This window comes from Pan paniscus, chromosome 4 (assembly GCF_029289425.2).
Source record: "Pan paniscus chromosome 4, NHGRI_mPanPan1-v2.0_pri, whole genome shotgun sequence".
NCBI classification, from domain to species: domain Eukaryota; kingdom Metazoa; phylum Chordata; class Mammalia; order Primates; family Hominidae; genus Pan; species Pan paniscus.
The window spans coordinates 176,003,023-176,109,719 of NC_073253.2; the positions used below are offsets into that span (position 1 = coordinate 176,003,023).

The window sequence follows — 106,697 nt, forward strand, 5'->3', positions numbered from 1 at the left end:
TAACAGCTATTTATGACAAACCCACAGCCAATATCATACTGAATGGGCAAAAACTGAAAGCATTCCCTTCGAAAACCAGCACAAGACAAGGATGCCCTCTCTTACCACTCCTATTCAACATAGTATTGGAAGTTCTGGCCAGGGCAATCAGGCAAGAGAAAGAAATAAAAGGTATTCAAATAGGAAAAGAGGAAGTCAAATAGTCTCTATTTGCAGATGACATGACTGTATATTTAGAAAACCCCATCATCTCAGCCCCAAATCTCCTTAAGCTGATAAGCAAGTTCAGCAAAGTTTCAGGATACAGAATCAATGTGCAAAAATCACAAGCATTCCTATACACCAATAACAGACAAACAGAGAGCCAAATCATGAGTGAACTCCCATTCACAATTGCTACAAAGAGAATAAAATACCTAGGAATCCAACTTACAAGGGATGTGAAGGACCCCTTCAAGGACAACTACAAACCATTGCTCAAGGAAATAAGAGAGGACACAAATGGAAAAGCAATCCATGCTCATGGATAGGAAGAATCAATATTGTGAAAATGGCCATACTGCTCAAAGTAATTTATAGATTCAATGCTATCCCCATCAAGCTACCACTGACTTTCTTTACAGAATTGGAAAGAACTACTTTAACTCCATATGGAACCAAAAAAGAGCCCGCATAGCCAAGACAATCCTGGGCAAGAAGAACAAAGCTGGAGGCATCATGCTACCTGACTTCAAACAATACTACAAGGCTAGCTACAGTAACAAAAACAGCATGGTACCGGTACCAAAACAGATACTTAGGCCAATGGAACAGAACAGAGAGGCCTCAGAAATAACACCACACATCTACAACCAACTGATCTTTGACAAACCTGACACAAACAAGCAATGGGGAAAATATTCCCTGTTTAATAAATGGTGCTGGGAAAACTGGCTAGCCATATGCAGAAGCCTGAAACTGGACCCCTTCCTCACACCTTATACAAAAATTAACTCAAGATGGATCAAAGACTTAAATGTAAGACCTAGGTCCATAAAAATCCTAGAAGAAAATCTGGGCAATACCATTCAGGATGTAGGCATGGGCAAAGACTTTATCTCTAAAGCACCAAAAGCAATGGCAACAAAAACCGAAATTAGAATTTCTCTGATGACCAGTGATGATGAGCATTTTTTCATGTGTCCGTTGGCTGCATAAATGTCTTCTTTTGAGAAGTGTCTGTTCATATCCTTTGCCCACTTTTTGATGGGGTTGTTTGTTTTCTTCTTGTAAATTTGTTTAAGTTCTTTGTAGATTCTGGATATCAGCCCTTTGTCAGATGGATAGATTGCAAAAATTTTTTCCCATTCTGTAGGTTGCCTGATCACTGTGATGGTAGTTTCTCTTGCTGTGCAGAAGCTCTTTAGTTTAATTAGATCCCATATGTCAATTTTGGCTTTTGTTGCCCTTGCTTTTGGTGTTTTAGTCATCAAGTCTTTGCCCATGCCTATGTCCTGAATGATATTGCCTAGGTTTTCTTCTAGGGTTTTTATGGTTTTAGGTCTAAAATTTAAGTCTTTAATCCATCATGAACTAATTTTTGTATAAGGTGTAAGGAAGGGATCCAGTTTCAGCTTTCTACATATGGCTAGTCAGTTTTCCCAACACCATTTATTAAATAGGGAATCCTTTTCCCACTGCTTGTTTGTGTCAGGTCTGTCAAAGATCAGATGGTTGTAGATGTGAGGTGTTATTTCTGAGGCCTCTGTTCCATTCCATTGGTCTATATATCTGTTTTGGTACCAGTACCATACTGTAGCCTTGTAGTATAGTTTGAAGTCAGGTAGAGTGATGCCTCCAGCTTTGTTCATTTTGCTTAGGATTGTCTTGGCTATGCAGGCTCTTTCTTTGGTTCCATATGAACTTTAAAGTAGTTTTTTCCAATTCTGTGAAGAAAGTCATTGGATACCATCTCAGGCTGGTTAGAATGGTGATCATTAAAAGTCAGGAAACAACAGATGCTAAAGAGGATGTGGAGAAATAGGAATGCTTTTACACTGTTGGTGGGAGTGTAAATTTGTTCAACCATTGTGGAACACAGTGTGGTGATTCCTCAAGGATCTAGAACTAGAAATACCATTTGACTCAGCGATCCCATTACTGGGTATATACCCAAAGAATTATAAATCATGCTAGTATAAAGACACATGCACATGTATGTTTATTGTGGCACTATTCACAATAGCAAAGACTTGGAACCCACCCAAATGTCCATCAATGATAGGCTGGATTAAGAAAATGTGGCACATATACACCATGGAATACTATGCAGCCATAAAAAAGGATGAGTTCATGTCCTTTGCAGGGACATGGATGAAGCTGGAAACCACTATTCTCAGCAAACTATCACAAGGATGGAAAATCAAACACCACATATTCTCACTCATAGGTGGGAATTGAACAATGAGAACACTTGGACACAGGGTGGGGAACATCACACACTGGGGCCTGTCAGGGGGTAGGGAGCTGGGGGAGGGATAGCATTAGGAGAAATACCTAATGTAAATGATGAGTTGTTGGGTGCAGCAAACCACCATGGCACATGTATACCTATGTAACAAACCTGCACGTTGTGCACATGTACCGTAGAACTTAAAATATAATTTAAAAAACAAAAAAACAAAATTGACAAATGGGATCTAATTAAACTAAAGAGCTTCTGCATAGCAAAAGAAACTATCATCAGAGTTAACAGGCAACCTACAGAATGGGAGAAAAATTTTGCAATCTATCCATCTGACAAAGGGCTAATATCCAGAATCTACAAAGAACTTAAACAAATTTACAGGAAAAAACAAACAACCCCATCAAAAAGTGGGCAAAGTATATGAACAGACACTTCTGAAAAGAAGACTTTAATGCAGCCAACAGACATATGAAAAAATGCTCATCATCGCTGGTCATTTAGAGAAATGCATATCAAAAACAACAATGAGATACTATCTCAGGCCAGTTAGAATAGCAATCATTAAAAAGTCAGGAAACAACAGACGCTGGATAGGATGTGGAGAAATAGAAACATTTTTACATTGTTTGTGGGAGTATAAATTAGTTCAACCATTGTGGAAGACAGTGTGGTGATTCCTCAAGGATCTAGAGCTAGAAATATCATTTGACCCAGCAATCCCATTACTGGGTATATACCCAAAGAATTATAAATCATTCTACTATAAAGACACATGCACACGTATGTTTATTGCGGCACAATTCACAATAGCAAAGACATGGAACCAACCCAAATATCCATCAATAATAGACTGGATAAAGAAAATGTGCCACGTATACACCATGGAATACTATGCAGCCATAAAAAAGGATAAGTTCATGTCCTTTGCAGGGACCGGATGAAGCTGGAAACCACCATTCTCAGCACACTATCAGAAGAACAGAAAACCAAACACTGCATTTTCTCACTCGTAAGTGGGAGTTGAACAATGAGAACACAAGGACATAGGGAGGGGAGCATCACACACCAGGGCCTGTCGGGAGGTGGGGGGCTAGGGGAGGGATGACATTAGGAGTGATACTTAATGAAGGTGACGGGTTGATAGGTGCAGCAAACCACCATGGCATGTGTATACCTATGTAACAAAACTGCGCATTCTGCCCATGTAGCCCAGACCTTAAAGTATAATAATAAAAAAAAAAATCACCAGCATTCCTATACACAAAAAATAAACAAGCAGAGAACCAAATCATGAGTGAACTCTCATTCACAATTGCTACAAAGAAAATAAAATACCTAGGAATACAACTTACAAGGGACATGAAGGAACTCTTCAAGGAGAACTACAAACCACTGCTCAAGGAAATAAGAGAGGACAAAAACAAATGGAAAAAACATTCCATGCTCATGGATAGGAAGAATCAATATCATGAAATGGCCATACTGCCCAAAGTAATTTATAGATTCAATGCTACTCCCATCAAGCTACCATTAACTTTCCTCATAGAACTAGAAAAAACTACTTTAAATTTCATATGGAACCTAAAAAGAGCCCGTATGGCCAAGGCAATCCTAAGCAAAAAGAACAAAGCTGGAAGCATCATGCTACCTGACTACAAGGCTACAGTAACAAAAACAGCATGGTACTGGTACCAAAACAGATATAGAGACCAATGGAACAGAACAGATGCCCCAGAAAAACACCACACATCTACAACCATCTGATCTTTGACGACCCTGAGAAAAACAAGCAATAGGGAAAGGATTCCCTATTTAATAAATGGTTCTGGGAAAACTGGCTAGCCATATGCAGAAAACAAAAACTGGACCCCTTGCTTACATCTTTTAACTCAAGATGGATTAAAGACTTAAAAGTAAAACCTAAAACCTTAAAAATCCTAGAAGGAAACCTAGGCAATATCATTCAGGACAGAGGCCTGGGCAAAGACTTTATGACTAAAACACCAAAAACAATTACAACAAAAGCCAGAATTGACAAATGAGATCTAATTAAACTAAAGAACTTCTGCACAGCAAAAGAAACTATCATGAGAGTGAACAGGCAACCTACAGAATGGGAGAGAATTTTTGCAATCTATCCATCTGACAAAGAGCTAATATGCAGAATCTACAAGGAACTTAAACAAATTTACAAGAAAAAAAAACAAACAACCCCATCAAAAAGTGGGCAAAAAGAAGACATTTATGCAGCCAACACACATATGAAAAAAAGCCCATCATCACTGGTCATTAGAGAAATGCAAATCAACACCACAATGAGATACCATCTCATGCCAGTTAGAATGGCAATCATTAAAAAGTCAGGAAACAACAGATGCTAAAGAGGATGTGGAGAAATAGGAACGCTTTTACACTGTTGGTGGGAGTGTAAATTAATTCAACCATTGTGGAAGACAGTGTGGTGATTCCTCAAGGGTCTAGAACCAGAAATACCATTTGACCTAGCAATCCCATTACTGAGTATATACCCAAAGGATTATAAATCATTCTACTATAAAGACACATGCACATGTATGTTTACTGCAGCACTATTTACAATAACAAAGACTTGGAACCAACCCAAATGCCCATGAATGATAGACTGAATAAAGAAAATGTGGCACATATACACCACGGAATACTATGCAGCCATAAAAAGGAATGAACTCATGTCCTTTGCGGGGACATGGATGAAGCTGGAAACCATCATCCTCAGCAAACTAACACAGGAACCAAACACTGCACATTCTCACTCATAAGTGGGAGTTGAACAATGAGAACACATGGACAGAGGAAGGGGAACATCACACACCAGGGCCTTTCAGGGGGTGGAGGGGGAAAGGGGAGGGAGAGCATTAGGGCAAATATCTAATGCATATGGGGCTTAAAACCTAGATGATGGGTTGATAGGTGCAGCAAACCACCATGGCACATGTACACCTATGTAACGAACCTGCATGTTCAGCCCATGTATCCCAGAACTTAAAGTAAAATTGTTTTTAAAAAAGTTTTTTAAAATTATTCCAAGTAAAAAGAGACAGACTCCCTCCCAAGATATTGTCTGACTCAATTTACGTTAAAACTCTAGAAAATACAAACTAGTTTATAGTGACATAGGGCAAATCAGTACTTGCTTGAAGGGGAGGTTAGTGTAGGAGGGATTACAAAGGGCAAAAGGATGATGTGGGGCATGATGGATATGTTTACTCTTTTGTTAGTGGATGGTTCATGGACATCAGTTAAATACTTTATATGTATACAGCTTATTTTATCTCAGTTATTCTCCTGTTTTAAAAATAAATTATTAAACACTAACAACAACTGAAGGGAGATCTGGTTGATCATAGTGATTGGTATTAGCTAAACACTGTCCTTTCAGTGCTATGATTATATCTTTGTTTTAATAGACTTCATTTTTTAGAGTAGTTTAAGATTCACAGAAAAACTGAGCAGAAAGTACAGAGTTCTCATATACTCCTTGCCCCCACATGTATACCTCCCTCACCATCAACATCCTGTACCACAATGGTACATTTGTCACAATCAGCGAGCCTATATGTATACATTATTATCACTCAAAGTCCACTGTTTGCATTACACTCTTGGTGCTGTACATTGTATGGATTTCGACAAATGCATAATGATGTGTATCTGCCATTATCATATTATATAGAGTACTTTCATTGCCCCAAAAATCTTCTGTGCTCTGCCTATTCATCCGTCCCTCACCATGAATCTCTGGCAACCTCTGATCTTTCTACTGTCACCAAAGTTTTGCTTTTTCCAGAATATCATAGTGTTGGAATCATAGAATATGTAGCCTTTTCAGATTGGCTTCTTTCACTTGGTAATATGAACATTCACTTTTTAACCATAGTACTGTATTTGATATACAGCTACATATGTAATTATTTTATTTCAAGTCTATGTTTGTGAGCCCCTGGTTAGCTGAGTGTAGACATTCTCAAGAGGGGGAAAGGGATGTGGCCTTTTGTGTAGCATCTCAGGAAGACACTAGGTGGGAAGAGGTGATCAACCCATCAGTCCTCAGCCCCAGGGAGTGATGTAGTGAAAATTCACAGGGTTTTACAAGAAGAAAACCCTGTGAATGGTTTTCCTGTTATTGGACGATGGGGAGGAGATCTCCCCATAACTGCAAGAAAATGTCTAATTGCAGCTATAGATAGAATACTACTCAGTAATAAAAAGGAGCAAACTCTCGATACATACGACAGTCTGGATGAATTTTACGGACATTTTATTGAGTGAAAAAAGTCAGTCTCAAAGGTTACATAATGTATGATTCCAAAATGATAAAACTACAGAGATGGAGGAAACATAAGTGGTTGCCAGGGATTAGTGAAGCGGATGGAGGGTTTGACCATAATGGTACAGCATGACGGAGTTCTTACATGGTGATGGAGCAGCATCTTGATTATGATGGTGGTTTTATGAATCTATACATGTAATAAAATTGTGAAAAACTACAGACATACATATGTTATAATGAGCACATATATGAACTAGTAAAATATGAATTAGGCCTGTAATCCAATTAATTGTATCAATGTCAATTTCCCAATTTTGGTCTTGTTCCATAGCTATGTCTGATATTACCATTGGAGAAAGCTTACTTGGAGGTACTCAAGACTCTGTATTATTTTTGCAACTTCCAGTGAGTCTAAAATTGTTTTAAAATAAAAACTATCATTTAAAAAGCAACTTTAAGTGTACAATTATCTCAAAATGAAAAGCTTAATGAAAAACATGATTCATCGGTGTTTCAGTTCATTATAATGGCAGTGGAAACCAGGAAATGTGAAACAGTTTCAGAGATTCAACTAGTGTTAGCACACACCAAATAGTAATGAAACAAGGCTTTTAAAAAATCCCTAACTTCCAATATTAGAGCAATTATCTTTAATCATAACTGAAGGATGTCATTCACTGTGCCACCCAAAGTAAATAAGGATGAAAATTATGAATAAGAAACAGTAAAAAGTTAATATTACATAATATGGTAGTCAAAATAGAACCAATGAGTGCCAATATAATGAACCTCTCCCCTCAAAAATCCCCAACCTCCATGTTGCTTTTCATAACAAAGGTGAATAAAACAAATCAAAGCAGCTATATACAGGAACACAGGTCCTGGTGGCTGTTACTGAGACCCAGGATAGTGTCAGGGTCAAATCTCTGTAGAAATTAGCTATTGGAGGCTCTAAGGACCCTGCCTCCTGGGGCCTTCCTCTGAGTTTTCCCCTTAGGGTAGTGGGTAGGGAGCTGTGTTGTAGGTCCCAAATCAGGAGTTAGGCTAGAGAGCGATATCAGCAAGATGGCAGAATAGGAAGTCCCATGCTTCACTTCTCCCCCAACATAAAGTTCAACTAGAAACCATCCACAGACAAGAACACCTCTGTGAAAACTCCAAAACTTGGGAATGAGCCTGAGACAACTATGTGGACCACAGAGCCAAATAAAAACCATATTAGAAGGGTAAGAGGTATGGTCTCGCTTTGACCACGTTGCTCCTCCCCCTCCCCCAACTCCACACAGCACCACACAGAGAAGATTCACTTTGATGCGTAATTTCTACAGTGAGAAGAGGGCCAGAGGCAGACATCCAGCTTCCCTAGCATTCTAAAATGCTTCCCAGGAGGCCTACCACTCTGGCTCTTTCTCACGGGGAACACTGAAAGTATGGGCAAGACTAGACTGTCGTGGGTCAGGTGGAAACAAAGAAGTGAAGCAGAGGTCACAGTGATGGTAACATGGATTGTTGGGGTAGCTCTCTGTTCCTGCCAGTGATGGTGCCCAGTCAGAAGTGCCAGCCAATGGCAGAATCCACCCACAAACCTCAGCTAGTTTCTCCCAGAAGTTGTTCAAACTGGCTTGAGTACCTAGATGGCCAGCCTCCGTGACCAGCCTCAGCCCATGCCAAGGCCTTACTCGGGCATGAAAATTTCCACCACAGTGCGTTTAGGCAAAGCACAAGGGCCACATGTACTTGACATGACAGGCCAAACAGACACTTGACCCAGCTACAAAGCCCACCCAAGGCTCTGCCCAAGCAGGGAGATACCTGCCACCACACATTTTTACAAAGCACAGGGGCTGGACCTGCCCAACACAGGAGACCACAGAGCAGTTTGAACCAACCCCAGAGCTCACCCCAAAGCTGGAGAGCAAGCCCATATCATGCATGTTTACTGAGCACAGCCTCTAGTCTAGTTCTTCCTGAGCAGCATTCTGCCTTGCCTTTGGGTCCATCCTGCAGTCCTGTCCAACTGCAGAACTCAAATAGCAAAACTGCTTGGCCAGGGAATATATGCTGTGACCTGGCCTCATTAGTGGTAACTGCAGTGTCCAGTCAGCAGTTCCACGTGATTGCAGAGCCCAGCCAGTGGTCTCGCTGGACAGTAGAGCCCAGCCAGCAGCCCCACTTGACCTCAGATAAAAGGCATCAGCCCACCCAACTAGAGAACTCAACAGCAAGCTCTACCTGCCTGTGGTCACTACCAGCTGGCCCATCCAGAATCACAGGCTAAACTAAACAGTGAAGGTTAATTCCTGTGAATGAATACCTGTAAAGGCTGGAAGAGGTGGCAGTCTCCTCAAATGTACAGATGCCAACACGGGGACATAAGGATTAGAAAGAGGGAAGCATGAACTATAAAGGAATGTAGATTTATGTAATGACTGGCAAAAAAATCAGGATAATTCTCTTAAAGAATTTCAATGAACTATAAGAATGTACAGATAAAAAATTAAATAAAATTTGGAAAAAAATAGATCAATAAACCAAGAATTATGACCAAGAAATAGAAACAATTTTTTAGAAACCAAATATAAATCCTAGAGATTAAGAATACAATGATTGAACCAAAAAAAGTCAACAGAAAACTTCAACAGCAGACTCAATCAGGGAAAATAAAGAACTGATGAGCTCAAAGACAGAAATTTTAAAAATTATCCAGTCAGAAGAGCAAAAAGAAAAAGAATAAAAATGAAGAAAGACTACATGAGTTATAGAATACCATCAAGAAAACTAATTTTTGCATAATAGGAGTTGCAGAAGAAGAGAAATAAAAAAGATGAGAAAAAATGTTACGAGAAATAATGGCTAAAAACATCCCAAATCTGGGAAGAGATACCAACATTCAGGTACAGGAAGTTCAGAGGTCCCCAATTAAATTTAAACTGAAGAAGAGTTCACCAAGACACATAATAGTCAAACTACCAAAAAGCAAAGGAAAAATTCAAAGCAAAGAGATTAGAAACATACCACATACAAGGAAATATCAATACAGCCATCAGCAGATCTCTCAGCAGAAACACTGCTGAGGAGAGAGTGGGATGATACATTCAAAATGAAGAAAAAATAACCAAGAATACTTTACCCAGCAAAGTTGTCCTTTAGAAATGAGGGAGTGGCCTTTCATTTCAGTGTAAAGCACTCTCTTTCCTGTAAGTCAGGCATAGTAGTGATAAATTCTCTTAGCTTTTGTTTGTCTGGGAAATATTTTATTTCTCCCTCATTTCTAAAGGACAACTTTGCTGGGTAAACTAGTCTTGGTTATTTTTCTTCACTTTGAGTGTATCATCACACTCTCTCCTAAGGCATAGTAGTGATGAATTCTCTTAGCTTTTGTTTGTCTGGGAAAGATTTTATTTCTCTCTCATTTCTAAAGGACAACTTTTCTGGGTAAAGTATTCTTGGTTATTTTTTCTTCACTTTGAATGTATCATCCCACTCTCTCCTCAGTAGTGTTTGTGCTGAGAGATCTTTCCCAGACAAACAAAAGCTAAGAGAATTCATCACCACTATGCCTGACTTACAGGAGAGTGCTTTACAATGAAATGAAAGGCCACTGATGAATACCATAAAACACATGAAAGCACAAAACAATGGTACAAGTAACCGAGTCATATTCAGAAAACTCTAGGACTAGAAAGGTGGTGTTAAAGCAATTTTATCTCTAGTATGATGGTTAAGAGACAAAACTATTAAAAAATAAATTGTTAAGGAATACAAATTACAAGATTACATAAATTCTGATATCAAAAGATAAAATGTGTGTGTGTAGGGGACAAAAATGTACAACTGTTAGATATTTTAGTTAAACCTCATGATAACCACAAAGCAAAAACACATAGTAGATGCACAAAACAAAACATAAATAGGATTCAGAGTATACCACTACAAAAGAACTATAAAACTACAAAGGGAGACTAAAAAAGAAAGAAAGAAAAAAAGGATCTACAAAACAAAAAGAAAAATTACAAAATGGTATTAGTAAATACTTAACAGTATTTACTTTGAATGAAAATGAATTAAATTCTCCATTCAAAAAAAATAATGGCTGAATGAATTTTTTTAAAAAGGCCCAACTATATACTGTGCTATAGTTTAAATGTCCCTGCCAAAATTCATGTTGAAACTTAATTGCCACTGTAACAGTGTTAAGTGATGGGACTTTTAAGGGGTGATTAAGTCATAAGGACTCTCTGGTCTCATGAATAGATTAATGCAGCTATTTTTAAAAATTTATAATTGCCTTGTCTTATGGTTCTGAGATTAATGCTATTATCACAGGAGTGGATCAGTAATCACAGCAGTGAGTTCCTGATAAAAAGGATGAGTTCAAAAGATGGTTTGCTAGAGGACCCTAATGCCTGTACTCCCCACACCAAAAAAAAAAAAAAAAAAAAAAAAAACAGGACCCAAATGATGACTAAATAACTACACTTGCACTGTAGTGTATAAGGGAGAATGCTGGCGTACAGCAGGAAAAGACAGGAAACTTATGATGTAACTAGACCATTTGGAAGGGCTGCATAGAAGCAAAATGAAGACACTCAGCCTCTGCTACACTGTCTTCCCAGCCAGGATTAACCCAAAACAAAAAGGCACTTCCCCCAGCAGGAAAAAGGTAACCAGGAGGCCCCCAGGAATCCCCACTGATATCACAGATACCTGCAATCTTTGCTGCTAGAGAATCCTGCAGCGCCTACAGGCCCTGAGCCCCGTTGGGGGAGCTGCCTGGCATCCCTGCAACTGCACTACCCCAGAGAAGGAACCCACATTGTAGCCCACTCCCTAACACATTACCAAAGCTGCAGCTGTATGGCACCATCTTGATACTGGATACACAGCCACAGTGCATCCTGCTGCAGGAGCCAGTAACCACTGCACCTTTTCATCTCTGAGGGTATGCAGCCATTACATCATGTTTACACATAGTACTGCACCATTCCCCAGCCAAGCTTCTACAGGTTACTACTTCCTGGGAATAAGCTACCAAGGAGGTGCCCCACCTTCTGCATCCTAATGACTGCAGAGCCCCAACTTCAGCTCTTCAGAACCTAGGCCCAGCACCCAAGCACCAGAATCCACATGACACTCTGCCTGTAAAAGAAGAGACAATCCTGCTCAGCAAAGAAGCTGAGTCTTTACCAGCTGTGTACACATTCAGCACACTCAATAGCCAGGTGAGCTGGTGAATCTGAGCCAGGAGGCCCTCATGTATCCTGGTGCAATCACCAGTCTGGTGTACCACTTCTAGGGGGACCTCATCCCCAAACTGGCAAACTAGCTCCTGCATGCCACCTGCATGGTCACCAACTGTGCACATCACTTCCAGGGGGACCCCACCCCAAGCCAGCAAATGGCATATGGATCCCCATATGCCACCACCATGCTCACCAGCCAAACATGCCACTTCCACGGGAGCCTGGCCCTGAGCCAGCAAATTGGCCCCCATGCACTGCAGGCATACTCATCAGGCCAGTGTGCTGCTCCCAGGGAAGCCCTGCTATGAGCCAGCAGACCTGTCAATGCATGCAGCCAGCATGTTCACCAGCCAGGCACACCACCCAGGGGAGCCCGGCTATGAGCTGATGGACCTGTCAATGCCTGCAGCCATGTGCTCATCAGTCAAGTGAACCACTCCCAAGAAAGCCCCACCCCAAGCCAGCAGATCAGCCCCTGTGCACCACTAGCACACTCACCAGCCAGGGTGTTGCGTCCCTGGTGGTCCCAATCATAGGCAGGTTGGCCCCTGCACTTACTGGTGAGGCACACAACTCCCAGGCAATCCCCATTCAGATCTGGCAGGCCAGCTGCGTAAACTTCTGCAGCCTAGACCACTACAGCTGAAAAACTGCACAGAGACTACTGCGCCCATTCAAAACCAAAGCCAATGAACCCTACCCAAATGACACTCTAAGACATATCTGCAGGCAAAACTTTCCCTGCAAAAGCCACTCCATAATATCAGAGAAGGCAACCATTGCACCAGATCCACAGGTATTAATGCAGGGACACAAGAAACATGAAAAAGGAAACATGAAGTCAATGAAAGAGGACAATAATTCTCTAGTAACTGATCCCAAAGAAATGGAAAGTTATGAATTGCCTGAAAAGGAATTCAAAATAATGATCTTAAGAAATGCAGTGAGAAGCAAGAGAATACAGATAGACAATAAAATGAAAAAATAAGCTATGACCTGAATAGAAAATTCAACAGAGATAGAAATCATAAAGAACCAAATAGAAATCTTGGAACTGAAGAATTCGATGACAAAAAAAAAATGCAATTGAGAGTTTCACAACAGGCTATATCAAACAGAAGGAAGAATTTCTAAACTCAAAGACAGGTCTTTTTTTTTTTAATCATACTTTAAGTTTTAGGGTACATGTGCACAACGTGCAGGTTTGTTACATATGTATACATGTGCCATGTTGGTGTGCTGCACCCCTTGAAGTAACCTAGTCAGAGGAATGAAAAAGGAAAAAAAAATGAAAAAGAACAAAGAAAGCCTACAGGACTTAAATGACTATTAAGCAAAGTGACTTTTGCATTATGAGAGTTCTAGAGGAAGAAGAGATGGTGAAAGGTACAGAAAGCTTATTTAACAAAATAATAGCTGAAATCTGCCCAAGCCTTGGAAGAGATATGAACAACCAGATCCATAAATCTTAAAGGACCCTTTATAGATTCAATCCAAATGGATCTTTGAGGTATATTATATTCAAACTGTCAGAAATCAACAACAAAGAGTTCTAAAATCAGCAAGAGAAAAGTAACAAATTACATATAAGGCAAGCTACAATGGACTGTCAGCGCATTTCTTAGCAGAAATCTTGCAGAATAGGAGGGAAAGGGATGATTTATTCCAAGTGCTAAAAGAAAAATGTTAGCCAAGAATAATAGACCCAGCAGAGATATACCTCAGAAATAAAGTATTTCCCAGACAAGCAAAAGCAGAGAGAATTCATCACCACAAGACTGGCCTTACAAGAAACGTTTAAGAAAGTACTTCATCAGCCAGGCACGGTGGCTCACACCTGTAATCCCAGCACTTTAGGAGGCCAAGGCGGGAGGATCACGAAGTCAGGAGATCGAGACCATCCTGGCCAATACAGTGAAACCCCATCTCTACTAAAAATACAAAAAATTAGCCGGGCGTGGTGGCGGGTGCCTGTAGTTCCAGCTACTTGGGAGGCTGAGGCAGGAGAATGGTGTGAACCCGGGAGGCAGAGTTTGCAGTGAGCAGAGATCACGCCACTGCACTCCAGCCTGGGCAACAGAGCAAGACTCCGTCTCAAAAAATAAATAAATAAATAAAGTGCTTCATCTGGAAGTGAAAGGACAATAACTACTAACATGAAAACATATGAAGGTATAATCCTCACTGGTAGACATAAATTAATAATCAAATTCAGAATACTATATTACTGAAATGGAGATCTTTCAGATCTCCAGTATAAAACATCAAAACGATCAGTGATAACTATAAATTGTTAAGGAACACACAGTATAGAAAGATCTAAATTGAAGCCACAAGATTATCAATTGTGAGAGAGGAAAAGTCTAGAGTATTTGTGACAAAAGTTAAGTTGGTATCAGTTTAAAAGTCTATTAAAACTGGAAGATTTTTATGTAAGTCCCAGAGTAACCACAAAGAAAAAATTACAGCAGATACACAAATGAAAAGTAAAAGGAATCAAAGCTTATCATTACAGAAAACTAACAAATCGCAAATGGAACTAATAAAAAGAAACAAAGGATCTATAAAACAATCAGAAATTAACAAAATGGCTGGGGCAAGTTCTTACCTATCAATAATAACCTTGAATATAAATGGATTAAATGCTTCAATTAAAAGATATAGAGTGGGCCGGGCGTGGTGGCTTACACCTATAATCCCAGCACTTTGGGAGGCCGAGGCGGGCGGATCACGAGGTCAGGAGATGGAGACCATCCTGGCTAACACGGTGAAACCCTGACTCTACTAAAAATACAAAAAATGAGCCGGGCGTGGTGGCGGGCGCCTGTAGTCCCAGCTACTCGGGAGGCTGAGGCAGGAGAATGGCGTGAACCCGGGAGGCGGAGCCTGCAGTGAGCCGAGATCGCGCCGCTGCACTCCATCCAGCCTGGGCAACAGAGCGAGACTCCGTCTCAGAAAAAAAAAAAAAAAAAAAGATATAGAGTGGCTGAAGGGATTTTTTTAAAAAAAAGATCCAACTATATGCTGCCCACAAAAAACTCACATCACCTGTAAGGACACATATAAATGAAAAATGAAGGAATGGAAAATAATATTCCACATAAGTGGGAAACAAGAATAGGAGTAGCTAAGTTCACGTAAGATAAATTAGACTTTTGTAAAAAGAGACAAAGTCATTATATAATAATAAAGAGGTCAATTCAACAAGTATAACAATAGTAAATACATGTACACCCAACAGTGAAGCAAATAAGCAATTATTATTAAATTTAAAAAGAGATGGCAATAATACAGTACTACGATACAATAATAGTGAAACGGGGAAAACGCCCCTTGTCCCCAAAGCAGGGCTTGTGGCTCACTCCTTCAGTGCCCCGCTGCTCATACCTCTAAGGGAGCATATGAGACGGGCAGGCTGTGGGGCTCCGAACCCAGGCAGTGTCTAGGGGTGAATGCTTACAGCTCCGGAAGCCCCAGCGGACGTGTGTTAGAGGGTGTTCTTTTAGTTTTGCAGTCTATATAGGCGGCTTGTGTTAAGCAGCTCAACTTGGAGTGGGAAGGTTTTCCCCTGGAGTCAGGCCACTCAGCGTCCTGGGCTCATTTCCAACTGCCCCAGCAAAACTCTGCATCATTGTGCTTCTGCTGGTCACTGGCCTTCCGCGCCAGTTTCTCCAGACGTCCACCCCACCTGTGCGTCTGCCTGCTGGGGTCTGGGAGGTTTATAGGCACAGGTTGGGGGCGTGGCAGGCCAGGGTGGTCTTGGGAAACGCAACATTTGGGCAGGAAACGCCTGTCCACACCTAGATCCTTAGGGGTGGAGCCCGAGTCACGCCCTCCTCTACCCAGCGCTTCCCTTCCCCCTTCCATATCATTTAAAGGGACCATGCTCTTCCCTTCCCAGCACTTCCCTTCAGTCTCAATAGCAGGAGACTTCAGCATCACGCTCTTAGCAATGGCCAGACCATCAGACAGGATACAAAGAAACATCAGATTTAAACCACACACTAGACTAAATGAACCTATCAGACATTTACAGAACGTGCCGCTCAAGGCCGGGCGCGGTGGTGCATGCCTATAATCCCAGCACTTTGGGAGGCTGAGGCAGGCGGATCTCTAGAGCCCAGGAGTTAGAGACAAACCTGGCCAACATGGCGAAACCCCGTCTCTACTAAAAATACAAAAATCAGTTGGGCATGGTGGCGCACTCCTGTAATCCCAGTTACTTGAGTGGCTGAGGCACGAGAATCGCCTGAACTTGAAAGATGGAGGTTGCAGCGAGCCAAGATCGCAGCACTGCACTCCACCATGGACGACAAAGCAAGATTCTGTCTCAAACAAACAAACAAAAAAATGACACTCAAAAGCTGCAGAATACACATCTGTCTCAATAGCACATGGAACATTCTCCTGAACAGATCATATGTTAGGCCACAAAACAAAGCTTTAACAAATTTAAGATCTAAATCATTTCAAGTATATTTTCTAACCACAATGGTATAAAACTAGAAGTCAACATCAGGAGGAAATTTGTAAACTTTATAAATACATAGAAATTAAATAGCATGCTCCTCAACAACCAATGGATCAATTAAAAAATTAAAAGAGAAAATTTAAACAGGTAAAATTGAAAACACGACATACGAAAACCTTTGAGATGCAGTTCTAAGCAGTTGTAAGAGGGAAGTTTATAGCAACAAACACGTATATTAGCCATGTGTGGTGGCTCACGCCTATAATTGTAGCAGTTTGGGAGAGAGAGGCAGATGGATCACTTGGGGCCAGATGTCTGAGACCAGCCCAGCCAACACAGCAAAACCCTATCTCTACTAAAAATACAAAAATTAGCTGGGCATGGTGGCACATGCCTGTAATCCCAGCTACTTGGGAGGCTGAGACACAAGAATCCCTTGAACCTGGGAGGCAGAGCTTGCAGTGAGCCGAGATCCCCCCACTGCACTCCGGCCTGGGCAACAGAGTGAGACTCTGACTCAAACAAACAAACAAACAAAAAACCTACATTAAAAAAAGAAGAAAGACCACAAATAAACAACCTAATATGCACCACAAGGAACTAGAAAAATAAAAACAAACTAAATCCCAAATTAGCAGCAGAAAAGAAATAATTGCTATTAGAGCAGAAATAAGTGAAATAGAGACCAAAAGTACAAAAGGTCAATGAAACAAAGGCTTAGTTTTTTGAAAACATAAACAAAATCAACATACCTTTAGCAAGACAAATACAAAAAAAAGAGAGAAGACTAAAATAAATAAAATCAGGGATGAAAAAGGAGACATTACAATTGATACCACAGAAATACAAAGAATCATGACAGACTGTTATAAAAAATTGTATGCTAAAAATTGAATAACCTAGAAGAAATGGATAAATTCCTGAACACACAACCAAGACAGAATAATGAAAAAATAGAAAATCTGAGTAGACCAATAATGAGTGAGGAAATTGAATCAGTAATAAAACAAAATCTTCCATCCAAAAAAAAAAAAAAAGCCCAAGACTAATGGTTTCATGGGTGAAATGTCTTTTTTTCACAGAAATAGAAAAAATATCCTAAAATGTATATGGAACCACAAAAGACAAAACCCAAGGCAATCTTGAGCAAATAGAACCAAGGTGAAGGCATCCCAACAATTGATTTCAAACTATATTACAAAATGATGGTAATTCATCATGGTCCTGGCATAAAAATAGACATGCAGACCAATGGAACAGAATAGAGAGCCCAGAAATAAACCCATGATTTTATGGTCAATTTATTTTGGACAAAGGTGCCAAGAACACATAGTAAAAAAACAACCAGTCCCTTTAATAAAGGCTATTAGGAAATGTGAATACCCACATGAAAAAAAAAAATAATAATTAGACCCCTGTCTCACATCATATATCAAAATTAACTCCAAATGGGTTAAAGATTAATTATAAGATCTGAAACTATAAAACTACTAGAAGAAAACATAGAGGAAAACTCCACAACATTGGTCTGGGAAATGATATTTTGGGTATGACCTCAAAAGTATAGGATAACCCAATTTAAAAGTGGGGAAAGGACTTGAATAAATGTTTCTCAAAAGAAGACATACAAATGGCCAAGTACATGAAAAAATGCTAACCCTCGTTAATCATCAAATAAATGCAAATTAAGACAACAATGAGATATCACTTTATAGCTGTTTGAATGGTTATTTTCAAAGAAATGAAAGATAAGAAGTGTTGGAGAGGATATAAAGTAAATGGAATTTTTCTACACTGTTGGTGGGGATATAAATTACTATAGCTATTATTAAAAACAGTATAGAAATTCCTCAAAAAACTAAAAATAGGATTACCGTATGATCCAGCAACCAAGGAAATCAGTGTGTCGAGGAGATAGCTGTAATTGTGTTTATTGCAGCATTAACCACAATAACCAAAATATGGAATCAACCCGTGTCCATCAACAGATAAATTGATGAAGAAAATATGGTGTATATATATATATATATATAAAATGGAATATTATTCAGCCATAAAAAGAAGGAAATTCTATCATTTGAAACAACTGGATGAACCTGGAGGGAAATTGTGCTACATGAAATAAGCCAGGTACAAGAAGGACAAACATTGCATGGCCTCATTCACATGTGGAATCTAAAACAGTTTAACTCATAGAAGCAGAGAGTAGAAAGTAGTGGTTACTAGGGACTGGGTGGGGGAGATGTGGAGTCTCAGAATACAAAATTTCAGTTAGATAGGAATATGTTCAAGGAGTCTATTGTACATAATGGTATTTGCAGTTAATAACGATATATTGTATATTTGAAAATTGCTAGTTTTTAAGTGTTCTCATCATAAAAAAATAAATATTTGAGATGACAGATATATTAATTAGCTTGATTTAATCATCCTATATTGTCTATGTGTATTCCTATGCAATATATATGCAATGATTCTAGGTATGTGATATATATAACAACCTCACTTTGTACTCCATAAATATATAAAATTATAATGCTACTCTACAATAAAAATAAACTGAAAAAAATAAAACATGATAACATAGAGTGTGGAATAATGGACATTGGAGACTCAGAAGGGTGGGCAGATGGGAGGGGGACGATGGATGAGAAATTCCTTCATGGATACCGTGTACGCTATCTGGGTGACGGCTACACTAAAAGCCTACACTTCACCACTGTGCAATATATCCATGTATGAAAACTGCACTTCACCCCAAGTTTATATAAATAAATTTTTTTAATTGAAATAATTTTTTCAAAAGGAGTTAGACCCACTTATTGTGCCTGGGGAAGGACAGATGGCCCTGAGGAGCCTCAAGGAGAGGAAGCAGAGTGGGTTGTAGAGGCTGGGCTGAGTCCAGGGACCAGAGGGAGCAGAGAGTCTAGGAGCATGCGGTGAGTGGCAGAGGTGATGGCCGGTTCCCTGTGTGTCCTGCAGGGAGTGGTAAATATGAGTCCAAGAACTGGCAGGCGATAGTCACGAAGGGCATGAGTGTAGGCTGGGGCAGGCAGGGGCATTGTGTAGGAACAAAATGGTCAGCTCAGGGAATGTTGCTGAAGGAGGCATCAGAAGCTTAGCTCCTGGGAAGAAAGGAGGTAAAAAAAGGTCAGGGAGGGTCCTGACCAGGGAACGGGCTGGCTACACACATACAGACACAAACACACATACAGACACAAACACACATACAGACACAAACACACATACAGAGGTATTTGTGTGTTTGTGAGGAGAGAGAGGAGGGAGGGAGGGAGGGAGGGAGGGAGGGAGAGAGGGAGAGAGGGAGAGAGGGAGAGAGAGAGAGAGAGATTGATTTTGTGGGCTCTTCTGTGGTTTAATCTCTCTTAATACTGAGAGGTGACAACGTGCTAGCAGCCCTGGTTGGCTCTGGGCGCCTCCTCCGCCTCGGAGTCGGCTCTGGCTGCGCTGGAGGAGCCCTTCAGCCCGCGCTGCGCTGTGGGGGCCCGTCTCTGGGGCTGGCCGAGGCCGAGGCCGGAGCCGGTTCCCTCTGCTCGCGGGGAGGTGTGGAGGGAGAGGCCCTGGCGGGAGCCGGGGCTGCGTGCGGCGCTCGCTGGCCGGCGGGGGTTCCGGGTGGGAGCGGGCTCTGCGGGTCCCCACACCCGCCAGCACCTACTGGACTTGATCGGGGAACTAGCTCCCTCTGGGCTGCTGGAGTGCCCGGGCTGGGTGCCGCAAAGTCTGCGCAGACTGCCATTGAGAGGTGAAGCCAGCTGGGCTTCCGGGTCCGGTGGGACTTGGAGAACTTTTATGTCTAGCTAAAGGATTGTAAACACACCAATCAGCACTCTGTGTCTAGCTAGAGTTTTGTAAATGCACCAATCAGCACTCTGTGTCTAGCTAGAGTTTTGTAAATGCACCAATCAGCACTCTGTGTCTAGCTCAAGGTTCGTGGATGCACCAGTCAGCATCCTGTCAAAATGGGCCAATCAGCTCTCTGTAAAATGGACCAATCAGCAGGATGTGGGTGGGGTCAGATAAGGGAATAAAAGCAGGCTGCCCCAGCAAGTAGCGGTAACTCGGTCCGTTCGCTTGGACGTTAGGCAAGGTTTGTTCTTTTGCTGTTTGCAGTGAATCTTGCTGCTCACTCTTTGGGTGCCTGGTGCCTTTATGAGCTGTAACACTCACAGGAAGGTCTGCAGCTTCATTCCTAAAACCAGCCAAATGGCGAACCCACTGGGAGGGACAAACAAATCCAGAGGGGAGGAACGAGTAACTCCAGACGCGTCGTGTTTGTGAAGTTTGTGAAGTGTAACACTTTGAAGGTCTACATTTTCACTTCCTAAAGCCAACAAGACTACGAATCCACCGGAAGGAACGAACAACTCCAGACACAGCATCCTTAAGAACTGTAACACTCAGCACGAGGGTCTGCAGCTTCGTTCTTGAAGTCAGCGAGACCAAGAACCCGCGAATTCTGGACACCGTGCAGCCAACAACAACCCCACTGAGTTACTCACCTAAAATCTGACTTGACATCCCAGATTGGCCAGGACTAAAAACTCTCATTGAATTACTGGAAACTTACTCCTATGAAAGTAATGCATGCTCACGTTTAAAGAGTAAAATTTGACAAAAAGCACTGTAGTAAAAAGCAACAATCTCCTACCCATGCTCCCTTCTGCATCTTTTCCCTATCTTTCCAGGTCTTGTTTACCAGAGAAATAATTGCATGGCTTCTGTCTTGTGTTTGTCAGGTACTTCGTTATCTTTAAGTTATCTGTTTATATCACCACTTCTTGTTCACTCGTTTTGGTGGTTTTGTTCACCACCGGTTCACGTATTATATGTCTCATCAGTTAATTTTGTTACAGGCTCATTTTGCTTGAAATGTTTCAAGTATTTTATTTCCACAATTGTTAATGAGTAGTATAATTTTTTCCCTTCTGAAGTTTTGTAAAAGTTCCTTAGTTGAAAGGTATTTGTTCAAAAATGTAGCTGTAACCCTGGAGGAAGTGTAAATAGTAAGGACCCAGTAAGTCAGTGTTGCTGACTCACAGCCCTGACCCCTCACGGCGTGGTGGTGCACACCTGTAGTCCCAGCCACTGGGGAGGCTGAGGCAGAAGGAGGACCTGAGCCCAGGAGTTCGGAGAGTGCTGCGGAGAGCTAGGATCACTGGACTGTACTACGTACAGCCTAGGTGGCAGAGTGAAATCCTGTCTCTTTAAAAAAAAGCCAAGGCCAGGTGCGGTGGCTCACGCCTGTAATCCCAGCACACTGGGAGGCCGAGACAGGTGGATCACCAGGTCAGGGGATGGAGACCATCTTGGCTAACACGGTGAAACCTCATCTCTACTAAAAAAAAATACAAAAAATTAGCCGGGCATGGTGGCAGGTGCCTGTAGTCCCATCTATTCGGGAGGCTGAGGCAGGAGAATGGCGTGAACCCAGGAGGCAGATCTTGCAGTGGGCCCAGATCACGCCACTGCACTCCAGCCTGGGCGACAGAGTGAGACTCCGTCTCAAAAAAAAGCCAAATGATAACTCCTAATCCCCAAATCTAACATTTTAGAAAGTAATAACAAAACAAAATAATAACGGTACTCTTTTAAATACTTTAAAAAGTACTTTTTAAAACATTCCTTGCATTAAAGGACCTCTAGCATTTAGAAGGAAGGCACCGTTTGAAGCCCAGTTGACAATATTTTCCATATGATCTTATTTGATCCTGGTTCTGCTGGGGGTGTACTGGGACGCAGGGAGCACACGGTCCTGGTGAGGCCAGGCCGATGGGTCCTGACAGGCACTGCTCATTAAGACCAGGGTCAGAGGACTTGTAAGAAAAGCTGTTTCTAGGCTGACGACTTGTCAAAGTATAATTTTCAAAAAACTTTTAAAACATGACTCATTCAATTATAAAATGATCATGTGTAATAGATTTTATTCAATCCCTTAATTTGAGGTAACCAATGATGTGGTAAAGACTAGTTCAAACAGCACTTCAGGAATTAGATGTTTTTTAAAAAAAAAAGGAATTAGATATTTAGAGGCAGTTTAATACAGAAACGTTGTGGTAAGACTGCTGCCTTATCTACAGAACTGGATAATCTCTTACAAGGCAATAAACCATAACCTTTTGGGTTATGTTTTTCTACTAGATAGAAATTATCTGGATGCATGCAGTGGCTCGTGTATATAATCCCAGCACTTTGGGAGGCTGAAGGGGGAGGATTGCTTGAGCCCAGGAGTATGAGACCGGTCTGGGCAACATAATGAGAACCCCATCTCTATAAAGAAAAAATTAAAAAATTAGCTGGTCACCTGTGGTCCCAGTGACATGGGAGGCTGAGGTGGGAGGATCACGTGAGCCTGGGAGGTTGAGGCTGCAGTGAGCTGTGACTGTGCCACTGTACTCCAGCGTGGGTGACAGAGCAAGGCCCTGTCTCAAAAAAGAAAAAAAGAAATTATTTGCAACTCTACTGGACAAAAGTCTACAAGTTAATTATGCAAATTCACTAAATCTGGGGTTTTTAAGTAATGGCAAACAGTAATCAAAGTACACTTCCATAAGTAATCTGTGGCTGGGCCAGTGCCCACATGACACTGAAAGGGCATGTTACCTACCTTTTTGCCTTATTTGGAAATTTAACATAATTTTTTTCTTCAAACGTTTTCCTCCTGTTAAAGCAAACAGTATTATTTGTTCCCTAAAGGTGCCTGGAGAGAGTGTGGATGAAACAGGAGAACCCACCGTCTGCCGGGGACAGCAGGTTTGAATAACCAAGAGCACCCTCTTTAAGAAACGACCTGGTTATTTGTTTTTAATTTGTAATGGAGACAAGGTTTCACTGTGTTGCCCAGGCTGGTCTAGAACTTCTGGGCTCTCGAACTCCTGGACACAAACAAGACCCTTGCTTCAGCTTCTCAAAGTGCTGTGATTACAGGTGTGAGCCACCACGCTCAGCTCCCCCTAGTTTATTATTATTATTATTATTACCACCTGTTTATGCAACTCAAACCCTGTCAAACTCTGCGTTTTGGCTGGTTCTCTGAAAAGGTGTAATATAAGGGCACCAACCCACTTCCCTCCTACAAATGGTCGGGACTCAGATGAGCGCTGTTCTCACGGGGTCTCCTCCATAACCAATGGTCGGGACTCAGATGAGCGCTGTTCTCACGGGGTCTCCTCCATAACCAATGGTCGGGACTCAGATGAGCGTTGTTCTCACGGGGTCTCCTCCATAACCAATGCTCACTCTACCTGGCGTAAGCCCGCAGCTGGAGCTCCTTATTCTACCCACTTCTGCGTGTCAGGAGAAGGTGCTGGCTACTTCTTGCGGCGAAGGAATTCCTCCGAGCTAGGGATGCTCCGTGCTGATCCCTTTGGGCAGCACCACTCAAGTCACCCTCGAAAATGGCTTGCCTTGGGGAGGTCAGGCTGTTTGGGAGTAGAGGGTGTGTGTGGCTCCTGCAGCCCCCACAATCTCAGGAGCCAAAGGTGAGCACCTGTGGCTGTGAGGGCAGCAGTGGGCCTATCTCCCAGTGCCTGTGCACGTCTCTATCTGTGTGACAAAGCACAATGGGGGGCACTGTGCCAGCTGACAGGCACAAGAACGTCAGTGTGAGCTCCCTGGAGAACGGAACAGGAGAAAATGGAAATGTAGTAAGGAAGCTCAAGGGCCATGTTGTGGGCTGCCGGGGAAGGTGGATGGGGGATCGTCAGAAAAGGAGGAATTCACTACTTGCGAGGCTGGCATGACTTTGCTTCTATCTCCACTGGTAGCCCACGCTGGGCGTGAGAATAGCCTTTTCCCTGGGGATGAGGATTCTCCCATTAGCCCCTCCAGAATTCCCTCAGACGACCTCATGGTGAGGGCTGCTGTGCACCACGGAGGCTATATAATGGGGCATGTTCTCCGCTGTCCAAGTGATGGCTCCATGCTGGCCTGGCTAGCCCCTAGCCTTTTCCTACCCCACACGTGCTAATCACCTCCCTCCACGTGATGGCCGCTGCCATCACAGGGGCTGCAGCAGGGAGGCCTGGCTGGGGCTGCATACTTCACGGAGCCAGTAAGAGCTCCGCCCCTTCTGAGATGGGGCGGGAGCTCCCCGGGTACCGCTGCAGTCACCCAAACTGTGACTGCAGACCCAGGCCTCCTGCTCTACAGATCAGGCAGGATCCCAACCCTCCTGTGTGGGTCTACAGCCACCCAAACTGCAGCTGTGGATCCAAGCCTCCCTGAGCTCCTGGGTGGGAGCCGGGGGCAGGCAGGATCTGCCCTCCTGCATGCAGCTGCAGCCACCCAACCCACAGCTGGAGACCTCGGCCTCCTGCTCCACGGAGGAGGCAGGAGCCAGGACAAGCAGGAGCCCTGCCCCTTCCGAACTGATGGGGCAGGAGCTCCCTGGGTGCAGCTTCGGCCACCCTCCCAGGAGCAGGACCCTGGCATCTGTGCATCCTGCACCTCCAGGGCCTGGGAAGAACCACACTGTACCCAGCCCCCCAACCCCCATCCCTGCAGGCTCAGGGCTGTCTGCTTCCCACTGCCTGGCCTCTCTCTGCTCCCACTCTCAGAGCGGGGTTGGGGCCTAGCCAGGGACCATAAATGGCAGTGGGAGGCATACAGAGTCCCTGGAGGGAGAAGGCGGGTCCCCAGTAAGGCCCCACCTTCAGGCCAGGTGGCCAGTCCCTCCGACTGGAGTGGGGACTTGTGGTGTCTCCCTCTGGCTGCCCATGGACCAATCAGCATGCACTTCCTCCCCTCTGAGGTGCATAAAAGCCCGAGGCTCAGCCAGAGCAGGGCAGAGGATGGAGAAACGATGGGATGGCCAGCTGCAGAGAGGAGCTACCCTCTCTGCTGAGAGCTTCAGAGACCTGCAGAGGCGTTCAGAACAACTTGCCTGTGGAGAGGAGCCACTCTCTCCAGGGACTTCTGTCTGCTGAGAGCAGCAGGTGGCAGGAGGACCAGTGGGCAGAGAGGAGCTACCCTCTCAAGGGCCTTCTCTGCTGAGAGCTGAACACTCAGTGGGAGGGGAGGACTTACCTACAGGGAGGAGCTCACTGCAGATCACCTCTGAGCGGTTCTAGCATTCAATAAAGCTTCTCTGCATCTTCTTCACCCTTCACTTGTCTGTGTACCTCATGACCTCATTCTTCCTGGAGGCAGGACAAGAACTCAGGTGCCACAGAGGTTTCTGGGAAGAAAATTGACACCCAAAAATCCCACACAAGGACAGATGAGGGTCCATTCTCTCCAGTGGCACCTATAGTCCGCCAGGGGTTCAGCACTTACCTTCATTTTGGATCTGAGCCTTTATGCATTTACTGGGTCTTGGAATGGGAGGTTCGGCTGGCAGGGCACAGCTGCTGTCTACATCTTTCCTACTGCATGATGCACCTGATATGCAGGTGGTGGTGGCAGGTGGGGTCCCCCTCCCACATCCCACCAGGGCTGTGTCTAGGAGCCACAGGAGTGGACTCTGCCCATTTCTCTCTCTCTTTGCATTTCTGCTGTGACAATCTCACCTCTCCCCAGACAGCATGGAGGAATCCAACCTAAGGGCAATGAAAAGTTTAGGCCATGTTCTCGTTTTCGAGCAGCCCCTCTCTACAAGTGCAATTTTCCTTCTCTTTCACTTCCCTATGTGGCATGCAAGGGCCTCTGCAATGTGGTCCCATCCACGTCTGTTCCACCTTCCCTTCCACTAGTGAGCCACACACTGGTCTGGCTGGCCCCTAGCCTTTTCCTGCCTCCCACATGCTAATCACCTCCCTGCACGAAGAATGTCTGCCCTCGCAGGCTCTGTCCTCCTGGGCTGCCCGTGGCCCTGATCCTACTGTTTATGCAGCATCCATCTTAAGTATACCCTGTCCTTGAGCCCCCCTCTGTCTCCCCAGGCCCGGGGAGCTGCACCCACTGTTTGAGCTCACTGTTCAGCCCCTTTTGCTGTCCTAGGGACATCTGTTCACGTTAATAAGCCTGGGTGCCCAGTCTCACCAGCCTGTCTGAGCACAGACAGTCACCTCCAGGTCCATGCCTGAAGCTTGCTGGCTCCTGTCTCCCACCCATGTAGTGCCCTGTCACCTGCACAGGCCCCTCTACAAACACAGGCACTTCTGGGAGTCCCTGGGGTGTGCTACTGAGGCAGAAAATTTAAAAATACATATGCATTCATTCACTCCAAGAAAAGTAACAGGCAAGGCAAGGGTTAAAAAGTAAAGGACAAGTTTTCCTCTGCCTAGCAAGCCCACTGCAAGGACAGTTATAACAGTGTCCAGAAAGCCAAGGCCAAAGGAATTGGCTCCAGATACCCCCCGCCCCACTTCCAGAGCAAGGTTGAAGGAAAAAGAGAGAAAGACAAATTCTTTTACTGTCACTGTTTTCCCAGGCTTCTTAAGCATGATTGTGTTTTACAAATGTCTGTACTTAGCCAGTTCTTGTTTTTCTTTCAATGCAGCTACAAAGTCACCAGCTGTGCAAGGCCACAAGTTATGCTATGCTCTAGATTATGTGACCTATCATATGATTAGCTGCTTTTGTTTTATTTATTGTAAGTCCACTTACAAAAACCCCGCTCTGTCTTTGTTTAATGCTCAGCTTTTTGGATGTGAGTCCACTGAGCCGGTGTGTACCTAAAATAAACAATCCTCCTGTTCTTCACATCGGTATCTCCGGTCCTCAGTTTCCCACAACACTGCATGTGCTTGAGCTGCTCGTGCCTCCGCTCTGGCCTGTTCCCTGGAGGGGACGTCAGTGTGGGCTGCAGCTGGGTGGCTGGTGCCTCAGTCCACTAATGCCCAAGTTGCACCGTGGCCTACAGTAAGATGGGGTGGGCTGGGGTGGGGTAGTGCTTGCTGCTTCTTTTCTGACCTCTTCTCCACTAGAGAAATCCCAATCCAGCACCCTCCTGCATTTCTAAGTTGCATGTGAACAGGTTTTGCAGGTTGCGCTAACGACAATGCCCCCAGGATTTATTCCTTACTGACCTTGCCCTGAGAAGGTTATGGTGGGTTAAAAATCGGTCATCAGCCCCTTCCTCGTGGTTAGTTAGTGGAGACTGCAGTCTACTCTCTTTCACTGTTCGGGGACTGCTCATCAGCCCCTTCCTCGTGGTTAGTTAGTGGAGACTGCAGTCTACTCTCTTTCGCTGTTCGGGGACTGCTCATCAGCCCCTTCCTCGTGGTTAGTTAGTGGAGACTGCGGTCTACTCTCTTCCGCTGTTCGGGGACTGCTACCCTGCCTCCTTGGAGTCCGAGCTTCACCGGCACAAAGACCCTGAACCCAGCTGGAGCGTTTTCTCCTCACTTTGAGCCTCTGCAGCTGTAGCTCTCTACAAAGCTCAGATACCTTTCCCCTCCTTCTGTGACCCTGGAGAGATATTTTACATGGGAATTCAAGATTTTTCTCAGAGACAGGATGTGACGACTTCCTTGTTTTGTTCTATCCATCTTGGTTTCCATAGCCAAGGGCAGAGCAAACGGCATATATCTTAGGGTGGAAGATGGATAAATAATTCTGTCACACGTGCCCTGGCCTCTGGAGCTCAGCTGCCAGTCCACGTCTAGGGAATCTTAGCATCTGAGACCAAGACACTTTACAGCAATCATCACCCTTTGCAGAGGAGGTGAGCTCACCAGGACTCATCTGCCATTTGAGACCTTTTGCTGCTACCTGCCAGGTAAGTGGCTCATTCTCAACAGCTGCCTACACCTCCATCTTTCAGAAACGGCAATCAGAAAATGAAGGTGGGAGGCTTTGGGAGGGCGTACAATTAGTGGCACCATTTTATTATCCGAGCTTGGCCGCAGTATGGGATGTTTCGAGTGTGGCCGAGAGGAGATGTCCACGCCCGTTTAGGTGGGCCCCATCTCAGGAGGCAGGATCCTCATACATCCCATTGCCCCCACCAGACGAAAAAGATTTCAAGCCTCATTGCGGTTCCCTTCTTGGGGCAGTCCATCTTCCTTAGAGACTAAGAGGGTGGAAATCCTCTTGTGAACCTATCGAAATCAAACCAGTGCAGGCAGTGAGCACTAGCTGGGGTCTGCCGGGGGGAAGGGCATTGCAGGGGGTGTCGGGGAGGCCCGTGGGAGAGGGCCAAGGCCCCACTGACACCTGCGGACTTGCAGCTTGGGGAGTGGAGGACAGGAGACAGGCAAAATTCACCAGTTACACAGCTTACAGAAGTAGCAAGGCAAAGACTATACTTCAGGGATAATTTCTGTACTTTGTTACTAGAGAAGTTTTCCACTCTGGGACCCCACAGTCTCCGCAGACACATGCAGAGCAAAAAATGCTTCCTGTGTTTGGGAGAGCAAGAGACATGGCATTTATTAATAACATGGATTTTCCTGCCAGGTTTCATAACGTGGTCATTTAAGTGTGAAACGTAGTCTTAAAATTATGTTAGAGAATCCCCAAGGTTTTGCTCTGCCCCCATGGAAACACTGGGATCGCTCAGGACGCCAACAGCTGCATAGCAGGCGAGGGAGTCCTGTGGGAGGGCGTGGCCCGTGGACACCGCCAGGTTCGGAGACGTCCTTGGGAGATTTACTGTTTGTCAGGAAGATAGTGTTAAGTTCAGGCAAGTAATTATATGTGTGGACAGAATCTGAAATTCACCAATAGAGTAAGTAAGAGTGTGAGATTGTGAATGTGTAATACAAATGGAAAAGCAGGTTTTATTTTGTTAAGTTATTCACTAGGGAACCAACTGAAGTTCCTTCTAATCCTCTTTTTCTCCATTCTTGCTTTGCTGAAAGTTGGAGAAAAGGACATGTGTAGAGAAAATGGGATGCTTCAGGGTGGCTCAGAGGACACCAATCCATAGTGATTCGCGTGAGTTTGTCAGGTGGAAGCAGTGATTTTTAAGAGTCACTGATTAAAAACAAACATTCCTAAGTGTATTAGGGAGATGCCGTTTATTTGTGAATCAAAAACCTTTTTTCTCAGTCTCTTAAATTATGGTTTTCCTGTAATAAGAATGATTTATATTTTTAGTGAAAAGCTGTTTTCCTTTCAAATACAGACTTTTTAAAAAGACTTAGTTTGAGTAAGTACCTTTTCATTTGACGCTTTTCTTGTGCCTAATCTTAGGAAATCCAGAATAGTATTTGACAGAAATTATGTTTTCAACTTGCCTTTGACATCTGTCCCACTGCATTTTGCTTTAAAATTCTTTATTTAACAATAAATTATCTAAAAAATAACAGTAGCAAAGCAAAAAGTACTCATCTTTAAAGACAGACTCAAGACTGAGGGACCGGAAATCAGAATAACATCAGGGTTGTTTAGGAATTGCAGGTGCAGGAGGAGAGAACAGGAGTGGGGCGGGCTGGGGGCAGTGAGAGAGCAAGAAGAAAAGAAAAATAAAAAGAGAAGAAGAAAGAAAGGGGCTTTTGCTGGGTGCAGGCAGTGACATTTCTCAGGACCCCTTATTTCTCCCTGTGCCTTCCGGAGGGCGCAGCCCGGGGCTCCTGGGAGGACAAGCAGCATGTGCCCGCCGGCAGAGCTCAGCTCCAGCTGGAGGATCCCTTTGTGGTCCTTGCGCACACTGCGTTTTCCATCTTCCCCAAATATCCGACGCGTCCAGTCCCTTACTCCTTCCCCAGGCAAAACCTCCTCACCAGGAACAACCTGAAATCAATTTACACTGTAATCAAAATAGCAGAGAGTGGAAAGTGTTTCCTTCGAGGAGGGGACTTGAGCTTCAAGTAAGGATTGAGCACCCTGGATCCTTAACTGGAGAGTGAGGTCAGAAAGGGCGGAGCGCAGCCCTTCAGGAAGCTGCCAGACCATCTCTCTCTGCTAAAGGCTTTCAAGATGATACCCTTGAGTGTTGGGAGCAAAGGGACCAGGTACCTGTTCCTCCTGGCCGAGAAGATGCTCTGACAAAGTCTTAGGGAGACCTCAGTTTTACGTTGTTTTATCTGGCAGTGGGATTTTAAATTTTGTATTCATTAGTTGGTTGGTTGGCTGGTTTTGTGGCTGGCACCATGTAAGCCGGTCGCTTCTTCGGTGCCTCTGTGTGATGGCAGGTTAGGGTGAGTGTTTGGTCTGTGGCCAGCTGGTTCCTGAGACGGTCATGGTTTTGGGTAACAGGAGTGACTGAAGGGTGTACCCAGACACACGATGTAGCTGGTGAGGAATCTGAATTCGAGACGTGCAGAGCGAGACTCTGGAACCAGACAGTGGGTGGAACCCCACCCCACCACTCACCCACTGTGTGCAGGAGCAAGTCACTCAGCTCCTGGGCCTCCATTTCCTTATCTATAATTTGTACCTATTAGTAATAATAATAATAATAATAATAATACTGAGGTATAGATAAGTGTTTGATAGATAGGAAGTACCCAATGCATGTTAGTTTTTATTACTGTCAGCACGTGTGTGTGTGTCTATGTGTGTGTATGTGTCTGTGTGTGTGCATCTGTGTGTGTGTCTATGTGTGTGTCTGTGTGTGTGTCTGTGTGTGTTTGCATGGGTGTGTCTATGTGTGTGCGTGCATGTGTGTGTGTGTCTGTGTGTGTGTGTGTGTGTGTCTACAATCCTCCTCCCCTGAAGATTCCATGATGGGAATCACACGGGTGTATCACAACAGAGAACTGAGGTCCCTCTAGCACTTCCACGGTTCTGGAACATCCTGCCCCAATCCCCTGTCCCCAGGAGGTGGCAGCCTGCCCCCAGTCCAGGGAAATTGGAGTGAGTGCTCCTTCTGTGAGGAGGCCAGCTGGGGGACCTGTCTCGCGCCCCATTACCACCTTATGAGCAGACCTGTGTCACAACCTAACACAACCTCGGCTAATTCCCCAGAACCCAACCCATCCGAATGGATGCATAAACACACCCTGAGCCCCTCTTGGTTTTGGAAGGTACTAGCTGAACACTGACGTGCCCCTCCTGGCTTTGCTGTCTTGGGGCTCTAACCTGTGTCTAGAATCCAGAAGAAAAGACTGAAGTATAAAGGAAAAGAGAAGGGAACAGAAGAGAGGGTGAGAAGGTGCATGACCGGTGTAGACCCCTTTGCTGGAACCCTTCCTTGCCAGCTTCCCCACCTGTCGCAGAGAGGCTTCCACCAGTAGCCACAGAGGGTGAGAGTCTGGACTGTCCAGCCAGGGCCTGGACCCTGCCCGAGGCCTCTGCCCATGCTGGTTATTGTGTGAATCATGTTCCAATAACTGAGAGGTGTCAACACGGCCCCGCTTCGGGGGGACCCCACCTCCTGTCCTTGAACCTTCTTGAAACACACCTGGAGCTGTCCCAACCTGTCCTCTGTTTGTCCCCTCAATTTTAGCTCTAGGAGACAGGGCCATCAGCCCACGCGCCTCACAGGCCACCCCTCTTCCCTTGTATTCCTGCCCATCTGGGTCCCTCCCAGCCTAAGGGTCCCTGGGGAGCCTCGACCACCTCATTAACTCACCCTGCATACCTCCTCTGATCCTTCTGCCTCTGCATGGCCCAGCAGCTTTGAAAGTCCTTCCTTCACACCTGCTGATGGTGTTGCTGACGGTGCCCTGTGGCCACAGGACACCAGAAACACCTGCCATGCCAAGGTCTCGGAAGAAAAGCCAAGCCGTGGGGGCCGACGGGGAGACAGAGAGGGTTGGAGAGAGGAGCCCACCATGGCCTTCCAACAAGGGCACTGTGATGAAGTGAAAGGCAAGGGGTGCAGTCCCAGGATGAAGACAGTGCGTGGACGTTGGGAAGGCAGGGGGGAGGGAGGTGCTGACTTTGATTCCAAGAGCTCCCAGCAACCCATGGGCGTGGGCATTGGTTTCTTCCATGGTTCAGGCAGAGATTTCAGTCCAGCCAATGACAAAATCTGCCTAAAATCTTGCAGAACTAAATGCAAGAGAAATATGGAGAGTTTTGTGTATCTCCAGAGACTCATTGGCAGCAGCAAACTCTCTGGCCGTGAGTCATTAGTGGGTCCCAAGGGAGCAGAGCATCAGGAGTGAGGGGGTAGCCCTTGTCTGGGCCGGGTCTGGGCCTCCTGGGTCATAGATGAGGAAGGGGTGGCTAGATGGGATGACTCCATCACTGTGGCCCCGAAGATGCTATCGACACAGAGACAGTTACCAGCTGGCCTCCTGAAGGCACAACTTGAGGTCCCAGGCCTGGAGGAGAGTGTCCTAGGATGTTGCTGGGGCTGGCAGGCAGCCACCTGCATGCACTCCACTTCTGAGAGAGCAGAACTCTGTGTTTGTTCCTCTGTTTTGCGGACTCGATGTTCCAGACCAAAGGGAAGTGGGACGAAGGTTGGGTTGTTGGTGGTGAGGCAGGAAGAATGAAAATGCCTCTGAGATCTTCAGAGATTGCCCTTTGTTTGAGGAAAGTCGCTAAGCCCAGAAAAGGGGGGGCGCTGAGCCCCCACACATTGTGTGGCTCTATTCCTGGCTCTAAACAATAAGCAGCACAGAAGCTGCTTCCTCTGGGATCCTTCAGCCTCGTCCCCTTGCAGCTCTGTGAACCTGGGCAAGGCCACGGATGCCATTAACAGTGTCCCCTGGGAAAATTAGAAGCAGCTCTCCCCTCTGGCCATGGAAGAAGCCAAGCGCTGAGGCTTGTAAGGAATTTGAGAACTAGACAAAAATAACTGAGGCCACACAGACTTCAGGTCTGATGGAGTGAGTTCCAGCTCCCCCTACCTTTGCACGTCGCTCCAGCATCCCTTTGTCCCTCTCCAGGTGGCCCCCACTGCTGACAACAGATGGTGGATCTCCCAGTCTCCCTGGACTCCTTGAAGCCAGTATCTCTGACCAGCAGTCTTGTCTTCCTCATGCACCTCCTCCTCCTTCAGCCTGGGGAGCCGAGCTCAGGTATTGTGTCTGATCTGCAGCCTAGCTGGCCAGGATGTGAACGCCACCCCTCCTGCCAGGTGCTCCCCAGGGCTACGATCTTAGCACATTACCAGGGTGTGCCAGACGCTAAAATACAAAAAAGTCTTCCATCCTGGTTGTTAAAGAGCCACTACCCCGAGCATTACCCAGCCTGTAGTGATGTTCCTCCACCATCTCCCCCGCCCTCAACACCTCCTCCACCATCTCCCCAGCCTGTAGTGATGTTCCTCCACCATCTCCTCCGCCCCCCACACCTCCTCCACCATCTCCCCAGCCCTCAACACCTCCTCCACCATCTCCCCAGCCCCCAACACCTCCTCCACCATCTCCCCAGCCCCCGACACCTACTCCACCATCTCCCCAGCCCCCGACACCTCCTCCACCATCTCCCCAGCCCCCACCATCTCCCCAGCCCCCGACACCTCCTCCACCATCTCCCCAGCCCCCGACACCTCCTCCACCATCTCCCCAGCCCCCGACACCTCCTCCACCGTCTCCCCAGCCCCCGACACCTCCTCCACCATCTCCCCAGCCCCCGACACCTCCTCCACCATCTCCCCAGCCCCCGACACCTCCTCCACCGTCTCCCCAGCCCCCGACACCTCCTCCATCTCCCCAGCCCCCGACACCTCCTCCACCATCTCCCCAGCCCCCGACACCTCCTCCACCATCTCCCCCGCCCCCGACACCTCCTCCACCATCTCCCCCGCCCCCGACACCTCCTCCACCATCTCCCCAGCCCTCAACACCTCCTCCACCATCTCCTCAGCCCCCAGTGTTCCTCCACCATCTCTCCAGCCCCCAACACCTCCTCCACCATCTCTCCAGCTCTCAACACCTCCTCCACCATCTCCCCAGCCCCCAACACCTCCTCCACCATCTCCCCCGCCCCCGACACCTCCTCCACCATCTCCCCCGCCCCCGACACCTCCTCCACCATCTCCCCAGCCCTCAACACCTCCTCCACCATCTCCTCAGCCCCCAGTGTTCCTCCACCATCTCTCCAGCCCCCAACACCTCCTCCACCATCTCTCCAGCTCTCAACACCTCCTCCACCATCTCCCCAGCCCCCAACACCTCCTCCACCATCTCCCCAGCCCTCGACACCTCCTCTACCATCTCCCCAGTCTGTAATGTTCCTCCACCATCTCCCCAGCCCCCAACACCTCCTGCACACTTCCCAGCACTCTGAAATCCACAGGCATAGCAGGGAGCAGAGCAAGACGGTGCCAGGAAACTCACTGGCCTGTGTTTGTGCTGAACCCATTGATATACGTTTTTACTTTTACCCCTTGCAAAGCTTCTCTCATGAAAGATGTAGCCAACAGAGGGTGCAAACTAATAATTCAAAGGTAATTTCCTAATTTCCTGGGCTGGAAACCAGGAATACCAAAGTGACTGCAACATAGCCCAGGTCTTCAGCAGTCTGTAGTCAAGGGAGGGGTATGGATGTGGCATAAATGGCTGTCCATTTATGTGACCATGGCTGAGAGAAAGAGAGAGAGCGAGAGAGAGAGGGAGAGAGAGAGAGAGAATTGTGTCCAAAGACTTTGGGAGCACAGCTAAGAGCAATGATTTGTTCCCGGAAAGCTGAGGAGAGCCATAGAGTGGGAATATAGTTGGAGCAGAGGCTTACAGGATGCACATTCTCCAGGAAGTTGACAGGTAGGGGATTAGCTGAGGTAGGGTGTGCCCAGGGAAACAGTCAGACATCGGTGTGTGGAGAGAGACAGCCAGAGAGAACCTGGAGAGGGAAACTTGTAGGAAGGGTATTGGATACTCACCCAGTGGGCAATGAGGCGCCTCAAATAGTGTGAACAAAGGAAGGTCCCTCCATTTCCTGTGGGCCAAGTGCAGGACAGGGGTGTCCATGACAAGCGAGCTTCGGGATGGAGTTTTAGCTGAACTTGGAAAGAAAGGAGAGGAGAGGTACAGAGGCCAGAGAGAAGAGTGAGTGCCTGTGGGGTGGCAGGGAACTGTGCGTGCAGAAGAACTGTGCAGGAGCAGCAACTCTCATGGGAACTGCAGACAACAGACCAGACCACAGGGAGCAGAGAGGCCCCATGAAGAAGCCGTCAAAGAGGAGGGTGATCAAATGAAAGATCCCAACAAATGAGTCTCAAAGGAAGGATTTGGTTGGCGTTTTGATAAGAAAACCTGTGGAGCAGGGAGCCCTCATGGATGATTTTTGATACCCTTTGTAGAAGCTGTACATGTGAATTATTTTTTAAACTTGGAAAATCAGACAAGCAAAAATGAGAAAATATCTATTCTCATCATGCAGAAATTATCACCATCAGCAATTTGATGTCTCCTTTCAGGTATTTTTCTCTGCACATTTATGCAAACACGTATGTTTTTTACTTAAGATAATATTCTACAGATTATTTTGACACTTGCTTTTTTGATCAAAGATTCCATTTCACTTAATGCCTTGGTCATATTTACATAATTGTCCCCAAAATAACATTTGTACCTGGTTGGATGAAACCAGTTACCAGCTCAGCACCACAAATCTGGTTGTGATGTCACCTGTGTATTTGTTTAATCGTGCACTCAACGTTTTTTCGTAAAAATTACTTGTTCAAGGATCCAGGCCAGTTGTCCTGTAGAGTATCTCGCCTTTCTTGTTTGTATGGTTTACTGTAGATTCCTCAGCTATAAAGGGGTGTGATAACTTTTTTAAAAATTGGATGAGGGTTGCTTTTGCCTGTTCTGACTTGTCATCCTAGAGGTCGAGGTGCTAGGCCCTGAGCATCCCATCCTGGCCCTCGTCGGGGAGGAGGTGGAGTTCCCGTGCCACCTGTGGCCACAGCTGGATGCCCAGCAAATGGAGATCTGCTGGTTCCGGAGCCACACCTTAAATGTGGTACACCTGTACCAGGAGCAGCAGGAGCTCCCTGGCAGGCAGATGCAGGCGTTCCGGAACAGGACCAAGTTGGTCAAGGACGACATCGCCTATGGCAGCGTGGTCCTGCAGCTTCACAGCATCGTCCCCTCCGACAAGGGCATATATGGCTGCCGCTTCCACTCCGACAACTTCTCTGGCGAAGCTCTCTGGGAACTGGAGGTAGCAGGTGCGTGGACTGACCTAAGGCCCTGCAGGGGAGAGGGAAATCCAGGTGCTTTGCCAAGTAGAGGTAGAGTCACAGAGAACAGAAGAATGTCGGTGATTTTTAAAAAACATAAAAGCTGATGGATAGGTCCATTCTCAAATGAACAAACAAAACAAACAGTTCACCAAAAAATACACAAATAGCCCTTAAACATATGAAAAGGGCCGGGTACAGTGGCTCAAGCCTGTAATCCCAGCACTTTGGAAGACCGAGGCAAGCAGATCACTTGAGCCCCAGAGTTCGAGACCAGCCCAGGCAACATAGGGAGACCCCATCTCTTAGCCAGGTGTGGTGATGCATGCCTGTAGTCCCAGCTACTCAGGGGGGTGAGGTGGAAGGATCTGGCTGCAGTGAGCTTGACTTGCCACTGCACTCCAGCCTGGGTGACAACTCTGTCTTGAAATATATATATATATAGTATGCTATATATTAATTATATAGTTATATAATATTATATAATTATATTAGTTATATAATATATAATTATATTAGTTATATAATATATAATTATATTAGTTATATAATATTATATAATTATATTAGTTATATAATATTATATAATTATATTAGTTATATAATATATCATATATATGATATATAAATATATAAAATATAAAAATATATATTATATATTATATATAATATATAATATATTGAGTAACAAAATTACTCATAGTGAGAGAAAGGCAAATCAAAGCTATGTCAAAATGCAATTTTTTTTAAACTGTCAGACTAGCAAAATTTCAAAAGCTCTTCCATGTACTGTTGATGGAGCTATGGAGAAGAAAGCTGTCTTATACTATGTTAGTGGAATTCAAAGTTGGAAAGCTCCAGGACAGGGAAATTTGGTAATACTTAAGAGGACTAGCTGTGTGGCTACCCTCTGACACAGCAATCCCACCTCCAGGAACTTACTCCACCCCCGATACCTCCAATATGAGAAAAGCATATGTATGAGTTTAATCTTTGTAAAGCTTTTTAAAAACAATTGCAAAATAGTGGAAACCACCTAAATGTCCAAGCATAAAAGCTGAGTATGCTCTATCCACCCAATGGAGTAATCTATATTATGCACCTGAAACAATGATGAGGCGGTCTCTGAATGGATGCAGAGTGATTTCTAGTATTGTTAAGAGAGAAAAGTAAAATGCAAGGTTCAATAACATACACTTGCATTGTAAGAAAGAAGGAGAAACATTGCAAAAGGGAACATAGGAAGGATAAACTAGAAATTGATGAGATTGGTCACTGAGGGTGAGGTGTGATGACAAGGAAAGGATGGAGCTTTTTTCCTGATATACATTTCTATACAGCATTGGCATTTAAACCACATTAATGTTTTGCATACTCAAAATATAATGCTAGTTCCACAAGGATGGAGAGATAAGGGAGTGTGTATAATGCAGGCACTAGAGCTCTGGGGGAATTCAAGAGAAGGAGAAGAGTCACAACTCTAATTATTAGAATTTAGGGTGCTGCTATTCTTCATTCTAGGGAAACTGTCCCTTGCCTAACATGATTAAATGCCAGGAGCCCTTCCCCACCCAATGACCCCCTTCACATTTCCAAATGTCCCTCAGGGGTATTACTGTCCCCACGTGCTACCACTGATTTAGACTGTCATTTCCCGTCCATGGGTGGGGAGCATCAAGCCCACACACGTCTTAATAGCAGTCACACTTCATGATGCTTTATGGTGACTGCAAATGCTGAACAGTGGCATGAACGTTTTGAGTGATTTCTCAGAAGGAGCCTGACCTTTCCCACTCCTCCTGCCTCCACCAGCGCTGGGCTCAGACCCTCACCTCTCCCTTGAGGGCTTCAAGGAAGGAGGCATTCAGCTGAGGCTCAGATCCAGTGGCTGGTACCCCAAGCCTAAGGTTCAGTGGAGAGACCACCAGGGACAGTGCCTGCCTCCAGAGTTTGAAGCCATCGTCTGGGATGCCCAGGGCCTGTTCAGTCTGGAAACATCTGTGGTTGTCCGAGAGGGAGCCCTCAGCAACGTGTCCGTCTCCATCCAGAATCTCCTCTTGAGCCAGAAGAAAGAGTTCGTGGTCCAGATAGCAGGTCAGTGGTTGTTAGCTCACACCCATCTTCCTAGTCCTCATGTGTACATACACATTGGCCCAAAGGCAGTCTATAAAGACACAATGGTACTGCGCCTGTCTGCATATAGGGTGTGTTGGCCTTGACACCTGAAAAGTCAGCACCTTGGATATTAGGAACACACTAAGAACGCTACTGAGAACCCAAACGGTCGATGAGAGAGGCCCCAGAGAGCCCGCCTTTCTGTGCCTAAGGCCATACACTAAAACCCATCAACTCTGCTCATCAGAGGCATCATGGGAGCCAATAGATTCGTAATGCTGTCTCTCAAACAGTATGTATTGAGTTTCCACAACGTGACCCCAGTCCCTACCCTCAGGTCCCCATGCCAGTGAGGGATACAGACAATAAGCAAAAGAAGTGCATCCTGTCACATCACGTTAGAAGGTGGTAGGTGCAGCCAGGTGCGGTGGCTCACGCCTGTAATCCCAGCACTTTGGGAGGCCAAGGCGGGTAGATCACGAGGTCAGGAGTTCAAGACCAGCCTGGCCAAGATGGTGAATCCCCATCTCTACTAAAAATACAAAAATTAGCCTGGCATAGTGGCAGGCGCCTGTAATCCCAGCTACTTGGGAGGCTGAGGCAGGAGAATCGCTTGAACCGGGGGGCAGAGGTTGCAGTGAGCCGAGATCTGCACTCTCCAGCCTGGGCAACAGAGCGAGAATCAGTCTCAAAAAAAAAAAAAAAAAAAAAAAAAAAAACAAGAAGAAGGTGGTAGGTGCTGTAGAGAAAAATGAAGCAGGCTGAAAGTAGTGAGGCATGTCCACAGATTACAAAAGGCACGTCCGGGAAGTGGGCGTGTAGGCAGTGAGCTGAAGGCAAGGTCATTATTAAAGTCTTATTATGAGACAGCCACCGAAGGGTTTCATGTTCATGGTTCTAATTGTTTTACATTTTGAGGACAAACCCAACATACGGGCCACTTTTCACACGAGTCCAAATCAAAAGCTATTTTATTATAACAGAAAAAAACTCCCCCTTTGATATAGTCAGTCAGATACAAGCCAATGCACACATGTTCTCAAGATAAATGATAACTTGTCTGCAAGTAGGAGGACCTGGCAACACCACTTACCACAGCAGTTCTAAATCCCCTGGGAATTGGGATGGCCATCTGTGTGAGCCAACTGTCTTTAACCAAAGGAAAAATCAAGCATGTGATATGTCCAGGGCAAGCCTGTAGTTACAACTTGGAGCCACGCAGCTAAGCTAAACTCCCATGAGACAGGGATCTCCACGGCAGTGCCCTCTCTTTTACGTTTACATTTCAAACCAGTGGCCCTTAAGAAAAACATTCTTGGGTTGTAAAGAAAGAACTGATATATTTTCTAAGGAAAATGAACTAAGAGAGGGGAAGAGGAAAGAGTCTCTCTTTTTGCACCAGGAAAAACCCAATATTTTCTTTTTAGCTTTTAATATAAATCTTAATTTATATTATTGATATTTATTATGAAACAAGTTTATATAAAAATTTTTAGATGGGTAAATGTTTGCATGCGCGGACCCCTCTACAGAGGGCGTGACTCACATGGATACCTTTGGGAAGGCCTTCTGGTGGCGGGAAGGGCAAAGCCAGGGGCCTGAGAGGGAAACTGCCGGCTGCTGGCAGAACAGCGAGGAGGCCAGAGGGTCGAGGGGGAGGGTCACAGGTCAGAGACAGTCCGCCCTGAGCCCTTGCCCTTGACCCCAGGCCATTGCTTCAGACACCATCTGTTGTGAGGACCAATCCATTGTGACCCAGTGTTTTTGTAACATACAATAAAAATGCACTGCTAGAAAAACAAAATTAAAAACCACAGTCCACTGATGTCACTTATAAGCCAGACACACAGAACAAATGCCGTCTGATTCCACGGATGTGGGATTACCTAGAGGAGTCAAGTCCACAGGGATGGAGAGTATGCGGAGGGCGCCAGGGGCTTGGGCGTGGGAAGAGGAATTACTGTTTAATAAGTACAGAGTTTCAGTTTTGAAAGATGAAGAAACTTCTGGAGATGGGCGGTGGTGATGGTTGCACGACATGGTGAATGCACTTAATGCCCCTGAACTGTACACTTAAAAACGGTTAAGATGGGAAAGGTTGTTACGTATATTTTACTACGATAAAAAGAATATTTTTTAAAGATCTGAGATAAAAGCACCATTTTCTAATAATTAGATGACAGGGACAGAAAGTTACTCCATTAAACCGCCACAGGGTTTGTGAAGGGCCAGTGCGTTCTGCGCGTCCCTGCGCCGGCTGGTGCTGTCGGTGCCGCCCCCGGCCACGTCCTGCCTGCGGGCGGGTCCTCCCTGGGGAGCCGGGAGGGACGCGCACGTGGTTTCGTTCTCACTTCTTCCAAAAGCGTGGTAAGAACCCAGGTAGAAGCCGGATGTTTGCAAACAAGCGAGGAGACGACTTGCGGACCAGACGGCGCGGGTGCGAGCAGGAGCTGCCCGGACATCCGCCGCCGGCCAAGCCCCTGGGAACGCGCTTCGGGCGCGGGGCAAGAGCGGGAGGACGCGGGGCGAGGGCGGCGCTGCGGCCGCAGAAGCCTCGAGCCGGGCTGGGGCGCGGTTCCCTCCCGCACACCCCGCAGCGCGCCCCCGCCCCCTCCGCTGAGCGCGCCCCCGCCCCACGCGCGTTTCCCGGACGGCTGCGGAGGCGCCCGGAGAAGGTCCCTCGGGAGGTTTCCCGGCACGCGGCGGGCAGGCCGGTCTCGCCTCTCGGTGTTCAGCGGCGCCTGGATCGACACGGCCCCTGCGGGTGTTTTCCAGACGTGTTTGTACCCGGAGCCTCTCCGTGGAAGAGCGCGTTCGTCGCGACCCTGCCGCCGCTGCTGTTGGTCCTCGCGGCGCTGGCGCTGGGCGTCCTCCAGAAGCAGCGGAGAAGCCGAGGTACCGGCGCGGGCGGCGGGGCGGGGAGGGGCACCGGCCGGTGCTGGACCCCGGGGCCACGGAGGCGCCTCCTCCCAGGACGCGGCGCGGGAAGGCGGCCTGGAAGGGGCAGGGGCGCGCACTCAGCCCTCTCCGCTCCCGTTTTGCCTTCAGAAAAGCTGAGGAAGCAGGCGGAGAAGAGACAAGGTGAGCGGGGACAGGGCGTTCTGCACCCACCTGCCCAGGTGCCAAAACCCGCCGTCATCTAAAGGCTGCGGGTCCCGTTACGAGGGTTTATTCCAGCGCGAGGTGTCAGGGCGGCCACCGGGGAACGGGGATCGGTGACCCCGGTGGGGAAAAGGGAAGATCGTTCATATGGACAGAAGCGGAGGTGCTGAACGGCTGCATTTTCACGGAGGTTAGTGCACAGACGTCAGGGTTGACCGGCTGCTATCGGTTACACCCTCGGAGCCTGACATCACACTGTACAGAGGGAACAGGGACCGGGGTCTCTGCCGCCAGCGCCAGTTCGTCCAGGTTCTCATAACGCACGGGGAGCCGGGCTGATGCGTAACATCTCAGCACAGGGTCAGGAAGCGGCGGTCAGGCACCGGAGAAAACAGCCAGTTACGTGAGGCGGTGTCCGGGGCTTCACGTTTCCGCTGAGCTAGTAGATTTGGAAGGGCTCCGACACTGATTTTCACACTAGCAGGAGGGAGGGCGCTGGGTCACCCTCCTATGGAGAAGGGCAGCCGAGGGTGCGCACTTCCCCATCCCCTGCCTGGAGCCTCACTTCCAGCCCAGCCTGGGCCCGCAGACCACCGCGGGTGGGAGTGCCGCATCGGAGGTGAGGCCTCAGTGTTCACCCATCTGTTCCGTCTGCCTCATTCCCCAAGCTGAGAGTCTTTCCCCTTTTCTTCATCTTTTTTTTTTTTTCTCTCTCTAGAGAAACTCACTGCAGAGCTGGGTAAGTTCTGGGTGCGGGGCCACAGTGCTGCCTGTCAGCCGGTGGGGTGGACCCTGTGCCTGGGCAGTGGGAGGAGGGGCTCCCTTTGGACAGCGGCTGGCGACTATCTAATTCTAAACCATCCCTGGGAGCCTCCACCTCTTCCCTTGCTAAGGGGCTGAAAGGATGGCTGCCTGCCACCGTGCCCTGCCCGAGACCCTCCGGACAGACCCTGCCAGCTCCTCCCCTGCAAATTAGACAATTCAGTTAAAATTCATCATAAAACGTTTACTGTCTCCGGTTCATCTTCTTAAAATATCCTTTTCTTTTTAATGCAAATGGCACTAGGAAGGGTGGCACCTTTAATTTGCACCAAAATAGAAATAATTTCTCAGATTCACTTTTCTCCCCAGAGGGACTCAGAGACGTGAAACCGTGGGATGTGTCTCTGTAGAGAGGAAGACAGAGTGAACCCAAGGGAGGGGGAATGGAGGAAAAGGCCATCGTGGTGTTGGGGTTGGGGGGGGCAATTCAGATGAAACTGTAAGGTTGGGAAAGCTTGTCTGGCAGTCTACCTCGCCCTTCAAGGGGAATGAAAAAAACATAGCCCTAATAAGTCATTAAGGCTATAGTCTGAATTGTAAGTCATAACACTATAGCATGAATGCCTCTCCCAGGAGCATTTACTTTTGAAAGAGCTTGACATTGGGTGGACAGATCAAAGGAAAGCATTTTTAGTAGCAAAATGTTGGAGTCCTTGGTAATTATTTGGGGAAATAATTGGGTGTGATGTCCTTCCAGTCCTTCAGATAACGCACCCGGTGAGTGACCGTGAGGCTCACGTAGGCGGCCCTCAGTGCCTGCACTTAGGCGGGAGCTCCGCCCCAGGAAGCTTGTGATTTCAGGCAGAAGGAACAACCGGAACCCTGGGAAGAGGCCTGTCAGTACTAAGATCTGGTTCCCCTTCTAGGCTGTGTGCAGATTTCCACCTTTGAGCTAAGATAGGATGAGGCATAAGAGTCCTGCAGATGGGCCTCTTTTTGAGGGCAATGAAGGGGCAAAGAGGAAGCTGTAAAAAAGAAAAAAAGAAAAAAAAATGAAGCTGTGATTAGCAGTGGCTTAAGACTAAGGAAGCTCTTCCCAGTGGCCTGTCTTGGGAAGATGGTTCCACCCACCTGCAGGCTGAAGTTTTCTTTGTCTGTTCTGCTTGCAGAAAAGCTTCAGACAGAGCTTGGTAAGTGACCCCTCTTAGAACTATTTCTCCTCAGGGCCGGGCCCAGTGGCTCACGCCTGTAATCCCAGTACTTTGGGAGGCCGAGGCGGGTGGATCACGAGGTCAGGAGATCGAGACCAGCCTGGCTAACACAGTGAAACCCCGTCTCTTCTAAAAATACAAAAAATTAGCCCGGCGTGGCGGCGGGCGCCTGTAGTCCCAGCTACGTGGGAGGCTGAGGCAGGAGAATGGCATGAACCCGGGAAGCGGAGCTTGCAGTGAGCCGAGATGGCGCCACTGCACTCCAGCCTGGGCGACAGAGCGAGACTCTGTCTCAAAAAAAAAAAGAACTATTTCTCCTCATTCATCATTTTGCATCTGATTCCCCATATATCTTCTTCTCATCTCCCAACCAGGTATGATGCCCAGGCAGGACCCCTGCTGGCTATGTGGGTGTTGGGGTGGGGGACGGGGTGGGTGCAAGATGTGATGTGTGAGCAGGGAAGCTTGGGGTCCTGATGTGCTAATTTCCTGTTTTCCCTTGGTTGCTTCAGACTGGAGACGGGCTGAAGGCCAGGCTGGTGAGTGGAACCCATCTCTCTCTGACTCTTCCTCATTTATATCTGAGCACCCCAGTCCAACTCACCTGATTAACCAATCAGGCTTCATTCTGGTTGCATTCCGTGGCCTCACACAGCATGTGTTAATCTATGTCACTGGTTAGAGGTCATACTCTGTCCTGAGGACTAAGTGTACTGCAAACCACTAGTTCCAATCCTGGTTACATATCAGAGTTACCGCGACTCCTGGTGCCCATCCTCCAAGACTCAGACTCATGGTTCTGGCATGAGTGTGTTGCTGTACATGTAAATACTTCTCTGCATACCTCCCTCTATTCACCCATAATGCAGACAGTCTAATGTATATATTTTGTATATATTCTTGCAAAATGTGAATATCGATGTATGCATATGCATCTTAGTTCATGTAAGTGACATTTATGGTTCTGTGATGTTCCTTGCTTTTCCCATATGCATCATCATGCTTTAATATCCATCGCTGCCACTCATGTGCATTCAGTCTGTTTTTCCTCCTTACTGCAGAGTGCTTCATTTTAGCCAGCCACCCTCCTGGAGAAGTATCCAGGCTGCCTCTAACTCCACAACAACACTGAACGCATAGTCTCAAACGTGTTGCCTTACGGCGCTGTGTGGAGATTTCTCTGGGGTATATAACTAGGAGGGAGACTGCTGGCCCATGGTGGGTATGTCCACTAAGGGGATAGTGGGATCCCATGAAGGCAGTGTCGTTATCCTGCCACCAGCCATGCAGTGAGATTCCATGTGCCCACATCTCATGTGAACCAGCATTCCAAGTTTGCCAATCAGTGGGGATAAGTGACGGCTCATTGTTCTTTAGGTTTGCACCCTCTGAATGCTGAGAAGATTGAGCATCTCTGTATATGCTAGTTGGCTCTGGGGACTTCCTCTACTGAAAATTGCCAGCTCACATCACTGACCCATTTTTCTTATGGGATTGCTGTCTTTTATTATTAACAGGAATATTATATATCTGTGTGTGTGTGTGTGTGTGTGTGTGTGTGTGTGTGTGTGTGTGATTAATCCCTCGTGGGTAAACATCGTGAATTCCTTCTTCTGTTGTGCCATCTGCCATTAGCTTTGTCCATAGTTCCCCTTATTGAAAAGGAATTATTAATTTTGATAAAACATAATCCATCTACTTTTTACTTTATGGTTTGTGTTTTTGAAGTTTTGTTGAAGACCTTCCTCACACTTAGGTCACAAAGATTCTCTTACACTTTCTTCTATTTTTTTTTTTCTTTATGTAACTACAAAAACCTTTCTACTATCTTTATGTTATATTTGCATCTTTAATCCCTGTAAAATTTGCCATTTTATGAGGTGTTGGGTGAGAATCCTGTGATTTTTCTCCATATAGTCAGTTGGGCTTGCCAACGCCATTTACTCCACCATTCCAGGGTTGCCACTGATGTGGGGAACCACCTTTGATGCATATTGGATTCCCATCTCTATATGAGTTTGTCCATTGGCCACCTATTACATCATTGTTTTTACTGCTATGGCTTTTGTAGTAGCTGAAAGTACAAGTTTTCCTTCTCCATTTCCACTTCCTTTTTTAAAGTGAATGAACATTTTTAAAATATAAATTTTAGGATAAATTCATAAATCTCCCCAAAAAATCCAAAAGGAGTTTTACATAGGAATACTTTGAACTTACAGATAAACTAGGGAAAATCAACATCTTTGTAGAACTGAGATATTCCGCACAAGAGCTATGGTGTTTAAAGCTTCACCAGTTATCCTGACGCAAAACTGGGGCAGCAAAGCCTTGCTGTAAATATCTGGAGCTCTGAGAACGTCTTGTGTTGCTTTTGCTTTTGTGACTTGGTGATATCTTTGTTGCAAAACAGAGCAAGATAAAACACAACAGAAATCCACTCAGATTGATTCACATTAAGAATGGAGGCATGTCAGGAAAAGACAGGACATCTAGAGGGCATCTTTGGGACCCATCAGGCTCAGCTGGGCCTCCTGGGCACAGCCTGGCGGGTCAGAGGCTGAGGCTGCACTTCTGTCTCTCAGGGCATCCAGGCGGCTTATAGAGTCTCTTTACCTACATGCTCCACTCTCCTGCTTTTTCCAGCAGAATTTCAGCCTGCACGTAGCTCTGGCATCAATGACACAGGCCTCTACTCAATCTAAAATTTCTCAGGAAAATACATGGTGAACCCCAAGACCAGTCTGGATTCAAACCAGTTGTCACAGTGGGAATGGGGTCATTCGATCTGCATGCATCCCTCATACATCTGGAGACTTCGTTAAGGTTCCAGAGTTACTGAGATTTCTGAGCTTTTTTCCCCTTTTCTGTTTGGTTTCAGAGTGGAGAGCAGCCCAAAAATATGCAGGTAACTGAAGCCAGGAAACTGATTTGTGTTTTGGTTTGGCCGGATCTTAAACAGAAGGGAGGTGGAGAGATCTGAGATTAGAGGACAGGGCTTTATAGGAGCCAAGTATGGGGCCTGCACACACAAGACACACACGCACACTTGCAAACACGCCACACGACACACATGCCTGCATGTGTATGCGCACATGCACACGTGAGCTCCCAAACACATCGCTCCTTGGGGTTACACTAGGTTTGTTTCCATCTGGCTCGGGGCTATTTGCAGGCGAGAGTGCAGAGTCTGTAATGAACCTCCCAGATTCTCTGACGAAGGGGTCCCCTAGGTTCCCGTCTGTCAAATGGGATGGGGTGTTGAAATGTGGGGCACTGGACTAGATGATCTCAAAGGTCCTTTTAAAATCCTTTTAAAAACTTTTCTGAAGGACTGTATGTAAAAAAAAAAAAAAAATCCAAAATTTCTGTAAAATGACGCTCAGCGCTCTCCTGATTATGCCAAGGTCACACAGGGTGGTGCCACCAGCAGGAGCTAGAACCAGCCCATAGGTCCTTGCCCTTGACCGGGACGTGGCTCCCTCCCCGCCAGCCTCCTTCCTTTGCTATCTCTGGTATGGAATTCAGGGACCTTCCAGTTCAGGAAAGGACAGGATTCCCTGTCACTATCAAACACTCAGGAGTGACTTACACATGCCACTTCGGTCCTGGGGAGGGGGTTTGCCGGGGTGAGGGTCGGGGTAAGGGGTTCATTTCCTCGATTATTCCACCAAGAGAAACTAGAGGTTTGTCCGCCTTGGGGAAGACACGGACGGGGGCCCAGACCGTCCCGGGCGGGCACTAACGCTGTGGCTCTGCGCAGTGGATGTGACTCTGGACCCGGCCTCGGCGCACCCCAGCCTGGAGGTGTCGGAGGATGGCAAGAGCGTGTCTTCCCGCGGGGCGCCGCCGGGCCCGGCGCCCGGCCACCCGCAGCGGTTCTCGGAGCAGACGTGCGCGCTGAGCCTGGAGCGGTTCTCCGCCGGCCGCCACTACTGGGAGGTGCACGTGGGCCGCCGCAGCCGCTGGTTCCTGGGCGCCTGCCTGGCCGCGGTGCCGCGCGCGGGGCCTGCGCGCCTGAGCCCTGCGGCCGGCTACTGGGTGCTGGGGCTGTGGAACGGCTGCGAGTACTTCGTGCTGGCCCCGCACCGCGTCGCGCTCGCCCTGCGCGTGCCCCCGCGGCGCCTGGGCGTCTTCCTGGACTACGAGGCCGGAAAGCTGTCCTTCTTCAACGTGTCCGACGGCTCCCACATCTTCACCTTCCACGACACCTTCTCGGGCGCGCTCTGTGCGTACTTCAGGCCCAGGGCCCACGACGGCGGCGAACATCCGGATCCCCTGACCATCTGCCCGCTGCCGGTTAGAGGGACGCGCGTCCCCGAAGAGAACGACAGTGACACCTGGCTGCAGCCCTATGAGCCCGCGGACCCCGCCCTGGACTGGTGGTGAGGCGCCCTCGTGGCCGCAGGACTGGCCCCGGGGGGCTCCCTGGATCCCAGGCCAGCGCTTTGCTCTCCTGCTCCGTCTGAAGGGAGCAGGTGCACCAGCCAAAACGTCAGCGAGGGGGACAAAGAGAGGGACCTTTGCCTACGTAGATGTGTATGTGTAATGCGATTTTCTTCAAGGAAAGGAGACAAGTCCAAAGCTCGTTTGTGGATTGTGGGACAGAGCGAAGGAGTACAAATACATCCACGTCGCTGAGAGCTGGGGTGCTCACGGTGGGCGGTGGGAAAGCACCCAGCATGGAAGAAAGAAGGGAGAAAACTTTGGTGACTGCCTTAGAGGGATCAGTTAATTTGTATAGTTTTATATTTTTTGCATATGTTTGCTAGCTCTAAAAAGGTCGAGATGCTATAACACTTCGTAAGCAACGAGTTCACCTAAGTAAGGCTCAGATCCTAGTTTTAAAAACCATTTCCCATTAAAATGAAGTTGGAGGAACAGCTGCTTCTGGGACCGGGGCAAAAATTTCAAGGTGAGCCTGGAGCATTGTGTGTGGTGAAGTAAAATAAGGGCTCAAAACGTGACGGCAACACGGCAAAAGGGTAGGGAGCCAGGCCGAAGGGGCCTCACTGACCAATTGTGGGACAATTTGAACATCAGGATGAATAATGACAGGAGAGATTATAACACACTGAATAAAAACATAATCCATGAGTTCAAGCTGATACTCAAATTTCTTTTTAAAAAGGAGAAACAGGAAGGTTTCTTTTGGAGGTGAAATCTAATTATTGTTGAGAGTCTTTTGGAGAACAGGCTGTTTCCAGTCTCAAAGCAGTAACCTTATACACTACTTATAAGTTTGAAAGGGGAAAGGTTACCTTTACAATGGAGACATCTACCAGATCATCCAAGTGATTAAATTTAACATCATCAATGATGGGACCAAGGACATTATTAGTTTGACAATTGGGGAAAATGAAACGGGAACAGGATATCATTGGAGAAGTGTTCTTCACCCCCTACCCCCAAGACAGTCTCTCTGTCGGCCAGGCTGGAGTGCAGCCTCAACCTCCTGGGCCCAAGTGATCCTCCCACCTCAGCACACAACACCATGCCCAGCTAATTTTAAGTGCGTTATAGAGACGGGGGTCTCACTTCGTTACCCAGGCTGGTCTCAAACTCCTGTGCTCAAGCAATCCTCCCACCTGGGCCTCCCAAAATGCTGGGTGTACAGGCGTGAGCCGCTGTGCCCGGCTTCATTTTCAGAGTGAGACATTTGTACTGTGGCTATGTAGGAGAACATTCTTGTTCTTAGCAAACATACTGAAGTTTTTAGATATTAATTACCACAGTGTCTGCCACTGAATTTCCAGTGACTAAGTGGAAAAATATAAAACATATGAATATAAAGAAAGAAAGACAAGTCAAATGTAGCAAAATGACAACACTTGGTGACTCCAGGTGACTGGTCGACAGATGTTCATTGTACTATCAATGTGGCTTTGCTGTGGGTTTGAAATTTTGCAAACTAAGAGTTGGGTGGCGGGGAGAAGGATACACCAAAAAACTAAGTGATTATCTTTGGATGGGAAAATGTTTGGTAATTGCATTCTTAAAATGTCTTCTTTGTATTTTTTAACGTTCAATAATGTATATGTATCAGTTCTGTAATAAAGGGGAAAACACTGTTGTTTTAAATACTCAAATTCAAAATCATTCATTTGAAAGGAGCTATAATGAAACTGCTGGACGATCTCCTAGGCCGTTGTTTCAGAGTAAGTAAATATGGCCCTCATCCCCTTCCCCTTAATCCAGGCAGAGCTTTCCCTGCCCGTCTTGTTTGAGAGGGGGAATGAGGAAGGGAGACTGCTCCGCAGCCAAGCTTTCTAACTGGTCTTTCCTCCTCCTTCCCTCTTTCCCTCTCCTTTTCTTTTCCTCTTCATGGGGACTGAGATTTCTACTAGGGCCTTTAGCACCAGGATGGGAATGGATGGGGCAGGGACACCTCTGGGGATGAGCTTTCGCCCCACAGGCCCGGGAGTTTGGTTATGTACCAGAGTGGGGTGTGCAAATAAAAAAATTCACTAAGTGTGCTGAGAGTCGGGTTTCTCTATCAGTGAAGGGAAATACGAAATACAGAAAGGGGAAAGGAGAGGATGAGAGTGACTCTGAGGTGGACTGGAATGAGATGTATCAATGTGAATGTGTGGGTTTTACTGTATTGTAGAGAGACGGAATGCACGCACACACGTGGACAGATACACAGATATGTGTGCGTGCATGCAGATCGTTCCCAGCTCTGTCTTGTTTGAAGGCTTAGCAACAATAACACCCCAGTACCAACGGGCACACCGAGACCCAGAACTTAGTTTTTAGTACGATTTTCAGTAAAAGGAATAAAGTCTCCTTGGAGAAATGGTTGAGTCCAAGGCTGGGGCAGGGAAAATACAAGGAGAGCCTACAATATCCTACACCAGAAAATAAGGAAGTAGGTTGCACAGAAGAGCCATGTCGAATGGATTTAGACGTCAGAATGGATTTTGAACCCCTGAATCAAATAGGAATCCATATGTATATTTCCCCACTGATATACATACATACATACATAAACAAATTCATGGAGAGAAGAGAAAGCTCTGCCCTACAATAGGAGTCTCAAAATATTACTTCTTAACTCATAAGTACAAAACACGTACCAATTAACTTTACAGTGGAGGAGGCTGGCAGGCACCACCTTAGCCAAATGACAAAAGTTAACATCACCAGATGGGAAAACAGTTTACATCACATTCTTCCTGATACAATGGAGAATACAAACGGCATCACTTTTGAGGTGTTCCTGCACCCAAAAATGCATAAATCAGGAGGAAACATCACACAAATTGACTGGTACTCTTCAACAATGTCAAGGTCATGAAAGACGGGACAACACTAAGGAACTGCTTCAGACTAAAGGAAACAGGATGACTAAATGCAACAGGTGACCCTGGATGGGATCCTGGATCTATAAAAACATCACTGGGCCAGACAAGTTGGCTCAGGCCTGTAATCCCAGCACTTTCGGAGGCTAAGGTGGAATGATTGCTCGAGTCCGGCGGGGGGAGATTATTGGGGGAAAAAAGGGCATTTTGAAAGAGGTGTGTGGATTAGATAATAATATTGGATAAATGTTAATTTCCTCATTTTGATGTAGAAGAATGCTTTTAAGAAAATGCACACTTACATATTAAGGGGTAAAGGATTATGATGTTTATACCTTATTTTCAAATGGTTCATTAAGACATATAGTAATATAAACAAAAGAGAGAGAGAATGATAAAGAAATGCAGTGGTGTCTGATAAACGTTTAATAACTGGCTTTCTAGGCTGGGCGCAGTGGCTCATGCCTGTAATCCCAGCACTTTGGGAGGCCGAGGCGGTGGATCACAAGGTCAGGAGATCAAGACCATCCTGGCTAACACGGTGAAACCCCGTCTCTACTAAAAATATAAAAAATTAGCTGGGCACGGTGGCGGGCGCCTGTAGTCCCAGCTACTCGGGAGGCTGAGGCAGGAGAATGGCGTGAACCTGGGAGGCGGAGCTTGCAGTGAGCCGAGATTGCGCCACTGCACTCCAACCTGGGCAACAGAGTGAGACTCCGTCTCAAAAAAAAAAAACAAAAAAAAAACTGGCTTTCTGAAAAAAAAAAAATATTGAGCCAATTTCCCTGGTGCAAGTCCTCCCACTATGGTTGATTTCAAGCTAAAGATGTGACACCACTGAGGGCAGACTGGGAAGTGCCTTAGTCAGCTCTCGCTGCTGTAACAAAATATGACACTCAGAGGAAGTGCCTTAGTCAGCTCTTGCTGCTGTAACAAAATACCACACATGGGGGAAGTGCCTTAGTCAGCTCTTGCTGCTGTAACAAGATGCCACACACGGAGGAAGTGCCTTAGTCAGCTCTCGCTGCTGTAACAAAATGCCACACACGGAGGAAGTGCCTTAGTCAGCTCTCGCTGCTGTAACAAAATACCATACACGGAGTGGCTTGTAAACAACAGAAATTTATTTCTCACAGTTTTGGAGGCTGCAAGTCCGGGATCAGGGTCCCAGCATGGTCAGGGTTGGCGAGGGTTCTCTTCTGGGTTGCAAACTGCTGCTTTGCTTTGTATCCTCACATGGCAGACAGCAAGAGAGTTCTCCAGGGTCCGTTTATATTTTTGTCTTTTAAATTGAGACAGGGTCTTGCTATGTTGCCCTGGCTGGTCTGGAACTCCTGGCCTCAAGTGACCCACCTACCTCAGCCTCCCAAACTGCTGAGATTACAGGCATAAGCTACCTCATCCAGCCCCTACCAGGGTCTGTTTCTGTTTTTTTTGTTTGTTTTTTGTTTTTAAGACAGTCTCACTCTGTCGCCAGGCTGGAGTGCAGTGGCGCGATCTCAGCTCACAGCAACCTCCACCTCCTGGGTTCAAGCGATTCTCCTGCCTCAGCCTCCAGAGTAGCTGGGACTGCAGGCATGCACCACCACACCCGGCTAATTTTTGTATTTTTAGTAGAGACAGGGTTTCACCATGTTGGCCAGGGTGGTCTCGATCTCTTGACCTCATGATCTGTCCTCCTCGGCCTCCCAAAGGACTGGCATGAAAGGCGTGAGCCACCCAGCCTCTAACAAGTCTGTTTTTACAAGTGCATTAATCCCATCATAGGGGCTCCACCCTCATGACCTAAGCACCTCCCAAAAGTCCCACCTCCTACTACATTGCATTGGGTGTTACGATTTCAACATGTGAGTGGGGCATAGTGGAGAGGGACACATTCAGACCACAGCAGGAAGAGACACCCATGATCAGCTCTCATGAGACGCCAGCTCCAGACACCATTGTTTGTGCACTTCTAGAGGGAGCTTGTAATTTGTTTCTCCATCAAGTCAGATAAGTGCATTTTAAGCTTATGAAAATATTCTTGGTCACCTGTTGGGAGAAAGCTATTCCCCTTAATTAACACGATATTCAGAAAATGGAAGTTTTATTTTCTAGAGTCATTTGCATTAGTGTGCGAATATTTAGGGTTCTTACTCATGAATGTTTTCGTGATAACATTAAAAATATGTTTCCTCTCCATCTGTAGCTATTATTCCTTTAAGACTGTATTTATGTGATAAATAAGAAAAGCAAACATACGGCTAATATAAAAAACAATGATAAACTGTGTTTAAATAATCAGTGGACACCATCAGCCCACTTTAAATGATGGGCAGGCTGTTTTCCAGTGCAGGAGGGCTGTAGGCAGCCAGGGGCCCCAGCTGGAATGGCATTAAGTTCAAACCCCTCTCTCACAAGGGCTGACAGTGGCACACAACCATGTGGCTCAACCAGCCAGCCAAAGATCCCATCACCCCGACCCCTGTTCCTGGGCCCATCCAGCCCATAGTAAGGTGTCTCGTGGTAAGGCATCATACCAAAGTAGGCAGGGTCTGCAGCTTGGAGGAGCTAAGGGTAGCTGGCATTCACAAGAAGCTGGGCCAAACCATTGGCATCTCTGTGGAGCCAAGATGACAGAACAAGTCCACTGAGTCCCGCAGGCCAATGCACGGCAGCTAAAGGTGCATGGGACCAAACTCATCCTCTCCCCAGGAAGCCCTTGGCCCCCAAGAAGAGAGACAGTTCAGCAGAAGAACTGAAATTGGCCACCAGATTGACCAGACCCGTTACGCCCATCAGGAATGTCCACAGGAAGGAGAAAGCCTAAATCATCACCAAGGAGGAGAACTTCAAAGCCTTTGCCCCAAAGCCTTTGCTAGTCTCCACATGGCCTGTGCCAACACCTGGCTCTTCGGCATATGGAGAGCTGATGCAAGCTGCAGAACAGGATGTTGAAAAGAGAAAATAAATACCCTCCGGGGATTAAAAAAAAAAAAAGGGGTGGGGTCCAATACCCAGCCTTAAACTGAGAGAGACCTGAGACATTCAGGTATACATTTTGTGAACCATGAAGGCCCCGGGAGAGGCTGCCCAGAAGGCTGGAACATGCAGAGTAGAAACCCACGTTTCCCTCCTGCAAGCGGCCCCATGCAAGAGTATACAAATAGCACATGGTGGATGTCATTCTCCCTATCGTTCACGTTTTCCATGCAGCTAACCCTCAAAAGTAGGAAAAGGGTGATTGCAGCACTTTCGTGTGTATCTCCGTCCAGTGTACAGAATACACCAGTGCTGAACCTGGTTGGGAGGCTTCTGCTGCTTGAGCGCGCCTGAGGTTGGGAAGCTCTTTGGTGGTGGTGTTATGGGATCTCTGGGGTGTTGATTTTGCTGGTGTATCTCCTGGAAACCTCTGTGGCTGTGGCACTTTGCCCAAATTCTTGTTCTTTTCCTGTATCATATGCAGACAAGTGAGGGGTGAAGAAGAGTTTTATTTAGTGTTCGAACAGCTCAGAGAAGTGAGTAGCTCCTCACTGTAGGCTGGTTGCCCATGGAGTGTTCAGTCCTCGGCAGAAAGGAGGCCCTGAAGAGGGTAGCTCCTCTCCACAGGCAAGTCATTTGGATGTCTCTACAGGTCTCTGAAGCTCTCACAGCAGAGAAAATACCTCCTCTCTGCCGGCAGGTCTCCGAAGCTTTCAGTGGAGAGAGTACTATTCTCTCTCCAGCTGGTCGTCTGTACAGTCGTCTCCCTGCCTTCTTTGTTCTCTGGTCGTCCTCTGGCCTGCTGTGGCTGGTCTCGGGACTTTTATAGGCCTTAGGGGGGAGGAAGTGCATGCCGATTGGTCCATGGGTGGCCATGGGCGGGTCCAGAAGAGGCACCACGAGTCCCCACTCAGGTCCGCAGGACTGGCAGCCCAGCCTTCAAGGCCCTCCCTGGCCTGAAAGTGGGACCTTTCCACAAAAAGATATGTAACATTTTCAATTTTCTATGTCATCTGTAAATTGTTACAACAAATCCAGGTAGACTGAAGTATATGGAGACTGCATAGTGTGAATTCTAAAGTTAAGAAAAAAACAATAAAATAAAATGCCAAAAGATGAAGATTTATACTGAAAAAATCAATAGAGGTGATAAAATAAAATACCAAATAATTTTGATTAGTCTAATAGGATGCAAATAGGAGGAATTGTGTTTTTTGAAAAGGGTACAGATACGTAGAAAACAAAAAGCAAAGGTTAGATTTAAATCTTACCAGAGAGATAGCTATAATGACTACAAACAGAATAAACACTTCTATGAAAAAGAAGAGATTGACAAACAACTCACTTTAAAAATAAAGAATTGATAGGGCAGTAAAGTAATAGACAAAAATACACCTTGCAAAAAGATATTCCATGTGCATGGATACACAAAGATAGCAGGGTTAGCTATACTTGTATCAGACAAAATAGTCTTTAGGTCAAAAATTGTAAAAAGAGATTAAGAAAGTCATTATGTAATAATATTTCAATATTAAGAGGATATAACAATTATAAATATATATGCGCCCAAAATTAGAGCACCTAAATATATAAAGCAAATTTAAAATAATTTAAAGGGAGAGATAAACTAAAATGCAATTGTAGGAGATGACTTTAATACTTTTTTTTTTACTTTTTGTTTAGAAACAGGGTTTCGCTCTGTTGCCTGGGCTGGAGTGAAGTCACACAATCATAGCTCACTGTAACCTTGAACTCCTGAGCTCAAGCAATCCTCCTGCCTCCAGCCTTCTAAGTAGCTAGGACTACAGGCGTGTGTGTCACCACCATGCCTGGCAATTTTTTTTTTTTTTTTTTTGGTAGAGACAGGGTCTAGTATGTTGTGCAGGCTGGTCAACTTGAACTCCTGGCCTCAAGCAATCCTCCCTCCTAGACTTCCCAAAGTATTGGGATTACAGGTGTGAACTGCCAGCATGAGCCTGGCCAATATTTCGCTTTCAACAAGGAATAGAACATCCAGACAGAAAATCAAAAAGGAAACACTGGCCTTCAAACCAAGTTGACCTCATAGACGTATACAGAACATTTCATCCAACAGCAACAGAATACACATGCTTTTCTGGAGCACATGGAACATTGTGCAGGATAGATTCTATGTTCCAGCACAACATAAGAAGACTGAAATTATATCAAGTGTCTGTTCTAATCACAATGGTATGAAACTAGAAAATAACAACAGGAGAAATCTTGCAAAATGCACAAATATGTGGAAATTAAACAACCTGCTCCTGAATAACAATGAGCCAAAGAAGAAATCACAGAGAAAACAAAAAATACCTTGGGACAAATGAAAATATAACACAATATGAAAATGGAAAAATCACAAGAAGCAACCTAACTTTACATCTCAAGCAACTAGGGAAAGAACAAACTAAAACCCCAAGTGAGCAGAATAAAAGAAACAATAAAGATCAGTGCAGAAATAAGTGAAATTGAGACTAGAAAACATCAGAAAAAAATCAATACACAATTGAGAACTGGATTTTTTGAAAAGATAAGCAAAATTCACAAACCTTTCCCTAAACTATAAAAAAAGACAGAAGACTCAAATAAAACCAGAAATGAAAGAGGAAACATTACAATTGATACCACAGAAGTAAAAAAAAAGATCATAAAAAGCTACTATGAACAGCAACCAATCAGATAATCTAGAAGAAATGGATAAATTCCTAGCAACATATAATATACCAAGTATGAATCATTAAGAAATAGAAAATACAGGCTGGGCATGGTGGCTCACGCCTGTAATTCCAGCACTTTGGAAGGCCAAGGTGAGCAGATCACTTGAGGCCAGAAGTTCAAGACCAGCCTGACCAACATGGCAAAACCTCATCTCTGCTAAAAATACAAAAATTAGCCGGTTTCAGGGCATATGCCCTAATCCCAGCTTCTTGAGAGGCCAAGGAATGAGAATTGCTTGAACCCGGGAGGCAGAGGTTGCATAGCCAAGATTGTGCCACTGCACTCCAGCTTGGGCAACAGAGCAAGACTCTGTCTCAGAAAGAAAGAAAGGAAATAAGGAAAGGAAGGAAGGAGAGGAAGGAAAGGAAGAAAGGAAGAAAGAAAATGTAAAAAGTATAAGTAAGGAGATAAAATAAAAAGTCTCCCACCAAAGACAAGCTTAAAAACTGATGGCTTCACTGATGAATTCTATAAAACAGTTAAGGAGAATACCAGTATCTCTGAAGATCTTCCAAAAAATTGAAGTGGAAATAGAATTTCCAAACTGACTTCATGAGACCAGCATTACTCTAATACCAAAGCCAGACAAAAACACTATTAAAAAAACTACAGGCCAATATCTCCAATGAACATAGATGCACCAATTCTCAATAAATACTAGCAAAACCAAACTCAACAACACATCATAAACATCGTATGAGCAAGTGGGAATTATCCCTGGGATGGACAAAGCAATGCATATGATACCCCACATTAACAAAATGAACAATAAAAACCACATGGCTATCTCCGTTGATGCATAAAAACTATTTGACAAAATTTAACATTCATGTTTTCTTCAAAAAAGCTCTCAACAAAATTGGTACAGAAGAAAACTTCCTAAATACAGAAAAGTCATTCATGAAAAGCCCACAGCTAGTACCATAATGAGAAAATACTGAAATATTTTACTCTAAGATCGAGTGCAAAGCAAAGATGCCCCCTCTCACCACTTCAACACACAACTGAAAGTAATAGCAAGAGCAATCAGAAAAGAAAAAGAAAAACATTTGAGGTAGAAAAGAAAAACTAAATTATCCCTATTTGCAGAGAGCATTTTATATGTAGACAACCTTAAAAACCGCTAATAAAAAAAAAGTTAAAACCAATGAATTCCATAACGTTGCAGGATAAAAAAAACCAACATACAAAAAGCAATAAGCATTTCCATACATTTAACAAACTACCTGAAAAAGAAATCAAGAAAACACCACTTTCAATAGCATCAAAAAAATTTAAATACTTAAACTTAACCCAGAAAACGAAGTATCTGCACACTGACAACTCTAATACGTTAATGAAATAAATTGAAGACACAAGTAAAAAGATATCCCACGGACATCATGACAACTGAAGTGTGAAAAAGAGTTTTATTTGGTGTTAGAAAGCTCCGAGGAGTGGGGAGCTGCTCACTGCAGGCTGTGGCTACCCATGGTGTGCTCAGCTCTCAGCAGGAAAGAGGGCCTGCAGAGGTTAACTCCTCTCCACAGGTAAGTCATTCAGATATCTCTGCAGGTCTCCGAGGCTCTAAGCAAAGACACTAGCTCCTCTCTGCCGGCAAGTCTCTGCATCTCCCAGTGGAGCGAGTGCTCTTCTCTTTCCAGCTGTTCGTCTGTCCAGCAGCCTCTCCGCCGTCTTCTCCGGCTGGTCGTTCTTCTGCCGAGTCTGCCTGGTCCCGGGACTTTTATAGACCTCGGGGGGGGGGGGGGGGGGGGGGAGGAAGTGCATGCCGATTGGCCCATGCGTGGCCATGGGCGGGTCCAGAAGAGGCACCACGAGTCTCCACTCAGGTCCGCAGGACTGGCAGCCCAGCCTTCAAGGCCCGCCCTGACCTGAAAGAGGGACCTTTACTGGGGACCTTCCCCCTTCCGCCAAGGACTCCGTCTGCCTCCTGTGGTCATTCAAGGCCCCCAGGGCTCGACCCCAAATCCGATCCAAGATCGGAGCAGTTGCCAGGAGTGGAGAAAAGCCAGGTAGTGGGAGCAGACGCCCCAGAGCCTACAGGGACAGAAGCGGGGAAGGGAGGGGTCCTTTCTGGGGCCTCCGAGGGTGCAGGCTGCAGAGATGCCCGGGTCCTGCAGGTAAGAAGGCAGCTGCAGCGCCTAGGAGGGCAGACGCAGCCACATCCCTGAAGGCAGACCCTGTCTGCTCCCAGCCCTCCCCCAAGAGCACAGAGGGGGCTCGGATCCACAGGTGCAGTTTGGGCTGCTATAGCCCCGGCCCTCCTGCCTGCTCCGTACAACAGGAGGCCTGGGTCTGCGTCTGCAGTTTGGGCGCCTGGAGCTCCAGTCCCAACTCAGAAGGGACAGGGCTCCCACCAGCTCCCTGGAGTGTGCAGCCCCAGCCGTGCCTCCCTGCTGTAGCCGGCATATTGGCAACAGCCACTGCCATCAGCAGAGTGGGGGAAAGACCTCCTCAGCCAAGCGGGCATCAAGTTATCCCCAGCTCGCCAGGGAATCTCAATGGGAAGACAACGATTCCCCAAGAATTGGGCATTCCTGCACATTTTTGGTGGGCTTATAAATTGGTGCAGCTTCTTAGAGGTCAATTTTGGTATTATCTACCAATTTATAAATGTGAACATTCTTTGACCCAACAATTCCACTCCCAGGAATCTGTTCTACAGAAATATTTGCATTAGCACCTAAAGACATAAGATATTCAATGCGTCAGTATGTACGCAGAGGTCGAAAACCATCTACCTGCTACCAGGGGAACAGATATAGTTTATTCATACTATGGGGTACTATGGCACTGTAAATTTTATGATACACATAAATTTTTACAGGGAGCATGTATTGCTTTGCAATTGAAAAGGAAATGAGGTGGCTACACCCTCCCTAAGTCCTCCTTATTCCTCAGCCCCCTCAGCTGTGCTTTGGCTGAACCCCCAGCCTCTTTTCCATGCCATTTGTGTCAGGACATTCCCATGCACTCCCCACCTGGCAGACGGCCTGGGAAGGAGGCAGCCAGATAGCTTAACATGGCTCGCTTCCCAGGTAATCTGACCCAAGGGAAACACAGGTTGGCACTGGGGAGGGTTGGGCGGGCTCTCTCTAAGGTCATCTCCCAGTTTTCTTTTCCTCTGGGCAGGTCGTCCAGCCCATCAGAACAAGATACCAAGCTCCTCTTCTTGCAGGCATCCCCCAAAGTTCCATGTGATTCTTTTAGGGGCAGCTTGGGGAGTGGCAAGTACTCCTAACTCCATCCCCATGGAGGGCAGGGAATCACCTCTTTCCAGGAGCACCATGCCCAGGGCCATGGTGACTCCCTCTCCAGCCTACTTCCCACCCCCAACCCCTCCCAAAGAAATGAGCTCCTCTTTGGACCACTTTTTTATTTCACATTTATTTCTTTTATTTATATTTTATGGTCAGTGCAAACAATTCCATAAAGTAAAAACTTATGAAGAATCAAAGCATGATTATTTAAATTCAAAATAGACAGTCGGTGCAAAATAATACAAGTATAAAAGTGGCTTCATTTGCACACACAGCAGCATGCGTTTCAACACATATCAAGGATGGCGAATGGTTGTTTTTTATTCTCTTGAAGACTGTGACAACATCAGATACTACAATGAATCTGTGTTCACATCAGCCAAAATTTGTTTCTAAAAATACTTCTTCACATTTAAACTACTGTCAAGATATGCTTTCCAGAATTAAGCCTCTAGTTTCTAACATCTAATAACTGATACAAAGCTGGGTACAGTGGCTCATGCCATAATCCCAACACTTTGGGAGGCTGAGGTGGGAGGATCACTGGAGGCCAGGAGTTCAAGACCAACCTGGGCAACAAAGCAAGACCCCATCTCTGTAAAAATAAATAAATAATTTTTAAATAAATAAAAACTGATCTAGAAAGTGTTCCAAATGTAACTCTTCTGGTTATTAACGGTTAAAAAATAAGTATTTTCAAAAGTAATTTAAAATAATTGTTTCAAGTTTAATAATGCTGGTGCTCTTCCACCCTAACTCCAGGATGGGAGCCTCTGGTTTGGAATCTGTAGGCCAGGGCCAGGCCTCCCAACAACTCCACTTCCTTTCTTTTTCCTTCCCAGGATCTTTGTCTACCCTGGCTCCAGGCAGTGCAGTGTCTGGCAACTGTGCTGCTTCCAAGGCCCAGAATTCAGTCCATCAGGGGCCAACGCTCAGGGGGACCTCCACACTGATGAGACTTAGGGGGCTCCTCCTCTAGCCAGCGGACCCCCGAGTACCGGCCGCCACAGTCCACATCAGGCTGAGGACCTCTCACCTCTGTTCCCAGTAACAATTCGAAGATTTTGTAGACAAAGGTCCAAAACCATGTCATTGCTGGGGCCCCATGCAGTGGCGGCTGTGGCTGCCTCCCTGAGATGTTCTTCAGTCCTCCCGTGGAGTGTAGCCTTGGAAAAGAGCTGGTCAGCAGGGGCCCTGGGGGAGCCCTGGAACTGGGAAACAGGGAAGCAGCAGGTGAGCTGGGCAGCACTGGCATTGGCTGGGTCTTTGTTGGGCCCGAGGCTGGTTTTGGAAGGGTGAACCCCACACGAGCTGGAGCCCAACTGTCATCTATTACTAACTGAGAGCTCATTGTAGGGCCAGAGACTTAGTGCGTCTGACCACAGCTTTTAACTGTCACCTTCTCGCTGAACAAGTTGCTGTCAGTGTGTCGGAGAAGCAGGAGGATGGATGGAGATCATGAAACTAAGCAAGGTCAGTGCAGAGAAAATGCTGAAGTATAATTAGGTTTCTCTGTTGACCGTCATGGGAGGGAACCTCTAGCATAGTAAAAAGGCATCCTAGACTTCTGATTTTTGCTCTGCCATATGAAGAGCTCAGCGGCATCACTCCCACACTTACAAGAAAACAACTGAACAAAGTAAAATACAATAGCTCCTCATAAATCACAGGGCAAACTGCTGCCCTGAAAACTGGAGAGAGAGAGGCTGATACAAAACATCACAGCTCACCATGAGCAGAAGCCTGAGAGGAGAAGCCTCCCTGGAGCCAGAACGAGCAGGAACAACTAGACTGAAATAAACCAGCTGCTGGAGGCAGAGGCTGGACCAGTTAGAGTTAAAAACCCCAGCCTTGAGGGCTCCCACACTTTCTTGAGTTTTATCTCCAGGAGCCCCAGCAGGTCCCCGCTGTGAGGATTGGAGGGAAATCTCATGCCTCCAGCCAGGGCAGAGGAAAAGCAACCATTTGGAAATGCAGCAGAGCATTCTGTTCTCCTCCAGTTCCCTGCAACAAAGGCTGGCACACGTGGGAGTCTAGACGAAAGCCTGACTTGACCCAGGGAGGGTCGATGACCCAACGCCAGCCCCTATAGCCACCCTGCCACATCTAAGTAGGAGGGGAGCTGAGCAGCACTTGCGGAGGTCATACAGCAAGAGCAGAGACCACAGAACCACTGAGACCTAATCACAAGATGGGGGAATACTCCCCTCCCCACCTCCCACCTCCACGGCAGCAGGACCCCTGTACAGCAACGGGGGATCACAGTAGAGAACTGCAAGGCTCAGACTATTTCAGAAGGGCTTTCCAGAGGAGGCAAATGCAACACTAGAGGAAATTGGAGCCTCAGACACCTACAGCTACAGCAAATAGTAAACACAGCATAATTCTCCTAGCGAGATAAACACCAACCATCTCCCTATAAACCAATATATCTAAGTTCCTATTACCCAATACATCATGTCTGGTTTTCAACAAAAGTGTACAAGGCACGCTAAAGGGTAACAGAAAACAATCTAAAGAGGAAAAGAAAGCAGGAGAACCAGATTCAGATATGGCAATAATTTTGGAATTATCAGAACAGGCACTTAAAATAAGTATGATCAATGTGCTAAGGATGCTAATGAAAAAAGCAGACAATATAAAGAACAATGGATAATGTAAGTAGAAAGATTGAAACTCTGAGAAAGAATAAAATAAAAAGAGGCTGGCTGCGGTGGCGCACACCTGTAATCCCAACACTTTGGGAAGCTTGAGTCCAGGAGTTCGAGACCAGCCTAGGCCACAAAGTGAGACCTTGTTTCTATTAAAAAAGAAAGAAAATGCCAGGTGTGGTGGTTCACACCTCTAATCCCAGCACTTTGGGAGGCTGAGGTGGGTGTATCACCTGGGGTCAGGAGTTCAAGACCAGCCTGGCCAACCTGGTGAAACCCCGTCTCTACTAAAAATACGAAAATTAGCTGGGCATAGTGACGGGTTCCTGTAATCCCAGCTACTCGGGAGAATGAGGCAAGGTAATCACTTGAACCTGGAAGGCAGAGGCTGCAGTGAGGCGAGATAGCATGATTACATTCCAGCCTGGGCAACAGAGCAAGACTCCATCTCAAAAAAGGAAAAAAAATTAATTTTCAAAAATATATTTTTTTAATTTTAAAAAGAAACACTAGAAATGAAAACCCCATAACAGAAATGCAGAATGCCTTTAATGGACTTAGTTGTAGCCTGGGTATAGCTGAGGAAAGAATCTCTGAACTTAAGAATATCTCAAAAGAGAATTTGCTACAGAGAATATCTCAATAGAAACTTCCCAAACTGAAGTACGAGAAAACAGCGGGAAAAAAGCCAGAACAGGGCCAGGTGTCGTTGCTCACGCCTGTAATCCCAACATTTTGGGAGGCTGAGGCAGGAGGATTGCTTGAGTTTGAGACCAACCTGGGAAACATACTGAGACCCTGTTTCTACAAAAAGTAAAAGTAAAAAAATAGCCAGTCATGATGGCACGTGCCTGTGGTCCCAGATATTTGGACGGCTGAGCTGGGAGGGTCGGTTGAGCCCAGGAGGTCCAGGCTGCAGTGAGCCATGTTTGTACCAGTGCACTCCAATCTGGGCAATAGAGAAAGACGGGACGAGGAAAGAGGGAAGGGAAGGGGAGAGGAAGGGAGGGGAGGGGAGAGGAAGGATTTGAAGTAATAATGGCTACAAATTTCCCACAGTTAGTGTCAGACACCAAACTACAGATCCAGGAAGATCAGAGAATACTAAGCAGAATAAAAAACAAAAACGCTTTACCTAGATATATAATAATCAAAACCAAGGACAAAAAGGGAAACCATGAAAGAAGCTGAAAAGGTGCAGGAAGGTTGTTGGCGGGGGGAACACCCTACTGGTAGAAGAACAAGGATAAGAATTATATCAGAATTCCTATTGTAAACTATGCAAACAACAAGTGAGTAGTGAAATATTTAAGTGTTAAAAGAAAAAAAATACCACCCTAGAAACCTATATTCAGTGAAATTATTCTTCAAAAGTAAAGAAGGAAGTAGGATTTATTCTTGGGATGCAAGATTAGTCTAACATATGCAGATCAATCAATGTGATACATCACATCAACAGAATAAAAGAGAAATAAATACCAAATCATCTCCATAGATGCAGAAAAAGATTTGATTCCGTACAAGGCAAGGATCCACACTTGCCACTTCTAGTTAATAAGCACAAGAAATAAAAGGCATCCAAATCAGAAAGGAATGCCGGTGCGATGGCTCACACCTGTAATCCCAGCACTTCGGGAAGCTAAGGTGAGCAGATTGCTTGAGCCCAGGAGTTTGAGACCAGCCTAGGCAACATGATGAAACCCTGTCTCTACAAAAAAATTCAAAAACTATCTGGGCATAGTGGCACATGCCTGTAGTCCCAGCTACTCAGGAGGCTGAAGTGGGAGGATCACTTGAGCCCAGGAGGCAGAGGTTGCAGTGAGCCAACATTACGCCACTGTACTCCATCCTGGGCAACAGAGCAAGACCTTTTCTCAAAAAACAAACAAACAAAACAAATAGGCAAGGAAGAATTAAGTTATCCCTGTTTGTAGATGACATATTCTATATGTAGAAAACCCTAGGGACATCATTAAAAAATGGTTAGAATAAATAAATTCAGTAGACTTGCAGGCTACAAAAATCAACATAAAAAATCAACAGCATTTCTCTCTCTCTTTTTTTTTTTTTTTGGAGACACAGTCTCACTCTGTTGCCCAGGCTGGAGTGCAGTGGTGTGATCTTGGCTCACTGCAACCTCCACCTTCTGGGTTCAAGTGATTCTCCTGCCTCAGCCTCCCAAGTAGGTGGGATTACAGGTGTGCACCACCCAGTAAATTTTTGTATTTTCAGTACAGACAGGGTTTCACCACGTTGGTCAGGCTGGCCTCAAACTCCTGACCTCATGATCCACCTGCCTTGGCCTCCCAAAGTGCTGGGATTACAGGCGTGATCCACTGCGCCCAGCAGAAATCAACAGCATTTCTATTTATTAACAATAAACTGTCAAAAAAGGAAATCAAGCCATTTACAATAGCTACCCCCCAAAATACGTAAAAATAAATTTTCCCAAGGAAGTGAAAGATTTGTACATAAACTATATAACATTGATGAAATAAAGACCACAGAAATAAAAAGATATCCCATGTTCATGAATTAGAAGAATATTATGAAAATTATTATACTACCCAAAGCAATCTACAGATTCAATATAATTCCTATAAAATTCCAATAACATTCTTCACAGAAATAGAAAAAAAAAATCCTAAAATTCATAGGGAACCACAAAAGACCCCAAATAACCAAAGGAATCTTAAAAAGAACAAAGCTAGAGGCATCACACTACCTGACTTCAAAACATACTACAAAGCTGTAGTAATTAAAACAGCATGGTACTGACATAAAACCAGACATATTGAACTGACTAGAGAGCCTTGAAATAAGTTTTATGTATTTACAGTCAATTGGTTCTCAACAAAGATGCCAAGAACTCACAATAGGGAAAGGACAATCTCTTCAATAAATGATGTTGAAGCAACTGTATATTCATGTGCAAAAGAATGAGATTAGACTTTATCTCTCACCATATACAAAAATCAACTCAAAATGAATTAAAGATCTAAATGTAGAACAGTGGTTACCAGGTGCCAAGATGTGGGAGAAAATTGGGAGACATTGGTCAAAGGGTGCAAACTTGCAGTTATATAAAATAAACAAGTCTAGATATCTAACAGACTGTATGAGGACTACAGTTAATAATATTGTATACTGAAATTTTGCTAAGAGTAGATTTTAGATGCTCCTACCATACAAAATGTAACTATGTAAAGTGATGGATGGGTTCATTTGCTTGACTATAGTAAATAATTTCACTATGTTTGTATATATGAAAACATCATGTTGTATGCTTGAAATATATACAATAGAAAATAAACAAAAATTTTTAGAAAATGAAGGAGAGTTAAGGGCTTTCTCGGACAAACAAAAACTGAGGGAATTTGTTGCCGGTAGACCCGTCTTGTAAGAAGTGTTAAAGTTCTTCAGAGAGAAGGAAAATGTTATATTTCTGAAACTTGGAGCTACATAAGGAAGGGAAGTGTGTTAGATAAAGAATAAATGAAGGTAAAATAAAACCTTAATTTTTCTTATTATTAATTGACCTAATAAATAACTTCAAAATAATAATAGCAAAAATGTTCTGGGTAAATATAGCTTATGGATAAGTTAAATGAATGATAGCAATGTGAATGCTTCTGTTATAAAGTACCCACACTACCCATGAAGTGGACTTGAGAATGGATTTAAATTACTTATAAACTAGCCAGGTGCAGTGGCTCATGCCTGTAATCTCAGCAATTTGGGAGGCCAAAGCAGGAAGGCTGCATGAGCCCAGGAGTTTGAGACCATCCTGGGCAACATAATGAGATCCCATCTGTACAAAAATTGTTTTTAAAAAATTAGCTGGGCATGGTGGTGCATACCTTAGTCTCAGCTACTTGAGGGGCTGAGGTGAGAGGGCTGCTGGAGCCCAGGAGTTCAAGGCTGCAGTGAGCTATTATTGCAGCACTGCACTCAAGCCTAGGTGACAGAGCAAGACCTTATTTCAAAAATAAACAACAAAAATTACCCATAAGTTTGTTGCAAAAGTATCCTGAAAACCCTAAGGAAGCCTTAATTTTTTTAAATAGAGATAGGGTCTCACTCTATTGCCCAGGCTGGTCTTGAACTCCTGGGTTCAAGCCATCCTCCTACCTTAATCTTCCAAATTGTTGGAATTCTAGGCATGAGCCACCAAACCCAGCCTAAATTATTTTAAAAAGAAGTTTAATTGCTATGCTAAGAGATGAGAGAAAATAAAATAATACAAAATGCTCAGTTAAAACTGGAAGACAGAAGGAAAGAAAGGTTTTTAAAAAAAGAAGTGAAGAACAAGTGAATGAATAAAAAAGTTACAAATGTGGTAGATATTAATCCAACTACACCAATCACCACTTTAAATATAAATGGTTTAAATACACCAGTTAAAAGGCAGAGACTCACGGAGTAGATAATGAGACTCAACTACATGTTGTCTACAAGAAATTCATTTTAAATATAAAGACGCAGATAAAGAATAAAGGGATGGATGAAAATATATAACGCTAACACAAATCAAGAAAATCCTGGAATAGCCATATTAATTTCAAACAAGGCAGACTTCAGAACAAAAATTATCAGGGATATATAGAAGCATGACATTACAAAGAGGTCAATTTCCATTAAAACACAACAATTCTTAATGTGTTCCCCTATGAAGAGATTGTCCAAATACATGAGGCAGAATGTAATATGTCAAACAACTCAACCATAGTTGAACTCAACCATCAAATAACTGAACTTGACAATTACAGAATATTCATCCACTGACAGCAGAATACACATTCTTTTCAAGTTTACATAGAATATTCAGAAAATAAATCACATTCTAGGCCATAAAAAACACCTCAAAAAATTTAAAAGAAAAATATCATACAAAGTATGCTCTTGCACCACAATGGATAAAATCTAGAAATCAGTAACAGATAGCTGGAAGTTTCTCAAATATTTGGAGATTAAATAAGACACTTCTAAATAATACATAGGTCAAAGTCTCAGGATAAATTAAAAATGTTTTCACCTGAATGAAATATGAAAACAGAACTTACTAAAATGTATAGGACGTAGTGAAAGCAGTGCTACAAGGAAAATTTATAGCATTAAATGCCTATATCAGAAAGGAACAAAGATCTAAAATCAATAATCTAAGCTTCCATCTTAGAAAACTAGAGAAAAAAGCATACTATAAGCCTGGAAAAAGCAGAAAAAAAGAAATAATAAAAAGAGCAAAAATCAATGAAATAGAAAACAAAGACAAATAGCAAAAAAAAAAAAAAAAAAAAAAAAAAAAAATCAATAAAATCAAAAGCTGGTTCTTTGAAAAGACCAGTAAAATTAGTAACTTACAGTGAGGCTAACAAAAAATAGAGAAAGGACATAAATTGCTAATATCAGAAATGAAAAATGGGACATTACTACTGATCTCAGGGACATTAAAAGTATAATAAAATATGTTCAACAACTATGCTCACAAATTTGATAACTTGGATGAAATAGACTAATTCCTTAAAAGATACAATCTACCGAAATTCACACTAAGAAAAGAGACAATATGAAAAGACTCATATGTATTAAATCAAATCAAGTCCGGGCAAGATGGTTCACACCTATAATCTCAGCACTTTGGGAGGCTGAGGCAGCCAGATCACTTGAGTTTGGGAGTTCGAGACCAGCCTGGCCAACATGGCGAAACCCTGTCTCTACTAAAAAATACAAAAAATTAGCCAGGCATAGTGGCATATCCCTGTAGTCCCAGCTACTCAGGGGGCTGAGGCAGGAGGATGTCTTGAGCCCAGGAGGCCGAGGCTGCAGTGAGTCCTGATCGTGCCACTGCATTCCAGCCTGGATGACAGAGTGAGACCCTGTCTCCAAACAAACAAACAAAAAACTATGTAATTCATGCCATCACCAGGCTAAGCAAGAAAAATCATATGATCACATAAATAGATGCAGAAAAGCATTTGACAAAATTCAACACCTAGTTATGATACAAACTCTCAGTAAACTAGGATAGAGGGGAATTCCTCAAATTGATAAAGAACATCTATAGGCAGAGCATGCTGATTCATGCCTATAATCCCAGCACTTTGGGAGGCCAAGGCAGAAGGATTGCTTGAGGCCAGGAGTTTGAGATCAGCCTGGGCAACATAGAGAGATTCCATCTCTAAAAAGAAAGACACACACACACACACACACACACACACACACACACAGACACATCCACAGAAAAAAAACTAGCTAACATCATACTTAATGGTTAGTGAGAAACTAGGTGTTTTCTCCTTAAGATCAGGAGCAAGGATGTCCCCTACTATCATTCTTATTCAACATTGTACTGAAGTCCTAACTAATGCAAGAAGATTTTAAAAAGGAAATTAAAGCTATACAGATCGGGGGAAAAAAAGAAACTGTCTTTCTTCACAGATGACATGATTGTCTATGTAGAAAACACCAAAGTATTGACCAAAAACTCCTGAACTAGTAGATGATTATAGCAAGATTTTTTCTTTTCTTTTCTTTTCTTTTCTTTTCTTTTTTTTTTTTTTTGAGATGGAGTCTCACTCTATTGCCCAGGCTGGAGTGCAGTGGCTTGATCTTGGCTCACTGCAACCTCCGCCTCCTGGGTTCAAGCGATTCTCCTGCCTCAGCCTCCAGAGTAGCTGGGATTACAGGCATGATCCACCACGCCCAGCTAATTTTCGTAATTTTAGCAGGGACCAGGTTTTACCATGTTGGCAAGGCTGGTCGTGAATTCCTGACTTCAGGTGATCTGCCTGCCTCGGCCTCCCAAAGTGCTGGGATTACAGGCATCAGCCACTGCACCAGCCAGATTACAGCAAGATTACTATGTAGTGAATTATCATCATTTTATGTTGCCTCAGCACCCATTTTTCAGGGAAGTTTAACTTTCCTATGCCGGAAGGAGAGCTCAGTCACCCTTGACACAGTTTTCAGGTTCTACATCTCCTCCCAGTTCCTCAAGGTGGTCAGTCCAGATATCTGCTGTGCACAACTGCCTCCCGGTGCCCACCTCCGCATGGCACAGCTACATACAGCCCACTCCACTAGCCCTGCATACTCTGTGTAGTGGGATGGATGGCTGCACGTGAGATTTCAAGTCATAGTGGGTACCTTCGGACTGCTTGTTTAATTATGCTCATCAGATGCCTGACTCAGGTTTCTCCAGCAGCCTTTAGTGTCTCTGCTACTCAAATAGCACCCATGATAAGGCACAAGGTCTAATGCCTAGACATTACAGGGTCAATTTCAATGGTATTGACACAGCAGAGGTTGCTGCCTACGTATTAGAACACCACACCCTAATGGCCCAAGCCAGTGGCCAAGGATAAAAACCTTGGAGGAACCTCTTCTGCCTGGTTGACTGGGCTCCCCACTTTCCCACCGCTTCCTTTAAATGGACCATTCAGGTATTTGCCCTTGAACTTAAAGCCACCCACAGTGTATTCTCCAACATACACTTCTAATTTCTGCATTCTTTCTCCCTGCCTGTACTCCCTAAACTAACCTCTGTGTGGGGGGCCTCCAAGCATGTCATATACTACCAGAACCTATAAGTAATAAAATCTTTATTTCTATTTTGTGTCTCTCCTAATCATTGAAGGGTTGCTCTCCATTTTAAAGATCATAAGTTTTAAAATACAGGACACAAAGTTAATAAAAGTCAATTGCTTTCCTATATGCCAGCAATAAACAATTGGGATTTAAAAATTAAAAATAGAATAACACTTAACATTAGCACTTAAAAAGTACTTAGTAATAAATAAAAAAAATGGGTACAAGGTCCATATAAGGAAATCTAATGAAATCAAAAAAAGTTCTAAGTAAATGGAAAGATATTCCATGTTCATGGATAGGAAGGCTCAATCTTTTAAAGATGCCAATCCTTCCTAATTTCATCTACAGATTCAATGTAATCCAATCAAAATCCCAGCAGGTTATTTTACAAATACTGACAAACTGATTCTAAACATTATATGAAAAGGCAAAAGACCCAGGAGAGCCAACACAGTATTGAAGAAGAAATAAGTTGGAAGACTAATACTACCTAAAGGCTTACTATAAAGCTACAATAATCAAGAAAGTATAGTGTTGGCAAAGGAATAGACAGCTAGATCAATGAAGAAGAATAGAGAACAAACAGATCCACACAAATATACTTAACTGATATTTTGACAGGAATTAAAAGCAATTCAACAGATAATGTATGGTCTTTTCAAGAAATGATGCTGGAATATTTAGGCATGCATGTGCCAAAAAAAAAAAGGAAAAAAACATGAATCCAGACACTGATCTTACACCTCTCACAAAAATGAACTCAAAATGGATTATAGACCTAAATTTAACATGCAAAACTACAAAACTTTTACAAGAGAACCCGGGGAAAATCTGGGGAAGTTTTTCAAAGCATGATCCATGATCTATGAAGAAAAACGGGTATGTTGGACTTCATTGAACTTAAAAACTTCTGCTCTGCAAAGACATTGTTAGGGAAATGGAATGACAAGGCACAGACCGGGAGAGAATATTTGCTGAATACATATCTAACGAGGCACTTGTATTAACCAGCAATACCAGCACTTAGGGAGGCTGAGTTGGAAGGTTTGCTTGAGCCCAGGAGTTCCAGATCAGCCTGAGAAACATAGGGAGAAAATTTTTTTTTTAAATGTGCTGTGTGTGGTGACACTTGCCTATAGTCCTAGCTACTCAGGAGGCTGAGGCAGGAGGAACACTTGAGCCCGGGAGTTGCAAGCTGCAGCAAGCCATGATCATGCCACTGTACTTTAAGCTGGGTGAAAGAGCAAGATTCTGTCTCATAAAATAAAACAAAACAAAACAAAAAAAACTGAACAATAAGAAAACAATTCAATTAAAAAATATGCAGGCTGGTGTGGTGGCTCACACCTGTAATCCCAGCACTTTGGGAGGCTGAGGCGGGAGGATTGCTTGAAGCCAGGAGTTTGAGACTGGCCTGCACAACACAGCAAGACCCCAGGTCTACAAAAAAATAAAAAATTAGCTGGGCATGGTGGCATATGCTTGTGGTCCCAGATACTCAGGAGGCTGAGTAGGGAGGATCGCTTGAGCCCAGGAATTGGAGGCTACAGTGAGCTATGATTACACCACTGCTCTCCAGCCTAGGCAACAGAGCAAGACTCTGTCTCAAAGAATAAAAATAATGATCAAAAGATCTGAAGAGACGTCTCACCAAAGAAAATGTACAGATGGCAAATAAACATATGAAAAGATGCTTGATATCATTCATTATTAGAGAATTGCAAATTAAAACAATGAGATTTCACTACATGTTAAAATGGCTAAAATCTAAAACAATGACAAACACCAAATGCTGACATGCACGGGGCAAGCGATAGTCACCTGAAAAGACAGTCTGACAGCTTTTTACACAGCTAAACATAACCTTACCATATGATCCAGGAATTATGCTCCTAGGTGTTTACTCAAATGAGTTGAAACATTTGCCCACATAAGCATCCGAACATGAATGTTTATAGTAGCTTTATTCATAATTGCCAAAAACTGGAGGTAACCAAGATACCCTTCAAAAGGTGAATCAACACATTGTGCTCTGTCCTCATAACGGAATATTATTCAGCAATAAAATGATCTCTCAAGCTATGAAAAGACACGGAGGAACCATAAATGCATGTTACTAAGGGAAAGAAGCCAGTCTAAAAACTGCATACTGTATAGTTTCAATTATACGAAATACTGGAAAACGCAAAATTATAGAAATAGTAAAAAGATCTGCGGTTGCCCCGGTTCAAGGAAAATGCATGGATAATAGGTAGAGTGCAAGAGATGGTCTGAGCATTGAAACTATTCTGTATGATACTATAATGGTGGATACATGGCATTTTGCACTTAGCAAAAGACTTTGTAACAAAAGAATAAACCCTAATGTAAACCACGGAGTTTAGTTAATACTTGTTTAGTTAATACTAGCGTATCAACGCAGGTTCATCAGTTGTAACAAAAGTACCATACTAATTCAAGATGTTAATAATGGAAAACTGGGAGTTGGGGAAAAAAAGGGTAAATAGGAACTTTCTGTACTGTCAGCTCAATTTTCTGTAAACCCAAAAGTGATCTAGAAAATAAAGTCTATTAATAAGACAAATGGTAGCCACATTTGGGGAAAGCAGCTTTCCAAAAGCTTAGAGGAAGGAGGGCTAGGATCCCATGGCCCCATACTCACAACCACTCATAAATCGTTCCAGAATTATGGGAAGAGGGAGTCACCACAGAATTCGGAGAGAAACATGGCAGTGCTTCTGACTGCAAAGGGGGAGGACTGCAGGGAGCCATGTGGAAGCTCAAACAGCTCTGAAGAATCTGGCAAGGTGGACACAGAGTGCCGCTGGGCTCACCAGACCTCAGACACAGCAGAGGGCCCGGTGGGCCACTTGGATCCCACCTTCAGAGAAGAGGCTTCACCTAGCAGCAGGTACTTGGCAAATCCATCTGTTTCAGGACTTAACTTGTGTTCCCAAAGCCTAGAAAGCACCAGGCCCTGTGCCTGGGGGCCAAGGATCCAGTGTGAACACAGACAAGACACCAACTGCTGACATAGCAGGAGCCTGCGGGCTCGGAACTGGGGGGGTGAAGGGTGCACAACGCGACAGGATCCCTACCTGAGCGGGGGACCGAGTGGGGACAGAGAGGGTCCTGGGAGGACGAGAGGCCTGAAGAACGAGGAGTTAGCTCAATGTGGAGAAAGCGCCAGGGACAGGGAAATGCAATCAGTGCCGGGGAGGCAGGAAATGCAGAAAGAAGCTGAAGTCACAGCAAGGCTGGACTAAGGTCTGTGAACCACACGAAGGAAGCCAGGCATTCCCTCAAGGGCAACAGGAGACCATGGAAGACTGGCCACACCCGCAGTTCAAATCAGACTTTGACTTTTGAGCACTCTTTCAGAATACAGAAGTTAGAACATGGACGGGCTGGATGTAAAAAATTGAGCGTGGGGAGATGGGTTAGGTCATTTCTCAGGCTTGGCAACAGGGGGTAGTGGCTTGGAGAGGGTGGCAAGAGAAACTAGTATGTCTAAGCGGCGTTGCAAGCCTAGCCCGCACACAAGAGGCCCCTGCTGCTCCCTCCCCCAGCCCGCCTGCTCCTCACCCTTGTGGGTAACGGTAACTCATGTCATTCTTCCCATTGCTCAGGACACACACGGCCCTGGTATCACCCTTAATGCCTTTGTCACACCCCAATCTAGACTGTCAGCAAATTCTGCCAGCTTTACCTTCCAAATGAGTTCAGGAGGCCACTTCTTATCACCGGGTCCAAGACACCATCATTTGCACCTGGATTGCAGCACTAGCTCCCACCTGGTCTCCCAGCCCACCTCAGGCTAAATCCACTTTGATGCACCCTTAGAGCTTGTGGGATCCCTGACACCTTAAGCCTCTGTAGAATAAAGCAGAATGGCCATCACCTCATCCCAAAACCATTCAGGATGCGTGCTGGTCAGTGCTGCCCAGATTTACACTGGGGAGTTGGAGAATTCTGTTTGAGCACAGCAAAAGCCCTGTCCCTTGGCTCAAGTGGAACGTGTACTCAAATCCTACTCTGGGCGCCATTCTACTGCCTTCTTGCCACCCTGAGGATGTTCAGCTGGTTTTACAGCCACGTGGAACTCTATACTGAATCCCAGCACGTTCTTCTCCAATTTAAACCACTTTCACCGGGGATTCTGTTTCTGCTTTCAAATGGGGCCCTGTCCCGCCCCAAGGGCTGTCACTGACATGTTTTATTTGCAGGCTCGGCATCTCCTCCAGACTGTGGAGCGGGATGGGCCCCCTCCAGCAGGGCGCTGAGCCACTGTGTGAGTTGACCAGTCACAAAAATACAGCTACCTGTGCTCCCCCACCAGCTCACTCCCCCACCTCCCCCACACAGGCAGGAAAGGCAAACATTAACTCAGGGCCCACTGAGTTCCAGGCACTGGGCACCAAGACAAAGCTGCTGTCAAGGAGCTCCAGCCACAGAAAGACGGCAAGAAATTCAGTAGGCAAGGCTCCAGGACAGGTGGCGGGTGGGAACAGCCAGGGCGGGCACAGCTTGGGAAGCCCCAGCAGCAGGCGGCACTCAAGCCTGGTCTTCACACTTAGATATCACGTGAGATCTTGTCATAAACACAGATCCCAGGCTGCACCCCAGATACTTACTCAGGCGGTCTGCGGTGGAGTCCTGGAACCCGCAAGTGTAACAGGGCCTGGGTGAGTCTGACTCAGGTGGACTCTGTTAGAAGCTGCAGGGAGAAGAGAGGGGCTGAGAGTCATCACCACTGCACATTTCCTCACAGTTCTGGGGAGCTGGGGGCAGCGGGGGGAGGTGCGGGAGTGTAGACAGGGAAGAAAGAACAAGGCCAAAGGGCAGCCCTGCTCGACAGAGGTCCGGACGTGGAGCCACGGTCTCTGGCATTATGTGCGAGTGAGGATATTGTGTGCCTCCCAGTGAAGACTCAGTGAGTGGCACCTGATCCTCCCATCACTTTTCTGGAGCAGATTATTGCTTCTTTCAGCCCACTCAGTTCTCCATTTGCACCTGTTTTCCAGCTGCAATGCAACACGAGGCTCCCTGACTTCCCAATCCAGTCTTCCACTCCAAAACGGCCTTACTCAGCGCCCCCGCCAGCTGCTGCTCTTTGAGCTACAAGGACTCCTGCCCGTGCCGGTCATGGGGGATCAGTGCTAAGGGCTAGTATTTACTTATCTATTGTTAAATCTGCTGTATGGAGTTTCAGAACAAGAATCAGAAAATCTCAGGAGCTGCCAGGGCCAGACGATGGGCTTGAGGTCAGAGAACTGTTGGGTGTCAAACCCCAGGGAACAGACTCTCCCTTCCCCTTTTCTTCCCTCCCCTCCATTGGAGATTTTTCTGCCCCAAGAAAAAGAGCTGAGAAAGATGCCTACTGCCCCTGCTAGTCAGCAGCGACAATGGAGCTCTGCGTCCAGTAAGTGGAAGGTAAGATAAAGGCAAGGGAAACTCGGCCCCTGGAGCGTGTACCCAGAATGCAGGATGAGGTCTGTGCTGTTGGAGCAGGGTGGGCCGATTACAAGGAGAGCAGGAGCAGGGACAGCAGGAGGGTGGGATGGATATCACCAAGTAGAAGCCTTGAGGAGATGTGAGGGCTGAAGGCCAAGGACGGGAAACTGGCCGCGGGTGCTGGGAAGAGGTCACAAGACAGAAGAACGTGGTTTTGTACTTCCCTTAGCTCTTACTTGACGTAATGTGTGATGACTGGGCTTTTCTCTCCATTTTACGCATTGGTATTTTGATAAACAGATATTATGTTCAAGTACCAATCTTTGTGATTTCTTCGTTAATTTAGAAATGACCTTTTAGATCATTCACTTAGAATGATCTTCACCTATCAACTGAAGGTGAACATAGGCCTCAGCTTACTTGCTTACTACAAATTCTTTATTTTTTATAAGAGGTCTGTTTCTGGCTGGGTGCATTGGCTCACACTTGAAATCTCAGCACTTTGGGAGGCCAAGGCAGAAAGATTGCTGGAGGCCAGGGGTTCAAGACTAGCCTGGGCAACGTAAGGAGACGGCCCCCACCCCATCCCTATCTCTACAACACATTAAAAAAAAAAAAATCTGGGCTTGGTAGCCCACTAGAAATCCCCCGGAGTCCCAGCTACTTGGGAGGCTGAGGCAGGAGAATCGCTTACAGCCAGGAGTTTGAGAACCGTGTGGGCAATATAGTGAGACTTTGTCTCTGAAAAATAAAAATGAAGAGGGCTGCTTCTTCTCTAAATAGTAAGCACATTATTTTATTATTCATCATGCTGAAAAATACTGGAAAAGAGAAAAGCACCCCTGACAATTCAAACCTGGCCTGGAGCTCTCAGCCAGGCTTTCCACTGGGAACATAAAACGCTCCACAGGAGCGCACCAAACACCAGACAACACCACTCTGTAATTGTGATGACATGAGGAAAAAACAAGATAATCTGTAATCTTTTCTGAGCACCGACAGAAACAAGGTCACTGTGCTAGCCACAAGAATATTAATACCGCAAATCCCTCCCCTGGCTAATGTGAGTGGCTCTGGTCTGCCCCTGCTGGACAGGACTTCTCGCCACACCCTTTGTAGAATCAGCCCTGCTTCTCAGGAGCGGGTAACCTAAGCAAAGCTCTGCGTCCTTCAATGCTCCCCAAGATCACTAACAAGAGTGCTAACCCCATGCTGAGTCTCCTCTAACGCTCTCTAACTGAGATGACCCACAGTTCCCATGGGGCGAGTTCTTCCTCACCGCAACAAGCAATAGACCCAACTTGTGTCATTCAGTATTATATAATGAATGATAATGGCATCACTCGGTATTATATAATGAATGATAATGGCATCACTCGGTATTATATAATGAATGATAATGGCATCACTCGGTATTATATAATGAATGATAATGGTATCATTCAGTATTAGAGAACTGCAAGTTAAAACAATGAGATTTCACTACATGTTAAAATTTGCAGTTACAAGTGTGTTGCAGGCAGCCTCTGGCAAGAATCCAACAATGCTTTATTATTATTATTTTTGAGACGGGGTCTCTGTCACCCAGGTTGGAGTGCAGTGGTATGATCACAGCTCACTGCAGCCTCTGCCTTCTGGGCTCACATGATCCTCCCACCTCAGCACCCCCAAGTAGTTGGGACTACAGGCATGTGCCACCACACCTGGCCAATTTTTGTAGTTTTTGTAAAGACGAGGTTTTGCCATGTTGCCCAGGTTGGTCTTGAACTCCTGGGCTCAAACGACCCACCCACTTCAACCTCCCAAAGTGTTGAAATTACAAGCATGAGCCACCGTGCCCAAGCTATGCTTTCTTATTCTGGGATCCTGCGTGTTCTTGTTTCTAGTTTTTCAAAATATTTTTTGGTTATATATTCCAGCATTGGCATCATAGCTCACCTGACATCTATTTCCTCCTCCACATCAGGCACAGGGCTGGGGCTTGGGATATGAGTGTAAAAGGGAAGACAAGAATCCTCCCCTCATAACAAACTTCTCCAGGGTTGTTGCATGGAGAAGGAAATAGACAAGGGCATGGGAGGCCTACTTGTAAAAACTGCCAAAAAATATGAAAAACCCTCTCGTGTACCCCTCCCCACACATCTGTGCCAGCGAAACCTGTTAAAGCTCTGGCATGAGGGAGGTAGGTCCACCCAATGCTCCCATCATCTCAGGGCCCTGCTCACCCCACCCCTGGCCCTCCTGAGGTCTGTCCCTTGGTGCTGAGAGCTTGCCCCAACTAGGGAAAGTGCCTGTGGTCAGACTTCCAGTTTCTGGCCCACCACAGAAGGAGCCTGGAAGTCGTCACTTGGTCCTAACAACACGTAAAAAGCTGAACAGACTGAAAAAACCAACAACTCTTCCTAGATCCAGAGAAATGAGGTCACAGGGCAAACCACTGCCTCCCAAGTATGAGAGGCAGACAGGCAGACACAAAGAATCACGACTTACCAGAGCAGAAACTCATGGGCGCCAAAGCCACGGCAGGAAGACGGAACAGTAGCTGAAGAATTGCTGGAGGTTCCCTGTAGACGAGTCTGAGAGTTGAAATCTCCAGGGGGCCTCAGTCATAGGGGGCCCTACACCGTAATGCATTTCACCTCCAGCTCTGCCGGGTTCTCCGTGAAGATCCCAGAATAATCCCCTCCTAATTACAGTAGGGGGAGGGGAAATGTAGCCATTTTGAAACACACCAGAACATTCTGCTTTTCACCTGGCCTGTCCTCAAGAAAAACTACTTTACCAGAGGCTAAATGACCTGGGGGAAGAGAAATACCCAACTCCAGCCCCCTCTAGCCCTCCTGTCCCACCTAAGAGTGGGAAGAAACTGAAAACCAGTGGTAAAGTTCATAGCCCAAGGGCACAGGCTCACTAAAAGGCTGACACCTGGGTGGTCCCGGTGGCTCACAACTGTAATCCCAGCAATTTGGGAGGCCGAGGCAGGCGGATCACCTGAGATCAGGAGTTCAAGACCAGCCTGGCCAAAATGGCAAAACCCTGTCTCCACTAAAAATACAAAAATTAGCCAGACATGGTTGCACATGCCTGTAGTCCCAGATACTCGGGAGGCTGAGGCAGGAGAATCACTTGAGCCTGGGAGGTGGAGGTTGCAGTGAGCTGAGATTGCACCACTGCACTCCAGAACAAGACTCCATCTCAGAAAAAAAAAAAAAGACTGAGACCCAACCATAAAGCTATAGAACACTCCTCGACTGAGACCCAACCATAAAGCTATAGAACACTCCTCGACTGAGACCCAACCATAAAGCTATAGAACACTCCTCGTCCCCCACTTTAATGCCACATCACTAAAAGCCTATTTACCAGAGTTCCTTTTATCTAGTAGTACATCATTTTGTTGTTCAGCAACAACAAAAATTACAAGGCACATTAAAAAGCAAAAAGCACAGTTTAGAGAGACAGAGCAAGCATTAGAACCAAATTCAGATATGTCAGGGATGGTACAATTAACAGACCATGAATTTAAAACAACTATGAATGATATGCCAAGGCTCTCATGGAAAATGTGGACAGCATGCAAGAACAGATGGTGATGTACACAGACATGAAAATTCTACGAAAAAATCAGAAAGAAATGCTAGAGTTCAAACACTAACTGAAATGGGGAATGCCTTTGGTCTCATTAATAAACTGGACACAGCTGAGAAAAGAGTCACTGCGCTTGAGGATACGTCAATAGAAACTCCTAAAACCGGCCGGGTGCATTGGCTCATGCCTGTATTCCCAGGACTTTGGGAGGCTGAGGCAGGTGGATCATGAGGTCAGGAGTTCGAGACAAACCTGATCAACATGGTGAAACCCCATCTCTACTAAAACTACAAAAATTATTTCTTGTAAATTTGTTTAAGTTCTTTGTAGATTCTGGACATTAGCCCTTTGTCAGATGGGTAGATGGTAAAAATTTTCTCCCATTCTCTAGGTTGCCTGTTCACTCTGATGGTAGTTTCTTTTGCTGTGCAGAAGCTCTTTAGTTTAATTAGATCCCATTTGTCAATTTTGGCTTTTGTTGCCATTGCTTTTGGTGTTTTAGTCATGAAGTCCTTGCCCATGCCTATGGCCTGAATGGTATTGCCTAGGTTTTCTTCTAGAGTTTTTATGGTTTTAGGTCTAACATTTAAGTCTTTAATCCATCTTGAATTAATTTTTGTATAAGATGTAAGGAAAGGATCCAGTTTCAGCTTTCTACATATGGCTAGCCAGTTTTCCTAGCACCATTTATTAAATAGGGAATCTTTTCCCCATTTCTTGTTTTTGTCAGGTTTGTCAAAGATCAGATGGTTGTAGATATGCGGCATTATTTCTGAGGGCTCTGTTCTGTTCCATTGATCTATATCTCTGTTTTGGTACCAGTACCATGCTGTTTTGGTTACTGTAGCTTTGTAGTATAGTTTGGAGTCAGGTAGCATGGTGCCTCCAGCTTTGTTATTTTGGCTTAGGATTGACTTGGCAATGCAGGCTCTTTTTTGGTTCCATATGAACTTTAAAGTAGTTTTTTCTAATTCTGTGAAGAAAGTCATTGGTAGCTTGATGGGGATGGCATTGAATCTATAAATTACCTTGGGCAGTATGGCCATTTTCCAATATTAATTCTTCCTATCCATGAGCATGGAATGTTCTTCCATTTGTTTGTATCCTCTTTTATTTCATTGAGCAGTGGTTTGTAGTTCTCCTCGAAGAGGTCCTTCACATCCCTTGTAAGTTGGACTCCTAGGTATTTTATTCTCTTTGAAGCAATTGTGAATGGGAGTTCAGTCATGATTTGGCTCTCTGTTTGTCTGTTATTGGTGTATAGGAATGCTTAAACAACAGGTGCTGGAGAGGATGTGGAGAAATAGAACACTTTTATACTGTTGGTGGGACTATAAGCTAGTTCAACCATTGCAGAAGACAGTGTGGCCATTCCTCAAGGATCTAGAACTAGAAATACTATTTGACCCAGCCAGCCCATTACTGGGCATATACCCAAAGGACTATAAATCATGCTGCTATAAAGACACATGCACACGTATGTTTATTGTGGCACTATTCACAATAGCAAAGACTTGGAACCAACCCAAATGTCCATCAATGATAGACTGGATTAAGAAAATGTGGCACATATACACCATGGAATACTATGCAGCCATAAAAAGGATGAGTTCATGTCCTTTGTAGGGACATGGATGAAGCTAGAAACCATCATTCTGAGCAAACTATCGCAAGGACAAAAAGCCAAACACCGCATGTTCTCACTCATAGATGGGAATTGAACAATGAGAACACTTGGACACAGGATGGGGAACATCACACACTGGGGCCTGTCGTGGGTGGGGGGAGGGGGGAGGGATAGAATTAGGAGATATACCTAATGTAAATGACGAGTTAACGGGTGCAGCACACCAACGTGGCACATGTATACATATGTAACAAACCTGCATGTTGTGCACATGTACCCTAGAACTTAAAGTATAATAAATAAAATGTAAAAAAAAAAATACAAAAATTAGCCAGGTGTGGTGGCGTGCACCTGTAATCCCAGCTACTCAGGAGGCTGAGGCAGGAGAATCTCTTGAACCCAGGAGGCAGAGGTTGCAGTGAGCAGAGATCACGCCACTGCACTCCAGCCTGGGCGACAGAGCCAGACTCTATCTCAAAAAAAGAAAAGAAAAGAAAAGAAATACCTGAGGCTGGGTAATTGATAAGAAAAGAGGCTTAATTGGCTCATGGCTCTGCAGGCTGTGCAGGAAGCATACCGCCAGCATCTGCTTCTGGCAAGGCTTCAGGAAGCTTCCAATCACGGCAGAAGGCAAAGAGGGAGCAGGCACATCACATGGCGAAGGTGGGAGCAAGAAGGGGGTGGGGGTGCCACACACTTTTTAAAACCTTATCAGGGGAGAACTCATAATAGGGAGGACAGCACCAAGGCCATGGTGCTAAACCATTCATGAGAAATCCATCCTCATGATCCAATAACCTCCCACCAGGCCCCACCTCCAATATTGGGAATTACATTTCAATGTAAATTTTGACGAGGACATAAATACAAACTATATTACTACCCTTAAACAATTGGAAATTGCTTTGTTTTTGAGAAATAAAAGAAACTGCTGAATTCTGTTCTGTTGCTTTGGTTGTACACTTTAGTGAAAATTGAAAGGTTATGTTAATTTCTGAAGAATTATAATGATAAAAAACGGTGCAGACACAACCTTCACTTTGCAAGCATTGCAGACTTAAGTTTTTTGGGGGAAACTATAAATAATTAAATAGTTTCCCAGTGAGCTCAGCCAGCCCATTCAGGGCAGTGCCCAGACATATGCTTGTGGCAAACTCTAGCCAAGCAACTTACCTACAGGAGAAAAAAAGACTCACTGTTTCAAGAGGAGCTGTGGTGCTTCTCTCCTTTCTCCTCCTTTTCTTGTATAAACCCTACATTCACCTGTATTCAAGAAAATCAGCCAACTAATTGGTTTCTGTGTGTGTATTCAAGAAAATCAGCCAACTAATTGGTTTCTATGTGTGTATTCAAGAAAATCAGCCAACTAATTGGTTTCTGTGTGTGTATTCGAGAAAATCAGCCAACTAATTGGTTTCTGTGTGTGTATTCGAGAAAATCAGCCAACTAATTGGTTTCTGTGTGTGTATTCGAGAAAATCAGCCAACTAATTGGTTTCTGTGTGTGTATTCGAGAAAATCAGCCAACTAATTGGTTTCTGTGTGTGTATTCGAGAAAATCAGCCAACTAATTGGTTTCTGTGTGTGTATTCGAGAAAATCAGCCAACTAATTGGTTTCTGTGTGTGTATTCGAGAAAATCAGCCAACTAATTGGTTTCTGTGTGTGTATTCGAGAAAATCAGCCAACTAATTGGTTTCTGTGTGTGTATTCGAGAAAATCAGCCAACTAATTGGTTTCTGTGTGTGTATTCGAGAAAATCAGCCAACTAATTGGTTTCTGTGTGTGTATTCGAGAAAATCAGCCAACTAATTGGTTTCTGTGTGTGTATTCGAGAAAATCAGCCAACTAATTGGTTTCTGTGTGTGTATTCGAGAAACTCAGCCAACTAATTGGCTTCTGTGTGTGTATTCGAGAAAATCAGCCAACTAATTGGTTTCTGTGTGTATTCGAGAAAATCAGCCAACTAATTGGTTTCTGTGTGTGTATTCGAGAAAATCAGCCAACTAATTGGTTTCTGTATGTGTATTCGAGAAAATCAGCCAACTAATTGGTTTCTGTGTGTGTATTCGAGAAAATCAGCCAACTAATTGGTTTCTGTGTGTGTATTCGAGAAAATCAGCCAACTAATTGGTTTCTGTGTGTGTATTCGAGAAAATCAGCCAACTAATTGGTTTCTGTGTGTGTATTCAACAAAATCAGCCAACTAATTGGTTTCTGTGTGTGTATTCGAGAAACTCAGCCAACTAATTGGTTTCTATCTGTGTATTCGAGAAACTCAGCCAACTAATTGGTTTCTGTGTGTGTATTCGAGAAAATCAGCCAACTAATTGGTTTCTGTGTGTGTATTCGAGAAAATCAGCCAACTAATTGGTTTCTATGTGTGTATTCGAGAAAATCAGCCAACTAATTGGCTTCTGTGTGTGTATTCGAGAAAATCAGCCAACTAATTGGTTTCTGTGTGTTTGTGTTCAAGTGAGCGTCCACATTCACTCAGCTGTGCTGTGTCTCTGAGCTACTCTCTGACTCTGCAACCCTCCCCTTTTAAATGGTTGCACTGGACTCTGTATTCTTGTGCGCTCATACCCATTACCAAGCTCAAAGGGACCCACAGAAGCAGCTCACAATTCTTATGAGAAATAAAATACCGCCGTGTGTCGTGACTAATTATGATGGCAGAAAAGCATCAAGCCGGTTTCCGTAGTGTAGTGGTTATCACGTTCGCCTCACACGCGAAAGGTCCCCGGTTCGAAACCGGGCGGAAACAGTTCCTTCTACTTTTCACTTAACTGCTTCAAATTTATTACACCGAAGACTAGCCTAGAACATCCCACCAATATCTGCACCCACTTAAGGAGAAAAGGCTATCAAGGGTATTTATACCGTTGCCTTTCCGCCGCAATCTGGGAAGAACTGAACCCACCTCACTTGCTGTTGACACCAGCACGACGAACTCCCCACAAAGCCCGTCCAGTGGATGGATGCACAATGCCAAACGGAATTCCCGATGCCGGGAAAGCGTGGGGCCCAAGGCGAGTTCCTCCTTTTGTAACCCATGAAGGGACAAAAACGGAGGAATCACAACAAGCTGGCAGCGGTGGGATTCGAACCCACGCCTCCGAAGAGACTGGAGCCTTAATCCAGCGCCTTAGACCGCTCGGCCACGCTACCCTCCTTCTGGGGTTCACCTACATCTTTTCCTTCCTTATAAAACATCCCCAGGGTCCCCGGGCCAACAAGGCGTCGAGGCGAATCCACAGGGCATCGCAGAACCACCGCCTTCCAGCAGGATTCGCCGGGCCAGAGGCACCGGCTGGGAAACGGCTCCACCAGCGCCCTGGCAGAGAAGGTTCGCGAAGCGCAGGTCTCGGGATTTGCTTTGGGGGCCACTCAGAAAGTCACCCACATTGGCCCTCTTTGGGGAGGCGGCGTGAGAGGAGGGGAAGCCTTCTGCACTCTTTAAAGAAAGATAAAAATAAATAAACCAGGGCAGACCCCGTCAGTTCGGGGCCGCGTAGTCCTGCAGCCGCCGCGCCGCACTCCACAGGCAGCAGCGCACAGGGCGCGACTCCGGGGAGAGCCACGGCCCGCGGGGTCCGTCCGTCCTTCGGTCCACAGCCCCGTCCCCTGGAGCTTGGCGCCCGCTCTGCCCGGATCCGCCCCGGCCCGGGGCTCCTGCCCGCCGTCCAGTCCGCGCAGGGACCCCGAGCAGCCTCGCCGTGCACGGCCCCGCCGGGCTCAGTTCTGGGCTCGCGCTTCCACCGCCCCCGCCTGGCTCCCAGTTTCTTTCTGTCTCCCGCGGAACCGACCTCGTTCCCCCGAATCTCCGCCAGCTCTTCTCCCCCTCCCCCTACGCCCCGTGCTTTGCTCTCCCGCTTCTCGCCTCGCCCGCGGCTGGGGGAAGGGAGGGGAGGGGAGGGGAGCGGAGGGGTGGGGAGGGGAGGGGATGGGTGAGGAGGGGGTGGGGCGGGGCGGGGAGGGGTGGGGAAGGGTGTGGAGCGGAGGGCAGGGGAGGGGAGGGGTGGGGAGAGGTAGGGAGGGGAGGAGTGAGGAGGGGTGGGGAGGGGAGGGCAGGGAGGGCAGGGGAGGGGTGGGGAGGGCAGGCGAGGGCAGGCGAGGGCAGGCGAGGGGAGGGGAGGGGTGGGGACGGGAGGGGAGGGAAGGGGAGGGGACGGGAGGGGAGGGAAGGGGAGGGGACGGGAGGGGAGGGGACGGGAGGGGAGGGGAGGGGACGGGAGGGGAGGGGACTGGAGGGGAGGGAAGGGGAGGGGACGGGGAGGGGAGGGGACTGGAGGGGAGGGGAGGGGAGGGGACTGGAGGGGAGGGGAGGGGTGGGGACTGGAGGGGAGGGGAGGGGAGGGGAGGGGAGGGGAGGGGAGGGGACTGGAGGGGAGGGGAGGGGGACGGGAGGGGAGGGAAGGGGAGGGGACGGGAGGGGAGGGGACTGGAGGGGATGGGAGGGGACTGGAGGGGAGGGGAGGGCAGGGGTGGGGAGGGGAGGGCAGGGGAGGGGTGGGGAGGGGTGGGGAGGGTAGGGGAGGGCAGGGGAGGGGACGGGAGGGGAGGGGAGGTGACTGGAGGGGACGGGGAGGGGAGGGGAGGGGACTGAAGGGGAGGGGAGGGCAGGGGAGGGCAGGGGAGGGGTGGGGAGGGTGGGGAGGGTAGGGGAGGGCAGGGGAGGGGACGGGAAGGGAAGAGACTGAAGGGGACGGGAGGGGAGGGGAAGGGAAGGGACTGAAGGGGAGGGGAGGGGACGGGAGGGGAGGGCAGTGGAGGGGAGGGGACGGGAGGGGAGGGCAGTGGAGGGGAGGGGACGGGACCCTACGGCCGAAGCGCCCCGGGGGGCGGAGGTGCACCCGGATTTCCAGTCGCCGCCCGGGCGGGAGTTCCGCGGGTCCCACGCTGCCACCTCCAGCCCCGCCCGTCAGCGCCGACTTCATGAGCAACCTGAGCCTGCTGGAGGACAGCGAGGACTTTTGCGGACGCCGGTTCGCCGCCTCCGCCGGGCAGTAGCGCAGGAGCAGCTCGTCCCATCGCAACGCGTCGTGCAGCCTGTCCCACGCCGACCTCAGCACCAGGGCCGACGAGAGCTCGGCGGAGAAGCGGCTCGCGCTGTCGCAGATCTGCGAGTGGATGGTCAAGAGCGTGCCCTGCTTCCAGGGCGACAGCAACAGCTCGGCGGGCTGCAGGAATTCACTTCGTCATCTTCTGTCCCTACACAGCAAGCTGACTCGCGCACGGAATGAAGGAACTGGAAAAAGTGCTCGGTGGACGCTGGATCCAGAGGGCGGCAAGGGTGGGAGATCTCTTAGGACAAGAGCTGCATCCATGGACAGCAGCAGCAAATGCGCTCGGAGCCTAAGTCAAGCTGCCACGAAGAAAGCATCCTGCAGTCTAGCCAGGGGGGTGCCGGGGACAGCCCTGGACCCCAGTTTTCCAGATGGCCTGCAAGCCCTGGCTCTCACAGCAATGATGACTTTAATAGCTGGAGTGCATTTCGCTCTGGAACTAGCTCAAATGCTAGTACTGTTACTGGGAGACTTTCACCCATTATAGTCAAAGGAGACTATCTTGGAGATGGGGACGCAGATTCTGTGGGGTACCCGCCATCTGCGGCAAAGATGCCCCTACTCCACCCAGTCTGAGACAAGCAATCCTGAAATATGGAAAGCTTTCTGAGTGATCTCAGTCTTATCTCCTCACCAACATCATTAACTGTGTCCACCCAGTCCTCACCTGGCACCATGATGCAGCAGGCGCCATGCTACTCCTTTGTGCCACCAAACACCAGTCTGAATTCGCCCAGCCAAACTGCAAAAAACAGACGTAGGGCCAGTCCAACATGAGCCCTTTACCCCAGATGCAAACACTCCAGGAGCACAAATCAAGTTACGGAGCTGTGAGTCCGTGTAACTGTGTAGCGGGACTCCTGGAGGAGTTGCTGACTTCTGACTCTCCTCCCCGTAATGACATGACACCAGCTGATCCTGGAGTAGCCCAATCCAACAGCCGGTTTCTGGGCCAGAATACCATGATGGGCCTTAATTCAGCCATGTCAACCTATGGCAGCCAGGCATCTGGATACAAAATGAGGCATCCCAGCTTATGCAGCTTACGGCCGTGCCCTGTCTCACACGGAAAACACCAAGCCCCACACCTCAGGTGTGAACCAACTGACCCCAGTGAAGACACCTTTGCAAGTGCCTCTGCCCCACCCCATGCAGATGAGTGCCCTGGGGGGCTACTCCTCGGTGAGCAGCTGCAGTGGTTGTGGCAGAATGGACCTTCTCCACCAGGAGAGGCTTCCAAGTGACTTGGACGGCATGCTCACTGAGCCCTTGGACTGTGACATGGAATCCAAATCTTCATTTGGAATGACCTCATGGATGGAGACACGCTGGATTTTTCACCTTGGCAATGTTTTGCCCAGCCAAAGCTCCTCACACAGTGTCAAGACAAGGACACATAGCTGCGTGTCAGGCTGAGAACCGGTGAGCCCGCTACACTTAAAAGTACTTCATCGGCTGGGCACAGTGTCTCCCGCCTGTAATCCCAGCACTTTGGGAGGCTGAGGTGGGCGGATCACGAGGTCAGGAGATCGGGACCAACCTGACCAACGTGGTGAAACCCTGTCTCTACAAAAAATACAGAAATTGCCTGGGTGTGGTGGCACGTGCCTGTAATCGTGGGTACTCTGGAGGCTGAGGCAGAAGAATCGCTTGAACCTGGGAGGCGGAGATTGCAGTGAGCCCAGATTGCACCACTGCACTCCAGCCTGGCAACAAAGCAAGACTCCGTCTCAAAGAAAAAAAACAACTTCAGACTGTCTGACAACAGGAACTGAGAGTCCCCTCCCCTCCCCTCGCCTGCCCTCGCCTGCCCTCGCCTGCCCTCCCCACCCCTCCCCTGCCCTCCCCTCCCCTCCCCACCCCTCCTCACTCCTCCCCTCCCTACCTCTCCCCACCCCTCCCCTCCCCTGCCCTCCCCTCCCCACCCCTCCCCACCCCACGCCTCCCCTCCCCTCCCCACCCCTCCGCTCCACACCCTTCCCCACCCCTCCCCGCCCCGCCCCACCCCTCCTCACCCATCCCCTCCCCTCCCCACCCCTCCGCTCCCCTCCCCTCCCCTCCCTTCCCCCAGCCGCGGGCGAGGCGAGAAGCGGGAGAGCAAAGCACGGGGCGTAGGGGGAGGGGGAGAAGAGCTGGCGGAGATTCGGGGGAACGAGGTCGGTTCCGCGGGAGACAGAAAGAAACTGGGAGCCAGGCGGGGGCGGTGGAAGCGCGAGCCCAGAACTGAGCCCGGCGGGGCCGTGCACGGCGAGGCTGCTCGGGGTCCCTGCGCGGACTGGACGGCGGGCAGGAGCCCCGGGCCGGGGCGGATCCGGGCAGAGCGGGCGCCAAGCTCCAGGGGACGGGGCTGTGGACCGAAGGACGGACGGACCCCGCGGGCCGTGGCTCTCCCCGGAGTCGCGCCCTGTGCGCTGCTGCCTGTGGAGTGCGGCGCGGCGGCTGCAGGACTACGCGGCCCCGAACTGACGGGGTCTGCCCTGGTTTATTTATTTTTATCTTTCTTTAAAGAGTGCAGAAGGCTTCCCCTCCTCTCACGCCGCCTCCCCAAAGAGGGCCAATGTGGGTGACTTTCTGAGTGGCCCCCAAAGCAAATCCCGAGACCTGCGCTTCGCGAACCTTCTCTGCCAGGGCGCTGGTGGAGCCGTTTCCCAGCCGGTGCCTCTGGCCCGGCGAATCCTGCTGGAAGGCGGTGGTTCTGCGATGCCCTGTGGATTCGCCTCGACGCCTTGTTGGCCCGGGGACCCTGGGGATGTTTTATAAGGAAGGAAAAGATGTAGGTGAACCCCAGAAGGAGGGTAGCGTGGCCGAGCGGTCTAAGGCGCTGGATTAAGGCTCCAGTCTCTTCGGAGGCGTGGGTTCGAATCCCACCGCTGCCAGCTTGTTGTGATTCCTCCGTTTTTGTCCCTTCATGGGTTACAAAAGGAGGAACTCGCCTTGGGCCCCACGCTTTCCCGGCATCGGGAATTCCGTTTGGCATTGTGCATCCATCCACTGGACGGGCTTTGTGGGGAGTTCGTCGTGCTGGTGTCAACAGCAAGTGAGGTGGGTTCAGTTCTTCCCAGATTGCGGCGGAAAGGCAACGGTATAAATACCCTTGATAGCCTTTTCTCCTTAAGTGGGTGCAGATATTGGTGGGATGTTCTAGGCTAGTCTTCGGTGTAATAAATTTGAAGCAGTTAAGTGAAAAGTAGAAGGAACTGTTTCCGCCCGGTTTCGAACCGGGGACCTTTCGCGTGTGAGGCGAACGTGATAACCACTACACTACGGAAACCGGCTTGATGCTTTTCTGCCATCATAATTAGTCACGACACACGGCGGTATTTTATTTCTCATAAGAATTGTGAGCTGCTTCTGTGGGTCCCTTTGAGCTTGGTAATGGGTATGAGCGCACAAGAATACAGAGTCCAGTGCAACCATTTAAAAGGGGAGGGTTGCAGAGTCAGAGAGTAGCTCAGAGACACAGCACAGCTGAGTGAATGTGGACGCTCACTTGAACACAAACACACAGAAACCAATTAGTTGGCTGATTTTCTCGAATACACACACAGAAGCCAATTAGTTGGCTGATTTTCTCGAATACACACATAGAAACCAATTAGTTGGCTGATTTTCTCGAATACACACACAGAAACCAATTAGTTGGCTGATTTTCTCGAATACACACACAGAAACCAATTAGTTGGCTGAGTTTCTCGAATACACAGATAGAAACCAATTAGTTGGCTGAGTTTCTCGAATACACACACAGAAACCAATTAGTTGGCTGATTTTGTTGAATACACACACAGAAACCAATTAGTTGGCTGATTTTCTCGAATACACACAGAAACCAATTAGTTGGCTGATTTTCTCGAATACACACACAGAAACCAATTAGTTGGCTGATTTTCTCGAATACACACACAGAAACCAATTAGTTGGCTGATTTTCTCGAATACACACACAGAAACCAATTAGTTGGCTGATTTTCTTGAATACACACATAGAAACCAATTAGTTGGCTGATTTTCTTGAATACACACACAGAAACCAATTAGTTGGCTGATTTTCTTGAATACAGGTGAATGTAGGGTTTATACAAGAAAAGGAGGAGAAAGGAGAGAAGCACCACAGCTCCTCTTGAAACAGTGAGTCTTTTTTTCTCCTGTAGGTAAGTTGCTTGGCTAGAGTTTGCCACAAGCATATGTCTGGGCACTGCCCTGAATGGGCTGGCTGAGCTCACTGGGAAACTATTTAATTATTTATAGTTTCCCCCAAAAAACTTAAGTCTGCAATGCTTGCAAAGTGAAGGTTGTGTCTGCACCGTTTTTTATCATTATAATTCTTCAGAAATTAACATAACCTTTCAATTTTCACTAAAGTGTACAACCAAAGCAACAGAACAGAATTCAGCAGTTTCTTTCATTTCTCAAAAACAAAGCAATTTCCAATTGTTTAAGGGTAGTAATATAGTTTGTATTTATGTCCTCGTCAAAATTTACATTGAAATGTAATTCCCAATATTGGAGGTGGGGCCTGGTGGGAGGTTATTGGATCATGAGGATGGATTTCTCATGAATGGTTTAGCACCATGGCCTTGGTGCTGTCCTCCCTATTATGAGTTCTCCCCTGATAAGGTTTTAAAAAGTGTGTGGCACCCCCCCCCCGCCTTCTTGCTCCCACCTTCGCCATGTGATGTGCCTGCTCCCTCTTTGCCTTCTGCCGTGATTGGAAGCTTCCTGAAGCCTCGCCAGAAGCAGATGCTGGCGGTGTGCTTCCTGCACAGCCTGCAGAGCCATGAGCCAATTAAGCCTCTTTTCTTATCAATTACCCAGACTCAGGTATTTCTTTTCTTTTCTTTTCTTTCTTTTTTTGAGACGGAGTCTCGCTCTGTCGCCCAGGCTGGAGTGCAGTGGTGCGATCTCGGCTCACTGCAGGCTCCGCCTCCGGGTTCCCGCCATTCTCCTGCCTCAGCCTCCTGAGTAGCTGGGACTACAGGCACCTGCCACCATGCCGTAATTTTTTGTATTTTTAGTAGAGACAGGGTTTCACCATGTTAGCCAGGATGGTCTCGATCTTCTGACCTCGTGATCCACCCGCCTCGGCCTCCCAAAGTGCTGGGATTACAGGTGTGAGCCACCGCGCCCGGCCTACCTTTCTTAAATGCTGGAATTCCACAGACACGGGCCTGATCTCTGTTCTCATGCGCCCTCTCTCCCTGGGCGGCGTCATCCACCACCAGGGCTGCAAAGACTATCCATGCGTCTCCCTGTTATCTCTAGCTCCCATCTCTCACTTGACTTCCTCCCTCCCTTCTCTATTTCTTCCTTTCCCACACATATTATTTGTCTCTATGTGTGGTGAGGACACTTAAAATCTACTCTCTTAGCAATTTTCAAGAATACAATACAAAGTTTTTATTATACTCACCATGTTGCACAATAGATCTCTCTTGAGCTTTTTCTTCCTAACTGAAATATTGTATCCTTTGAGCATCTCCCGGATCCACCCCTCCGTCCCCACCCAGCCTCTGGCAACCACCATTCTATTCTCTGCTTCTATGAGTTACACTTTTTAGCGTCCACACAGGAGTGAGGTCTGCGGCATGTCATTAACATGTCCCCCAGGCTCGTCCATGTTGTCACTAATGACAGGATTATCGTGTTCTTGCGGCTGAGTGGTGCTCTGCTGCGCGCATCCACCTCGTTGCCTCCACCCGCTCCTTCACTGACGGCCGCTGCCTTTGCTCGCAGATCTGGGCTATTGTGAATCGCGCTGCGGTAAACGTGGCGGCACAGACATCTCTCGGGCAAACCGAGGATGCCATACGGATACTTCCTCCGTCATTTCCACTCCCGTTTCTCCAGGCCCTGAAGCTCCGTCTCCACGCCCGAACTCGTGGCCTCCCATTCCCCAGGCAGCTTCTCCCGAATGTGCCCTCTCAGAAACCGGTGCCAGCGCGTCCCTGCTGGGCCACCCCAAGCCCACTGCCAACCCCGCACAGTTCCGCGTCCGCCGTCTCCTCTCCCTGCGGTCGCTGCCACACCCTCTCGTCCGGTCTCCCACGCCCCCTTATGCTACCGCATCGGGCATGAAAACTTCCTTTTCTTTTTTCTGTTTCTTTCTTTCCTTTTGAGACAGGGTCTTGCTCTGTCTCCGCCGCTGGAGTGCAGTCACAGCTCCCTGCAGCATCAACCTCCTGGACTTAACCAGTCCTCCCACCTCGGCCTCTGGAGTAGCTGCGCCTGGGGACGAAGGTTCCCGGCCTCAGCGCACTCTCAGATTCACGGGGAGACAGAACTGAGACTGAGAGCTGGTTCCTCTCCCTCTCTCGTGGGGATACAGTGAGAAGGCAGCTGGGCAGAAATCAGGAAGAGGATCCTTACCAAGAACTCCAGTGTGCTGCACCCTGATCTAGACTTCCAGCCTGCAAAACTGTGAGAAATCAATGTTCGTTGAGCAGCCCAGCATATGGTATTGTGTTACAGCAACCAGAACCAAGACAAAGGTTCTCAGCTGGGGAGACAGAAACTCATCTGGAGCCTGCACTCCCCCTGGGGAGGGGAAGATGCCTGTCGACCTGGACAGAGGGCCTGGACAGAGGCAGCGCCTGGGCTGAGTTGGCCCTTGCTTGCCACTTCTGCTCGGGGGCACTGGGACAGGATCCCAGAAGGTTCCAGAATGCATGTCAAGCAAGCAGCAGTCCCTGTGGAGTTTGGGGTAACATGCACAGAGGAAGAAATGGCGGAAAAGCAGCATCAGGATGGCTTTAGGGCGGGGAGCTGCTGGAAGGTGGCAGACAGAGTGAGCAGGGGCAGGAGATGGGCCAGCGAGGCACCCGCTGACATGGGAGTGCCGTCATGCGCTGCACAGCGACCTTCCAGGCAAGGAGGGACACATGCATGACAGTGGTCCCATGACTATGACGGAGCTGAAGAATTCCTATGGCCTAGGGATGTCATAGCCATGGTACTGTCGTAGCACAGACGTCACTCGTGGGAGCGACGGGCTATGCCACCCAGCCTAGGGGTAAATGAGGTGCACCTTCCAAGAGCCACCTAATGACCATTTCTCAGAATGCATCCTTGTTGTTAAGGGGCCCGTGACTGTATGTCTTGGGAAGCAACACGTGACTGTCGTCCCGCCCTGCACTGACTGCCCAGCGAGCGCTCAGAATGCATTAGATATGGGGTGGACAGAGGAGGAGGACAGCACCAGCACCCAGACAGCAACCGCCCTTGGAATCACCATTTCCTGAACCAGGGGACCTCCCCAGCCACCCACACCAAAGCCTAAACTCTCATACCTCCTCTCTCTAAAGCAGGGGTCTGCAAGCTTTCTCTACAAGGGCCACGTATGGAATCTTTTCAGTTTTGTCAGAAGTACCCACGTCTGCCCTTTTGGTGCCAAAGCCAGTAAAGGTGACACATAACAAGAGGGAGGGGCCGTGTGCCAATGGGACATGTGTGCCAATGGGACTTGACTCACAGACACCAGCATTTGAATTTCATCTAATTTCCATATGTCATGAAATATTATTCTTTTTATTTTTTCAACCAGTAAAAAGTGTAAAAAATGTTCTTAGCTCACTGGGCGGTAGAAAAATAGATTGCAGGCTGGGTTTGGCTTGAGGGTAGTTTGCTGACCAAGGGAAAGGGAAAAAAAAACAACTTGCTGCAACCCACCTCTCCCTCCAGTCCCATGCGGTCAGTCCCACCTCTCCCTCCAGTCCCATGCAGTCAGTCCCACTTCCCCCCACCCTTTTTTTTTGTAACCACAAAATTATCTTCACCATTAATTTCTCTTGCTTTTGACTTGGTTTTCTATTACACAGGTAACTCTATTCTCTCCACTGAAACGCCGCCATTACTATGTGCTCAATTCCCGAACACATTCGAGTCTCTTTATTGCTTCAGTTCCACTCCATTGATCTTCTTGGTTCTTCCTGCAGTAGGACCAAAGTCATTACAGTTAGTAATACATGGAGGCTTATCTTTGTGCAGATTTCTTTGTACCGGGATTTTCAGAAGACTTTCCTAGCCCTGGAAGGCTGGTGTGAAAGAAAGGTTTCTTTCATGTCTATAATTCCTCCCAAACTGCCCTCTAGCAGGTGAGCCGCTTGTGCTCCCACAAGCAGGGTGCTAGGCCCCCAATTCCTTACCCTTGGTGGGTTCTATAAATCATTGCAACATTGGAAATTGGCTAAGCAAGAAATGTCTTACTATTGTTTTAACTGAGTGTATTTTTTATACATTCACTTATTTTATTCTGGAATTGCCTGTTCATATCCTTTGCTATTTTCCCTCATGGAGGTTTTAATGGTTTAACCAATTTTTAGAAGTTCTTTACATGTGTTTAATATATAAATATAAATATTTACTTATTCCAGACATTTGTTATATTTTATATGTAATGTGTGTATTATCTCCTAATCTGTTATATGTGTTGCAAATATTTTCACTGAGGTTGTCCCTTAATTTTTCTTTTTTTTTGAGATAGTGTCTCGCTCTGTCACCCAGGCTGGAGTGCAGTGCTGTGATCTCAGCTCATTACAACCTCTGTCTCCCAGGTTCAAGAGATTCTCCTGCCTCAGCCTCCTGAGTAGCTGGGATTACAGGTGCACACCACCACGCCTCGCAAATTTTTGTATTTTTAGTAGAGATGGGTTTTGCCATATTGGCTGGCTGGTCTTGAACTCCTGACCTCAAGTGATCTGCCCACCTTGGCCTCCCAAAGTGCTGGGATTGCAGGTGTGAGCCACTGCACCTGGCCGTCCCTTAATTTTTAACAGTGATAAAGTTAAACTGTAACACTTGGTTCATCACTGTCTCCTGCCCTTAGACTGTAAGCTTATGACCACAGGGACCTGGCCTGTCTGCTCACCACTGCACCCCTAGAGCCTGTCTGGCCTTCATCATGGCTGCCACAAAAGCCGCAGGCTGTGACTGAGTTTTAGATGGGTCACTTGGTGCAATTTCACAGGAATGTCCAGTGATGAACAAGACCATGCAAGGAACCAGGCAGGGGCAGCAGATCCATCATTCCTTTCTTAGGATTCCTTGGGTGTTGCTTCCAGGGCACCCCTGCTGTGCCCGCCTCCTTGGGTGTCTGTAGGAGCTCCGCCTCCTTTCTGTCTCTTTCCAAAGCTGCAGCCCACCCTTCTGAGAGGACACAGCCTCTTCAGTGCTCTGGACAAGTCTATGGGACTTCACTGAGTAAGGAGAGGTTGTGGTTTATTATTAGAGATGGGGTCTTGCCGCATTGCGCAGGCTGTACCCCAACTCCCGGGCTCAAGCAGTAGCTGGGAATACAGGCATGCGCCACCCCACCCCACTGGCTTTTTTGCACGTCATTTTGAACAACTGATCATTAATGAGTAACAGATAAGGGATATCGAAAGCAGCGAACATATAATACTTCCCGAAGCTTAGGAACTATTGACGCCCTACAGCCAAAGACCACCAGGGACGTACAAGCAGCCTCCGGCCAAAGACCACCAGGGACGCACAGGCAGTTGAACAAGTACAGATTATCGCTCATTGCAGTGAAGGAGAACACACACTTCAGGGAATTGTGGGTGTCTCCCGGGAAGACGGTCTTAGAAGGTATTAATAGGATTTGGACTTTAGCTGGGCATTTGCGGGCAGGGTCTGAGTTTGCTTTAAACTGGATGCTGTTAGAAAGTGAGGGCGGTTCCATGACTGGGTGTCTCGATAAACGATATCTAACCTATGAGAAGGGAAGACTAGAGGGAAGATAAAGCTGTAATTGGCAAAGACGTAACAGCCACAGGTTTCGGCTGGGAGTGGGTGTTTGCTGCTTTGTGGGTGGTGCAGTCAACTTGCTCCCATCTGTGCTTAGATACGGTGATGAAGTGGCCTGGCTTGGTCTCCTTTCATCTTTGTCTCCAAGCTCTGTCTGGGGCTGGCGTTCTGGGGGGCTGCTTATGTCCAGCAGGAGAACAGCATGCTGCGGCTGTGAGCGCCACGCCAGCTTCCAAATGTCAGGGCTGCTCTTTTAAAACTTATTTTTTTCAGAAGTTGTCGTGGCCCCTGGTTGATCCCTGTGACCTTGTGTCCTGGCTTTCGTAGTATAGCCTCAATGCAAAATATTTTCCTTATGTTCCATTGGCCAGAATGGATGTGCTGGCATTTGGATCTGAAAATTTACATCCTATAAAAAAAAAAAATCCTGATGCTTGTTAGTGCTAGCTGCTCCTTATCTAAGCACCTGCTACACGCCAGGCATTCACCGTGAACTTCCAGACTCTAATCTTAACTAAAACCCCATGTGGTAGGCTTCATTATCCTTGTACCCTTGATGGAGGCATTTAACTTGCCTGCAGTCACACAGCTAAGAGGTGACATAAATACAAGTGGAATTCAGGTGCAGGTGTCCTGACTCCAAAACTCAACTGCCTTCCACCAGCTACATGATCTCTTCTGAGTTTGAGCCCCAAAGACTTCATTGTAGGCTGGTATTTTGCAAGTTTCTCAACTGCCAGATGGGGTCCCAACAACCCCCTTCACCCCTCTCCCAGAAGACCCCGTCTGGGTGGAGCACTAGGTGCCTCCCGAGCCCATCAGAGGAGGCTGATTTGAGGGGGTGGTTTGCAGCCCTGAGGCCCTCCAGACCCTGGGAGACAGGCTTGCCCTGGAGGAAGCCGCCCTTTCCAAGTGCTCAGTAGGCCCACCCAGTTCCGCATGCTCCTTCACAATCTCCATGCACTTGGCCCTCAGTCCAGACCTAGAAAGAAGATTCTATGATCAGCTCATTTGCAGATGAGGAAACCAGGCAGGGTAGGAAGTGGGAGGGTCCCACCAGACAGACCCTCAGGTACTAGTGCCCCTCACCCCCCAGGCACCCCTCGTGGCCACGCCCACCTGCCTCTGCGGGACAGTGTCGATACTTAACCCTAGCAATCCTGAATTACTGTGCCCTGGGCCAGCAGGTGCCAACTCCTAGACTCTTTGTGGTCACTGCACGGTAGGTTCTGTTGTCTTGTTTACTGGTGAAGACACCGAGGCTCCTCGGGTGTGCTGGGGCTGACCTGGACGCATGCTCTGGTCTGGCTCTAACGGCCCACAGTGGGAACCTCATGCAGACAACGTCCCAGCACCGTGACTTGCATGATGCCCACTGGAAACGCACGCCCGCCCCTTAGGTTGGGCTCCCAGCAGATGACTCTGAAGCAGAGACTTGGTTTTTTCATTCTGTTTGTTTGTGTTTTTTGGAAGGGTTTTGCTCTGTTGTCCAGACTGGAAGGCAGCGGCTGGATCACAGCTCACTGCAGCCTCCTCCTCCTAGCCTCAAGCAATCCTCCCACCTCAGCCCTCCGAGGAGCTGAGACTATAGGCACACACCACCAGGCCATGCTAATTTTTTTTCTGTGTTTTTTTTCCTGTTGTTGTTTTGTAAGTAAGGGGTTTTGTCACGTTGTGCAGGCTGGTCTTGAACTCCCGGGCTCAAGCGATTCACCTGCCTTGGCCCCTCAAAGTTGTGGGATTCAAGGGCCATCGTGCCCGGCCTTGAAGCAGAGCTTCATGTGCAGGAAGGTTTTGGGGGAGTGCTGTTGGGATCAGCATCTTCAAGGGAGGGAGGGAGGCGTGACTGGGCAGAGGGAGGAGCTGAGCGGCAAGACAGTTACCACTGAGGCCTCAGCCCACCCCAGGGCTGCTGGGAGGGGCCTGCAGGAACGTCCAGTGGAGGTGAGGCTGAGGTGGGAGGGCCTGGCCTTTGTGCCCCTGTTCCAATCAGTCTTTGGGTTCTGGCTGCTTCCAGGGAGGAGGCGTGGCCTTGGGTGAGGCATTTCCCTTCCCCCAGGGCAATGCCTACAGAGGGGTTCAGTGCAGGCTGTGCTCCCAATCGAGGGGTGCGTCTGGTCTGGGTGGAGGGATCTGCATGGGGCATCGCAGCATCCACCCCACTATGGTCACCAAAGACCCATGCAAGAACCTTCCCAGCAGCACTGTTCTATTGCATAGACGTCCAAACTGGAAACTTCCCCAACGTCCATCAGTGGAGAATGAATAAACAAGGTGTGATGCTGACAATAGTAAACTTCCACCTGAGCCTTGAGCTCCTGGGAAATGGCGACTATTAAGAAATCCTCCACCCTCTCAAGCAGTTTGAAAATTTTTCGAGGAACTTAGAACTACCCTTTGACCCAGCAATCTCATTACTGGGTTTACATCCAAAAGAAATAATTGTTTCACCAAAAAGACACCTAGCGCTTGTATTTTCATCGCAGTGCTGTTCACAATAGCGAAGCCACGGTGCCCATCCATGGTGGACTGCATAAAGTGTGATACACAGACACCATGGGATATGACACAACCATCAAAAAGAACGAAATCATGTCCTTTGCAGCAACATGGATGCAGTGGAAGCCATCATTCTAAGTGAGTTAAGGAAGGAACAGAAAATCAAATACTGCATGTTCTCACCTGTAAGTGGGAGCTAAACACTGGGTAGTCATGGACGTAAAGATGGCAACAAGGGATGCTGGGGACTCCTAGGGGGGAGGGAGGAAGGGAGAGGGTAGGGTTGTAAAACTATAGGGTGCTATGCTCAGTACCTGGGTGAGGGGATCGTTCATACCCCAAACCTCAGCACCACACAATATACCCAGGTAACAAACCTGCAGATATACCCCTTGAATCCGAAATAAAAGTTGAAATTATTAAAAAGAAAATAGAAGAAATGCCCCACCATCCTGTAGGTCTTTCCCCTGCCACATGGATAAGGCAGGATGGTGAACCCCTGTTGACCAACGATGAGGCCAGATCCAGACCCTCCAAATTCCCTATCTTCAACTCATGAGTGACTAGCTGAACTGTTTGTCCGCACTGACCAATCTGGATAAAATGCCTGTTGACTTGTCCATACTTTAGTCAGGCTTCCTGGTTCCCCACAGGCTGTGACCTTGGCCCACCTTGAGCAGCATGGGAACCCCTCTAACAGCCCCTCCTCAGAATCTCAATTTCAAGGGAACACTCCCTGGTGCACTGTCCCATCTGTCACTGCTCATCCCGCCCCACCTGCCGCGGTCTTTCTAGCCTTGCTGACGCCTCCCTGCAAATGTGAAGCCCTTTCTGTAGCCTGGGACAGGGGTTCTTGCTGTCAAAGGATGGACCTCCTACTGCAACAGCCCCCTCCCTACTGCAGGGGGCTCTCCTCAGGCTGGAGTGCAGTGTTGCCATCTCAGCTCACTACAGCCTTGACCTCCTAGGCTCAAACAATTCTCCTGCCTCAGCCTCCCCAGTAGCTGAGACCACAGCTGCTTGCCACCACACCTGGCTAATTTTTGTATTTTTCATAGAGACCGGGGTCTCCCCATGTTGCCCAGGTGGGTCTTGAACTCCTGGGCTCAAGTGATCCACTTGCCTCAGCCTCCCAAAGTGCTGGGATTACAGGCATGAGCCACACACCTGGCTGACAGTGTGTTAAGATACTTAAAATCTCAGGCCAGGCGCGGTGGCTCACGCCTATAATCCCAGCATTTTGGGAGGTCCAGGCCAGAGGATCCCTTGAGGCCAGGATTTCAAGACTCACCCGGGAAACAAGAGGAAAACCTAGTCTCCACAAAAAATAAAAGAAAAACTTAGCCACAGCGGCAGTGAGCTATGATTGTGACACTGCACTCCAGCCTGAGCCACAGAGGAGAACCTGTCTCAAAAAAATAAAACATAAATAAAAACGCCTATCTCTGGGCTCCCCCTCAGAGTCTGTTTGCTAGGTCTGGGCTGGGGTCCAGGAATTTCCATTTCTAACAAGTTCCCAGGAGATGCTGCTGCTGCGTGCAGAACCTCAGCCACAGGGGAAGGTAGCTTTCTGTGACTTGCTGTTTACTACTTGTTAAAATTCACTGAGACATTGGATGATAAGGTGTAGCCCTGTGGGGTTGAGATCTAAATGATTCTTGTTGTGTATAAAAGATAGCCCAGCAGCTACAGGTTTATTGCCTTGGAATTTATTAACCTGTCTTGTATCAAACTTAGCATTTATATCCATCCTTCTTCCTCTCTGAGGGCATAACCCCACTTCTCTAACTCCCCATGACTCAGACTCGCCATCCTGACAGTTCCCTCATCAATGAGCTATACGCCTTTGTGTGTGTTTGCTGTATAAGTACATGACATATTGATGAGATACGCAGTATGTATATGTGTTGTTAATGTTTCAAAGATTATGCTTTCATGGCAGAAACATCTATATATATGCTCCAAGACATGTATGGTTGTTCCTTACATCACCATAGTATAGGAAACCTGGAAGGAAACAATTCAAATGTGATCACTAGGGGTGTGGGTACACAGCACATGGTCTATCCACGTTATACACTCAAAAATAGTGAAGTGTGGGCCTCTAGGCATGGCAGAGGGCAGAAGCTGGCAAATCTGTTCCCACACCCAAAAGTATAAAATGGGACAAAATTGTCAAGAGCGATCATTTCAGAGCTCTCAAAATTGACCAAAGGCAAATCATCAAATGGAGAAACATATACTCATAATAAAAAGCTGCCAGAACTTCTAGTTAGAACAGCAGGACTTTGCAGCCTTCTTGCCTGGAGCTGCTGTCATTCTGGCACCCTGCCCTGATATCCCAGGCTGGGCCGGCCTTGAAAACCAGTAGTCTCACCCGCAAAGGGGGCTGATTTAATTTGGAACTGGGAAAAAAACTCAGACCTGCTGATGAGATGGGATTGTTCCCTTGATTTTGACCCCCTTCATGGGTGGGAACTGGAGAGGCTCGTTTCACTCAGCCTGCTAGGTTGGGGGTGGAGGGGGGGTGGGGAACACTGCGTCTATGAAAATATTTTAAAAATTGCCATGTATGGTGGCTCCCACTTGTGGTCCCAGCTACTTGGGAGGCTGAGGTGGGAGGAACATTGAGCCCAGGAGTTTAAGGTTGCGGTGAGCTGTGAGTCCACCACTGAATTCCAGCCTGGGCAACAGAGTGAAGCCTTCTCTCAAAAAAAAAAAAAAAAATTGCATCATGTGAATATACTGATATGGGAGGTAGAAAGAAATTATTTAGGCAGATAGTGAGGGCAAAAGAGTCCTTGGCAGAATTTCCCTTCTAACAAAAAGCAGCCTCCAAAATCATTTCTTTTCTAACAAAAAGCAGCCTGAAAAATCGAGCTTGAAACATAGAGATAAGCCAGCTGGAAGCCTGCACAGGGGAACGCTGGCAGCCGTGCCAGTAGAAAACGGCCAGACATGTCCCACACGGAGGCTCCATCCTCCCTTTTTTGGTTACCACATGTACAGTAATAAAGAAATGGGCAACACACTCTTCTTCTTGTTATCCTTCCGTGGCTACTGTAAAGCATTTAGAGACAGTAACAAGGAGGGAGCACGTTCTTCCACCTGGGCAACACGCTGCTCTTCTTGTTATCCTTCCGTGGCTACTGTAAAGCATTTAGAGACAGTAACAAGGAGGGAGCACGTTCTTCCACCTGGGCAACACGCTGCTCTTCTTGTTATCCTTCCGTGGCTACTGTAAAGCATTTAGAGACAGTAACAAGGAGGGAGCACGTTCTTCCACCTGGGCAACACGCTGCTCTTCTTGTTATTCTTCCGTGGCTACTGTAAAGCATTTAGAGACAGTAACAAGGAGGGAGCACGTTCTTCCACCTGGGCAACACGCTGCTCTTCTTGTTATGCTTCTGTGGCTACTGTAAAGCATTTAGAGACAGTAACAAGGAGGGAGCACGTTCTTCCACCTGGGCAACATGCTGCTCTTCTTGTTATGCTTCTGTGGCTACTGTAAAGCATTTAGAGACAGTAACAAGGAGGGAGCACGTTCTTCCACCTGGGCAACACGCTGTTCTTCTTGTTATGCTTCCGTGGCTACTGTAAAGCATTTAGAGACAGTAACAAGGAGGGAGCACATTCTTCCACCTGGGCAACATGCTGCTCTTCTTGTTATCCTTCCGTGGCTACTGTAAAGCATTTAGAGACAGTAACAAGGAGGCAGCACGTTCTTCCACCTTCTGGGTGCTGCTGAGCATCTTTCTGGGAGCAGTGGCCATGCTGTGCAAAGAGAAAGGGATCACCGTGCTGGGTTTGAACGCGGTGTTTGACATCTTGGTGAGAGGCAAATTCAATCTTCTGGAAATTGTCCAGAAGGTACCACATAAGGACAAGTCAGGAGAGAATCTTGGCATGCTCAGGAACCGGGGCCTCCTCTTCAGAATGACCCTGCTCGCCTCCGGAGGGGCTGGGATGCTCTCCGTGCGCTGGAGGATCATAGGCCCGGGCCCGCCGGCCTTCACCGAGGAGGACAACTGGGCCTCCTTTGCTGACCGCGTGCTGGCGAGGGCCATAAACGACAATTACTCCTATTCATTGAATGCCTGGCTGCTGCTGCGTCCCTGGTGGCTGTGTTTTGATTGGTCAGTGGGCTGCAGCCCCCTCATGAAGTCCGTCAGCGACTGGAGGGTAATTGCATTTGCAGCGCTCTGGTTCTGCCCAATTGGCCTAATACGCCAAGCCCTGTGCTCTGCAGACGGCCACCAGAGAAGGATCCTTACTCTGGGCCTGGGATTGCTCGTTATCCCGTTTCTCCCCGCAAGTAACCTGTTCTTCCGAGTGGGTTTCGTGGTCCCGAGCGTGGGGTGCTGTGTGATGCTGCTTTTTGGATTCGGAGCCTGCGCAAACACACCGAGAAAAAGCAGCTCTTCGCTGCCGTGGTGCTGGGAATCCTACTCAGCAAGATGCTGAGAGGCTGAGATGCGCGGTGCGCGGCGGCGAGTGGCGGAGCGAGGGGCGGTTTTCAGAGGCGCTGTTCACTGCAACATCGGCAGAAACCTGGCTGCTAAAGGCAACCAGACGGGCGCCATCGGATACTACCGGGAAGCTGTAAGCTTAAATCCCAAGTATGTTCATGCCGTGAATAATCTTGCAAATGTCTTAAAAGAAAGGAATGAGCTACAGGAAGCTGAGGAGCTGCTGTCTTTGGCTGTTCAAATGCAGCCAGACTTTGCCGCTGCGTGGATGAGTCTAGGCACAGCGCGGAGCAGCCTGAAACGCTTTGAAACCGCCAAGCAAAGTTACCCGACGGCGAGTAAACAGAAGGAAATACCCAGATTGTTACTACAGCCTCCGGCGTCTGCTGATCTCAATCGCCAGGTGGACGCCTTGAACGTGGAGAAATGCACCGAGCTGAAACCAGCGCGCAGCCTGGCCTGGAACAACGTGGTTACACTGCTCACGACCCAGGTAATGCAGCCCAAGCCGAGGCAGTTGGAAGAGACGCACTGGAATTAATACCTGATGATCACTCATGTTCTCCTTGGCAAACGTGCTGGGGAAATCCCAGAAATACAGGGAATCGGAAGCCTTACTCCTCAAGGCAATTAAAGCAAATCCAAATGCTGCAGGTTACCGTGGTAATTTGGCTGTGCTTTATCATCGCTGGGGACACCTAGACTCGGCCAAGAAACGCTATGAAGTCTCCTTGCAGCTTGACCCCACGGCATCAGGAACTAAGGAGAATTACGGCCTGCTAAGAAGAAAGCTAGCGCAAATGCAAAAGAAAGACGCTGATCCTTTTTCCTTCATGTTTGGAGTCTGAGTGTGTGTGTGCATGAGGCATATCTTTAATAGTATGTGGTTACATTTAACCATTTAAAAGTCTCAGACATGTTATTTTATTGATTTTTTTTGGTGCAAAAAGATGATAGCACCAGCAATATACTCTTGAATGCTTGATATGATTTTTCATCGAAATTGTATTTTTTCAGGCAACTCAAATGTAATTCTAAAATTCCAAAATTGTCTTTTTTAATTAAACAGAAAAAGAGAAAAAAATTATCTTGAGCAACTTTTAGTAGAATTGAACATACATTTGGGATCTGAGCCTTTTCGTGCATGGACTAGCACTATTAAACTTCAATTATGACCAAGAAAGGATAGACTGACTCCTACAATTTGTATAAATATTGAATGTGTCTGTATATTAGCATTTTTATTTAATGAAAAAGCAAATTAAGATTCTTGTTTTTTTAATCTCTCTTTTTTTAAAGCAATATACTGTGAACTTCGCTTGTAAGAAAATATTTATTTGTATTTTTATGTCTTGAATAGGGCAAATAATCGAACGAGGAATGGAAATTTTAACATGTAGTACAGCTACATGCTGTTCCCCACAGGAAGAAATTGACTCTTGCAGTAGTTTTGGATGCTCTGACTTGCGCAATTTCAATACATAGGTGGTTATGCATAATCAATTACTATCAATAGAAAGTTCAAGCCATGCTTTAGGCAAGGGCAGGCAGCCTCACATCTTTATGTTTGTTACATCCAGGGTAAAGAGGGCAACATATCTGTGCAAGTTGCTTTTGAGTGTTTTTAACTGAAAAGCTGTTTTCCATTTTGCTTAATGAAACTACAGAAATCACTCTATCCAGAAAATGCAAAATTTTCTCTCAAATGGAGCCACATTTATGGTATTTTTAAGAATTGAGTTGTTCCTGCTGTTTTTTATTTGATCCAAACAATGTTTTGTTTTGTTGTTCTCTGCATGCTGTTGACCTAATGATTTATGCAATCTCTGTAATTTCTTATGCAGTAAAATTATTACACAAACTAGCAAAAAAAGAGAAAGAAAAGAAAAGAAATGGGGAACACGGGGCAGCTCAGGCAGAGAACCCATCTGCGTACCAAAAGATTAGGGTGGGGACTACCAGAGATTTGTGGCCTATGCAAATGGCATGCCTGGTCCACCCAGTTTTTCTTGCCTGATGTAGATCAGACACCACCTCCTCACCAGCTCATCAGTAACCCCCCTTGCATTTCACCGTGGATCCAGCAGCCCATTTTTCTGAGACCCCTCTCTGTAGCAGAGTGGTTGTCTTTCTTTCACCTATTAAACTTCTGCTCTTGGGCAGGTGTGGTGGCTCACACTTGTAATCCCAGCACTTTGGGAGGCTGAGGTGGGCAGGAGGTCAGGAGTTCAAGACCAGCCTGGCCAACATGGTGAAACTCCATCTCTACTAAAAATGCAAAAACTAGCCGGGCGTGGTGGCACACGCCTGTAATCCCAGTTACTTGGGAGGCTGAGGCAGGAGAATTGCTTGAACCCGGGAGGCAGAGGTTGCAGTGAGCTGAGATGGCACCACTGCATTCCAGCCTGGGTGACAGAGTGAGACTCCATCTCAAAAACAAAACAAAACAAACAAACAAAAAAACTTCTGCTTTTAATCTCACTCTTTGTGTGTTCACATCCTTGATCTCCATCACCATGAGACAATGAACCTCGAGTATTATCCCAGACAACGAGGCCGCTTCAATACACATTTGGTTTATCCATTCATCAACTGATGGACATTTATGTTGTTTCCACTTTTTGGCTATCATGAACAATGATACCATAAACAGTTGAGTACAATTCTTTACATAAACACGTTTTCAATTCTCTTGTGTATATACCGAGGACTGGAGTTGATGGGTTGTATAGTAACGGTATGCTTAACCTTTTGGTATAGCAAAGTGAAACTTACAACATAGCAATTCTACTCATATCGTTTATATGAATGGAATTTATATGAAATTTACAGGAAAGGCAGATCAATACAGACAGAAACCAGATCACTGGTTGTCTAGGTTGGAGGCTGAGAGCCAGGGTTGGCTGCAGATGGGGATGCAGGAAATTTTTCTGGCAAAGGAACTGTTTTAAGAGTGGATTGTGGTGATGGTTGCAGAATCCTATGCGGTGACTAAAAATCATTGAGCTGTAAACTTACAATGAGTGGATTTTATTGTATTGAACTGTGCCCCAATAAAGCTGTTATGGAATGCTAAACCATAAAAACAGACCCCCAAACACAGCAACGAGGCAGTTAGTGTTTCCTAGGGATCAGCTCAGGTGACAGTTGCAGTGTGCAAAATGATTCCTGTGGCCCAGAGCATAATAATGTTCACATAAGGCTTTAATGCAGCCTTGGCGGGCAGGTAACTTGCACCTTGAAACTTGAAGTTCTTGCTAGTGTTGCTTGTAATTAAGCTAAAGTAATTGTATAAATGATAAACATATGAGTAAATTTAAGGAGATGCCAAGTAAATGAAGGAGATGAGCGACCACCGCGAGACTGAAGCTGGGAGGGGCGTGATGGAAGTCATCCAATCCAAAACTGCTGGAATAAAGACCTTGCCAATAGATGAGTTTAAAAAACGAAAAGTGCATGTTACAGAAACGAAATGAGGATCCGTCATAGGATCCAGTTTATGGTCAACATGGGCGCATCCACCCAGTAGTGTGTGTCCGCAGGAGGGGCCAATGTGTGCTGCTGTGTTTTGTGTGTAATGTGCAAAGTCCTGGTCCTTGAGGAGATGCGGGCACTGGCTTTTATTTTCTACAGCTGTCTTTTATAATCTAAGGAGAGAAAAGCTTCTGTTGATGAGCACCCGGGGCTGCAGGAGGGTCGTGGTGCTGAGCGTGCTGGCCCTCTGCAGGGGCCGCCTGGGCAGGTCAGCTCCTCCGCTGGCTCTCAGAGTTTGAGTTTCACAACCCCTGGAGGTCCTGGTCCCTCCTGTAGAATGGCTCTGTCCAAATTTCCTCTTATAAGGACACCAGTCAAATTGGATTTGGGCCCACCCTAGTGACCTCATTTTGGTATAATCACCTCTTTAAAGACCCTATCTCCAAATACAGTCACATTTTGAGGTCCTAGGGGTTGGAGCTCTAAGATATGAATTTTGAGGGGGACGCACTTCAGCGCTAGCAATGTCTTTCAGGCCTCAGGACTCCAGCTGAGCAGCGAGGCAGAGTCCAGACGGCAAAGGGAGGCTCTGGAGGGTTTCACAAGTGGGACCATCCTGTGCCACTTTAGGCAAAAGGTGGAAGGAAGTGATCTTCTGGGGCTGCTTGGCTGGTTGTTCCAATGA

At 46.6% G+C, this 106,697-nt stretch overlaps 2 protein-coding genes, 1 long non-coding RNA gene, 4 other non-coding genes and 3 pseudogenes across 12 annotated transcripts; 6 read left to right on the forward strand and 4 right to left on the reverse strand.

The window, feature by feature from the left end:
• Positions 1–27,731: 27,731 nt before the first annotated feature.
• BTNL9 (butyrophilin like 9) lies at positions 27,732–50,061 on the forward strand. 6 transcript variants are annotated; one of them, XM_063604728.1, is made up of 12 exons: positions 27,837–28,149; positions 33,158–33,289; positions 36,043–36,387; positions 38,212–38,493; positions 41,290–41,409; positions 41,563–41,595; positions 42,335–42,355; positions 43,548–43,568; positions 44,102–44,128; positions 46,468–46,494; positions 46,994–47,101; positions 47,350–50,061. In XM_063604728.1, the coding sequence occupies exons 2-12, from the start codon at positions 33,181–33,183 to the stop codon at positions 47,973–47,975; spliced, it is 1,719 nt and encodes a 572-aa protein (XP_063460798.1). In that variant the 5' UTR covers positions 27,837–28,149; positions 33,158–33,180; the 3' UTR covers positions 47,976–50,061. The 6 variants fall into 6 exon arrangements, 5 of the variants coding, with proteins under 5 accessions (XP_024784660.3, XP_034817146.2, XP_063460798.1 ...); XM_024928892.3 differs by lacking the exon at positions 46,994–47,101 and having other exon boundaries at positions 27,732–28,149; XR_004671775.2 differs by lacking the exons at positions 46,468–46,494; positions 46,994–47,101; positions 47,350–50,061 and adding exons at positions 44,651–44,774; positions 44,967–46,460 and having other exon boundaries at positions 27,793–28,149.
• On the reverse strand, positions 29,628–32,746 carry LOC117980455 (uncharacterized). The gene is made up of 2 exons (XM_034961256.2): positions 31,891–32,746; positions 29,628–30,107 (listed from the first exon to the last, which is right to left on the reverse strand). Exons 1-2 carry the CDS (start codon positions 32,359–32,361, stop codon positions 29,670–29,672), a joined length of 909 nt encoding a protein of 302 aa, XP_034817147.1. The 5' UTR covers positions 32,362–32,746; the 3' UTR covers positions 29,628–29,669.
• Positions 50,062–53,020: 2,959 nt separating the features above from the next.
• Positions 53,021–55,181, forward strand: LOC117980183 (large ribosomal subunit protein eL13-like; annotated as a pseudogene).
• Positions 55,182–60,306: 5,125 nt separating this feature from the next.
• LOC117980456 (uncharacterized) lies at positions 60,307–79,299 on the reverse strand. The gene is made up of 3 exons (XR_004671776.3): positions 78,036–79,299; positions 74,726–74,808; positions 60,307–61,061 (listed from the first exon to the last, which is right to left on the reverse strand). It is a non-coding gene; the product is annotated as an uncharacterized LOC117980456 (long non-coding RNA).
• A 4,153-nt stretch (positions 79,300–83,452) lies between these two features.
• Positions 83,453–83,525, forward strand: TRNAV-CAC (transfer RNA valine (anticodon CAC)). Its single transcript has one exon. It is a non-coding gene; the product is annotated as a tRNA-Val (tRNA).
• Positions 83,526–83,847: 322 nt separating this feature from the next.
• On the reverse strand, positions 83,848–83,929 carry TRNAL-AAG (transfer RNA leucine (anticodon AAG)). The gene has a single exon. It is a non-coding gene; the product is annotated as a tRNA-Leu (tRNA).
• Positions 83,930–85,696: 1,767 nt separating this feature from the next.
• LOC129397899 (forkhead box protein O1-like) lies at positions 85,697–87,243 on the forward strand (annotated as a pseudogene).
• Positions 87,244–88,621: 1,378 nt separating this feature from the next.
• Positions 88,622–88,703, forward strand: TRNAL-AAG (transfer RNA leucine (anticodon AAG)). The gene has a single exon. It is a non-coding gene; the product is annotated as a tRNA-Leu (tRNA).
• Positions 88,704–89,025: 322 nt separating this feature from the next.
• On the reverse strand, positions 89,026–89,098 carry TRNAV-CAC (transfer RNA valine (anticodon CAC)). The gene has a single exon. It is a non-coding gene; the product is annotated as a tRNA-Val (tRNA).
• Positions 89,099–101,825: 12,727 nt separating this feature from the next.
• Positions 101,826–103,503, forward strand: LOC100972200 (protein O-mannosyl-transferase TMTC4-like; annotated as a pseudogene).
• The last annotated feature ends 3,194 nt before the right edge of the window (positions 103,504–106,697 follow it).

Excerpts from the sequence above, each read along its gene's own strand:
- LOC117980455 (XM_034961256.2), bottom strand. The coding sequence starts at position 32,361 with ATGAGTCTCTGGAGATACACAAAACTCTCCATATTTCTCTTGCATTTA. Across the intron at positions 30,108-31,890 it reads GATCAGAGGAGGTATGCAGG|GTTGTTCCTGGTGAGGAGGT; the intron begins GTGAGTTAATGA and ends AATTGATTTCAG.
- BTNL9 (XM_063604728.1), top strand. The coding sequence starts at position 33,181 with ATGGTGGATCTCCCAGTCTCCCTGGACTCCTTGAAGCCAGTATCTCTG. Across the intron at positions 41,596-42,334 it reads GCAGGCGGAGAAGAGACAAG|AGAAACTCACTGCAGAGCTG; the intron begins GTGAGCGGGGAC and ends TTCTCTCTCTAG. Across the intron at positions 44,129-46,467 it reads ACGGGCTGAAGGCCAGGCTG|AGTGGAGAGCAGCCCAAAAA; the intron begins GTGAGTGGAACC and ends GTTTGGTTTCAG.